Raw genomic sequence first — 111,551 nt, forward strand, 5'->3', positions numbered from 1 at the left:
GACCGCAGGACGTCCTTCTCCCCAGTCACGTTCTCCTGGGCCTCCAGGGGGGATCCTGGGGCGTTCCCAGACCAGGTGGGATATAAGATCCCGCCAGACTGTCGTGTCATGTGGTCTGCCCGCAGAAATGTCTGGACCCCTGAAAAGATCTGTTGAATGTGCCATCCTAAAACTGCTTCACTAAGAATAAACCAAGATGGCACTAGGTAGAGCACATACCTCCGCTGAGACCCAACAGTCTCAAGCTTGAATTCAATCAATCCTTGTCGCCATTGATGCCTTTCTGCCATTATCTCAGCTGCACATTGGTGGTGGTCTATCCATATTTGTTATTGTGTGTACTGTAAAAAGCCTACCTGACACCATGAAAACACATTTTGATCCATTAGATCCAGATTTTTGAAGGATCTACATTACATACATTGCATTGTACTTTTTTTTTGTTTTTATTTAGACCCATCCATTATTCCCTGAGAAATGACAACACAGTAAAATGCCCTATGTCGCAATAGAGAAAGTTAGAAGAAAAAACCCTGGATCCTGCCTTAAAGTTAACAGGCTCTACTCTGGGGACCCATCCTCCATCCAAGTTTTAAGGGAAATCTGTTGAGTACTTTTTGTGAAATTGTGCTGACAAACCAACCAACCCAGCCAAAAGATAACGGACACTGATGAAAACGTAACCTCCTTTGAGGAGCTAACAAATACAGACCGTCTTCATTATTATCGACATCATCGTCTTCGTCATGGGCGGTGGTGGTGGCTCCTTCATGCCAATTACCTCTTGGCTAGTAACTTAAGCTGTAACATTACCTCCGGGCTGTCGTTCACCTCTTTGGCCTGGATGGGAACAGCTCTCTGAACTGAAAGTTGGTCATGAGATTATTGCTTTCTTCTCGAAACTCTTTCCAGCTCCCTCTTTTGCTTCTCCTTTATTTACTGACAACCAGATTCATGTGCAGTTCCGATAATAGCGAGGTTTTTCATTCCAACACTAGCTAGCCGTTTGTTAAGATCAGTACACTTCTCAGGTCATGTGGCCGGGCGCCCGCGGTGCACTTTGGGCATTTTGATGTTGCGTCCAAAATAATCAACTCAAACAATTGTTTGAATATTTTGGTTCAAAATAAAATGTGGTTATCGTTGATTATATTAAGATTAACATGATTATTGCTGACCTCCACAGGCCCTCCTAGCAGCTGGCCCCTGAAAGCTTCCACCTGCTCCTCCAGATGTGCCTGTGCTTGCACAAGGAGGCATCCAGGAGGCATCCCAATAAGATGCCCAAACCACGGTGGGTTCTTGATTTCAGACACGAAGGCTGAGAGTATACTTCTAATTTTCATCTGGCAAGTGTTGGTCTTCCAGGCCAAAACTGTATCTGTTGGGGCAGTGTGGACCTAAAGGCCAGAGAAGCAAGCTTCAGTAGGACGGTTGCTGGTTCAGTATCCAGGACTGGCAGGACGCTCCAGTGGAGCTGCTCTGCGGCCAGCAGATCAGACCGTGGTAGTACTAGGCAGCTTAATTTGAGGTGTAAATGTGTGTAAGTGAGTCAATATGATATTATGAGAATTGTTCTTCCCTGAATAAATAAAGGTTTAAAAATAGCTCCTTCAGTTCAATATTTAAAGCTGCTGTTACTGATATATTTTAATTTGAATGAAGTTCGAATAGCTTCATATTCCAACAGTAATCACTGTTATAGAGTGTTTGGTCAGTAACCCATGTCATTCCTGCTCCTGCAGTCAAAGAGAAAATACATTTTCTGGTATCCCTGCATACTTTATCCAATCAGCTCAGAGAACTCCATAAAGAGGCAGCCCTGTCCCAGCCCTGCTTTTGAATGTGCAGAGAGCAGCATCCTTGTGTTTGCTGCTGTGTCTGGTGATTACTGCTGTACAACCATGTGTTCACTTAGAGAGTAGGGAGGGGATTGCTGCAAAATGGACAGAAAGTTAGCTGAAATGACGCCTACAGCAGCTGTGATATTAAAAATGGGACTTGGTTTAAAGACCTTTCTCTGGCAGACTGAATTCACAACAGTAACCCTGAAAAAGGCCAAATTTATATATTAGTAAGTGATGGCTGCATGCATGATACGGTGCTAAAAGTCTAAAGTTGAAGCACATGTCTCAAAAAGTCAACCATGTTTCATGTGGAAAACGTTAAACTAAAGGAGCAGCATTGTTGTCGTGATGGAGAGAAGTTAATTAGCCAACGTTGCCTGGAATCTGTTTATTATATAGATCCGCATTCTTGGGGCAACCAACAATTCACTGTGAAGAGAGAAAAGGCTCTCGGGGTGAGGACTAACCAGTGTGTTTGGCCAACGTAATGCTATCAGCCATACGAGTCTTGCTGGGGCTGCTATTGTGTAAAACCGCCCAAAATCCAATAAAGAGAAGGACAGGACCACTAACGTTACGTTAACCCGTACCCTGATATAGAGGCATCTGATGCAGTGGATGTGCCAAGAGCTTTTTCCAACATAACCTTTAACCCAACAAACAAAGACAGGCCATTATATCATCGTCAGATTATTTATTGGTGTCAGACTAAAAGTTTGGAATATTCAGTAGCTATTGGACTTATTTTATTATCAGGGTTGGATGTTCTGTTTTTTTTTTCTTCCCATGATACCAGACCTTGTAAAATTGTCTGTCTGAGTTAAATACGCGGATCAAATATTAATGCACCGCTGAAGGACAGTGTTACAGTAATATGTGACTCTTGGTGCAGGGTGGCTGTGGGCGTAGAGTGAAGCAACACATGTCACTTGGGTCAGAAGTGAGTCCAGGTATTATTCAAGGTTAAAGAATGAGTGAGAAAACAAGAGCAACAGGTTAATGAACCATGACTTCAGACACAATGACGCACATGATGTGTAACAGAGTCCACTGTTCCACTGCTGCCTCTGTTATTTTAAAAGACAGAGGAGAAGACAGGAGCAAGACTGACCTAAATCACCAGACATCCCACACTTGTTTGCTCTCCTTCCTTATTCATTTGTTTAACCCATAAAAACACGTCCAGGCCAGAGTTCATCGACTGCCTTTCAAGGACACGAGCCAGCTCTGTCGTCAAAACACCTCAGGAGTCGAGCTTTTATGGGTTGTTTTGTGCAAGGTAATGATCATCTTCCATCATCCACATCAAGAATTCTCCCCCACTTTTTTAGGGAATATACAGCGCGAGGCCGATATTGTCTCGTGTGAACAGGCTGATCATTATTCGACCTGATATCTGAAATCAGATATTCAGTTTAAAGGAATTAATGGAGCAGTGTCATCTCGCCCTGCGAGTGGGTGTTTAATAAATATTTGATGCTAAAAAAAGGCAGTTTACTCAGGCCCAAACACCAAATATGCAAATCCCCATAATGCCTGCTGTGAGATTAATGTCCCCGCTTTGTTGTCTCTGCTAATGCTTTCTGCTGGCTGGTGACCGAGTGGATCAGGTCCGGGAAAGATGGTCTTGCTTTTCATCTGGCTGCACTGCTCTGTCGGTTTATTATATATAATATAGACAGATAACAGAACAGGCAACATGTTTCAGGTAGATAAGTTAAATGAGGCTTTCAATCTAATAATTATATACATACATATATATATATATATATATATATATATATATATATATATATATATATATATATATATATATGTTTTAACATTGGATCAAATCATTGTTCTGTGACTATGCTATATAAGTCCATTTTCACGCTGTCATTTGAGAAAAGTCCAATAAGGAGGTGGTAGGGCAGGTAGGATGGGAAATAACAAGGCTTTCCCCCCATATTTAAGTAGGGCACCTTACGTAATTTTGAAACACAAGTTACATATTTGTGACATGTCTTCACATACATTGGCTGATTAATGTAACCAAACTGTGAACACTTACCAACATTAACAACAGTCCCAAAGTCATTATATGTCATTATAAGTGAACAAGCTTTATTTTGAAAGTCTACCCACAGGTTGTATAGGCCATTTATTGTTGCCAACTCAGCTTTACAGAGTTTTATGATGACATTGCAAATTATTAATTTAAATTCAAAGAAAAATGAGACATGATTAAAGGCTGTTTATGTCGCCGGTGATAAGAGCCCTGCTAGTGGAGCTAACTGGCTGCTGGCTGTAGCTTTGTATTTTGCTGCCAATTATGTGAGTGAGATCAATCTTCTCAACCAACTCTCATCAGCAAAGCAAGCGAGCATTCTTCCAATGAACTCAGAGCTGTAAAGGAGTGTTATTGGACTTGCATTAACCAGATGGTCAGAAGTTCTTATGAATGCTAATGTTGCTAGCTGGAACTAGCTAAAGGTGCTGGAACTAGCCACAGGTGGGTGAACAGGTGATTTGTCCATGTTATTGGTGCATTCCATTTACCCCGTGGATTAGAAATCAGATATGGGAATGACACCATAACCGAATTGATGTGTTCAAGTACAAGTCACATACAGTTCTAGTCAGGGTAGCCATACAAACTCCGAAACATGTCCACTGAAAGGAAGTTGGACAGTATTGTGTGAAGTGCTGATAAACAGTGTGTTCCACAGCCTGTGATAGGCATTGCAGCCATGTTGGATTTTGAGGTCAGTGATGGCGAAGTGCATCGGAAGCAGAAATTCCAACATCCCAGTTTAAATGGAACATACCCTACTGTGTACAACTTGTTTCTGTTGCCCCTAAGTGGCCACAAAATCTGTTAATGCAGTTTACCGTTTACCTGCCACCACTGCGGTACTTCAAAGTTCAAACCTCTCTCATAGAGCAGTTACACTCTCACAAAATATATAATCCTTAAATCCTCTAGTCCGGTGGATTTGACGACACACGGCGCAAATGGCTGATATGTTTTAATAATAGAGGGTTTGACCTTTGGGAGCAGTGTGAATGGCTTTCCCTGAGAAACCATGGGCTGAGAGGATTCACTGCACCACATAGTGCTAAACTTTAAGGATCGTACCTTTAAAGCCATGACATTTTGCTGCTGGGATCTACTACGCTGTTAAAAAAAAAAAAAAGTAATAATACGTTCTGTCATTACCACCATTGTTTTCCAAGACTCCTCAGATTCCAGATACTGCTGTTTTTCCAGGACAGAGGCTGCAGTGTTTAGCGTTGCTGTCATGGCTACTGCCGTGCTCCACAGAGAATATTATGCCTCCAAGTCCTGGATCTGTAGTCTTAATCCAAACCATTTACAGACACAGAGAACAAAGCTTTGCCTTTATTCAAACCCCTAAACAGGGGTATTATATATCCCCTTCCTCCTCTGTCTGTTCTGGTCTAAAAATGGTTTGCTGGAGTATACATGTGATGGAGGCCAACTGCGTATTTAATGGTTTTAAGTTATGTCTCTGCCTATTCACAGATCCCCGTGACGGGAAGAGACGGAGGGATTGTGTGATGGGGAAGAGAAGTATTGTCAAACACTTTTTGGACCAGACTGCCTGTACACAGTGAGATAATCACTGTGAGTGGATTTAAGGGAATTGACCGAAATGAGTAAAGTAGAAGATGTGAGATGCAATGTCATCCAAGTACGCTGTTAACATAATTGTAGCTGTGGCGGAACACACCGGCCATTTAGTGGATGATTTTTTTTGGAGACAGCTCAGATCTCAGTGAGTGACTAACTTTTTAGAAAAGAGGCACAGTGGGAGCTGACTTCGACCCCCCAGTGCTGGACAACAAACTGTTACCCAGTGAATCCTCTTAAACAGATAAAGGTGTTGTTGACAACATTCGGCCACTAAATGAGGCCTTACGTCTCCCCCTTCCATTGCCTCGATGCCACTGCACCACTGATGATCTAATCATCTGCCCCCTCTAGTGAATGCCACAAGCTAATGGTGCTGAAGCTAGCTAGCAAACTCTGACATTTGTAACGATAATAAAAAAAAGAAATATTCCACATTTAAGAAATGCTCTGAGAGTCAGATAACACTAGTGCCACTCTTACATCTTTACTCTAAAGAGAAGCTAGTGCCAGCAGGGGTAGGCCCGCCAAGCTAAGCTAACTGGCTACTGGCTATAGCTTTATATTTAGCATACAGACTGAGAATGACAGTGGCGTCAATCTTCTAATCTAGGTATTGGCGAGGAAGCATTTACAGCCTAACATACTTTGGTTCAGCCAATCAGTGTGAGGAACTGCTGGCAGCGACGGGCGGGATTTAGGTTTGACAGCGTTTGATAGAAGCAACAACAATGGCAGCTCTTAAAGACAGTAACATAGATGTTGCTGTAGGACTAGTTATATCAGAACTGGAGAGTATATTATTGAGAGAAGAATAAAGAACAGAGCTGAGGGCTTTCCTCATCGGCAAATATGTTTTTTCACTCTTCTCTCCACTGGATTTTGTGTACCGATGGGCTCTTCTAATGGTGGCCCTCTCCTCATCTGATCGGCTGAAGTTAGCCTGTGATAAACCAAAGGTTATTTTTCAAATGGTTACTTACGCCCTTTAACACGGTTTTGTTAAAACCACCTGGCACGTCAGGTTAGTACAAAGAGGAGCTCACGTATAAAATATCATTAAAGGTGTAAATCTAAAAAATATGAATAAACATTGTCCTAACTCCAAAATACACACAATGCTAAAATTACATAAGAAAATCATATGTTACTCATGTCTTGTTGCGTACAGATATTTATGAAAAGTGACATACGGGCATGTACGTGCAATATCAAATATCAAGCGCAGATAAGTGTGTTTTGTTGAATTTAAAAAGAAATTCACAACTTTCTGAACTATTCCTCTGACAGGACTCCACTCAGCCCCTCAGGAGAGACGTTACACGGTTTTACACAGCGTGTGATTGTGCCGACTCTGGCCGCGTTCCTCTTCGGTTCATAACTCCGTCCACAGCACCTCTCAGCTGTGACAGCATAACAACAACAAAAAGCTGTTTTATAAAGCAGCTCCGTGGTGAGGTAAGTGGAAAAACAGAACAGCCACATTGTTGTTATTGGTAATACTACTGGTTCCTTTTATTGAGCCTTTTAAAATTCGACACGATTGCGTCTCTGTGATTATTTACCCAACATCAGTTTGCAGCGCGTACAGCGGAATCTGTCACTTTGAATTAAGCGCAGCGGTTCTATATTCTCGTAACGTATCATATGGCCGTCCTGAGCTACATTTAACTAGGTTCCAGTTAATGTTTTAGGAAACCGCTTTGGAGCGTGCACGGAACCCTCAATGGCCTTTGTTTGAGACCGATAGTTAAAGCAATTTTCTCGCAAACTGTTACGCACAATCTTACAGTAGCCTGTCCAACTTGTACGAGCCCTCAAGCTGCTTGCTGCAAACTTCAAGTGTGCCTCCTTTTTCTTCCTTTTTCTCTCTTTTTTTTTCCAGCTTGAAGGCCTCATTTATATTTGCCCAAAGTTTCCCTGAGCTAAGCCTCTCTGACCTATTACCCAAAGTCCCACAAAACCAGGTTTGTTCGAGTCCCTTTAAAAAACACACGTTTTTGCCAGATGTTGTTCCTTGTTTCTTTCCACACTCTCATAAAAAATTATGTTTAGAAAGGGAGAAAATCGTGTTGTAATGCCATCAGGATATGCTTGTTGTTGTTGTGCAGGAGAGCGATGTTGTTCCCGGGGACACGAGAGTGAAATCATCTTTGCCGAGCGCACCTACGTGAAGGACAGATCAGTCTGTCTGGCGTCTCACTCCGCCGCGTCTTAAGCGTTGACGCCGCGCTTGCTCGGCGGGCAGCTCAGCTGCTGCCCGCCTCAAAAACACCTCAGCTGGTAGCGTGTTTACATCAGGCACAGCTCCTCTGCCTCTTTAAGCCATTATGTTTAATAGGCCGTCACAGCACGTCCGGCTCCGACTGTTCCTCTGTTCCGTTGCAGCGATCTGTTCACTCACTTTTTCTCTCCTTACATAATAATTAACAGCTGGTTCGGTGATTCTCTGCAGGCACTTGTAAGTGTTCTTAAGTGCACATAGAAATACTTGATTACTTAACATCTTCGAAAGTAAGTTTTAGATTAGTTCCCTATCCTCTTTTTCTTTTTTTTAATGTAATTCAGTATGACTTGAATATCAACTTGCAAAAATGATACATTTGGCCGGTAATTCATCATCAGTGTTTGTCATTATATATAATATTATTTTCACAGTAATGTGAGTAGAGGCAGGTCTTATTGGTCATTCAAAGTACTGTGGGTTGTCCAGAGCTATCAGGATCACGACCTGTGTAGACTCCAATGAAATATTTGATCTCCAAAAACAAAATTCTCATCCCTACGTTGTATTTGGATGGAAGCAGACGTCTCAAAAAGTGAACGAATAAAGCAAAACTATACCACTGTGGTTATGTGGATAAACAAAACGTATTTATTGATTTTGCTGATTTGATCCTTTAAAGCAGTTATGATTATTATGGTGTTACTATAAGGTGTCACTTTAAGTTACGGAGCCATAAAGACGAGTCACTCTTACCACACCCACATGCGTTGTTGTCAGACAAAGGCGAGTTGTATCCAGCCAGCATCTGGCACAAAGTTGGTTAACATAGAAAAATATCTGGCAGCCTCAGAGAAAGATATTTATCTCAGATGTTGTTAGAGACCAAAACACAGCTGAAATATAAAATGGATATTGGACTTTAACTTTAATAAGAAATGATCATAATATTAGACCCACTTTCGGGATGAAATGAAACTCACACATCAGTAGGTGACCTTTGGCTTCCAAGTGGAGGATGTTATTATATCACATCACTGCCTGCGGTTTTGGAATGAAATACTGTATTATTCAGTGTTTTATTGACTTTATGTTCTGCATTTACTAACCTTCACCCTCTCCTTGACTGGCTTCTCACTCTTTCAACCAGTGGCATTGTGTTGGCCAATGAGCAGGTTTTGACCCAAATAAGCCCAAGTAGCAGAGGAACCTATAATACACAGCAACGCGAGAATGTTTCAGCCCATCCTCATCAGAGGAACTACCGGAGGCTGCAGGTTGTCTGTGCAGCAGCACATAATGAGCCGTATTTACATTTCTTGTTAGGCGGCACCTCTAGTGGCCAGAGTAATCATTGCTGCAGTAAATAAGGGAGTCAGGGTATAAAGAGTGAGTCCACACAGGGAGGAGGATGATGTTGATGGTGTCTAATACACACAGCAGAGGTCCACTGTTTGGGTCTTATGTGAAACGGTGAGTTATTTCAACTCTCGTTTAAAAATGTTTGTCGATGTCATTGGGTAACATCACATCCATAAGATAACTTATGTACATAATGTCCTTGGAACAAAATGGAACTACACTGTGACGTATGACCTGGGCACAGATATCTTAAAATTACATGACAAGGGCCTCCCTGAAACAAGGGCCCCCCTAACATCAACTGCCTGCATGAATAAAGTTCAATATATATATTTAAATATTTAAAACATTAAAATATCTTAAGAATCTCTGATCTGGGGCGCCATTTAGCTCAGTTGGTAGAGCGTGCGTCCCATGTACAGAGGCTTTGGGACCCGGGCTCCACTCCTGGCCGGGGGCCCTTTGCTGTGTGTCACTCCCCCTCTCTCTCTCAACCTATCTCCTGTCACCTCTTCAGCTAAGCCATCAATAAAGCCATAAAAGGCCAGAAAAATACTTAAAAAAAACAAGAATCTCTGATTGATTTTGAAACATACAGATTATTTACACTTTGCTTCAGATACAGGGCTAATAAATTGTTTATTAATACAGATATATAAAGAGATAAATTTGAGTTTTTTTGTGTGCTTACCAAATATCAAAAGGTATTTCATTTTATTGCGAGAATATCGACTCACCAGTTGAATCTACACAGTTATTCTGGTACTGTGTTCTGTCGCTGGTACAGTCATGACGGATTGGAAACTTGCACTGGCAATCGACCTATTCAGTCATTCAGGTATGAGAGTCTGCTGAAATGTTAATAGCTAACAGATATGTATTATTGATTAACCCTGAAAAAAAAAAAACAAAAAAAAACATCGTATCAATGTAAAAAAGAAAACAAAAAAAGAAAACTTGCATGAAATTGAATTGGCATTACTGCATAAATTTGGTCTGCTGATGAAAACAGTTATATTTTTAACAATTCAGTTCCAGACTTGGTATCACATTTATTTCTGTATCGCAACTCTGTTACGTATTTATTTTGAACACAAGATGGTAACCAACACTGGGGGCAGTGATTCATCCGTGTGTACAGTAAATAAGTTATAATACGAACATAACGTATAGCTCTGTGTGTTAAAGCGCTCTAATCTGTTTCCTGAATCAACCAGAACTGGTTTCCACGGGAGGAGGCTCAGCGCCTCGTGCGGCGCTGTCGAATGAATCACGACCACGGATACTGTAATAGAATCACCTCGCCGCTTCAAGTCATCCCTCTGCGGACAAACAACAACATACAATATAATCAGATTGTGCCGCTTTTATGTTTCACTGTAATGCAGTTGGACAACTTCAGGAGATATGAGTAAACACAAACGTAGTCAAAGCTTATATCAAAACACGACAACAGATTTGTCAAAACAGTTTCTAGTTCAGACTTCTACATTCTTCTTATTTGGACATTCATAAAAACGTCAACAGACGATAGATAGATTTATTATAAGTGACATAGATGTAAAAGGCTTTCGTAGCTCTACTGTAAGCAAACAAGTGGGTAACATAAGTCATCAGGTACTGTACAATGACTCCTTATCCAGCCTTATTTTTAAACACCATGAATATACGTACAGTTTGTTAAAGGTGCAGTATGCAAGAATTCCCCACCTGTTGAATTTTACAACTCTGAACTCCAAACATGGCCGCTTCACTGCTGCTACGTGTAGCTGCCGTTAGCCAGTCAGCTCAGTTTACCATGTAGTTAGCAGTCGCATTAGCCGACTGTGCCGGACTGCGAGCTCAGGGCATCATGGGGACTGTTGGCATTTTCTTTTTTTTCTTTTTTTTTACAAACCGGCTGGGAGCTAGCCTGTTAGCATGCTAACTGCAGTAGATACCTCTGGAACTCCGCACACAGGCATCTTTGAATCACACCAAAACCGTTATCTCTTCATGTTCGGTTGAACATGACATTTTCATTTGAATTCCTGCACACTGCACCTTTAATACAGCTGTAGGAAACTGACAAGAGACAGACCAAAAAAAAAAATCTCTTGTTGTACAAAAATCACGCCACAAGTTTCCTCAGAATACTTTTTTTTTTAATGCCACTGGTGTCTTGCAGAGGCCTTCCATGCCTCCTTTTATGACCCTGGGAGGAGGCCACATCGTTGCAAAATATCAAAAATACTTGTCTCTCCGTGGGGAATTTCACTTACTGAATATTCCACGTCTCTGCAAGACACTGCACACAGCAAGTTCTGAAATCTACAAATGAAAATGTACAGTGACACAAGAAAAAAAATGCATATTACTTTGAGATATATGTCTCTCTGTTTTTGTTTTTTTGTTTTGTTTTTTTTTAAGCAGTTGCAATGACAAAGACCACTTGAACACTTATTTATTCCTCAACATGCACAATCTTGACGGTTAAAGTAATTAGCGTACGAGTTGATAATAAAAAACAAAATGATTATACCTGCACGACACATGAAACAGCAGAAACACCCCTCTAAGCCACCATCATCACACTGACACGAGAAAAAAAAAAACAAAAAAAAAAAACGTCCTCGATAAAAGTCACGTTTCACACACGAACGTGCTGCAGACTGTCAGTTCTTTAGGATCGACACGCCGTCAGAACTCTCCGGGTGCCTGACTTCACTTCGCTTGCAGTCAGCTATGGTAGTAAGGACGGTTGCATCAGGTCATGCGTCTGCACTGTGTATAGGAGTGTACAGCAGTCATGCATAATAAAGATTAACCCTGCTATATAAATGATGAACACTAGGTGGCAGCTTGCGCCCACGTTGCACACAGCTCCAGTCTGCCTGGGAACAAAATGTCAAGTCATGGCAGGGGAGGGGGAGGGACACTGAGACACTACACTGGGAGTCAGGTGTATTGCTTTTCAGAGAATGTGCGTTTATCATTTATTGAGATTTCTCTCCCAAAATATGCATAACTCAATCTAAATAAAGTTTTCTTCTCCATGCATTTTTTTTTTTTTTTTTTTTCCAAAATAAAACAAACCTCCGGATCCTCCCCTCTTCCATTCCTCCTCGCCCGTCTGTCTCTTCGCTCCCCTCTCTCATGGCCTTCTCTTTCATGTTTTGTCTTTTTCCATCGCTCGCAGCCCCCCACCTCTGCATTCTTCCCCTCCTCCCCCGTCTCGTCTTCCCTTCCTTCCTTCCTTCCTCCCTCCTCCTCTCCGCAGGGCAGCCGGAGAGACTGGCATTTCTCTAACAGCAGGGGGGGAATCTGCACCCAGCCTCGGCCCACGCTGGGCAAATGGTGGGGTGGGTGTGTCGTGGCAGAGAGAGGGGTGTGTGTGTGTGTGTGTGTGTGTGTGTTTGTTTGTTTAAGTATATGTGTCTGTGTGAAGGTCGGCGACCGGAACCACAAATGATAGACCTGCCGACACCTGTCTGCTGCTCTATGTGTGGCGTCTCTGTGAGCGCTCCTCCCATTACGTATTCATCCTGCTGCATTAAATCAGAGGTTTTCATAATAAAAGTAACCATGCGCTAATTTTTGGAACGACAGTCCACACAATTTGGAGGCTGTAAACCAGAAGTGTAACGCTGCCATGGGCTACAGACTGAGCCCTGCTTGTTTTGCCAATATTTGTTTTACATTCTGACAAACTGGCGCCCCGAAGTACGACTTAGCTATTAGCTCGGCGGGTCTGGTTTACAGTCTATCGCTGACGACTCTCCAAATCCACTACTCGATTTAACTTTTGAGTTTAAAGGTGCAATGCTCCTGACAAATTCATGCTCGAAACAAATAGGGGGGTAGCATATCATCAGAATAACAGCTGAGATCAGTCAGACCTGGCCCGATCACAATATCATCAGCCCTGTCAATCATCAGGGAAGTGTGGTCTTTCATTTTCTGGGGGCATTTCTTCGCTAAAAGTCGGACGGTGTAGATTTGTCAGGTTTTAGTGAGTTTCCTCATCTGTTTCCCATTGACTTCAATGAAACCAGCACTACAATCCCACAGTGGCCCCAAAGCCAGATTCAGTAATATAATGACCCTTCCTTATCTTTTAGGCTCCCATGGAGCACTGGGGCTAGCTGGTTAGCATGCTGATTTCAGGAGATATCACTGCAGCACAATACATAGATGCCATTAAGTGATAAAATGTTACTGTTATCTAGATTTGTCAAGAGATCATTCGTTTTATGCCCCGACAAACGTCATTTACATTCGTACAGTCGAATTTTCCGACAACTTTTCAACAAGAGGACATAAATGTAGTTTGCTTTAAAGTTTGGCTTCCTGAATCTGTCCCAGGCAGACCCTGCTCCCAGATAAATCAATAACGTATCTCTGAGGAAGAAGATGAACCCAATATATGTGATGCTGTCAGAGTCTTCTCTGGTGCCAGTCAATTGATCATCTTTGTGCACGCAGTGTCTGGAAGTGTAGCTGCGGGCTACCGGTCAGCTAGCTGTGTCGTCTTTGAAGTGTTGTCTTTTTTTTTTTTTTCTTCGTTGGGTGTGTGTGATTAGGCTGGGTGGAGAGAAGAAAATATGTTGGCAGAATCACTGATCCGGCATTTGATTTCAGTGATCAAAAAACTGAAAGCTCACTTCAATCAGTGTTCTAGTTTTGGATTGAACTTGCGACACCACGCCTATCACCAGGTCACTTTGATACCGAAGAAAAACCTAAAAAAAAACGCTGATGATCCTGCACGTCAGGTCTGCAGCCGCAAGAGCGTCTTTTTGTACTACGATTTCTGGCGTGGGTTTGAAGACATTAATGCTCGGTGTGAACATCTGGGATGATGGTGTCCGTCCGCGGAAAGTGTAAGTCACGCTGAATCTATAAATATGTGCATCACAACTGTGTGCCGTGGTTCGACTGAGTTATGACTCAGAGAAGAAAGAGTGTGAAGCGAGCTGCGACAATCAGGCGCGAAGGGTTTGAGAGTACCTTAATTATCTTAAAGTACAGTTTTTAAAGCACCTGAATTGCCTGTATGAGCTGCACATCACAGCTGCTGCTGCTCCAACTACTAACTGCCTCACAACTACAATAACTAACTTTTGTTGCTTACAGAGCGGCAGCATGCACCTGCCCCTTTCACCTCAGGCAGCGTCTTTGCCTTCAACTCTCCTGCACCTCCTGGGGCGCCGCGCCTCACAGTTTCAGAACTCCCCAATCGGGTTAATTGTTTGGAAGCCTCCATTTCCGTTTCGAGAGATCTGACGCAGTCTGATGATAGTGACGACAGCGTAGCATATAAACCACAAACACAGAAATCCCCCAAATGCACCTGACACAAGCTGGCGGGGATTGCTCGTCGAGGGCTCTGCTTTAATTTGGAGACTCGCTCTCAATTAAAGTTAGTGTCTTACGCTTTCTGGGACTCGTGCCAGATGTGACTGGTGTCAACACCTGCCGAGGACAAGGGCAAATGAAAAGAGTCTTTGTGCAAGAACTCTAGTCGGCGGCGAGGAGAGGGACAGTCATGCTTCAGTCTCACTCTTCTGTGAGACAGCACATGAAAAGCAATGCTCTATATCAGGGTGAGTTAGCGAGGAAGAGATGAGGTGCAGCAGCAGCAGCAGGTGAGTCAGGGATGAGCGCCCGCTGCGTCAGTGTGATGTGCCTGTTTAGCTTCAGCGGCGATAAGACAGGAAGAGGGCGAGTTACGGGTCGATCCCCCCTGCTCTTTTAAAGTGACAAATAACTGTGTGGGAGGTGATTGCAGATAAGCAAGGGGGGGGGGGGGGGACTGGGGGGGTTGGTGGGTTGGGGGGGGGGTGGAGGGCCAGGGTGGAGAGGCAGAGACGAGCTGTGTCGGGGGTCAGATATGCCTGTGCAGCTCCGGCAGCGGCGAGGTGGAGAGGGCCGGTCGCGGCTCAATTCCTCGGCTCTTCATGAAAGACAGCAGCTGGTCGGGGATCTCGGCGAGGACGTCTTTGGCCAGCCGGGCCATGCTGAGGACCTGGTTGCCAGATCTGTCGATGTAGTCTCTGAACGGAACAAACTGGAAGCAGTGCAAACAAAGAATACGTATGAACTCTCATAATGTTAATGTTTAATCAGGCTATTTTACTGCACAGTAAACATCGCTGGTTTCATGTGTCCGTCAAAGAAAAGGCAGCTTCCGCTGTGGAAATTTGTTGCAGCTTCATTCAGACGAGACATGGCGGCTACAGGAAGGAATACTCGCTTTGTATTCGGCGCCTGGTATGTGAGAGGAAATTAATGATGTCTCACTCTGCATCAGTGATAGATTTTAAAAAGCAGCCTATCATGCCGTCAAAGCTTTAATTAATGGCCTCACCCCCAACTTCTCTCAGTGAGTCCCCGCATTCATTTTCTCATCAATTTCAACTTTAATTAGGTGGCAGTTTATGCTGCCATAGAGAGAAAGGACATTGCGTCATCGGCCCTTTTTTCGCTCACAGGTGGGGTTATTCTGAATATTCACAAACTGGAACATTTTTTTTTTTTCCAACCTTGCAACCTTCAATAGTTTCATTCACAGTGTATCGAGATCTGTTGAACCATGTTTTTATTTTCTTTCTTTGTTCTGTCTTTGTATTTTCTAAAGGTTCCATATCGTGAGAAGTCAGATTTACATGTATTTGATTTTGAAATGCACATTGCCTGCTCAGACCTGTAAGAATTGACCAATCAGAGCAGACTCGGCTTTTCAGGAGGAGGGCTGTAAAGAGACAGCCATTAAAATAGAGTGTTCGGACAGAGGTTGAATAGAGGTACTGCAACAATGAACATTATGAGAAAAAAATACATATTTTTCAACATTGAAGCTTGTAAAAAATTTTTAGAAAACAAAACAAAAATAAAAATATGAACCAAAATGATACAGGGCCTTTAAATCACGACCTCTATGGCTGCAACTGAAAGGTCTTTCATTTTCTTGACAAATCTATTGAGTGTTTTGGTCTGTAACAGAAAAAAATGGCCATTCCAATTTGCCACAGACTAAGTCGACATATTCAAAGTGGTTGATTTGTCTGGCATTCAGCTAATCAGATAAAACATTCAATTTACCACCATAGATCAAAATCAGGAAAACTTCATCACTCCTTTTAAAACTGTCAGACTCACGACAGACATTAGCACCTACATTACCCACAATACAACTCAACCACTGAGAGCTTGATCAGAGATTCATGTTCTAGATTTATAAAGAGGAAGTTGATTGCAGATGCAAAGATAGCATACATTCTGCGTTTATATCCCGGTTAAGCGGCCCATTGAATATAAAGGGTAGTTTCCCCTACTGGCCCCGCCGGCGAGTTCCCCACTCATAATCAACCCTGTTTGCAGTTCTTGATGTCCTGACAACAGTTTTACAATCATCTACTTTATAATGATGGTCTATGGGGAAAATGCTTTTCGGGCCGCAGTGGCATTTTTCACTGAAATACCGCGAGTGACCACCATGTCAATTTGGAAGCAAGGCTGAGGCGCACGCTCCAGGGCCTGATTCAGGGGTGTTATGCTACTAATATCCACTGTAGCCTCGAGCGGTTGGCCTGCAGATAGAGATGAAAGTGGACTACAGAGGTCTAGTAAGCTTCCTTCTTTCTAACACACCTCCTATTTTTTTTCATTTTCAAACCAAAGCCCGACCGATTTTGACTCAAGTGACATCACTTTAGGACACAACTTTTAACATAACTTCCAAATACCTCTAAACACACTTAGATGTGCACAATTTGCCTCCCCCTTAAATATTTATAACTATAAAATTAGCTAGTTTTTTTTTTTAGGTTTTTTACCGTGAGTTTGTTTCCTTTTGTGATAACAATGCTGCTAAGAAGGCAGAACAATACCTGCATTTAATCTTTAATTTCTCTGTATTTCATATTGTGCCTCTTTAGCATGAATGTTAATGTGACGAAAGAATCCAAATTGGATTTGCTGTTGATGGTGGACATTTCTGATGTTGTACCAAGTAAGACATGACTTTTATTTAACATCAACTAAGGCTGCTTATTCAAACATGAGACTGATCTGGACTTTCCATCGCATTCGTCTGAAAGAGACTGTACATCAAAATACCAAACCGCTCATTATGTTCCATTCTGATCCATTTCATTTGTGTGTGTAAATAAATACTACTCGAGTTAATACTTGAGGCCAACGGCGTCTCTTTATGTTACACAGTCGGGAGTTCTAATGGGAGCGGTTCGACTGTTTGCTATAAGAGGAGAAGAGGAAGAATCAGTGGCTGCACTGAAGGCATTCGTCATATTGCATCATTAACAACAGCAATGCATGGAAATGTAGAGTGATTGAACTTTGTTTTTTTGTTTGTTTGTTTTTTTTTTTCCCTTCTCTGCCACAAGTGTAAACATCCTGATTGAATTAGCGTCATAATAAGGTTAAAGGCAATCAAAGGATTACTGTGAGCATGCTAATGTGATTACTGCTGTTAGTGAAACAAACTGGAGGGACAGGACTGTGAAAACATGATAGCGGTATCAATACGGCTGTACAATGAGGAGCCACATTATCCAGTTATTAACCCGGTGTGGGGTGAAGCGTCGCACAATGACGCCTTTACAAAACAAATCCCTCCTCTGCGTTCACTGATAGCGGGAAAACGACGCAATTAAGTCAAGCCTCTTGTGCGTAAAGCATATATTATGATTATTATTATTACTGTGGCTCATTAATATGATGTCGGTGTTGAAGCTAGCTGTACTTTTTTGCAAGAAATAGCTGCTTCGCTGATATCTTACATGCTCACATTCTTCCACTGAGTCAATACACCATGCATTTATCATTGTAGGCGCTCATTTATCACTGTACTCTCTGCTCTGACAGCTGACTAGCCAGTCTTTTCCACGCTGCGCGCATATTTAATAGCACATTGTTATCAGAGGCAATTTTATATGCTTCCTGTTTGTGTTCTCATATCTCTAAAAAGGCTCCCCAAAATTATTGTTTACTGTTGCCGCTTCTGGTTTTATCAGGTCCCGACGGGGTTACGGCTCTCTGTCTCTCTCTATGGAGCTCACTTCGAAAACAATTTCTTGCTGAGTTTCGAGATGATAATGGATGAAGTGTCTTTAAGGGCAAAGGAAATGTCTTTGCTTTGTTTGGCCAGTTTTTATAAAGCCAATTATAAACTTCCATAAATGTACTTCTTGGCTCTACAAAAAAAACAAATGGATCTGTAAAACATGATCTGCTTGTTGAGATTTTTGAGCAGTGTCACCTGTTCAGTAAAAAAAAAAAAAATCACCGGATCGCAGCTGCCGCAGACGTCCCACGTTCACTTTGAAGTGAGGAAGGCGCCTTCAAAGATCCGCAGCAGAAGGTTTCTAACCTTTACGGTTATTGGTTAGACACGATTAGCTTCCTTTACAATTTAAAATAGCTGCAACAGTGCGGAGCTGTGGGTAGAGATGGGTTTCCCTCATGCAAGTGTTGTAGCAGAGAGAGTATCCCCTCCAGAACACACAGACCCAGTTTTGCATTTATTAAAGATAAGTGTGTCAGTGTCACGATTCGGGAATGAAGGCCACTGACCAAGCTGCCCATTTTTGACGAGGTGGGAGCGAGAACGCTTTTGGAGTGTGTTGGTGGTAGCTGACCTCCAGTGACTATACTGCCAAAATTTGTCTTAGAACGACAGATGCGTCCCACATATTTATTTACCTCTATTTACATTTACCAATCAATTGAACAAACCAGATTTGCAGTTCGAACCAGACTGCATTTTGTTCCATAAGTTACCTCGTGGTTGAATTGTCGCCCGGTTGTGTCTCGTCCCTTGTGTACTGGTGCTCAGCAGCTGCTTCTTTTTAGGAAAAAGACTGCTGGGACAAGCCTGGGGTTATTTAGCTTTAATTTATTCATGGTAGTCTAATAATAGCAATCTCTCTTTCGTTTCTATACAGTCAGTACTTCTGGTGGCACCTTTTGTGTTCCCTTCAAGAATAATCCCACTAACACTGCACAATGTAAAACACTCATTAAATTTAAAAAAAAAAAAAAATCCCACTGTGACACTGTATGCATTGCAGTTCTACAATAACTTTAAATTTGTTGTCCATCCATCCTCATAAATCGGTTGGTTTTATATATAAAGACATATCAGCAACAGTTTTCATGTTGGAACACACTGGCAGTCTTATATACGTTACTCCACTGAACTGGATGGATGGGCTCTTGAGCTGTGTGGCGGGGCGCAACCAGAATCAGAGAGCAAGACACTGAGCCTGATCTGTGGCCCACTGTAAAATGAGTAATGTATATTGCATTAGGCCGTCCCCGCCGTGTGTCTGAGTGTGTGTTCTAAATGTAAGTCACCCTCCTTCAGGGATATCTCCCCCCGTGCCACTGCTGTTACCAGAGGCATGCTCGAGTCTAACCCGCGAGGTTTAATAGAATTGTGATGAGTACCTGCACAATGTCTCTCTCAGCAAGGCGTCCTCTGGAGGACACCCTCACCTCGTCTCCATCCAGCTCCTCCATGGCTAAAAGGATGGAAAGCAACAGAGAGAGAGAGAGAGAGTGTGACTCAATGCTGAAACCGCTGGGGGAGAGTAGAAAGGTACAAGGTGCTCCTCTGTATTTTCATAACGTAATTGCCGAGGTGGAACGCAGCGTGGGGGAAAAGGAACACGCATTCAACGGAGACTAGCTAGAACACTTCATGCAGAGAAAAAAAAATGTAATTTCTTGAGCTAAAAATGATGCCCAATTACAGCACAGGTCAGAAAATGGAAATAATTCTGGCTACTCTGGGCTTCAAAGGGTAGCTACAGGAGCACTTTCAGACTGCCATTTCAGCTATGGACAAATTGTGCTCTGGCGGAGCACAACGGTGTGTTTCCTGCATCTGGACTCGTATCCGGCTAAGACAGGAAACACACACAGAAAATATTAATGGACAAACACCAGAACTGATGGCATGAAAGAAAAAAAAATGACATGCTGAGCTTAAAAACACTTGTACAACGTATTCAGAAATGGAGCGCACAGACTCAAAGCCACAGCGCACAGAGGCAATTAGACCCAGCAATAAGTTAGACACACACACACACACCATACACACATACACTAGTTTGACCTCATGACCCCTTAACACACTTGAGCGCCTTCACAACCATTCCCGCCATTTATTTGATCAAACAAGTAGAAAATGATGGGCCATCCGACACAGTGATGAGGCTCGAGTCGTCACACCCTGCTGAGCAGTAACAGACTGCCTGCACACCAACAGTCCCCGGTGGAAAAGTCATTGATCTGTGGCCAGCGAGACGCCTGCACACTTGACTCCACTGACTCTCTGCAGAGATGAGGAAGAGGCACGGCACACTGGTGTACATGAAGAACCAATTATGATGCAGCTGCCATAGTGGTTTTCCTGTTTGCTCACAGGCGTCTCATCAAGTCAAGGAAAAGTCAAGGCCAGTCGAATGCCGCCTTTTATATAAAACATCCCACCCTTGTGTCTTTGCCAATGTCAAGGCTGATGAATTGAGTCAACACTGTTTACATTTCAAACGCATCCAACTCAGTGCACGTTTCCTGTCGTCCGCCATCACATTCTGCTCAGCTGTAGGCCGAATTGAAACATGACCTGCTACATGACCTTACTATTTTTAGGGTAAAAAACACAGATGGCCATTTTGGAGGGATATATGTTTTGTGTAGTCTATTGACTAGAAGCATTATTAAAGGTGCAAAATATGAGAATTTTAGTTTGAAAAAAGATCAAAACAACTATAGCTATGAATGGAATGTGAAGAAATAAGAGTCTTGACATTATGTTAAGGATGTCTATGTATTGGGTTGAGAGGTATCTACCTGAGTTAGTATGCTAACCAGCTAGCACTCACATATCCTGTCTCATCATATCACTCAGAGCTCCCGGTGTAGAGCGCTTACTGCTTAGCAAACTGAGCTAACTAGCTGAAAGCAGCTACATGAGTGGTTAGCGGTTATATGCTGCCCCCTATTTGTTTATGAATGAGTTGGTCATTTCTCACATGCTGCACCTTTAATGAGGAATTTAGTTGATTTTAAACCAACTTTGTATCGCTACAATGTTGGCAGTTTATGCAAATGAACAATGTTGCCTGCTCTCAAATCCAAACCGAAAGATGCAAAACATTTCATCTGGTGGATTTTAGGGCTGTCGCATCACATACAGAGTGTACGTTTGTATATTGATTAGAGGTGAGATTTGTTAGAAATAGCCAGAAGGCAAGGATAGCTCCAAAACTATAGGGGGGAGCATAACCACTAACTGCTGCTCACTATACTCTTTGCTGCAGCTATCTGTGGCTGTAGTGTTAGCATGTTTCTCAGTTAGCTGTGGGGCTAAGTGACCCTCGTAGCTAACTGGAGTCTGCCCTCACCGCCACCTTGGGTGGCAAATGCGTTACCATGGACATCGAAGTAGGGCGTGCTAGGGCTAGCCGGTTAGCATGCTAACTTAATTGACATCTCTGCAACACAGGTATCATTACCTCATTAATATTGCTAATATCAAAATACTGATGAATTTCTGCGTGACAAAAAAGAACTACATACTGCTCCTTTAAACTTTGAATGTTTTATACTAAAACTACTCTCACTGTATTTTGCTAAATGGCCCTTTAAATGCTCTATCTTCTGGAGAAAGAAAAAAAAACACTTATCTTCTGTGTCATGTTTATTCATGTTGACATTTAACATTTTAGACCTATCGTTACACTGGAACACTCACCATCAAACTCAGCTGGTCCAACACCCACGATAATTATGGAAAGGGGGAGTGATGCGGCCTGTACAGGAAACACAATGTACAATCAGTTCAGTCGATTTATTGCTAATGGTGCACTAAGGCATATACAAGCTTTGGAAGGACAACAGAGTTTTCAACAAAGTTCCGTCATTTTGGTGTAGTGGGCATTAATTCAAACATGCTCATTTTGATTCACAGTGTTGAAGCTATGAACCTGATCCAATATCCTACGCTTTCAACCGAGCTATCAATGGGACATCAGTTTCATCTTTATCTTCCAAATCTTAAGATCAAAAGCGGTGCGAATGGAGAATATTCATCAATGAAGATTGATGTGATTTGGATCCAAGCACATTTGTGAGACTTCCTCGAAATGTATTATACACTGCATTTGTCAGATAATTAAGAGAGGAAGAAAATGGCAAACAACTAAAGCCTTTAATATTCTACGCTGTGTGTCGTGAGATTTATCACTCACAGCCAACCTAATTGGATCAGACACCTCTCAAACGTTTGTTTGACAGGTTATTGAAACAACATTGATCCCCTCCACCAAAGGGAGGGCACAATGCGAGCAAAAAAGTATTTTCATTTCCTCCATGATTTAAATCAGGAGGAGAAAAAACGGATAGTTATTTCTCATTCAGCTCAGAGGTATAGCTTGTTGCAGGATGCTGATTGCTGGGACACACCAAGCTGTTAATATCCAGGCATCACAGAGGGGATCATTCTGGAGAAAAATCGCAGAACTCCCCCCACCACACACACACACACACACACACACACACACACACACACACACACACACACACACACAAAAGTCAAGAGATTGGAGTAACTGAGGGGAAAAGCACTTCCATCCATCAGTCCATCATTAGTGTGTGTGAGTACGTGTGTGTACGTGCGTGTGTGTGTTTGTTTACTCACATTGACCACAGCCTCTTTGGTCTGGACCATGTCAGATATCACTCCATCTGTGATCATCAGCAGGACAAAGTACTGCGAGCCATCTGTAATCTCTGCCGCGCAGCTGGGGAGCGTGCACAAACAGAGACGCACACACAGAAAATGGACCCGGGTTAGAGTTTACAGTCTGCTCGTGCTTCTGGGTGACAGACCGCTGAAGAAAACACAAGGCACGCACATGCCTGATGGTCTCGCGCATTACGCCTCAGGACTTCTGTACAAGGTTGAAGTACGACAGTGACTTTTTTTTAATCGTTCCTTTGACCTTTGCTTGCATGGCCTTTTTTTTGTCTCCTGTAAATGACCCCTGAGTAATGTTCTGGTCCCATGATGTCGTCCCTGGGCTAAAATTCAAAGATATTTTATAATTTGCATACTGATGGAGGCAAAGACGGAGCCAGTTCAGTCCATTAAGAATCACTTTTTCCCGAGTAAATATGGCAGAGAGTTTCTAGCTTGGCCCAAAGACTTCACATCCCAGATTTTTAAATTGCTTTTTCTTGGCTCGGGGAAGGTTTGACAGGGGATAATTAACTGTGTTTGTAGTTTACAGGTCCTTTTTGTAAAATAAAAAAAGGTTAGTGTCAGCATTTGACGAGTTGGGAGTCAGACTCAACAATGAACTTGTCTTACAAAAGCTTCAAGCTGCCCTGTCAACATTTTTACAGATACCTCTTTCATAATTGCAATTGCTGCAATATTGCGAGTGGCAGAGGGCAAAACTGGATGCAGGGCTGTATGCAAACCAAATCCCCCAACACTGTCTTTATAGAGCAAAAGAAATGTAGCGGAACAATGACATTTTACAATAATGCATGTACAATGCATTCGCACAAATCAGATGTTACATAGTTCAGCTAGAAATGAATTATATTATTACAATAGCTAACCAATATGTAACTCTGCGATCTCTGTGATCAAATACAACTTGGATTCAATGCTACATCAAAAACTCAATTAAAATGCATCCTTTCCCCTCCCACACACCGTGGCTACCCTTTCATTTGAAGATGCTGTTTGCACGCTACCAGAACACTGAGTTATTTACTACCTGAACCTACAGCCTGCAGCAGAAAAAAAAAAAGAGAGACCCTTCAAAAATAACAAGCACGGGAAAAACACAGCGTGAAGAAAACCATGTGACCTTGTTTGTTGTTTTTCTCGCGCACTTCATTCCCTTTCCAACATGGGATTTGAAAAAAAAAAATAATAATAATACATCCACAGTGCAGAATTTCAGCTGTGGCTTGATATGATGCCAGATGAGATTGCAAGACTGTTTCACCATGTAGGTGTGCGTGTGTGTGTGTGTTTGTGTGTGTGTGTGTGTGTGTGTGTGTTTGTCATTCACCTGCCGCTTCTGCATTTATTGGAAGGAGACAGCATCTAATACCAGCGACTTAGCTGTTCCACCTGTCTGAACATGACATTGATCTGCAGGTCTATGTCTCCATGTGTATGTGTGTACAATGTATGTGTATGGAATTTTAGCCCCATGTCAGGATGAGCCTGTATGCATGTGTGTGTGTGTGTGTGTGTGTGTGTGTGTGTAAGCACCTCTGTCATCTTGTTGTGCTTTCTCACCGGTGCCACCTCTGTGCCTCTCACCGCTTAACACAATGGTGTCACACACAGCGTGGGATAAAAACCTGACAACTGATAATTCTGTGCAGTGACACGTTCGCTAAAATGTCCAACACTACTTCGGTCTGACAAGCAACTTAATCTGTGTTTTTCTCCACAAAAACATGGAATTGCCCGTGGAAGCAGAAACCTTTGTCTTTTTTTTTATTAACCCCTTATCAACCTATAACCTGTCACATGTCAAGGGTTTTAGCTGTTTCAAAAATAGACGAAGAGATGAATCAGTTTGTTCCTACATGTGGCTTCGTCAATAGACCGTCAGTATGAGTACTAGTAGCTGGTTATGGTTCAGAGGTTTCATTTCTAATTATCTGCCTTTCTCTTAAAATGATGGGGGACAATCATAAACGTGATGCAGTGCTCTTAGAATCATTTGTAAATGCGCTTGTGAAATAGTTTTAGGCAAAAAACAAAACAAAAAGAGGGGTGAGAGAATCCGTCTGTCTCAAACTGGAACGGCCGTCTTTGAACAGAGGACGTGGCCTACCACATTACCTATCACCCACCTACAATGCAGTGCTGAGTTCCTGAGATGTCCCCAGACATCTTAACAACCATTCACACCTGGGCTCACCTAGCACTAGCAACCCGCATGAAAGCCTGCTGGGTCAACAACCCACATCTGGCACTAGCCCTGGTCTCTGGGTTGAGGGAAGTCCTATGTATGGCTTATTCATCCAACTGTGCACCTTCCATCTGTAAAACCATTGTTGCTGTCTACCTTTGCACAGTGTTTCCTTCTTTTTTTCAAACTGCTATCAGACCAGATCCTTAAGGCGGATAATCCTCCCCGGAGTCAGTTTTGGATTTAGCAAAACTGTATTTTTGTACTGTGCACTGTGCGGTGTCTACAGGGACTGGAATAATTGAGACTGCAAACTTAATTTGGAAACATTCCCTTTGTACCAAGCATGAGAGGCAACAATAATAAACACAATTCGTGAAGAAGATGAAGATGTATCTGTTCTGAGTTAGTCAACTACTCTCTTTTATGCCTCTCAGATCCCAAATGTTAGTATAACACTTTAATATTGCGATGTAACATTTTATTATGCTACAGTTCTCTGAGACGGTGTATATATCTATTATATCTATTATATTATCTATAGGTGTCGATGAAGTCCAGGTTCATTTTGGTCCAGTCTTGCTGACTTTTATTTTTGCCTTTGTCTATGGCCTTTTCAATCACCCCCACCCCACATGCTTGGTGTCCTTCCCGTCAGCAAAAACTCAGCTACGAGTTTGAGATGGATTATTATGACAGTTCAAAACCTTATAAAACTGCCAAGATCCAGAAGATGTAATGTTCTCACTCCCAACTCATCAAACATGGCAGCTTGGTCAGTGGCCTTCACTGGCCTGAGGTAAGTGATATCATTTTAATCTAGCCCTATATTAACAGTAATAATCACGGTTATAGGGTGTTTGGTCAGTAGCGCATGTCTCTCCTCCTCCGACTGTAAACGAGATAAATAAATGTTTGGGTATCCCTGCCCACTTTATCCAATTAGGACAGAGAACTCCATAAAGGGGTGGTCCTGTCTGCTCTCTACCTGTTTGCCGCTATGTCTGATGGTTGCCGCTGCACATTCATGTGAGAGGATGGAGGGGATGGCTAACCGCAGAAGGGACAGGAAGTCAGCTAAAACCGACGCCAATACTTGCAGCCAGTTTAAGTTTCACACTATGGTGCTCTATCTTCCTCTCTAGCAATGTCTGGAAAGACTCTCAACGTGTAGCTTGCCGACAAGCAGTTCACACACTAAGAAACGTTATAACTTTTGGACTGTTATGTTTGCAAATGGTTGCAGTTTGGTCAGGATTAGGCAGAAAAAAAAAATACTTGGTTAGGTTTAGGTAAAGATCATAGCTTTGTTTAACAAAACTATGTTCAGACTAAAGCAACCCTAACTTAGTTCACATAAGTAACATAAGTGACCTAAGTCTGTCACGAGTCTATCACTAGTGAAAGGTCAGTAAATACAAGTTATGTGACTGGACATTGTTATTTGAATCGAAAATATGAGCGTTCTTTATGTATGTCAACTTATAAGAGCAAATTCACCTTCCTCCTCTGTCACAAACAGACACAGTGTATGACCAATCCAACCACTAGAGGGGCACTGAAAGGAACTGTCCTGTACTCCCAGCAGCAAACTTAGAAACACAGGGCCACTGAGGCTGCTGTATTTGACCTGTTAGAAGTGAGAATGGGCTGGAAACGTGTCACATACATATTTAGTGAGCATTCAAAACGTCAAATCATTTTAAAATCATTTTAAGGTTCAAACAATATATATATTTTCACTATATAAACACACAAATAAAGCCAAAATCTAAGGAATAATCTAGAAATAAACAAAACAATTTAACCCTATCATGCAAGTGAGTTTATCCCAACTCTCAGTTTCTGTGCTTTTTCAGTCTTTCATTCATATTTCAAAGTGTTTTTTTTTAAGAGGGTTCCATGGGCTCAAGACATAAATGACATTCAGTATAAAAGCACCCCATCGTCACTTTCAGCTTGTTTTTTTTAGACTTGTCTCTACATAATATATGAATAAAGTAATGTTACTCTGAATAAATCATGCCCAGTATTCTCGCTGATGAAGTGAACAGATATGGTAATAAAATAAAGATTAGTACATTTTAAGAATTCAGAAATCTCTCTTGAACACCAAGTGGCTCGATAATTCGTTAAGCGCACAAGGAGAATGTCGGCAGGCAGTCTTTGATTGCCAGATGTCTTTTGATAAAGTATATCTGTAGCTCAGCCTCAAATAAGCACACAAATAAACCAAATCTGAATCAAAACCTCTTCCCAAAACTGACTTTTTAAATGATGCTGCACAAATTTGATGCTGCGATTATTAGCTTTATTAGATGGGATGCTGTAACCCCTGTAATCCTGTACATGTTGACTTGCCCCCCGCTGCTTCATAAATAACACAAAACCTGTAATCTGGTGAAAAAAGCTTCCTGTGAGTCATTCCTCTAATAAGCTTTGATCGAGGCCTGTACATGTAAATAGAGAAAAAAAAAAACGAGGGGCTTGGTTGAAAGAAAACAAAATAGTATAATTGTACACTCACTCTATCTCGCACATATACACAAGGAGACACACACACACACACACACACATACACAGACTTACTTTGCCACTTTGTTGATGACAGGTGCAAAGTTGGTGGGTCCGTACAGCTGCACCGTCCTCAGGCTCTGGAAGTAAGCCTCCAGGACCCCCTCTATGCCCACACAGTTCGGACTCTCGTCTTCCCCGCCCTGCAACAGGCGGCAGACAGCTCAGTAATGAAGCGCACGGCGTAAACACATCCATACACCACGTTTAAAAAAGCAATCGCATGAACAGGTCAGTGGAATAAACAAGGCACATCAGAGCACATAACTAGTTCCTCCAAAGATAATTTAACACGCGGCATCTCATTACTGCTCCTACGAGTCGCTCGATCAAAACAAAAAAAACTGAAAATGAAAATGAAAGACTAGTTTAAAGCAACATTACGTTTTGTTTTTTTGTTTTTTTTAGTAAATTTCCAAATTGCACATGATGCTAACTGAATTTCTACATGCTGTTGCTTTAATGATTTTGTAAAGTCGCACAGGATCGTGGGAGCTGATGTTATGCTAAAAAACCAACACTGCTGATGTCATGATCCCACTCTCTTATGTTCTCTTTGTTTCCTGTTTTAATTTGAAAAAGTTGCCCTCATGTGTGGCGTCGCATTCCTTCCCCTCAACTGTCCTTTTCCCGTCTCACTCCACCCGTACCTAATCCCCTTGTTAGTGTGTGTATGAATATTTATGTACGTCATGTCTTAGTCAGTTCATTCTGTCTTGCCCTGTGATGCCACCCTGTGTTCTCCTCCAGTGTCTCCCAGATGGTATGTTTCTGATTTTTGTCCCTTGAGTTTTCTTTGATTTGCTTTTGTTGCACTTTGTTAAGCTTTTTTTTTTTTTTTTTTTTTTAGTCCTTGTTGTTTTTGTAATGTCAGCTTTTGTTTAGATAAAGCTTTTGTTTTGTTTCCCTATTCCGGCCTCCCGTGTGTGTCTGCATTTGAGTCCTAAAATTATTATAATTATTAATAATATTTTTTAACAGCTGATAAGGGCGCAAATTTGGATTGTGGATATTTTAACTAAACCACCCAACAAAATATATCGCACGGCTCCCTTCATTTTTGGACAGTTTAATGCAGAAATATGTGACACTGAATCTGCATATATGTACTGAATAATCAATATGCTGCTGATACCAGGGAAAATATTAATTCTGTCTGCATTTAATTTACCATTGCCTGATACACTGTGTGCATGGAAATAATGTCCATGTGTACTGTAAACAGAACATCGACAGGAAACTCAAGAGGTTACTGTCAAATTAAAGTGAATTATTCTCTTCTCCAGGCCCACTGTAAGAATAGTATCGGATGACATTTCCCAGGTATTTTTCTTTGCCCACGGAGGGGCAACACTGGTCACTTGCTCACACATTATGGATAGTCCATGCAAGTACAATAGGTTGGTAAGTTCACGGAAGTTCAAAGTTGTTCAGTGTGAACTCTAGGGGGCACTGACGAGGATTTAAGACTCAAGAAAGCCATAATACATATTAAAGTGATAAAGTTCAAAGGTGCTCATAAAAGCTTTTTTTTTTTTATATAAAAAACTCCTGTGGTTTAGTGTTTTAGTACTTCCATAAAGTGCAGGGACTCTCGAGAGCAGTATAAAAGAGGTCCAAATGAAAGCTGTAGGTATGTCACTCTGAGTCAAGAAAAGATCCTTCATGCTTGGTAAATGACTTTATATATATTGTGCACCCACTTCTTGATGCTCTAATGAATTCAAACTCTCCAAGCCCGAGCTGAATAATGCTGGTGACACCTTCGGGGGGAACAGACTAAGACTATGCATTGCTCTTCCCCCAAAATATATATATATATATATATATATATATATATATATATATATATATATATATATATATATATATATATATATATATATATATATATATATATAACGTATATATATATATATATAAAACGTATTTGCATTTTTTTTGTAAGGTAGGAAATGCATTGAACTTTTGTCAGCACCTTAGGGGTACATGCATGAATGTTGATGAGCACTCTTGGATTTAAATAAAACTGACTATTTGAATAAAAACCAGAATGGCTGCCTCTCCTTCAATTTGTCACATTATCACTTCTTCTTCTTCGGGCGTTCTGTAACGCAGGCGTTCGGCTTTGTCAAACTTTGTTTTAAATAAATCAAATAGACTCGTTTTGATAACACACGGACAGAGTTGGATTCACTTCAGCTTAGCATCCAGCGGTTTTTGACTGCTTGCCCTGATCCCTGAGGAGGATGCGAGGGGGAAGTTGAGGGGATGCTGGGAGACTCCCCGCTGGCGGGCTGATGAGCCAACTTCTCAACTCGAGCGACCAGCTGTTGTCGCAGCTCCTCCCTGGTCCAAGCCGCACCCTGCTATGTGAACTGTGTACAGGTGTGTGTCCTGTATGTGTGAATTCAGCTCGTCTGTGTGTGTCTTACCAGTGGGAAGGCGTGGGAGATTTTGCCATCGGGGGGCAGCTTAGCCCCGAAGCCATAGGCAGGAAATAGCTTGTCGCTGTCGTAGTCCTGGATAATCTCACCCACTGCTTTCAGGGCCATGGCATATGCATTCATCTGGTAGGGACTCATATAGTGGAGGGATGTGGGCTGGGACGGGTTACCTTGGAAGAACAAAAAAAAAAAAAAACAAAATCACACACACACACACACACACACACACACACACACACACACACTGACAATATAGTAAAGTGAACAATGATATGTTTGCTCCCTCTGTGCGGCTTATTACCTGCAAAAATACAAAGTGGACCGTGCAATTGCTGTATTTTAAACGGTGGAATTGTTCCTCCACACATGGCAAACAAGCAAATCTGACTGACTACCAACTCTGACTTCTGCCCTTGGGATAAGCAAGTCTGGACTCTCTCCTCTATTATGGAACGAGTGCCCTGCGTTATAAGAAATGAAAGGCAGGGGATGATTTGATTAGCCACGATAAATGCCTGCTCGTAACACACCTACTGATAATGTATTCCCCCTAATCCCATCTAGCTTCCAACAGCGCCGCAGGTGTACCGCGCTCCTCTGGCCATGAAAATACCGAGCACATTCACCGCGCCCTGTGCAGCCCACACGGTCGACTGCACTCGCTAGCCGCGTGAAAATAAGAGCCCGAATGTAACAATCTATTCAAGACAGCTGCACAACTCTAACTACCATGGAAAATGAATAAAGGTCATCATGCATTACAAAGGGAAAAGGGGTCAAGTGCTTTTTCAAACTGTAGTCTTCTGCCTGTGTGACTGCCTGCATAACTGAAAATACTGAACTCAAGTGTCATTTTGAATAGTTTCAGCTGAGGAAAAATTTGTTAAGTTACAAGACAACAACAAGTGATAAAATTGGAGGGCACGTTTATAAAGTGGGGTGAAGGTGCAAAACACACTGACTTGGAAGTCTCTTGAGCACCAAAAACTGGTTAAGCCTCTTAAAGGAGCTGTATGAGAGAATTTTGGTTTTGATGTTGTGTCGGCGATATGAACACCAACACCACCACCGTGCGCTCCCAGGAAGACACCATGTTTTGCAGCGATAGAAAAAACAGTAAGACAAGATTTAACATTGACGTTGCCGTTCACTGCTGGAGACGGCTCTTGCCAGTTAAAGAGATTAAGTTTGATGCTGACCATACAACGCGTCTCTAGGCTGGTAAATAAGCAGCTGTTAATGCCAACGACTGTGTATTTCCGTGTGTCTCACAATCGGGGTAGGCACCCCAACTCTCTGTTTTTTATCTGCCCCCATTTGATCTGAGCATGAAGTTGTGAGATGAACAGTTGCCACATATAGCACCTTTCAAAGTCCAATTTGTAAGAATTCCCAAACTCACCAAATTCTGATGCCTTGAAATGGTTGCAGAATGGAGCTGTAATCAGTGTCAGCAATACGTCATGTATTTTTTAAAACACAACTGATTTGCACCAACAGCTAAACTACACTAAATCCTATTTTTCTTTGGATGCTGTGTAAAACAAAAAAAACCTAACAAAAAAAAGAATGTGACGTGAAGTGAATGTGACGATTGCTTGCCTTTTTTTCAGTACAATTACTCTACAAAGAATACATTTAATGTGGATTGAGAAGATATGACTGACACTATTTTAATGACAACTGCATTAAGAACAACAAGGAGCGAACTTGTTGTTTGCCTTCCTGTTTTATTATATCATCATATCATATTTTTATACTATATTGATTTTTTGATCCAGTGTGGTTTTCCCTGTACCGGCTGCACCCAGAGGAGAAGCTCTGCTGTGCACAGGGTGTCTTCTGTTTATTACAATATATCTAAGGTTTTACCTCAACATACACACATTATTTTTGAGAAAATAATGTGTATATATCCATATGTGATGCCTGTGACATGTTACAAACAAGCGGGGACAAGTGCAACAAAAGACTGTGAAAGGTGAACAAGTTCATTGGTAAAATATGATAGTATCATGATGGTATGACAGCATCCTTGAAAGGCTCAGTCATTCATAAGCAAGGAGGGTGTGAGGTTCACCACTTTGGGAAACACGTGATTGTATGAAATATATCAACACATGGGCTCAGGAGCGCGTTGTAAAACGTTTATTGGAAAACACAGTTGGTTTGCAAATTTTATTTATTTATTTATTTTTTCCATTCACACAGCATTCCAACGATTTTGGATTGGGTTGGTGCTGTCATCTGCATAAAGTGTCTCAAACTGTTTCTGGTCTTTGGAAAAAATAAAACATGAATTGGCCCAATAAGTTACCCTGTGGTACACCGCACTGTGGACGTCTCTGGAACTGACACTATATAAAAAACACCTATCACAAATACCTATTAAACCAGGTCAGAACAGTTAGCTTGCCAGGTCAAATACAGTATTTGATTTTACATTCAGTTTAAAGGGATGATGTACAGAAAACAATTAACATCAGATAAATCCCAGATTAAGTGACTAGTTTACATCAGCAGTGTTAAAGGGTACACAAAATCATCAATTTAACTGTTCAAAAAGGAATAGTACAGCATTTTGAGAAACACAGGCTTATTCGCTTTCTCAAAACTACCACACAGTCAACAACGCCTCCAAATCTTACTAATTAAGACACTGATTCTTGTTTGCCTAATCAGTATGCAAACTGAAAAACAACAGAGGCACTTCATTAATAATGAATAATGGAGCATTATTCCAAAATGTCAAGGTATTCCTTTAGCGTTAGTTATGGAAGACAGCTGATTCATCGCTGGCAATTCATACGGCCATTCTGCAAGCTGTGAGCTTGTTGTTTATGTGTTCATGAGATCGCATCTGGTATATGTATTTTTTTGATGTAATGGAAGGGAGCCAGTGTAGTCTTATAACATACACATGCACACCACAATAAATGGTGATACATCCAAGACAAGGCATGTATCTAAAATATACCAACAAGTGACCTACCATTGGATGCGGTGAAGTCTATAGCCACTGTGAAGTTCAGTTGTGTTCTGTTGCAAAGAACATGACAATCAAAGAGAGGAAAACAACAAAGACCATAACACGTCTTAAATCGCCAACACACATACACACCAGCACACTGAACAAGTTCGGTTGCTAATTAGTACGGTGGGACAATATTCCCTTCACCATCTTGAACGTTTAATTAGGTAAAGAAATGGAACCAGAAATTAAAAGTGAATGAACTGAATAAATTAGGTGTTTGCAATGAGATCATTTACCAATGCAAATACAGACTCTGTGATCCTCACAAAAGCTTTTGGGAAAATCAACCTGGTATCTTCAGATAGCTCCAAACACACACACACACACACACAAACACAAACACAAATAACCAAAGTGGCCGCTATTGGTGCTCACTGTGAGAGCAGGCCAATTATTATTCCACTCACCCTCCTCGGATGAAATCCACAAAGGTATACTCGGACTCCACTTTGAAGGACAGCAGAGTTACCTGGCAAACACACACACACACACACACACACACACACACACACACACACACACACACACACATACAGAGTGATAAACAGGAAAGGGACCGGGGCCAGGTAGACAGGAAAGAAAAAGACAAACAGGTGGCCAGACAGCAAATGGAGTCCAGGAGAATGAAACAGATGTAAGAGGTGGTGATACCTATTCAAATATGTTAGATAACATAAAATACCATCATAGATGAAAATGATATGGGAGAGGTAAGCGGACTTACAGTGCCAGAATTGATGTATTTCTTCTTTTTGCCTTTCTTCTTGGGATTTAAAACCTGCCAGCAATAGGGGAAAAAAGTATGTTAGTGGTGGAGAGGGTACTTGTAAAAAGCACTCATACCCCCGAATGATGGTTAATAATGAAGATGAATAATTCATCAGATCCCTGGTAATACTGGAGGCTCATGAATTGAAACTGATATTAGGTTTAACTGTGTCTATATAGAGACGATAGAAGATAAAATTGGATTCTGAGAGGTAAAGAGATTAAACCATCCATCCGTCCATCCATCCATCCATCCATCCATCCATACATTCAGGTAATAAAAACAGTTGGTAATATCCCATCAATTCTGACAGCCACATAGCCAGTTAGTTGGCTGGGTGGCTGATGTTGTAATAATGTTCTAATAATGGAAATCTAGACTAACTAGCTTGTTGTCAGATGTATATATATATATATATATATATATATATATATATATATATATATATATATATATATATATATATATATATATATATATATATATATATATATATATATATATTTGACACCCAAATACATAAATGATGACATGATAAATGATAAAGCTGATTTTATATATATATATATATATATATATATATATATATATATGTTTTAGGGGTGTTAATTGTGATTAATTATTTACAGTCATAATTACCACGTTATGTTTTTTAATTGCGTTAATCTAATTTTTTATCTCTAACTTTGCTGTTTTTGTATGCAAGTTACCTTTTTAGAAAATCCGTTTTTATGCATTGGGCTTCTTGTGCTTGAGTTGTTGGGGGTGGAAAACCATGGTCAGTCACACCCTGAAGTGGACATTGATTGGCTGTCATTGTGTTTGGGATGCTTTAGCATAAGCTGATAAGCTCCCATTGTAGTTGGGAGGGCAAGGTGAGGAGCGGAGAGGAGACGTGGAAATGGAGGAGCACGTGAGAGTTGTCGGTCCAATGAATGGGAAATTTCCATTTCACAAACGCCCCGACGGCACCATTGATAAATGTAGAGTGATATGCCTTCTTTGTAAGAAGGAGATTGCTTACCACTGAAGCAGCTCAAGTTTATTTGCCTACCACTATCAATGCAAAGCACCCAGTTGCGAATGCAGCCACAGCTAACATTAGCAGCGAAAACATTAGTGATTTAATGTTTTAGCTGTTTTAACTTGACATTTCCTTAGGATAAATTTCCTGTACCTCTCAAGGATAGGATAGGCTAGGACAACATCAGGGCTTGGTCTAAAATACCAGCTTTGGTCACCACAAAAACAGCAAGAGATGGTCCGACTTCCTTTGAGAGATGGTCAGTTCTGGTTGCCACAAAAATTGCTGGAAATGTATGCAGGTTTCGTTAAAAAACAAAACAAAACAAAACAAAACAAAAAAACACCAGGTTCTGTCCTCACAAAAAAAAAAAAAAAAAAAAAAAAAAACGGCTGAAGAAGGTCCAACTTCCAGTGAGAAATAGTTGGCTTTGGTCGCCACAGTAATGGCTGATTTGGCGGAGTTGTGTCTCCTTATAACACCACCACCCTCCAAGTAAACAAATACCCATATAATGTAAACGATATGATATGCAGCGTTTGGTACAACCTCCAGTGTATCTGTGGTTTGCATGAATATCAACTGCTAACATTGCATCCTAGTGACTGGGCCACCATTCTACAGATTGGCCTCATTTTAGTCTTCCGTCAGAACAGGAAGAATAGTTTAAAAAATCACAAAAAAACTGAGGAACACAGAACACGGGACCTTTGATATTTGTGAGTATATTTATCCATCTGTGTATCGTTTCGTGCCATCCGCTCCTCTGAGGGCCAGGGGAAAGAATTGACAGATGTTTTCAGCCTTTTTTACTTCCAGTGCAGCCATTTTTATCACCCACTGTATCACCTGTATTTTATAACTTCACTCTCCAAAAGGTTGTGTAAGCCAGGCTTACTGCAGGGCTTGAAGAGTTATCGTTTTGAGAGCCAGCCAGCTGAAGTGAAAATATCAAAATCACCTAAATTGGAGTTACAAGGTCTCTGTAAAAACAAAAGCGGTAAGAAGCAACAAACCACCCCCATGTCATGTCTCACCTCATAGACATTGAACTGGTTCTGCCCCCGAGACAGCTCTCTGTAGCTGGTGGTGAACTCGCCAATGAAGTCATGGCTGCAGACAAACAACACCCACACACACACACACACACACACACACACACACACACACACACACACACACACACACACACACAGGCAAGCTTCAACACAAACGTTATAATCTGATATAAACAGTAATGTCTTTGTCTCTATCCACATCTCCTTCTCCGTCTTCGCGCCTGTCAATCTCCCACTTTCTGCCTGATCTCTCTCCTTGCTGCATAATTAGTTGTTTTGTAGCACACCAAAACAGAATGTACACACACATTTCATTTTCTTCTGGCATTTGAGCGACATCACTGTGAATTACAAGGCTGTAGTGAGCGGTTATCCACGGTGATTTTACCTTCCATCTCGATCCCAGTCATAGACATCTACCTTCACAGTCCTGGAAAAAGACACAGAGAAAATTTCCGTCTTAGGATCTGTTCTTACCAAGATCATTTCCTGTCAATGAAAGGAGAACCTAAAGCTCTGGCTGATAAAAAAATATGTATTTTCAATCATTCTCACTGGGAATAGAGCAATTACACATTCACTGATTCAATAGTGGCAATGCTGAAGTGGATTATTAGCTCAGCAGGTACAGGTCATTATGTGAACCCAAGGCCTGTCTGTGCTCAGAGTAGTTTCCAGCAAATGTACTGCATTAACTCCACAGAAAATGGGAAGGAAATGAATAAAGCTTTTAAGTTTGCATGCAGCGCTATGAATATACATGTGAAGAGCCAGATATGCTGTTTATGTTAATGTTGCTGGGCCACTGAAATGACTGAAAATGATAAGATTAATATCAACATAGACAAATCTTGGTTTAATACATATACTGAGCTTGAAGAAAGGTGCAGAATAAAATTAATGAATTTCCTTAAAACCATTATTATGATTTAGATTTAATAGTTATATAATGTTAGTTGGTCTGTGTAAAAATTCTTACAATTGGTCCAAGCCTTCTCTAAGTTTGTACGCTGAGTTTCATCAGCGTCGAGAGTCTTGGTAAACTGCAAGAAACGTGGAAATGGCTGAGTTCTAGCCTAGCCCAGCATGCTTTACTGCACTTCTGTTAGCTAGCCAGCTCGATAACAATGTTAACGTGAGCGCATACTCATCAGCTAGCGTGACATTGGCATCAGAAATGTTAGCTTTGGTGATATTAGCCTAAGCTAGCTAGCATTAGCAATGTTAGCTTCAACAAACTGGCAACCGTTTGAGGGTGCAGATTTTTCAAACTGCAGAAATGTTGTGACAAAATTGCAAAGGTAGGAGGAGATGGAATACCTCATTTGGTAGCTGAATGATTTCAATTAAACCTTTTAGTAATTAGCAATGCTAGTTGGGATTTATCTAATTCTACAGGAAGACCTGTTCATCCTGAGGGATGTGAGTAATTGCTTTGAGAGGCACTGAGGGAGACTCTCCAAAGCTCTGCAGTAACTTGCATTATGTGTCTCTTTCATTAATGTTACAAACAAATAAATAAATACTACTTATCACAAAACCACTTAAAATGGTAGAGAAGGTCTTCAATTAAATTGGATATTTAACCAATCATTGCTAATGAGAATGCAACAAGTCGCGGAGGAAATGTTACATTACTGCTACTACTGACATCACACGTACCTATTCCCAGACTCTTGGATCTTACCAGCAACTGCCTGCTACAATTGCTGCCCATAACGATACATATCTCATCATATCAATATATAACCCCCACTCATGTTTTTTGTGTTCCTGTGTATTTGAACATTACTATGCACTTCACTGAATGAAGAATACACTTTTGGTTAACTGTTTTTAGTTATTTTAGTATAATATAATATAATATAATATAATATAATATGTATCAATGCAATGTATCGAATACAGCTGCAAACTAGCTAACAGTGACCATACTGACAATGTGTGTGTGTGTGTGTGTGTGTGTTTGTATTTAGCCCATTTCTAAGCTAACGTTATCTGCTGTTGCTCTCTATTAGCGGAGAAGAGAGAGGCACTGAGACGAGGCATTCGAGAATGGCCATAAACTCACGTCCTTTGGACTGTCACGGAAAATCAGACCTGAGTCTTTCACAAAGAATTCCACAGTTCAGCAGCATTAGACTGCTGAAACAAATCATCCACAGGCTTGTATGGGCAACGAGAGAGACGGGGAAGGTCTCATTTTTTCACGCCGAGTTACAATCTGCTCACATATGGCCAATAAAAAAGTGATTAATACATGGAAATTACTACAACTTGTTCCATAGAGCCATTTTATAACATGCTGGAGATAGGGTAAAAGTATGTTAATGACATTTAGTTACACTGAACATACCCCTCCACTTCCCATTCCTGAAAATGTATGAAAAAAATATGGCAATGATAGCCTTATGTAACACATGCAACCCTTTGGGGGTGTATTATCACATGATTATTACTTTTATTAGGGAATGAGTATGTAAGTAAGTTCAATATCCAGATAAACTTTTAAGCGGTGATAAGTCAAAAAAATCCTAAAACATATCACGAGGATAAGTAGAGGGTAATAGTTCCTATTTTTTGCTAAAGTGTGCACTTGTGTATGCGCACGGTATGCAGTGAGTGCCTGGCAGCAAGTGGCTATCAGAGCCGCTCAGCACAGACCAGCCTGACTTTGAATGCAGAGTAGGGAGCTGTGTGGAAGCTGAGTCAGTCTCAATAACACCAGTGCTGGTCCCTGGGACACCACGACCGACTGCTGGCATTATTCTGACCGCCCCGCTAACAGGAGATGGCAGCCGCATCAGGGCCTGTCTGAGCCTTCCGTGTTTCGCGTCTTCATTTTAATCGGAGAAAATGCTGAGTGCTTTATCAAGGACACACGGTATGTCATGTGGAAAGCGACGAAAGCCAGGTGGCTCACTCACATCTATTCTGCTCACACGTGATTCTTCAGGGTCCAAACAGTAATTACATACATCACAGTGACCCTGCGTCCGCTCTCCGCAGAACAGAGTCGTGCAAAATGTTTTCTGACCTGTCATAGTCGCCGTTGCAGAGAGCTCTAACAGGGATGGTGAAGGGCTGCCACACGGGGTTCAGTGTGTTCTTGATCACCTCTGTCTTGTGGCAGATGGTGAACCTGCCAGCAGAATGACAGACGTGAGGCCACTGAAAGGCAGAGCACATTTTTACTGCTCACATTGTACCTGTGAAGATAATCCCACATCACTTCTCTGCACCTTCCTCTGCATTGCTACGAAACGCTATGCAGGTCGTTGTGTCTTTTATTTAAGCTCTTCATCTGTTTCTGTCTGGGGGACACGATAGAATTGCAGGTTGACTTTTATTGTGCAGCATGTGGAAGGAGGTAATCATTTTATACATTCGGATAAACCTGTTATCTGAATGTGTGGGTGCTGTTATGTGATTTAGAGTTAAGTTGTACAAAAAAAAAAGTTGATTTGAACAGGAAACTGGTGGAAACCAGATGATTTTTCTTCTTTTTCCTATGTTGTCCTCACTGCCAGGATGTTCACGAAACACTTTCCTTTTCCTCAGTCGGAGATAAGTGCTGGTGATGGCTTGTAGAAGCCGCCATCCTCTGTGGTACACTCTCATTTCAATCGAAGGGGGATTCCGGTATTTTTAAACCTGGGCCCTATATTGACATATTCTGGTGTGTAAATTATTCATACTTACCAAATGTTTCGGAATCGGTCCAGCAGATTGCCTCAGCTGGCAGCTGAGACATGGGTGCACTGGCTGCAACTTAATCCTTTGGAGCAGCTATGACTGTCAGAGTTACATCCACTGAAAGTGCTTGTTTTTTGTCACTGTCAGGCTGAGGTTGTTATTCTGAGTCTGAAAACATTGCGGGAAACAATTCCCACAGCAAAAAAATCCTGTGTTATCAGAAACAAAAATCTCATTCAAGGAGACGTCTCGCTCTGAAATCTCCAGAGGTGAGTTGTAACAGTTGTTGATTCATCTAGACCGTCAAAATCGGTTGAATAATTAGTCATGACTTAAGTTTATTCTTGCTGGCAGTTCCTCTAAGCGAGCCCCTAACTCCTTTCTCCAACTCCAGCTATTCCTGCAACAGTGACACTGCTACTTGATTGAGATCTGTGTTTCTGGTTACAAAAACTACATATGATTACGATAGTATTCTATCATCAACGGACTCATTAATTTAATGTCGTCAGACAACCTCAGCCTGTCAGTGGCAAGAGATAAGCACTTTTAGTTTGCAAAAGTACTGCTCTGATTCCAAAACTTTTGGAAAGTATGAATCATTAACATACCAACACATAAACATACAGGGCCCCAGTTTAAAGTATCCTTTCAAACCTTATATATTAAAATTGTTCATAAACTTTTGCATTTTGGCATGAAGTTTTCATGTATGAATTAAACTGTTGGACTGGCAAACTGCTTTGAATCCATAAACCCTACTTTTAAAGGTTTAAAGGTCCCATATTATGCTGTTTTTCATCAATTTCACACAGCTATCAGAGGTCCAACATCACTGTATTTCAAATGAATGGCCCCAAACCCATCTGTGGTCCTAAATTTCAGCTAACAGTTGCTCAAGTGAGCTCTACTGAGAGCAGACTGTTTCTGTGCCTGCACCTTTGAATGCCAATGAACTCCATCTGTCAAAACCTGCCTTGCCTGCTACTCGTCCCTCTCAGGGAGACAGTGCCTCTTAAGCTAGCGGTAGCATGCGCTAATGTTATGGTGGACATATATAAATGTATCACTATGGCTCGCCAAGATGCTGTTGTTCAACCATACCAGTTTGACCCAGAATCAATCGAGGCACAGTCAGCTTTGTATTGACCCTCGTTACTGAAGCAGTCCGATGTGAAGTGATTAGCACACATCGACAAACTTACACAAACTGCAGCCGGCACGTTGTCGTTAAAAATGAAACACAGCCACTGTCTCCTCTGTTGTCCTGTAGCTGGGACAGAATATAGGCACTGATGTTGATTTTTACAACCAACAACAGAGGAATTTGCGTGTCTAGCGCTGAGCGACGACATTGCGAAAAAACTGCTAGCTTACCACTGGACACACCGAACTTCACCTCGGGGATGAGCGCACACAGATCACCACACAGAGGAGGCCAGCCTATGAACATTTCTCCTTTTGTCTCGTAATGACAGGACCTGAATCTGAACAGCCTATAGGAGCGCCGTTTTACCAGTGGGTGGGCTGCAGAGACCATGCAAGACTCCTTTGATTTCTAATTGTGGGAGCTGGCGAGCTCAGGGAGGACCAGTTTATATATGTAGAGTCCAGACAAAACATGTTTTTCATAACATGGGACCTTTAAGGTTTTATGGTGTTTTTTATGCATAGTACAGTATGTAGGCAGATAGGGGACTTTATTCAAAATGACGATGGAAACTTAAACATTATAATGTAATCCGTCAACAGCATTACAATTTTCCACATTAACAGTGAAATTGCAGTAATACAATTTGCAATTTCATTTCCACATATTCATGCGGGTGTCATATTAAAATGAAAATAGAAATGCTATTTGACCTAATTAATTTTCAACGACTTCATCTGCGATCTTTTTGGAAATTAACACACTGCCTGAAAAATATACTGATACATTTAACTGGCCTATTAGAATGTAATGTTCAGCTACTATGTGCATTGTGTTATTTCTGTATATTGTATCTGGAGGTTGACAGAAATTCCTCCATTACTTTCTGTTGCCATTCATACACTTCATAGGTTTAATTATACATTAAAATGCCCAAATATAACTTAGTGTTTATAACATAATAATTCAACCTCGTAACTAATTAATCAAATAAGCATTTTTGTTCAAATGGTCCAAAACCGCGTGGATACAAAAGATAAGTGGAAATAAGTACTGGAAATAGAACAGGGGGGTTTGACGAGTTGGAATCACTTTCAGCCATATTGCATTACATTATCCTGTTTAAAACTGGAGGCTGAGCGTACAAAGGGAGGAGGCTTAGGGTGGAAATTAAGTCGGTTTGAGCTGTTTACTGAAAAAAAAATGTGAAACCTCTCGGGGCCATTTCCCGTGCATTCTTCACTGTCAGGTGAAATATCACCTGCAGAACATCGAATCTGTTCTCAACTGAATAATTCATTCAAATGTGTTTACATCCCTTCCAGCAGTCCACATATTGGGATTTTCTCCTGGGCATGACAGTGGGTGGCAGAAGGTTAAAGACATACAGTGGGTGAACGAGTCCGTCTTGCGTGCGCCAACTCACGTTCCGTCCTCATTACTCCGATAGAAAACCAAGAAGGGGTCCGACTTGCCAAAAAAGTCTTTCTTGTCAAGCTTGTTGGCACACAACTGCATGGTAGCGATATCCTGAGAGAGAGGACAAGCAGTTTTAGTTGAACGTCGATATATATTCGTTCAGACGCAGTTTCATTTCTAGGGCAGCAAACTGTTATCTTCGGGAACTAATTTCTCGTCGATGAAGGCGCAGGCTTGTTTGAGAATAACAATCTTACAACTGCAAGTCCCTCAGTGTTGAAACTCATGCATAATGGCAATGCAAATGTGGATCAGAATCCCAAACGTCGGCAGTCGGAACGGCTTCATAACGGATGCACACACCGATTACAGTGATTGCAATCTAGCGTTCCATTTAAATTACATACTTCATAATTGGGAGAAACTGATTTTTATTATGGGGCTGTCGGTAATGTAGTCAGAGAGGCAGAGGGAATGGCTTCATACATATGAATGAATGGTGACAGCAGTAAATAAGAAGCAGTGTAATTTCTGCCTCTATGTTGAGATGCCTGGGAGAAGAGAATGGATGAACTGGTAGATGGACAGAGAGACAGATGGATGGATGGAAGGGTGATATCTATCTATCTATCTATCTATCTATCTATCTATCTATCTATCTATCTATCTATCTATCTATCTATCTATCGAGTAGAAAAATAACAGTTCCTCATTAACTGCTGTCACCATTCATTCATATGTATGAAGCCACTGCCTCTGTTTCTCATACTATATTACAGTCAAAGATAGATAGATAGATAGATAGATAGATAGATAGATAGATAGATAGATAGATAGATAGATAGATAGATAGATAGATAGATAGATAGATAGATAGATCTTAATGAGGCCTTTAGTCATTGCCTCTAGTCGGAAGGCATCATGGGAAGCCTAAGCTTGTTATTGACAGATAGGGGTTGTCAGTCCAGGGTATACACACACACACACACCCACACACCCACACTCACACACACACACACACACACACACACACACACACACACACACACACACACAGACACTTATCAAAATGAAGAGCATTTGGTACTTGTCAGGAGCAAAACCTCCCAGAGAAACGATGGTAAACACAACCAAGATAAGCCTGTTCACATAATGGTCTCAGCAGACACACACACACCCACACACCCACACACACTCACATGCACACATGCACACATACATGCGGGCCCAAGGAAATGCTGTCAGTATCTGACTGCCTGGTTAGTATTAATATATTACTGTGGCAGGGGAATGGCACAATTGGAAGAGAAACATCACTTAGTTCATAGCAGGACACCATCTTGACAGTTCATTTTAAACACATTCAGACACTGTGGGGAGTTCCGGATAACACAGCATCAGTTGTTAATTCACACTGAGCAGTGAGAAAATAAACTTGTCATTTAAAGATTAAACTTGTTGACTTTTGTTACATTTTATGATCTCCTTTTGTCCCATTATTACATGCTGTAGTGTGTCTGTGTATGCCTGTGTGTAGGTGCGATTGTGCACGCGGGGGAGAGGATTGCAAGTGATCACAGCAACAGCATCAGGACAAACAAAAGATGCAGACAATATGAAAATATTCTGGCAACACTGACCCTGCAGTTACTGAGCTCCTCTGCAGTGAAGATAATGACTCCACACTTCTTCCCAGGGATCCCACTGAGAGCGAAAGGCGAGAGAGTGAGAGACAGAAACAGCGACAGAGAGGGAGGGTAATTGTAGCATGACATAAATAATACAATTGCCAAGCAGATGTCATTTACAGTCATTGTGACAGGTGACGGATCATATTTGCAGGAAAAAGCTCACATTCGCAGTCCTGCACTGACTGTCAAGTAACATTTCTAAAAAAAGAAAATGGGTGCTTTTCCCAACACGGTTATATCCATTTTATTCTAATCATTTATTCACTATCCTTTTTTCAAGTGTTCACATTTGATAAAAAAAAAAAAAAAAAAAAAAAAGAGGAAAAGCCAAAACAAACAACTTATGACATTTTAGATTCCTTTTGAGTGTCACAACCCCCACAAAATGAATTGTTTCACTAGCCATTCGGTCCAGTAACATTTGGAAAGTCTAGAAGAGCCGCGCGATTAAATGATTTTCTCCTCCTTCAAGTTAGGCGGGTGTTAAACAGGAATTTAGCCGGCTCGGTCGGCAGAAATCTCTTGAGCGCGAATCTCGGCTGGAGCATAGCCGGATGTTGAGCATGTTTGGTTGCTCCTAATGTTAGCTAGTGCTTAGCTGACAATTGTTAAAGAGCCACAGTAACTTTTACAGACCAAAATGTCATTTAGTTGTCCTTTCCAAACTGCTAACAGGTTGTTTGGCCTCTTCTCTGTCTTTGCTGGCTGTTTTTTTTTTTTTTATTTTGGTACTCTACAGCCACCTACTGTGAATCCATGGGAAAAGATATTTTCTCTGAACCTATTTTGACATTTCACAGCAGAAAATGAGCAGGTGTAAATAATTAAGTGAATGATGGTTGACGTTTATTTAGCTGCTTCGGGGTCGTGTTATTGCTAACTAGTGCAAGTTCTGAATCCAAATTTAGTGCAATTTGGAGTGAAATTTGAGAAAAATCTGCAAAAAAAACAAACAAAAAAAAAAAAAACTACCATTATTAATTGAATATTAGGAGTTTGTTAGTAAAAGAGCTCCAAACAGGTGAAAATCACGTGGAAATGACATTCATGTTTGTTTCGTGTATTAATTTGTGTGATTTTCAAACTTAAAGAAACTGCTTTAAATATGACTAGACCTCATACAATTTAGTAAACAGTTATACAGTTATATTTTTCAATCAATTGGACAAATGACACACACACACACACACACAAAACAGAAATTTGCCCAGGCGTATGCCTTGTAGTATTCATCCCTTCCATCACACCCTCAGTCTTTCCTTTCCCACAAGGTCAGAGCTTGTAAACGTTCTATTCTTTCCTTTTGTCTCCCATTTAAACTCAGATTAAATTTCTCATTATGAGAGTAACTGACTGCAGTGAAGGGACAATTACTGAACCGTCACAAAAGAGCGAAAAACGGAACAAAAACAAAGTAGAAGAGGAGAGTCTATAGAGTAGACTCGGAGAACAGAACAGGAGGGATAGATTGGGAGTGAAGGAAGAAAAATGAGAAGTAAATGTGTGACAGGCGGGCCACAAAAGGGCCAAGCTTGGCTGCCGCTTCATTATACTTTCCTGAATTACAATTATTATAAGAAGAAATGACGTGAGGATGAAAGAATCTTGTCGAAAGAAAGAGAATGTTAAGTAAGATTAGGAAAGACAGCCTTATACCTAATTGATGTTGGCATGAAGCCAACAGTCTGTCACATTTTAATTAAACGTTTTCTTAGTCACAATGATATCAATATGTTTATATATAAATATCAACCTGGCTTGAAACTTCAAACAGTTTTCTTATATCCAACACAATTTGTATGCAAGGGAAGGATTGCCCCAGGACTTGTGACTCAGACTGGGCAACCAAACACACCTGGAGATACACCAGCATGCATACAAAGCACGTCACACCTGAGGAGAATTAAGTTGTAAACTGTGATTGATTAAGTTAACCAATTTGAGAATTTTTGAAACCCTTCATTGTTGTATGATGATAACAATAATATATATACATATATGTTTTGTGAATTAATCCTATAATTAATTTTATTAGATGTCTGCAGGGACAGCAAAATCTGAGAATGAATTAAGGAAACTGGTGTGATTGTGATTTTGGGCTATGTAAGTAAAATGTGTTTTATCAATTATGGTTTGTGAACAGAGAAACACTTTTTTGGGGGGGGGGTCACTGGCAATTGACCAATTCAGTCGTTTAGGTATGAAGACAACTCTAATTAACAACATCTTATTTCATGATTTCCTACCTTAACTGAATCCTCTTGTAAGGTCTGAACTAATCACACAGACTAGCTGTTATTACTGACTAAAGAACCAGGCTCTTTGGGATGGCAAAGGCAAAGCAACTCAATCAAAGACACATGCACACCCACTGTGCGTGCTGTTGCTCGCTAGCTTTTAGCTCATTTACAGTAAGGTATTCTGGCCGATTGGGCGAATAAAAACACAAATGAAACAGCGTTATTTGCATGAGTCTGGTGATTAGACTGACGCGAGTAACGCAGTGCAATATTTTCTTCTCTCTCTGTATCAACAATGCTAGCTTGCTAGTCTTAGCTAGTTAGCCTTTCAGCTTGATGGTCATGTTTCAGTAACCAGGCTTCATTCACCTTGCTCACCCACTCTCCAACTCTTTGCTTATTTTTCAGGTTGTGGCCAAAAGCACCTACAGGTTCACTACTCCCTGCTCCCTACCTAGGGAGTCAGATGCCGAGGACAAGTGAGCTCATCTGTCAAATAAAAAATCACTTGTAACACCACTCGGGTCATTTTTCTTTCATCCCAATAGCAATGCATGATGGTATATAATGCTTGGTTAGTGACCAAGTGATCGGTTGCACAGTACTTTTGTGCGATAGGGTATAATAGTTCCCACTCACTATTTGGATGGCACTATGAAATGGTAAACTATGCATGTTTGCTTTCTATCCAGTGGTTTCAATGTGCATCAATAAACTTAAGTTTAAGAAGGAAAAAAGTCTACAACTGATTTTGAAAAGTATATAGAGAGACATCCGTTGTCTGCACAGCTGACAGCTAAGTCAAATTGTAAGGCACTGCTATAATGTGTTTGGACCTTGCCTTCAAAATCCTCAGTCTTCTTATACACACCAAATACACAATTATTAGCAATGAGTTTACAACAACTATAATAAAATGGTGCAGAAGATGCCATCCCACTGTTCATTTGTGATTCACTTCAGCTTGATTTAAATAACGTCATGAGCCTGAAACTTAGATTGCCTTCTGCAGTTTTCATTACAAGTAATTATTCTCTTTAGAGCTGCCTTTTCGGTGCCTTTTTGGGAGTAATCGTGGCACAGCGGTGTCCAAATCCAACTTTTTTGGAAACAAAAGGGCCTGAGGCGAAGCCAGGGAGACAGAGCTTCTGTTCACTAACTATTTCAGCTCTGTCCCAGTTGAGTGTGACGATAAAGCAGACTGCAGAATAACAGCCCCATCTAATGACCACTGACACAGACGTATTGAGCACTGATACAAAAGACAGAGAACAAAGGGCAAGACGACTCGCAGAGGGTGAGAAAGAAGTGGCCATGTAGAGAAAATTGATTTGAGGGCAAACAGGGAAGAGGGACAAGAAAAGATGAAAATAAAGGTGATCAGCGTCCGTCGGCACACATTCTTCCATGACGTAGTTTCGAAGCCGATGGATTCTCTCGCTCCTGCTGTCGGCCAGCTGTGGCAAGCAGCTACAGCAAGAGAATTATTTATGAGTTGATCTACACAGCGCGTCCAACTGCTCAGCCTCCAGCCTGCCCATCGGAAACAAGAACTGCCTGGGCTCTGGAGTGTCTGTCCGAGCCTTGACTACTCACTGAATACAGAATAATAATGACACGCTGTTCCTGCGCTGCACATGACGAGCATTTAGCCCGGTCTGTTTCTCGACATGAGTTGCGTTTAAGGCCGCTGAGACTTGTTAGAGCGCCGTTTTTTGTTTTTTTTTAAAGATGTGTTTATATCGCTGTAAGCTTAAAATTGTATAATGCAAAGGGAAAAAAAAAAGTTTATGTGCATTGGAATTGGAATTTCAAGAACTCTTTCACGGCATACCATCGCAAGATACCATACAAGTGAGGCAGCTGTGAGCCATTTCATCAGCTGTAAACAGCTCACGGGAGATGGAGCAGGCCCGGCTGCCATCTGCTATTAATGAAGCGACATGAAGTACAGTCTCTTGACAGAACACTGGTTAACCTTGGGGTCATAGCTGTCATTTGAAAAGTTCACAGAGTGCCATGCAGAAGCGTAGTGGCCTGCTTGCTCACTTCTTTTTTTTTCCCCTTTTTCCACCCAATAATTTGTCTGGCTGGCAGGCATTGTCTAACAGCTCGGTGTGCAAAGTTTTTCAGTCTGACCAAACAATGCAGAATATGATTTCGCTGATCAGCCCGCCGCTCGCCGGACACTGTTTTCCCAGCTTGTTTGCGGACGCAGGTGTCGCAACATTAACAGTCTCCTGACCAAGTTAGAGAACAGCTCCTTGCTCTGCGCAGAGAGTTCACCGAAAACATCTCGTTAAACCTGTACTCTGCAATGACGCTGCACTTATCAAAGATCAGTGTCCTTCCTCATTGTTATGTACTAATTGCTGACTTGTTGACTGTTTGTTTGTGTCGGACACACCTGTATTAGTTTTGAGGTATGGTTGGAGTGTACGCATAATCTATACAGACACATGTACTTCAGCCTCAAATCAACAACACGCTATCTGAAACCTAGTTTGCTGTGACTATGCAAATGTGTGACATGGTGATGTCACAAAGTCACAGAATTTAGGGCGAGACTACTGAAGAGGTGTTACAGGAGCAGTGTTTACTGTGGGAGAGAGGAACTTCTGTTGGTGAAGACTTTGTTTTGTTTTAACTTTCAAGATCTTTTACATGCGCAAGAACATCTATATAGTAAAACACTGAAGGAAAGGGAAAAGACAAAAAAGAATAGTAGGTCTCCTATCATGATAGCTGTTAAAACAATTAGATAATTAGGTTATATTTCTATCCATCTCCTCATATCTCTGCACATGCTTCTCACACAACCAAAGCTGCGTTCACAAAGGCTTTTAGAACAACTTTAGATCAGGGAAAACACTACCTCAGAGAAGAAACACATAGTAGACTTTGGCCCAGATGAATTGCAGAAATGGATGGATGGTTGCATTCACTGCAACAACCAGTCCTACTAATGAAGCAATAGCACACTATCATCCAGGAAGGTCAGCTCACCCCTGAGCTCTTATTTCACTTTTAAATCAGTTTATATCCTCCCCATGTTTCTCATGTACCCACTAAACATTTTATTCAGTCGGTGTAATTGCCTCTGTCTCTGTAATTATTCCCACAGCAGTTAACCTGTCTTTTTGTTGCCCTGTTTCTTTCCAAGGCCAACCTTAATCCATTTAAGAACTCCCTGTCAGAAAGTATAAACGCCTCATCCTCATTATAGTACTGTTATCTTTATACTGGAACGCTCCCCCTCGACCACACCATCACCTGTCCGAAATCTTAATGGTTCCCGTATGGAATCTCCTTGTAAACAAACATGTTTGCCTATCAAACAGCAATGTTCTTTTTAAATATTTCAAATCCTGCATTGTTTACATCATCTTTTGAAACAGCATCCAGCATTCAGGGCCATATGTTACCCTCTGTGACCAACGTCAGAAGCATGTTTGAGATGTGTCGAGGGGCATTTTAAATTGGACTTGGATTACACAGGAAAAACTTTGGTAAACCTCGGTCAACTGATCTCTACAGGGAACACTTTCGATTGTAAAACTGAAATCAGCGTTGGTGACATTAGACCAGAAACCATGTGATGGACTGTGTGGGTTCCCTGGCATTTCTCTGTGAGCACAGCTGGTGTGCGCACACACACACACACACACACACACACACAAAAACACAGCAGACATGTAGGTATTCACAACAAAGGACGCTGTGGTGACCTAGCAGCTTATACCGAGTGATGCATAATGGGTTGGCTCTATATTAAACGTTGCGAGGTTAGTTTATACAAGTCTGTTTATAGTGTCAGCTCTAGCTGCTTTAACGTTGAAGGGGTAACATTTTTAACGAGTGAAACAATAGACAGTGTCTCTTGATGTTTTGCCAAAACAGATGGAGGACTAAGGGATCTGTACAGGTGCCAAGAATCACCACCATCACAGATGATAACCTCATAAAGACCTGAACATGAAAAATGCAATAGAGACAGGGTTAGAAGAGAACTATTCTTTTCTAAGTGTATGATACTGACAAGCTGCACAAATGTGGGATTCATTTTGTGCTCAAGTATTTTAGGTTTCATTTTTTACAAAAGAGAAGGTTTAATGGATTAAGGGAGTATGGTTTGCTTGAACTGCTTAGTGTCACTTGAAAAGGTGCACAACAGGGCTAGTCTGAGGAACAATGTACGATGAATCCACTTCCACTAGGTTGTCCTCTCATGCTCTTCTCGCTTCTGGGGTTCCCCAGGGGTCTTTTCAGTGTCCCCTCTTTTTTTCCTATTGGCATGCTACCCCAGGAGGCAATCATGTTCTCTATCGTCATTGTTACAGGGTTGACACATGATTATATGTCCCGTTCAAAGGTGGTTTGGGAGTTAAGAATTGGCTGTAGAGAGATTTCCCGCCATTGAATCACTCCATATTGGGAATCATTTTAATTACTCGTTCTGGCCCTTAAGCAATGGCAGCATTTATAATCTCTCCTCTAGACTCGGGGCTGTTTCTAATGAGGCCTGCAACCTAGGTGTTATTTTTGACTCAGAGTTGGCTTTTGATGCTGGGGTGCAGTCCTGGTTTGTCTGACTGAGGCATTTAACCAAGATCAGGTCAATCCTTTCCTCTACAGATCTACAAAAGGTCATCCATGCTTTTATCTCCTCCAGATTTGACTTTTACAGTAGCGAAACATCTAAAGGCTACAACCTGCAGCCAGGCTTTTACCACATGACAAGACGAGCCACATCACACCAGTTTTTTTATTTCTTGCACAGAAATATTACCCGCCAGTACACACAAACCTCTCCCAAATGATAACGTTCCAGGAGATATCCCACCATGAAAAAACAACAGATTTAGACACATTAATAATGCCCCCTAAGCACAAGACACTCCATAAATCCAAACATATCAAAAACTACATCTGCTCCCCCTGATATGTATCTTGCATTTTAAAGAAGACTGACAAGCTCTCCGTGGGAAAGCTGTCATCACTCACTCCTAATCATCCCATCTGAAACCTGCCTCAGATACTTTGTTGTTTCAACAAGTGGTGTTGCTAACAGATTAGAGTTGTTGTCTGCGTCCATGACTGTTACAGAACAACAATGTCGCATTATTTGCCAAGATGCTCAAAGCTGGCAAGCATGAAACTAGCTCCAGGCTAATTTCCGCCTGCTCAAACAGAGCCAATTGCCAACATATCTTTGGTTTGCAAGACAAAGTAACAACTGATTGTTGCCAGTTGGAAGATAAACCATTGTAAATCACTGTTGATTCATCTGTTGTGCATCAGAGGCTGATTTCTTCAAACAAGAAGAACAAAGATTGATTTCCCATTGTACAGATAGTTCTCACAGATTTACAGACATCTCTGGTGAAGGTATTTGCTGAGACCGAGCTCAAACATTCTATGGAAGTCTAGCAATTCAACACGGCCAAGGTTAATATACTTTTTTAATCAGATGCTGTATGCCACAGGGGCAAAAATTAAATGTCACATATTTGATTTGGGGGCTGATGAGGTTTAACATTCCCCACAGAAGAGGAGCAGCAGCAGCAGAAGTGTTTTGTCTTCGTGCCTGTCATGGCAGAACAGGCCAGATGAGACCTGAACCGCCACACCAGATGGCAGGTGACTGCTCTGTAGGACGCGGACCGCAGGGGACAGACAATGACGACGATGATGTGTATTTGTGAGGGAGAGAGAGGTAAATAATAAGAAAAGGAGAGAATTGTCAAAGTTGTTTTATTGTAAGATTGGAATTCTAATTCAGAAAGTAAACTTTAGGCTACTCTGAAGTCAAAACATAATATCACGAACTGTCAAATGTCACCTATTTTCTGGGTGTCTGGAAAACCTAATGTCAACTGTAGGTGATTAAATCATCTAACTGTGCTATGGATTGGTAATTTATGTCATTCCTGAGCTGTAAAGGTCAGTACAATTATTGAAGGTAGACTCCTGAAATGACACAAAACATGCCAATTTTTGAAGGAGCTATATGTAAGAATTAGAGATCAAAATATTTAAATAGGCACTACAGTGATCAAGTTGGAAGTGTTCATGTCATGTCAGACACGTCTATGTAGGGACTAGTCTATTCTGCCCACAGTCCAACACGAGAGGATGAAGAAGTAGCACCTCGAGGGCAAGAAACCTTGTTCATCTGCAAAGAAAGAAGTGACAGAAACAGGTGCAGGGACAATAGTTAGCCTAGCAGTGGCGTTTCCACTGATGGAACTAGGCTTGCATGTAGCTCCTATAACAATTTTGTCCCAAGAGTTCAAAGGTAAGGATGACAAAACCTCACCAGCTGAAGCTGTCATATCAGGCTACTAGTCGTGTGGTTGTAAAACTGATGGCACAACAAGAATGAGCAATGTAATCAGCATGTTACTAATGAACTTAGATCAGTGTCTCTAACAAAGCCACTGTGGCCAGATAAGTTAAAGATGTGTTTACAGAATTAGGGAATGACGAGTCCCATTAATACAATGTGTTTTTTTGTTTTGTTTTTAACATAGTTTTTGGGACATTTGTAACCTAAATATTAATAATGTCACTTAAAGGTTAACTTCACCAATTTTACATAATAAAGAGTACCATTTAATCCACCCCTCTAGGACATGTGACACTATGTCAGGGGGAAAGGGATCCCTAAGACTTGACATGCTTGGGGTAAAATAAAAATGTTTCTTATGTTACTTTAGTTAGGAACGTACCTATGATATGTAGGTCACTAGTCGGTTAAGATAACTCACTGTTGATCTGGACACTGACCTCAGTCTCTTGGGTGCTCTGCGCCACTGTTGACCTATATGGTCATTTTTCTGACAAGAAGGGGTTCATTTGACCCAGATAACTTTGTCTGACGAGATTCTGGTTTGTCAGGTAGTAACATGAGCTTCAGCTTATTAGCTCCTTCCAGTGGGCCTGCTTTTTACCCTGTCACAGATAATGAAGGAGTCCTGGGAATTTTCTACTTCAGTTGTAAATGTATTTGGTAGACCTGGAATATCTTTGCTATCTCTGCTACAGTGTTCTCTGTGGGATTCTGTAGGCACTGCTGCAAGACTGTCTAGTGCAGAGGTTGCTGTTAAAAACAACCTCCTCCCTGAACTCTGAGGAGTTTTCACATCCTCTGTAGAAATCCAAGCACATTCAGTGTGGGTCTGACAGGTGGAGTACCTTGTCGCCCCTACTGACAAACCGAGGTCTGATTCTGAAACAGGGGGGTTTTGTTTGACTATGACCTCTGGTGTTAGTATGAACAAAGTATTGTCAGACAGCGTCTGAACTTAAGTGTTTAATTGTTCTGAGGAGCCGAACTCGGCATACAAGGCATACAAGCCAGCTGCCCAGGGGGATCATTTAATGAGGATAACCACACACACAATAAGCTGATCTGCAGGAACGTCTCCCGACCCTGAGGAAGTTATAGCAGGTCAGGTGATTAAAAAGTAGATAGCTCTGTTATACAATGAAACGGACATCTTTACTTGGGAATTAACTTGTAACTTAAAAGTAACTTGGGAAATGTTTGGTCATGGTTAAATACAACAGAAGTCAGACTGTCTTTCTGTATTTTTGTGTCAAATTCACGTTGTCCAGAAGAAGCCCATTATGTCAGAAAAATGCATTGGGGTTTTTTGCTTCTAATATCTTATTGCATTTGGATGCACTGGAAAGAAGAAAGTCAGGTCAGGTTTGTTGTGATGGTGATAACAGAAAATGCATATTTGCTGTCAACAAATAAGTAACAAACAAGCCTGTTAACGTTGTGAAAAAGTAGCCGTTTGGTTTGGTTTGGGCGGCAAAACATGGAGTTGTTATAACTAAGGTTCAGGAACTTGATCGCGTCACTCCTCCTTGCTGATCTGCCACCCAGGCCCAGCCAATCCAACCACCTGCATCTCATCAAGCTAAACCCCAAAGTCTCATCCAACCACATGTGCCTCATTAACTCAACCACCTATTCGCTCTGTTTCAGTCACCTGTGAAATCTATATAGGCAAGCCTAACCAGTTCTCTTCCGTTCATCTCAAGTTTTTATAACCCGCCGCCCCCAGATCCTCTCCTTCTCCTCCTCTTTTAACATCAACATCCCATCCCACCCAGAACAGGAACCGAGGCCATTCCAGCACAGGAACCACTGGGAGGATGATGAAGCCACGCCGACCAACACGATTGCCCCCCACGAGACATACCCCCATTCTGAGTCTCAACATCCCCGATTGCTAGACGGTCCAACCAATCCGCACATCGCTCGAGCCCCCCTCTTCATCCACCAACCGTGAAACCCATTCTTTTCATCCACCAGCCTCGATCCCTCCTTTCCCATCCTCTCCAAAATCTTCTACCAATTTAAATAAACTAGCCTAATGTTAAAATGTGGCGTGGTCTTGTTAGTGAACACTTGGTTAATCTGAGGAGAAGATCATACTTTGGGTTAAATTAAGGAGGTCAGTTTAGTTATGTAAGTGACTTTGTGATACCACAGTGCGTGTTCTCAGAACAACGTGCCTTTCAGAGCACTGGGTGTTTCGAAATAAAGGGCTGTAGGACAAATAGGCTTTAGTTCCATTGGGACGTTTTTTTTTGTTTTTTTTTTGTTTTTTTTACTATTGTTGTTCCAGAATAATGAGCCATGAGAACAATGGCGTGGCACCTGTAAGACAACATCTGCAGATCTGCCTCCTCCACCACCGGCAGCTCAGTTATGTGACATAACACTGCCTGCAATATGTCGGTGTTCACTACCTTTAAGAAAATATGTCTCAGCTCTGTGACTTACTATGTACCTTTCTGCCAAAAGTTTGTGGTACAATGTGTGTGTGTGTGTGTGTGTGTGTGTGTGTGTTGGTCTTTGTCCATGTGACATCAGCCACAGAGCAGAAGACATCCCACCAACTGGCCTCAATTACACACCCTGCCCTGTGACACCCTGCACCAGCAGTCTGAGCGATGTCTTGCAGCAGAATCCGGACAGGTATAATCTCATGACACATGCTGTTTTTCCGTAATACGCCCTGCAACATAACCATCCCCGCGGACAGCTTGTTTAGTCCTCTGTCCACCTCATCAATCTACATCTGGGCGCCTGGCAGCGTGTGGGATTCTTAATAGATCAGCCTCATTTTTTCACATTACCTTTACAAATGGACGATTCGTCTGGGTTTTTCTTGCTTGTCAACCGCAAGTGGAGATGATGTGGTGGAGTTAAAAAAGTTTCAGCTCATGCTCAGTACTCCTCTGCTTCCTATTTAGCCGAATTCCTGCATTACACACATGTATGTCTGTGCGTAGCCGACCGAAGGTTATGCCTCTCTACACAAACATCAGCTCCAGGGTAAAAATACCTCTAGTACGTGGTCATACTGTATGGGTGTCCGTATAATGTATCCCGCCAAGCTCCCAATTTATTTTTTCAAAAGGGTGCTTTTTGGATCATTGTTACCGCCTCGGCTAATAGCCCCCCTCGGTTACCATAGCAACACACAGGTAAGTGGAAAGGAGTGCTTAGTTCGCCACGCAGCATGGAGCCCGTTTCTAAAACTGTTGACCTATAAAAACATACACCCACCGACATGTGGAGGCTACCACCAGCATATATGTTTGGAGTCTTTGTGTGTGTGTGTGCGCGTGTGTGTGTATATATATGTATGTATGTGTGTGTGTGTGTGTTTGATGACAGCCAATGCAGAAAAAAAATAATCAATAACACAAGTTTGCCTTTGTCCAAGCATTTATATATGTGCGATTGTGTGTGTGTGTGTGTGTGTGTGTGTGTGTGTGTGTGTGTGTGTGTGTAGTCTCTCACAGCCTGCACCACAAGTGTAGAGATTCTTCTAAATGACAGCACATATAGAGAGGAGTGTGCAGTTTGGAAAGTAAACACGTATCTGTCTCTTTCCGCCTCAGTAACATCTATCTTCCTTGTTCAAGCGCACCAGCTTCCTCACCCAACTTCATCATCCTCTCCTCTCCCGGATCCCTTGCACTGTCTCTGTCTCTTTCAACATAGTCCGTCCCTCTCCCTTCCGTCAAATTACTTCCCCTTACCTCGTCGACTGAGTTGTCTGTCACCCTTTCACTTTCTATCTCTCCTTTACCTCCCTTTATTCCTCCCCTCCTCTTTTGTTCCCCCCCCCCGGGCTTTGCCGTGTCTGATCTATCAGGAGCTCCAGACAGCTGTCTATTCCCTGCAGGCAGCCATCAGAGACACTGACCATATGGGAGGAATAGCGATCGCTCTCAGTTGGTCTCATATTGTTCCCTTTTTTTTTCATTTTTAGCCCCCATTCCACGAAAGCACTCCTGGTATATGCATTCACTCTGGTCGCTTTCATTTCGCTTCGCTTCAAATCTTTCAGGCCGTCAAGAGCCAAACCGCCGGGCTTGTGGCGGAGAGGGGAGAAGTGTGGAGTGGACGCAGGTATTTTTTGCGACAAAGCCGCGGACACAACACGTTGAGGCATCATTAGGGAATACTGTGACAGCTTAGCACCTCGGCTGTAATCATATTTTGAAATGAAAACATTTATCTTTAAAGGGAATCGAGGCCACCAGGTATTTTTGGCGCAGGTATTTTAGGATTTTTTTGTATCCATGGCAGAGAAACATGGGGGAAGAAAAAGTTGTTTGGATGAGGAGAAAATAAAATGTCAGCTTCAATTGGATTTTTTTTTTTTTTTGCTGTCATTGTACATGTCAGCACAGTAGGACACTGGTACACAAGGGGCAATATGTAAGATATGAGCAGAATTCAAGTTTTAAACAAAAAGTGAACTAACATCACCAACACAGTATGAGGAGTCAACAGCACAACATTACGACGGTATTTTCTGTGTTAGCATGCTAACCAGCTAGCCCTGCCCATTCTGTCTTCTAGTACCACTCCGTGCCTCTAGCTGCAAAAGTCTGAAAACCCCTTACAGAGATGTAAACATGCCGGGTTCATGACTTAGTCTGGCGAATGAACAAAATGCACTGACAAAATGTCAAGACAGGAAATATTTTACACTTATTTTTCTTGCTCAACAGAAAAATACAACCCTACACCGTCTGAATTTCTACAGTCGCCGAGGCGGTCTGTTTCAATGCAACTTATCTGCTGAACAGCTCAGCCGAGAGGCAACAGAGTGGGCGGATAAAGGCAGCTGGCCGTTGGTTTGAGTCTGGGCGGTGTGTGGGGGCCTTACAACGGACTTAGCTGACACTACAACCAGTTGTAAAACAAACTTCATAGTGCCCCCTATAGTTTTGGAACTACCTTTGAATAATGTCCATCTCTTACAAATTACACCTTCAAGATGTAGAGTGTCTCTTTCTGCAGTGCAGGAATACATTTCCAGCTGCATTAATACATTTTCAAAGGATCAAATAACCACATAAAATGTTAGAGTGGTCTCTTCACTATCACCCCACTCAGCAGTTCCCCTCAGCTCTCCAGAGTGTTAATGGTGTAACCGCTCATTATTTCAGTTTTACAGCCTTCAACTTTACTCTTTTGATTTACTCTCACTGAAGCCATAATACAAATGAATACTTCTGTGGTGCATTTAACAGCTAATAAGAACGTTTTTCAACACCTGTGCTGGTGTAAATTGCTTGCTTTTTCTTCAAGGAGTCTGATGAGACCTTTATCTTGTCAGCTTTTCAAATTCCCCCTTCAATATCTGATGGCAAATTCTCGGTAAGGAAGCATAACAAATACTGTGACTTCATGAAGTTGACATTTAGCTTAATGACTCTTTAATCCGTCACAGCACAAGCGTAGCAAACTCACATCACAGGACGCCGCTTTGTCCTTTTCCTTGAAGCGTATTTATGCTATAAATCTGCTTAAATCCGACAAACCCATACTCTGAGAGCAGATTCCACTGACATACAAGACGGAGCGGGTGAAATAGCTGATATTAGAATTGCATAATTGTTGATTTAAAAGAGTATGTTCAAGATATAAAAAAACACATTTCTAAAGTTTTCATATCTTGTAATGTAATGTGTTTGACTGGCCTTTTCAATTGGCATGTTATCCTGGATTCTTTTTGTCTTTGTCAAAAATCTCTTTACATCCTGACAGCAATCAATAAATCAAATATTCTGAGAAGTCAGAAAAAAAAAAACGAAACAGTATATGTGGCTGTCGCACTTCTCGAATAGATCCATCCAATAGTTTAGTTCAGCCTGTAACCTATTAAACGATTTAAATGTCTGTAGCATGTATATACATATATGCACAACATAGTACAAATATATTGCTAAAGGTATTAGCAAGATAGTCACTCATGAATGGCAGAGAGTAATGCCAAAATTTCCTAATGCTAACATGCTAGCTTGACAGCGGCGAGTACTAACAGTAGTCATATTTGTTGTTTACGCTCATTATGGTAATGTTAGCCATTTTCGTATATGTGAGTAGAGCTAGTTGGATACAGTTAGCAATGATGGCGATCTGCTGCAGCAGTAACAGACTTGTTCAGTGGCTAATGTTAGCTCAAAGCAGCATCAAGGTGTGACTGTCATGCCAGCTAGCTTTTTCGGCCTGAGGTACGTTTGTGACGGCAATTTTTGCTTTTTTATTTATGTATTTAGCAGACTTAAACTAATAAGCTAGCTCTCTCCCATCTGGTTTCTACAGCCTTACCAGTCCCTGCTTTAGACTGAAGTGAGTTTAAATGCTACATGTATTTTTCTTCATAACTTCGATGGATAGATTGCACTGTTATCTGTACAATGCCGGAGAATGCTTCTTGTCGCCGTCTTTAAGCACCATTGTCCCCCATTAATCACAGAATAAGTCATTATAACAATCCTTCACTGAGGGGTCTTTTTGTATGTAACCTTTCACTTATGTCATTTTTCTCATTTCTCTCCTCAAGGTGAAATCTATTAAAGGACGGAGTGGAAATATGATTAATCACATTGATCGTATGGCAGGTTTGTGATGAGTGTGAGTAATTGTCCCCGTCTTTAAGAACATTTAATTAAAAAGTGGGAGCATAAATCTATGAATCTCTTCTGTGTTGAAAGCATGTATGTGTGCATGACTGTGTTTAACAGAGTTTGCATGGTTAAAAGTCCATTAACTAAGTCATGGCTTGAATGTTTTTTTTGTTGTTGTTTTGTTTTTATGATATTTTTGATGTCAGGTTTAACAGCTACTTTTGTATTGGCTGTGTATGTGTCTACAAGCACTGGCATCACATTCATTTTAAAGTCAATGATGCCAAAATGTAAAAACGCTGTATTCCCTCCCCTCTCCCCACGCTCCCTTTCTGTTCTTCCCTTCGTCCCTTGCTGGCCCAGCACTGCGGCATTTGGGCCGACAGTGGACCATAACCGGCTGATTGTTTGGTCTGCCTGAGCATGATAAGCTTTCTAAAACATGTCAACAGTGTTACTGGCAGGGGACAGCTAGCTGCAGGACCCATAAACTGGCCCCTGGCCGACTGGACCCAGCAGCAAGTCCCGTTGAAGTTAGCGGCAGTTATTCACATACTTTACTGCCAGACCAAAACAAAAAACTTCACAAACCAATAAGGACTCGCTGTTCACTGATTGGAGTTTTACACATACAAGTATTGCATTATATTCAGAGCTGCTGGTTGAGCTTAAACTCCACCAGCAATGCCAAGCAAGCTTTGGGGAGTGTAAATTATACACTTGGACAGAAACAAGAAAGTCTGGTGGAAATACAAATAGAATATAAAACACACAAGTTTGAAAGTTAACTTGTGGACACTGAAACGGCAGCAGAAGGACGTTCAAAAAAGCTTCCAGTTTCTTTTAGTTCCCTTTTCTGCAGAGCTTTCAATTGCTTTTCAAGAGATTCATCGTGGATGGTCAGCTGTCATGGAGATCGATCGCTTGACAGTTGAAGAGTACAACTTTGGTTGAAGGATAGCAGAGACAACTGAAAAGTGGGCAGTGGCAAGACTAAGGTGTGGTTGAAAGCTCTGGGATGAACTAGTTGGTGAACCTTGAGTACCATAAGCCATGCTAGATGTTAAGTTCTGGGATTGCAAGGCAGCTTGATCAGTTGTCTGGTCTAGAGTGAAATATATGAACAACACTCACGGCTGTCCGAGAGCTGATCGAGCCAGACAGGAAGTCAAACAGAAAAGCGGCATAGTGCAATTTTGAAAATACAACAACCTGTGCCGTCTCAAGATCTACAGCACCAAAAGGTCAAACAAATATGATCTTCCCTCCTGTCTGCTGTTCCTCTGTTTTTTTTTCTCATTGCAAACGGACTAAGACTTTTTGAATCAACTCCTTGGATTGGATTCTGAAAATAAGAGGGAGAGTTTAAGACAAAAATATTAAATAAATTATTAACAGATTGATTGATATGACCTCGCAAGGTATCTCACATTTGGAAAAGGTCTTTTGCGGGCCATGTCTTGAAAGCTTGCTTGCTCGGTCAACCTCTCCAGAAGAGGCTGTGGCGTCAACTTGAGCAGCGCACAACCCCACCCGGAGCGCTCGAAACGAGGCAGCGCTTCAGCCGACTCCGTCACGAACAAAACCTCGCAAAGTACCAACCACCTCCTCGTGCCCCTCTAGCTCTCTGACTCGATAAACTTGCCCAGTCAACAGATTATTTCTGAAACGAGGCTTAAATTTTCTTAAAATCTGCTCAGCCACAAATGAGACACCGAAAACGACACCCAATCTAATCACGCCGCTTTTAACTCCTGCAGGTAAACGAGCCGCTGTGCCGCAGTATGGCTCGATTCGGCTGATATTACTCAGCTTCTGATGCAAATTCTGCTCTTTGATGAGTGTTGCTGTGAAGAATTGTTTCCCCGCTCCCTTCATGATGAGCTCCACAGAATGCAGGCCGACATGGGGGAATACCTCGTTTCCGCAGTAAGATGGGTTCAAATTTGGCTCATGACTTCTCTGACTCCTCTCTTCGCTCGTCAAAATACAGTGTGTTATCTAACGCTGCAGAGAGGCAACACAAGTAGGGTACATATTGTATTTCCCCTTTTTGCAACACGATAAAAGATTGATTTCTTCCATCCACGTGTAACCGAGCAGAATACGTCCCTCGGTATTCAGATTTGTGTCGACGTTCGACGAAAATATTTCCGCCTCATTCGCTCCTGTGCATGATATAATATACGACCTCAACAACAACAGCGGCAGCTCGGCGTGCAGTGATGCAACAGGTTGATCTGCCCTCTCGCTCTCTCTCATCCAACAATATAAAAGATGAGGCCATTTAATCTCACATCGCATTAGTGAGATGACTCACATCGTGTTGTTTTCCACCGTGGCCATCAATAAACACGAGAGGAGAGACGGCGACGACACACTCATTTCACTCTCACTTTGACGGCCTTTTATGTTGAGATTATTTATGTGCATTAATTATTTTGATCAATGCTTGAACAAAGAAAGAGCAGTCATTTCTTATTGACACATGTGACAGGATGATAGGATGTCGGGTGCGGGGGGGGGGGGACTTACGAGAGGGTCTTCTCCAGCCGACCCCCTGTGGAGCCGATGATTTCTCCGAGGGTACAGAAGGTCTGGCCCAGAAAGTCCTGTGGGGACAGGGGAGAGAGAGTTAGCTGAATGACAGGGCCAAGAGGCAGCCCAGGTTCAAGGCAGACTCTCACCGACGGGAAAGCAACATGAATAGAACCTGCTGATACCTTGAAGGAGTCTGGCATCAAGCACTCGCTGTAATCTTTCCTCCCCTCCTAATGCTTTTCTAAAAAAACTGCAGGTTTTCTTTCAGACGTGGGTAAACCCGCAAATGACAGCAACTGACTCATTTCCCACTGCCAGAGGATGAGTTTTGCCTCTCTGTTACTTTTTTTGATTTTATTTTTTTTTGCCTTGTGCGTCACGCTCTCTTCTTCACAAAACGCGCCGGAAAAACATGGAACAGCAGAAAGAAGCAGGTCCTCTACCTCATCACAGTACATCTAGAAGATAGTGAAGGTGTGTTTAATCCATAACACTTCGACAGATTGTTTTTTAAGGAGCTGATGATGGAAGTTGCTAAGGGGTGAGACGTCTCGCAATATCAATTAATTAATCGATTAATCACCATGATAAATTTAACCAATTAAAAATGTTTTAACCACCAATCAGAGAGGGGCACAGATACATCGAGAAATATCGTCTTAACAGCTGTTTAGGTGTTCTTATCACATACGCCATGCTCCAGTTTGTTACCTCCTGGAAAATCATTAAAATGTTGACGACTCACCCTGCACTTGGGTATATTAATATATGTATTTTTCTCCAATAAACAGATTCTTTATTTTATGCTGCTGCCTTGAATGTATAAAAAGAGGAACACCTGCAGAGCGATGTGTCGCTCAGGACCAGATCCTAGCGGGTGTTCGTGTTTGGTTTAATGCACTGTAAGTGATGAGGCGAAAAGTCCACAGCCCCTGAAATGCATCCCAACGTTCACCTGAAGCTGACGTGACGCTTCAGCAGTCTGTGTCAGACAAATGGCGAAGAGAGAGCCGTCTTTCCGTGCTGAGGTGTGACAAAGTGACTGAAACACCGGAACTTTGAAAGACACCCCCCCTTAAACTGTTGGACCCTTTCTTACAGAATGTTTTTTGTTTTTTCGTCATCGCCCGTACGAACAGGAGGAACAACTGCAGCTAAAACGGGATTCAGTCCTTGTATTTGCATCTAAGAAATGCTGAAAAAATGCGGACCGCTTCTTTAACAATGCCTTTGATGACGCAGTCACGGTGCAACTCTTAACTCTACACTTTGAGGCCCCCACGGTTTGGCCTCTGGTGACTTATTCTCATTTATTCAAGGAGCTCTTAAACTTTTTCCAACATATGAGCTCATGAGTTAGCACAGGGGTACCAGCCCAATAAAATATGAACACTAAACTAATGACTCTACACATTTCTGCCCCTTATGTGCTCTAATAAACAACGTTAATGCTCAAGTTAACAGGCTCTGTGGATATTATGAAAGACTCCAAAATGGTAGAAGATATTAAAGTTATTAAAATTCCATTAAAGTGATTTTTCTTCTTATTGAAGTGTCATAATAAGTTAAACAGTTCGGTTTAATGTTTAATCCCACCTTTTATATAAGCACACAATAAATTATGAAGCCCAGGAAGTCCCAGCGAGGTGCATTGTTCCAGCGTTCGTTGACTGATTATTGTTAAAGGGGCAATCAGTAGTTTTGGGGAAGAACTTTTAATCAGAAGAGAAACATCTTCACTGACTGAAACTCAATAAACCAACTCTTAAAGGACAACACAATTTCACACCGTTTTACTTCGTTTACATGTGGCGGACCCTGCCACCCCTTTAGCTTCAGACAGTGTTCTGGAACCTTATTTTCCCCTGAGAACAGCTCATTTATTCACTTGTGGAAAATCATTACTTCATAAATATTCTGACAACTAAAATTCTGACTTTTCATTTCTTCTCCAAAACTACATAGATCAAAATAAACCCAACTTTAGAGGGTAGACGAAAAAAATCCGAGATTCTATGCTCACTTCATTAACGTTGTAAATATTAAAACTCTCAAAAAGGCCACACTGTGAATGAGAAATAAATAGTTTTCCCCGTTCAACCCGCGTTTTCATTGAGCAACAGATTCTGAAGTTTACCACCAGCCCACAAACTACAGGGAAAGACATATGGGAGCATTAACAGAAGCAGGGAGATGACACAACACAATAAAACAGCACAGCACCGAGGGCAGAGCACTACGCGTTGATGTTTGTCGCGTGTGGGCGCGAGCAGGTGTAGGTGTGAGTCCCACAAAACCCGCAACGCGTGTAGCTCCCTGTAAAATGCCCTGACATGCAAAATCTGCCGCATTACGCCGTCTGAAACAACAACATCTGCTTTCACTTTGAAGTCGAGCTCTGAAAGTGGCTTTACCTGGGCGCGCGGTAAAATGCAGACAGACAAAATGAGGCACAACACTACGGGGGAGGCTTTCTGGATGGGAGCAGTTGGTGTTCGTCCTTGGTGAAATGAGATGAAAAGAGGGGGAGAAGAAAACAATAAAATTAAAGTGAATGAAACACACGCACACACACACACACACACACACACGTACAGACACAAAAAGAAAATCACTCAAGTCTCCTGCGGGGATGCTGAAATGTAGTGGGAAATAAAAGGTGAAATGAATGAAGGATCTTGTGGTGCCAGCACCCATGAGGATAATACATTCAGCAAATACAGCACTCACCTTCTGCTCTCCCACAAGTTCATTTGGTAGGAAGAAAGAAAAGAGTGTCACTAGACGGGTTCACAGTATACCAAATAATAGAGTAGACAAAATAACAGACTTTATTCATGCTGAATCATCACGAGCCGTTTCAGTCGTTCACTGCAAATTAGCCTCAGCAGCGCTGAATACAACATGGTACATTCGAGGGCTGACGGGAGATGTCAGCGCTGAGTCAGAACTGTCATTTGAGTTGGACATAGCGTACTCACGTGTTTGGAAATGTTACAGCTTCTGGAGTCCACGTTGTACCTGCGATAAAAAAAAAAAAAAAAAAAAAAATGGGGTGATGAAATTGGGAGAATTTGTGATTTGCAGCTCCATGCTCAGAGCCACCAGGATTAGTCGTGACAGAGATGGAGCTGTTCGCCTTCAGATGCACAAATTTCGCTCTTTCTGGTGACTCGTATGTATCTGGTTTCAGGAGTTTTTCAAGAACTGACTGTAAGTTTGCGACTTCTAGAGTGGTATGTGGCACTGCACCATCATCCGGGCTATACTAACTTTTGACGGTCAGCAAATACCTTAAAAAAAAAAAAATTACCCTGGTTGCTTATGAAGATGAAATATCCGCATTTATTTTTACGCATTTAAACAAAAAAGAGACGTCTCACGGAAGAGATAAATGTCCGGAGAAGGCCGTCCTCACCGGAAAAGCAACCATAAGCCGACTGCGAGTGGATGATCTGTATTTACAGTTTTTGTTAGGAGGTGACCTCTGGTGGGCGTAATCATTATTACGCCCGCAAAAGGAGGAAGTCAGGTGAAGCAGTATAAAGATAAAATTGGGGGACTTTGGGGTTTAAAGGGTTAATGTCAGAAACAATTTATCACATCAAGTGTGTACCTGGAAGTTTGTAACTGCACTCACATAAGTAGGTAGTCATTTTAAGGCAAGCCGCAATGTTTTCCTAAACCTAAGTGAAACCATATGATGAAGGAAGGCAGCATGAGTTGTGTATTGTTGGGAACTATGATATATATATATTGTCTTGGGAGTCACTGGCAATTGCTCTTTTCAGTCTTCTAGATACGATGATGTGTTGGATTGAAGCTTGTTGAGTTTGGTCAGCTGGGACATCTCACATTGCAAAGTCAAGAACAAGATACACTTACTGCCAGTTAAATTAAATGAATTGTTGAATTGTTTTGCGTACGTCAGACAGCAAGAAAATGTTCCCTTTACCTCACAATCACAATGTGAACCCGCACTTCACTCAGCTTCCTTCACAATCCAACTCCCTGAGGACTATGTCAGAGCTTTTACGCAGTTTAAACCCAGGCCTATTACTAAATATGACTTCGGCAGGGAAAATTAGCGCTAAAAACTCTTGCTGCAAACCCGACGTTATCAAAGGTGTTGACGAAGACGGACAGATATGTATTCAAGACGAGATTAATTGTTGGTGCGAAGCCCATAAAAAGTTAAATGATAAAAATATTATGTTCTTTGACCCACTTGAGTCTGAAAGCCAGTTTGTGGCGAGAGCAAAAGTAAAAAACATCTATAAGATGAAGGTCACAATAAATGAGTCCCCCTCAGAGCCTGATAAACAAGTCAAATGTGAGTATTTTGTCCTTCTTCGCTTTGAAAATCCGAGACGTGCTACCCTTTCATGTTTTTTGGAATATGCTCAGTTGAATTTGGGGCTAGAACTCCACTGAGAGTCCCATTGATGAAATGCAACCTCCTTTTTCAGGAAACAAGCATTTCACCTACTTCTGCTGATTAATAAAACAATTCAAGGAATCGCTCAAGATTTGGGGAAGTGTTTTTGTTTATTTGTTTGTCCTCTCAGTTGCAGAGATAAAAAAAAAAAAAAAAGAAAAGAAAAAACCTCCAGAACTTAACTTCAATTCTGGTTGGTGTAGAGGTTTAATGAAACGGAAATATCATGTACACTGCTATCGTTGGAGGTGCTGGTGGACATAACTTGCAAGAACAAGTTCCACCTGCCTCTGCTGCATTTGCTATTTGAAGCATAACAATTCAACCTCATACCTAACACAGACATGAGAGTTGCTTCCACCCTCTCACCTTTCTCTCCATTTTTTAACTCTTTAAACGTACAGTAGGGATGATAATGTCATGAAGTGGCACTGTAAATAACAAGTAATGCAACTGATATTTTCTTAAATAACTTGTCAAGCACTCTTCATCATTAGCCTACCTGTTAAATCTATTTTTTTTTTTTGGAAACGCTGAGTTAAAAGCAGCCCAGAATCAGTCAAAGTAATGAAAGTGAAAGCTGACTCTGCTTAAAGTGGCACTATGTAGTTTTGGAGAAGAAATTAAAAGTCTGAATTTTAGTTTTTACAATGGTAATGATTTGCAGTATGCAATCATTTCCCACAAGTGAATGAACAAGCTATCCTCAGGGGAAAATAAGGTCCAAGAACACTGTCTGAAGCTAGAAAGGTGGCAGGGTCCGCCACATATAAACAAAGTGAAATGGTGTGAACTGTTTTGTCCTTTAAGGTCAGTTTGTTTATTCAGTCGTGACAACAAAGAGAGCTGGTTTATTTAGTTGGTTTTAGTAAGAAAAAAAAAAATCAGTGATTTCTGATTAAAATGTCTTCCCCAAAACTACATAATCCACCTTTAATGGTACAATACGTAAGAATTTTAGTTTTTAGACCAAGTAAAATACATTTCAGTGTATGAGCTGAAAAAATGTAACTTAAATATTGTTGGTGTAATTTACCTGGTTATTTTAAGGTAATCTCTTTTTTTTTTTTAAGTCAGAGCAGCCTGTCAGTTTTTACTGTAGAGAGTAGCATCTGTTTGTTTTACAAAAAAAGACTGTTGTTTGTGGACTGAAAATCTGGAATGACCTTGCATAGCAGGAGGAACGCTCTTAGGTTAAAGTATGCACAACACCAGCCTAATCGCATCACCACAAACAATGCTCCTGTTCCATTTTCATGTCCGTCTTTCACACTGTATACAAGCTGCTGCTCCACGGACCCCACTGAGCAGTGAGTGCACGTCTGTGCCTTGATTAAAGCTACAGAGGCATGTAAGTGATCTTTCTCTGCTATTGATTAATGAGAACAGGTGAACTGAACAGAATAACCAAGTGGGTAAACACACACTAATTTAATCAGTGGGGCTATCAAGTGGCCTCAGTAAGAGGCCTTTTTCCAAAATATCTCCCTCCGTGGCATCCCAGCACCTAATTTTAGCAGTGATTGGCCTGTTCATCTATCCTCATCAGGCAGAATCAACTCAACACCTGCAGAGCGAGAAATCATTCAGATTTAATCAAAGCTACTGCTAAACTAAGCTTGGTTACTCTGGGTCCACATTGATGTATTGACGTAGTAGAATGTGCCCAAGTTTACAGTTTAATGAATTCAGATTTGATTCGGAAAGAGTCAAATAAATACTCACACATCAAACCTCAGGTTTTGTTTCTCCTCAAAGAAGAAATCCAGGACAAACTTCCTGACGAAATCTGGATTCCTCGTGTTGTCGATGACCTCTGTCCTGCCAAACTACGAAAATAGAGCAAAAATGATAATTGCCCCCGATTGGCGGCACTGATTAACGAGTCAAAATATGCTATTAGGCTAATAAGCAAGAAGACCTGGAGAGAAGAGAGGATGCATTTAATGAGATTCAGCATGATATTAGCATTGTAAGATTTTTTTTTAAAAAAAGGGGGTTTGGAATTCATAAATACAAATGTCCTCTGCAAAAGTGTGACCACAGTGGATCACACTGGGCTTCATTGTGCTGTGTGCTAAATCTGCGTCCCCAGAGAAATCAGGAAGCTACATTCGCACCGGCTCTCCACCCTGCGAACCCACACAGTTCCGTTCCCAGCCTCCCCTCCCGGGCCACGTCGTTCCTCCATCTCCGTGACAATCACACCAGTAATCCCCCCGGTGGACTGCCAGCCTCGCCTCCGTGGCCTGGCCCGACAGCACCGTGTAATGAGCTATTGATCTTGGCACTGGCTCACCCCAGCCTCAATACCTCTACTCATGTCTTTAGTGTCCAGTGCACATAATCCGTGCTATCAACTGCGTCCCCAGCCTATCCATTACCAAAGCCTCGCAGGGGAGTGTATTGGACCTCAGAAACTACCTGCCACACCGACCTGAGGGGAAAATCTCGTGATATTTCCCTGTAGTGTTTCTAATTTTAGGGCTGGGGGCCTTTGGTTTATAATCTCACTCAGGCGTGATTGGTTAATAGGTGCTGGGGCATTGTGGGTGAAGGCTGGGGAATTGCTTTGTTACTGGGGAAGAAATAAGAGTATACAGAGCAGATTGCAAGACATTCATTGGTTACAGCACAGGCTATGGAGACCTGTCGGATGGGTCTATTACAAATACCGTAGGGTTTTTTTTTGGGGGGGTTTTTTTAAATATCCGTAATGTAACCCTTCAATTTTTTGTAACCTCTGAGGTGAAACAATCATTCAGTGTCAGAAATGCAGTGTTAAATAATAGCAACATTGGTGCACACAAGAGGGATTTGTGCTTTGAGTTGTTTCCCATGTGTGTGGATGTGTACAGCTGCTGTGTGTTGACTTGCATAAGGTTTACATCCATCGCTTTACTCAGTTTGAAGCAGTTTATTGTAGGTTTGTTGCCTAGGAAATCTGCAGGTCTCATGCTGGGAACTGGCTGTGTCTAAAAGCTTATTGAACAGGTATTGCAGTAAAAGTACGGCAGTACTAAGACTGCACAACATGTATTGTACACGGTGTACTGTAGGCTGCAGAATGAAGTGAACTGACCCTGAACTTAGCACTTTGTTTGTGTTTTCCAGCATGACCTTTGTGGGACTCACGTTGACTCAACACCTGGAAAGAACCCAGATTAACATGTATTCAGGTTTATAATAATAACATTGGCTCTGGCTCAGGAGGTAGAGCAGGTCATCCAATAGTCAGAGGGTCAGTGGTTCGATTCCTGGCTCCGACTGCGCATCGGAATGTCCTGGCGATGAACCCCAGATCGCTCTCGACAGCTAATGTGTGTGAGGATGGCTTGGAATAGAAATTTCGTGGGGTGCATTAGTTTGGAAATGCTCTGTCGCTCCTGATGAGAAGGTCAGCAACTCGGATGGCATCCTCAGCCATCAGTGTGTGTGAGTGGGTGAATATGACAGGTGCTGTCTACTGCTATGAGTGGTCGTTAGACCAGAAAGTGCTACATACATGAATGTCCATTTACAAATCGAGAGGATAATGAGTAGCCTAATGTGAGTAGCCTAATGTGAGTTCAAAGTATATTACTCCCCTCTCTGAGTATGACTCTTAATGAACTCTTTTATAGTTGTTACTAAATATAACAATCACATTTAAATAGATCATTGTGTGTTTATGTGGGATAGTGAGAAACAGATTAAGAACATTTTTCTTTTGGGACCTTTAATTCAAACAAGAGGACCTGAAAATAATCAGACCTCACACCAGAAAGCTGCAGAGCAAAATCCATCTGAAGTTCTTCTCAGAATATTTAGTCCTGGAAGTTTTGGTGACACAGAGAACTCTCAAAGCCGGTGGGCTAACTGTTATTATTCTAGCCAGCAGGGACAGGATAATGCTAGTCAGTCAGTAGCTCCTGGCACTTTTCTTACTCTGTCCGTCCCTCTTGGCATCTCGTTGACTGGATCGCAAATTGCTTAATGCAGTAAAGAGTTTTATTACGTAGGGGGGAAAACGCTCTCAGAGCTAATAACTGACAGTGAGCCTGTTGCTAAACAAGATCGTTAGTTTGGTTGCCAACTAAGTTAACACCGTGTATTCATAAGATTCATTTGTACGGTGTCTCAAGTGACTGTACACTACTTTATACTCCGACAGCAGAGGCTAAATTGAGATTTGATCATAAGGCGGAGCTTATAGGCTTAACATTCCCACGTTTCGGAGCATATATCTAGATGGCACCTAATCAGTCCAATGAGAATTACTAGTCTGGTGCATCCAGCAAAAGTTTTCTAGCTTCTGGGTTTACCTCCAGGGTATAGAATCAACTGAATATACTATATCAACTTACGTTTCATAGCAATGTGGCCCATAGACTAGATTGTGATGATGGCACAGATTTTTCAGTAACTTTTCTTGGCCCCATATTTTTTATAAATATGAAACCTGCAAGGATGAAAAATTCATAATGGAAAACAGAGTTTGAAGTGACATGTTAACAGATGTCTTCTCTTTTATGATGGAGGTCTATGGGGCAAATGCTTTACAGGTCCAACCCAGGTTGAAATAATACATCCATGCTCTCCAGCACCATCGAGATGGTTAGTTTTTAAACTATATGGAAAGTTTAGATAAACTTTCCAAGTAGTTACTTTACCTCAACAAGTGAATGCACTAACATGCCAGTTACATTAAAAGCACTGATTTCCCCACAAAGGTTTGCTGCTGCAGTGAGTCAGGCCTTTATTCTGGTTTTACAGCATGAAATCACACAGATAGGTCTTTGTAGTCCTCCACTGGCAACCACGATGATTATTTGCGGGAGCGTGTAAGTGGAGGATGGTATCCATGGGCAGCGGAAATTGGGACTGCTTGTGATAAAAAAATATATATATTCTGCACAGCCTGATGCAGCGGGAACAGTAAACAGCCATAAAAGAGCAGCTGTACACAAACCACTTCAAAAAAGCAAGTCTATTGTGAAAGGCTGAAGATGGGCTATTTGGAGACATCCTGTTAGACCCTTAGGATGTAGTTGAATAAAACTAATGCTATTTGCAGGGATCAGTCATTGCTTGCCAATATGGAATGCTAATGCCTTTTTTTTTTTTTTTTTTTAAACAAACATCCATTGACAAATTATGAAGAGTTTTGCAAATGCAGAACATGATGTCAAATGAAAAGAGAGGATTTTGTCAGGATTCTATTCAAGCGCAATTACCTGCTCATAGTGTCTATGTGTACGGCTGACAGCGAGATGTTTACTCCGCTGATTGCAGTGCGATTCACGCCGTGTTTTTGATTAAGCCCTGCCACATGGAAGAAAAGGTGTGAGGTGTCTTGGAACGAGGGGATCAGCGGAGCCCCCCCGACGACACAACAGTGTTGACTTTGAATTTGCAAATGGGCAAATACATCGACTAAAGGCAGAATGTCATAGGCAAATTAGCTGAGGGGAAATAGGGCTAAGAGATGACATGGAAATGTGTCCTCGAGCCGACGGGCGCTGCTGAAAGACGGGAAGGAATTCAAAGGAGCAGCAATGAATGGAAGGTCACATGACCTCGCCTTAAAAAAGAGTCACCGAGGGCGAGACAGCAAGAAGCTGAGCGGAGCGGACGATGCATATTTGATGAGGCCGAAAAGGAATCTCCCAGCCCTGAGTCATGATGTGAATTCGTTTTTATCTATCATCAAACACCTAGTATAATGGGATCAATTTCATTTATTCATTCTTTAACCGTTACTAAGAATTCATCAGCTTGGGTCAAGCATATGAAGCGTTTCCTTCCCTTCCTGAGTCTATTTCAGACAGTGGTGGTTACACTTGTGTGGGCAAGTGAAGAGGTTGACACTTTCAATTTTCTACAACAATGTTCTCAAGGGCTTGCAGTGAGTTGCCTCCGGACTTCATCTTAATAACCCCCCTCGCTCAGCCCTGGCTGAAAGTCTTGAAAGTTAATACTCATTATATTAAATTCCTAAAAGAAATGCACACATCTGGCAGACAGGTAGACACAGACATTGGATATAAATGTTGAGAGAGCAAAAGGTTACTTAACTTACCTCCCTCCATTCTTTGGTTCCCACCGCCTGCAAATACAACACGACCACTGGAAGGAAGCGAGGAGGAGAAGAAGCCGAGGGGGAAGCGTGATGAAAAGAGGAAAAAAGGTAGATGTTCAGTTTAGCAATTGGTCTGATGCTTTTTTTTTTTTGTTGTTGTTGTTTTTCTACATGTTGGCACCTGCAGCACCTGAGAGATATCAAAACTGTCAGGTAAGAAAATCAATGCTACCCACACTAATTTTTATCAGATCTGTCTCAGCTGGAAGCAATGTTGATAATTTCTTTATAAAAAAAGCAAAAACAAAAACCTTGCAACACCATTGTCAGACTGGAAACTAGAGACAATTAAAGGATTTAATTGTGTTTAATCTTTAATAAACACAATCAATAAGACAAAAGCGGAGTTAAACATCAGGATAATGAAAACATATTAACACAGAATTTCTTTCGGGGGCTCATTCTCATTTTTCCTCCAAGTATACCTACATAACAGTGAAGGAGTAATCAATCTAGATATTTTCTGCCTTGCAGGTATGTTGTCACCACCTTCAGACAGGTCTCTCCCTGCCTATTAATATCTATAATTACAAAAAGGCAGAACAACTGTGTATGAGGCCTTTTTCTAGGGAATAAATGAAACATATAGTCTGGGTCTCATGATGACTGTCCTCTGAGGAAAAACAAAGAATCAGTAGTTATAACAAGTCCCCAAAACAACATGTTCACACAGCCATAGTAATTATGACTCCTGTTCGTTGTGGGCGAGGGACGTCATTGCCGTTATTCCTAGCAACTGTTTGATATCTTGCCATGAAATCTTGAACAGGCATTCATGATCCCCAGAGGATGAATCATGCTGGCTTTAGTGATCCTCTGGCTTTCCCTCCAGCTCCACCAGTAAGCTCACCATTTTGGTTCAGTGTGAAATATACCAACAGTTGTTGGATTGTCATAATATTTGGTACGGACAGTCAGGGTCTCCAGAGGTTGAATCCCACGGATGTTGGCAGTCCCTGAGGTTTTCATCAAGTGCCATCATCCAGTCAGATATCTCCATGCACAATTATAGCAAAACATATTAATGTTCCCAAGAGGATGAATCGCATTGACTTTGAAATTCCTCAGATTTTTCCACTAGGTGGGTCAACAGTTTCCATTCAGAGTAAAATGTCTCAACAACTGAAGGACTGTCATAAAATTTGGTTGCGACGATCATGGTCCCCAGAGGATGAATCTTATTGGTGCTGGCAATCCCTTCACTTTTAATCTAGCATCCTCATCCAGTCAGATACCCCTCCCAGATGGACTGGCACAAAATGGTAAAGATATTCATGTTCCACAGAAAATCATCCTCACTTTTCATCCAGTTACACCAGGAGCATGACTGTTTTGGTTCAGAGTAAAATATCTCACCAACTGTTGTCATTAAAATCTGTGCACACAATCATGGTCTCCAGAGGATGAATCCTACTCGTGTGGGGATCCAGATGGACTGGTACAACATTTTGGTAAAGACATCTGTGTTCCCCAGAGGATGAATCATGCTAACTGGTGATGCTACCTATATTCATTTTGGTTTATGGCCAAATAGTTGCAGAATGAATGACATTCTCAACAACCTTAACTTAATGTAACTGTTTACACGCTAACACACTAAACTGAAATATTACAGTTAATATTTAGAATAGAAAATAAAAACTGCACATTTTCAAAAACTGGAAGAAAACTCATTATTTAAAAAATGGACTGGGAATGTGTTGGAATGCTTTCTATTACCAGCATAGCATTTGCACATCATTTGTGTCTGATTTTCTTTTTATATTGGACTTTACCCAGACTGCTCAGGGCCATAAACTAATTTGGGACCTCAGCTTGGTTGGTTTGGCTTCATATTGACATTACAGGCTCACAAAGTTGTTAGACTCTTAGTATAGTTGTAAAAAACAAAAAGTAGTCCTAGTGATTTTGAGTAGTTAATGTATGGGTCCCCTGACTAGCCATTTGTGCTTTCCTGTTTGCAAAATCCTGCTGTGGTTTGTTCACCAAACATTACATTTGTCTCCTGCAGTGAAATTTTGCTTCGAGTGTTCTGCCTGAATACAGCAGAGGCAGCCCAATTATAACTCAGAGATTTATCATGTTGTCATGTTAGGATTATGTTCATGCATATGCAAACAAAGAACACTCACTGAGGGCTCTTATGGGATGTTTTAATAATAGGCCAAGTGTTGCTGTTGGTGTCTAGACGGGCACCATCAGCGGCTGTGTGCCTCTGTGAAGTTTGGACATTAGCTCTAATGAACTTCAGACTGTCTGGATGATTAAAACCACATTTTCCCTCCTAATGAGCAATTAACAGGGGGGAGATAACAGAGAAAGGGGCAGCAGGCAGCGGACCTTTCGGGCATTGCATCTTGAGAAGAAATACAAACATCTCTTTGTCAGATTGTTAACAATAAGGGAAAGGGGTTTGTGCATCACTTACAAGTTAATCAGCTTCTGAATGTTAGCCTTCAATTAAATTACAGAAACAAAAACATTCAAGGCAAACACACTCCAGAGATTAGATCTGCTTGTATCGAAGTTACACCCCAATGTTCTCTCTGCCCCGACAACTAAAATAATGATGTTCAAGAGGCAGAGTGTATGTCTCTATCTGAGATAGAGCAGCGAAGTCACAGGATCTTTACATCTACCCTGGCTGCAGAGTAACAGCACCACAGCTAGACAGTGGACTCAGACTAATCTGCGCCAAGGCTACATCAGTGTCGGCAGCGTCCGGAGAAGCTGGCTGATTGCCTGCTTCATGGAAAGTGAAAAGATGGAGCCCATCTGGTCAGCCACGGAGCGGCATAATCACAAGGCAATTCGTACTTTACTCTGAACCCGACTCCAACTACAAGTCCTGACAGCAGTCTGGCTGCAGGACAGGTGCGCAGGTGACTCTGAACTGAGCACGAATCATACACAAACAGGAACAGACATTTTTTTAAGGGGGAAGTGGAGCCCCCACACCTTCTGTGCTGCCCCCACGCCTTCTCTTGTTGTTTGCACGCTGGATAAAAGACTGATGAAATACAATGTCCAGTTTCATTTTTGTGTTAAAAAAATGTGCCTCGTCTATAAACACCTCTAACTTGCACAAAAAACATGAACTCAAACGTACGTTAATGTAGACATTTGAGAACTACCTCACTCAGCCCTTTAAAGGATGTATTGTCACTGGAATGTACAACATTGTTAATATGCAAAACTACCAATATTCCCAGGAAAATGTCAAATAACACACTGTAGTCATTAAGCTACACATTAAAGGAAGCAGTAGAAAATAACAGACTTAAATTTTGCACATCCAAAGCCAGCGTTATCAAGGATTTCCCACATGAAGTGATGAAAAAATGTTCACAACAATCGCATTTCCATGATTAAGACAAGACAATGACAAAGGAAAAAACAATCTTTGTTACTAAAAACTCAAAATACATGTTTTTCTTTTTGTCTATGAGACGCAACTAAAGTGTTGGGTAATCTAGCAGACATCTCAGTATGCAAGGTAGTGAGGGTCTAGTCTGTCACAGCAGTTGCAGATGTTGAGTTATCAACATCATGATTATTATTATTATACAACCAAAAAAATGGATTTGGTCAGATAGTAAAAAATAGATCTGCAGAGAATTTAGAACTTGGCAGTGAGTAAAAGACAACGCAACAAAAGGAGATTCCCCGGGGACTGCAAATAAATAGGTGCACCACCCTGCAATTAATGACAAGCTGAGTCCAAGTTTTAACTTTAAGTCAGTGTTACTGGGATGTCAGCTTGTAACAAATTTGCTAGCAAGTGATGTTAGCGAAATGATGAATGAATGAGCCTAAATTGAAGGCTAATGTTGGCTAAGTTAATGCGTTAGCTAACGTTAGTTTGGCATCTTCTTGTGAGTGAGCCTTGAACTTCAATCCATCCATTAACTGAAACGCCAGCTGACAATTGGGTACGCCCTGAATACATAGTCACTTCACCACAGGCTGACTTAATAGGGGCAAACAGCCATTCGCACTCACATTCCCACTTACGGACAATTTAGAGTAACCAATTAACCATTTTTCGGATTGTGGGAGGAAGCCAGCGTAGAACCCACGCAAACATGAGGAGCACATGCAAATTCTGCACCAAAAGGCCCTCTTAATGTAGGGGTCTAAAGCACGAACCAGTGCGCTGCAATGCTGCCCAGAGCTTTGAATTTTGCATTGCAATTACAGTGGAGTCAAACTGTTGTTTCTGAGACGACACAGCCGCTTCTTCTGGAAGTTATTTGTGTATGATTTCCTAGCACCAGGGCCAGGTATGCATATTTATGGATAGATTGTTTAGCACTAGTGTGATGTTGATGGTAATGTTAGTACAATCTGCACAACAGCCTGATCAAACTGTGCCGCGCCAAGAAATCTTCAAACAGAGTGTTGCAGGAATGGCATATTTTGTAGGTTAACTCGCAAGTTGGCATCACCCTGGTTCCCTCGACAAAAAGCCTGTAGGATTCTTTTATTGGATTTTGACGGAATGCAGAAAATAAGCTCTGTAGCAAACACAAGCTTGTGATACTTACACATTATGTTCAGAAAGATAATCTTCACACATGAACACCACTTTTGTGATTTTTGAAGCAGCAAATCTTGCTAAACAACTACAATACATTTTCTATGAACTGATCTGTCTACAAGTTGTAAAGTTAGATTTAGAATAGAAGTGTTTCCCACACATGAAGTTATTTGCGGTGGTCTGCCACAATATTAACATCGGCCGCCACATATTGATTTGCTGCATGTCCCATTCTCACTCACTCAAGACAGCGCACACACCATTGAATACCATGATGACATATGTTCCCATACAGTGGATGGCAGGAGGAAGACTATTTAACACAGTAGGCTTGACCATAACTTTTACTCTGCAAAGAAGACGTCTGGTGTCATCGTCGAGCTCAAGCCCCGCAAAGAGCGCCAGGCCTTGAGGATAGTTATTGTCGTGGCCGAGTCGAACAATTACATCATCATGTGATGCACTGGGGACTTTGTGAAAAACACGTCTGTGAAACATTAATAAAAGCCTCAAAACTGCTACAAAATGACTCGTTTTACTGTCAGTTTGGACAATTGGTCCAATAATATTTGGAGAGTCTAGAAGCACCAAACCAGAAGATAGTACCCCATAGTAAACGATGAAGGGTTAAAATGACTAAAACATGACTCAAACTAATACGTGTTTTTTTTCTGAAGACCAAAGCTGAAATTGCTGCTAAAATTAACAGTGCAAGGATGAAAATGACTATGAGGAAAAATTGTGAATTGTTAAATAAGACAACAAGGCAAGAAGCAATGCAACATAATGTCAAGGATGTGGCTGAAGTAGAATTCACCGCAGTGTGACAAACCAGGGGATTAAAAAACGAACTGACGAGGCGGCCATCAATCTGCTGTGGATCCTGTGTCAGTCACACGAGCAAGGAGATACCTGCACTATTAATTCAGCTCCTGGAGGCCCAGTCACCTGATGTTAATGTGTTTACAACGGCGTTGTGTCGGGTTTAACAGCGATAATTGTGTGTAATGAAAATCAGAAATTGGTGTATTAATATTTATCTGGCCCAGAGGAGGTCGAACCACTTTAACCACCATGTGCGCAATCAAATAATTCACCTCCATGAGTTTTTTTTAAACGGATTGCTGCGGAACGTAAAGAGCATGTAATCTCCAGGCTGCACGTATGTACTTGCAAGCAATCCCTCCTACATTATATAATTTATGTCCTGTCGCTGCGTTTACTGTAATTGAAAACGCCAGAGTTTCCTTTTCGAACTCATCCGGCTAAGGCTGAGCAAGCTGACAGCAAGAGTCACCTGTGTGAAGGTTTTTTTTTTTTTTTTTCCGACAGGGGATTTCTTGCCGCCTCCCTTTTGGATTTGCGCTGCAGGAAAATATAATCAGAGAGTAGGCAGACACAGACAGGATGCCACGGGCTTACTTACAGGCTGAGGGCACAAGCTGCTCACGGTGAGGTGAGACAGAGAGGTGGTCGGGAGGCAGGAGCATGTGGTGGTGGAGGAGGGGGATGGAGCTGGAAATGGAGGACTGGAGGAGGACAAAATTGAATATTAAAGAGAAGCACAGGGAGGGAAGGTGGAATAAGAATAATAGGTGAAGTGAGAGGGGACGGAGACTGGAGAAATGGGTGAAGAAAGCGAGGCGCAATGAAGGTAAGAAGATGAGGCGGACAGGTGATTGCTCGGCAAACAGAAGCTGAGTGGAAAATCTGAGTCCAACACAGTCAGGCGGTGGCCGATTTCCGCTGGAGAAGATGTGGTGGGTTTATGGGCTTGACTGTCAGAAATCCCCCATAGATGCACCTCTCACACAACAATTTAGGTGAGGTATGGTGGGCACACAACCCCCCCCCACTAATCTATTGATCTCCTGCCAAGAGAGGGATAAGGGAAGAGAGCCCCGAACCTTCGGAGGCCATTTCTTGAACCTCAGTGGAGCAGCGACGACAAAGCCGCGTGGTTGGGAGCCAATATAGAGAGATATTCTCCACCTGGCAGGGTTTTTCTCCGTGAAAATCCAGCCTTCTTAAGAGCCTAAATCACAAAGAGGCGCCGCAATAGCAAAGAGCAAGCCATCGCTTTTAACTGGAATGGCAGAGATCCCCCCCCGATTCTAAAAATCAAGTCCACGTGGGGATGTTTCTTTGCCCAAAATAACAAATTGAATCCCAAACCAAAACACCAACTTATTACCATCTTATAAAGATGATACAGTGTTAGCAGGCGGTTCCTCATTTTACCATGCGCACACTGAGCAGCAATCCTTTTTGAGAATTTAATTCCACAAGTCCAATATAAACTATCATTTTTAGCTCTGTTTTGATCTCTAACAACTCCTGAGGGAAATATCAGGTTAAAGCTCTAGCTCTGCCCATATGCTGTACAGTAGGAAGTGTGGGGTGCAGTTTTAGATTCTTTTTTTTACTGACATTTCATGCTGCTGGCATCATCCCGCAGTCAAAAGAGGGTATTACATTGCTCCCTTAAAGGGAAATTCAACCAAGAATGACAATTCTGCTGTTATCCATTCCCCACATGCTCTTGTCAGGTGAACGTTTGAAGTGCGCAAAACATTTCCGGAGTAGTGTTTCCCATTTCATAGATGGTGATTTTCTTTCAAACGTAAGAAGGTAAGCCAAGTATCCAGAGGCCCAGAGATCCCACACTGATTTGAAAAGACATTATTGACATGATTGGCAGGAGCTTAAAAAGGGCGTAATCAATTTTGGGTGTATCGGCAGATTGTCACTGGACGTGCTGTATGGAACCATCATATGGGGACTTTTTATGGTTTGTTGTTTTTTCACAATTCAGAACAAGTCCCCATCTACAGTTACCCGTCGTTTAGGAGGATGCTGCAGCGCTGTTTTGCTGTGAAGCTCCAGAAATGCTTGGTGGACTACCACACTTTACCTGACTCTCCATCTGCATGAAGGTGCAGTCCATTGTTGGGTGAACTGTTCCTTTAAAATGCACATAACCATGCTCACGGCTGTGAATCTAAATTGCAAAACGGCAGATTACTGCTTCGTCACGTTGTCGCCATGTGCGTGTCGACAAATTCCCGAGCGAGGAAGGGACACATTTTTATAAAGAACGGCCTTTTTAAATGAGCATGTGCAATTAAACGGAGTGGGAGTGGGACGGAATCAACGGGGGTCACTCTCTCTTTCAGATCTCATCAGGAGACCTGAGGACCAATTACAGACCAGTGACCTTTATTTAGATGGTACGGCTCAGGCCTCGCCTTTATTCACCTCTGCCGCTGAGCCTTTATTAAAGTACAATCGACTGGGGCGTAACGATGAATGAGGGGAACGTTGGGAAGTTATTTTTAGTGCCATGACAGAAATTACACACTTTTAAAGCAGTTAAAAGTCATTTTCTTAAAGTGTATGCTCAAGCACTTACAGCAGCAACCTCTCATCAGCACACACACACACACACACACACTGAGAGAAGATTGCCAAGGCACTGAAAAAGTAATAAAAGACCCCCCTAAAAAAAAAAAAAAAAAAAAAAACCCAGCCAGAACCATATAGTTTATTTATCAAGATCTTCCAGATGAGTCATTTTAAAAACCACAGCGGGCACTGGAATGGATTTTTAGGCCTGGAAAAACGAACGCATTCTCCAACCACACCTGCTGTGCTATAACAAAACATCCACTCCTACCTTACAGTGAGTCACAATCCTCAAGCAGATGCAGCAAACTGAATGTACAGCGGAGCATCACGTCCAAACAGCGTCTAGAATTTAATCAACATGACTCACCGGCTTCGCGAGGACAGACCACACGGAAGAACCATGTACAATTATGGCAATCGAATCAATGTTACACATAATTGTATTTAATTTTAAACACTTCTGGGACCGGTGGGAGCGGGGAGGCCGTCGCTCCTACAGATTTTTAATGGAGTGAAACACCCATGCATGTGGCTGAAAACCGCCAGTACTCCACTGGCAAAGGGTGTTACATAAGAGAAGTGGGATGTTTCATATGGGAGCCTGATAGCAGTTTAGATGGTGTTGGTTGGAAATGAAAGAGCCAGATAAATCGTGCTGGAAGTGTGCAGCTTGAGGAGCTGCTCAGCGAGGAGCACGAAGCGGGGGAAAAGATTTCCTCGAGTGTTCTCTCTTAAACTTCCAAAGTTTTTTTTTCACCGAGCCAATGTCATCAGTGATTTTCTTCGCACTCCGGGGGCCGACATGATGTCAGTGTAATATAAATCTGAATAGGAACTGGAGACTGAAATGACAATTTTTTGAAGTGCAGAAGGGTCACTTCAGTGGCAGGACAGCTGTGCGAGACACAAAGAGGTACAGTCCTAGCTACTGGGAATGAGAAGAAAAATATCTCATGAATTCCATTATTTTCATCTGGGACCGAAAGAATATATCAAACAGATGCATTTGTCCCTGACCAAATGACAGAACAGCCTGTAATCTCTCGAGAGATTTCAATTTTTCTTATTACCGCAGTTCAAATGGAGAAGAATTCCACTCGCTCGGGGAAAACGCGCGACAGCCCGTTCGCATCCCTCCAAGGGCGACATCAGTGTGGCCGAGGTCACACATGCCTGGAATGTGTGAGAGCCCCATCAAGAACGGACTGAGTAAAAACCCGCTCGAAGGAGTCGCCGTGAGTGTCCTGACAAACAGCAAGCAGAGCGCCGCGACAGAAAAGAGCTCTGTTTCCAATCACATATCCATCACTTAAGAAAGTGACATGCATGAATACTTTCAAAAGGGACTTACATCACCCCTGAAAACTCAGCTAAGTAATTGATTCATTTATTATACCATAACAATTCTCTTGAAACAAGTCCAAACATGCTTGAAAATAACCACACAAAAAACCCAACAATACACAAATAATACTTTTAATACAGATATCTTACTGTTGCTCATAGAGAGAGTCTGTTGTGACGATCAGTGCGCTCATTTAAATTTAAAAACATGTGAAATGTGACACAAACAGATTTTATATTTATCTTTAGAAATGGCTGCTTGATGGCACTATTTAATATATCGTGCCCATGCTCATGGAGAGCTCATTCACCAACTTCCGTCTTCTTGAAGACCACAAGATTGCAGAAGTGGCAAATTTTATTGTTACTGTAGCGTCCGCTGGGGATGAAAATTGAAAATGAAAATTGACAGCCATGTGCAGTGTGGCTGTACACACAACATTTCCAAATTTGGTCCTGACCAGAAGAGCCTGTCAAACAGACGGTTAGCTATATCATATGTCGGGCTTGATTTAATCAAAAGAGTATATAAATAAATTAATTAATTCCCAGGGCAAAATGTGGCCTATATAAATCCACTCAGCTTCATCCGATGAGACCGCTGTGCAGAAATCTTTCTCCTTCTCCCACATGGCTCGTGAGTTATCAGCCAAAAATGTTAAATCCTCAAAAATGAACCACCTGGTGGTGCTACGTTCTTTTATACGTTGAGCATGTCTCGGTGGGCCACCTGTGTTCCCCGGCAGGATTAGTTGGCAGCGATCATACGCACATTACCTGACTCATAAATAACAGGGCATGATGCTAAGGCAGAAATATTTACTTTGCCCTCTTTGGTCCAGAGCCATCAAACAAGCTGAGCGTCACACGTCTGACATTTCATTACGGTGTCCGACGTTCACTCTCCTTTTAGCTCTGTTTTGGTCTCAGCTCCTGAGGGAAATACTTGCCTCCTCTTCTGTTCTCCGGCTCATCTCTGTCTGCTGTTTGTCTCTGAGCAGGTGGTGCTGGGTTTATCGCAGCTTTTTTTTTTAAAGGGAAAACAAAACAAATGCTAACGAGAGGGGTAGGTCTGGTTTCAGCATTCGGGAGGGCGCCTGAGGTCCATCAGTCACAAATTAATGTCGTGCATACTTGTGCATGTAGCTGTAACTTTATGATAAGTAGAGTGTCGCCTAATTACAGCTCTGCTATAAAAAGAACTGTCCTGTCTCTCCTTTGATTGACGTTCGATTTCACACTGTTCGGAGAATATCAACAGAAAATATAATCTGAGGATAAGTCTGTTGTTTTCAGCCCTAAACAAGTGGAGGAGAAAGCACTTTCTTCAGCCCTGAGCAGTAACTGCAGTCTTTCTTTCAGGCTGGCTGTGGTCCAAACCACCTCTTTGAATCAGGTAAGGCAGCCTTCTGAGAGGCTGTTGCCTGAGAGGCAAAACACAGGAAAACAAAGTTTTAAAATATCTCGCTGTTGCTCAAATTGAGCACACAGTAATAATTAATGCAGACTTGGAAGAACGCAGCAATACATTTGTCAAGTCCTCGCTTTTCTTATCTCAATTTTGGCAACTGGACAGTTAGATGACACCATTTAGACAGATTAGAGTAGGTATATCATCCTGAACGTGTTAAAGGTGTGAGACTGAGCCAAAGCAGTGCTGTTGTGGGCTGTAAAAAAAAAAAAAAAAAAAAAAGATGATCTGGAACTCTCCACAGAGCTCAGGGGAGCTGCTGACTGCTCAGTCTCGTTGGTTTTTGAACTATTTAAGATCCCTTTCACGTTGCACATCATAATATGAGCTGCTGTTGATTAAACATATTGATTATCACAGCTTTAAAAATGCGTGCTTTAAAAAACAACTGATTAGCCCAAAATATTTGGAAGGAAAGGAACAAAAGAAAAGACGCAAAGAAAATGCAAAGAAATGGACTGTTGAGATGACAGGTGTGACCAGAAGCCAAGAATGCGACAAGACCACAGTCCCCAAAAATCAATCAAAAATGACCAAACATTGTAGAAGGGATGTGAGCACTGAAGCCCTGAACTGCACTGGCTAAAACCCCTACAACCTGGGGGTGGGGGGGCACACTTCTATTTCCGTTCCCCTTACTTGGATCTCATGTACCTTTTTCTAAACTAAAAACAAATATTGACTCAAAAGGAAGACCTCCCTCAAGTTGCTAGCTTAGCAAACCATGGCTATATAGTAGACTAGTCTATCTTATTTGCCATTGTTTAGCAGTGTTTACGCCTGACCGGGCACACTGCAGAGCTGCACTGAATTTCATGGTCATCAGCAGAGGCCAGATGTCACTTCTATCTGCCTAACTTGCAAATAATTGTTGAATGAAGCGGAAGTAACAAACACATTTGTTTGATTAGCTACTGTAGTGTGGGAACTTTGGAACAGTAACAAAAAGTAAACAGCGACCACAGTGCTCAATTCAGCTCAGATCTAGAGCTAGCGTCTTGTTATCTGAAGGTCGCTGGTTCGATTCTCCTGGTCTGTGTCTTCGGGCAAGATACTGAACCCCAAACTGCTCCTGATGTGCTGGTCGGCACCTTGCATGGCAGCCACTGCCATCAGTGTATGAATTACTGTAAGTCGCTTTAGACAAACTGGTCTCCTAAAAGTAAATGTAGTTGACAAAACTCATCTGCAGGACCGTGATATTATACACACACGCAAACTTGCAGCGCGAAGCATTGTCAGCCGAAATAAAAAGTAAAATAACTGGAGGGAGGGTTTGTTGCTCAGAATGAAGAAGAGCTCTGAACTGTACATATGTTGTCATCGTATGTGTGCCTGCTGCTCTCTGTGCTTCTGTTTATTCCATGTCCATCCGCTGCGAGCCGGCTCCCTGCTGTAGTTCCACACCTCGGACTGCAAGCACACGTTTACAGCAGACTTATACGTCCTCCACGTGTGGGCGGATATGAATGTAATTTGATGGCGGAGTAAAAGAAACTCAAATTTAATTGACCAGGCAACGTGATACGACACCCGCAAGGACAAACCCTGAGTCATCTATAAATTAGATAAGGAGAAGTGCTTTACAATATTGCTCCGGTGATCTTGGCACATTCTTGCACAAAGCCGCAACAAAGAAACACGTGCAACAGCAGACGCACACACGCTTCCGGCTTAAAACTGCTGGCGCGGTTAACGACTGAAACTCTAGAGGGGGAATCTGCAAGAAGAAGAAGAAGAAGAAGAAGAAAATCCTTTGTACAATTTTTCAAATTCCATTTTTGAGGGGCAATCGACCACTCCCTCAGGTGTAAGAAACAAAACAGTGCTGCACAGACAACCGAGTGGATATCACTAACTGGATCACTGGGTATCATTAAGTTCATCTGGTTTAAAGAACCTCAAAGTGCAAAAGCCTGGCCCTAATTGGCTCTTTCTTTCTATTTCTGTATGTGTCCCAAATGTGCAATCATGTGCTTCCATGTTTCAAGTCTGCGTTGTTATCTCTCGTGGCATCTGTACTGCACTGGAGGTCTGCCATTGATCGCTAACTTTGATCCCCGAAACCCTCACATGATAATATGCGCTCTCATCATCACAGCCCCCGAGGCTTTCACACACTTTTTTTTTTGTCTTAGTCTCGCTTTGCTTGAAGTATTCATCTCCGAAGCTCAGTTTCTCTCTCTGATTCTGGTCCTGAGCCGCAAAGCTTGGGTACAGACCTGCTGTCACAGATATACAGATATATGGTTGAACATTCCACAAAAAAAAGCAAGCAAGAGGACCTTGAGTTAAAGGTCCAGTTTGTAGGATTTAGGGGCAGAAATCTAATATAATATTGCTAATTATGTTTTCATTGATAATAATAATGAGGAAAATCAATGGAAACTAAGAGTAGTTATAAAGTGTTAAAGGATAGAATTATCATCATGAGACCTCAGCGGTCACATCGTGGAGAGGGAGTAGAACAATTCAGAAATACGGAAGTTGAACTAGCCCGTGAAAAAAAACAAGGGGTATTGGGTGATGGTGTTGACGTTCAAATGAAGGTCAGGTCTACCGCACGCCCTAAAGGGCAGGAAGGGCAGGCAATTCTAGAGAAAGACAGTTGATTGTTGAGTCTCACTCTTAGGTTGTCCGGTCTTAACCCAAAGCATCGGCATATGATGACCTGAGAATGACACTCAACAGTCAAATATCTTTCTTGAGATTCACTAACTAACTTTTAGGTGACTAAGGAGGTCGCCAAGTGGCAGAATTTCAAGAGAGAATAGATAAGAACCAAGGACAGAACCTTGGTGTACATCACATGTCAGTCAAGCAGATAAGGAGAGATAATGGTCAATGGCCAAAGAAAAACTTGTCTGACAAGTGGGAGGTGAACCAGTAAAGAGCAGTCCACATTTGTACTGGAGCCCAGACCAGACAAACCAATCACTGATTCTACAGAGGCCCCTTTTTTACATGTTTATTAGCCACCATAGGGGAGGGAGATGAGGGGTATTCAGTTGGTTGGAATCTGACACCCCACTGAATCCTAACAAATTATTTTTCTTTTGTTAAAGGTCAGACTTGTTGCAATGATTAAGGAATCTCATTTTATCTGGGAAACTGTCTTTAAAAATGTATTGATAATGTCATAAAAAAAAGATTTCCCAGAGCCCAAGAGGACATATTTCATTGGGTTGATTTTGTTCTACACAGTCAAAAAGTCGATAAGGGGCTGAATTGGGACTGCCAAGTATCCCAGAATACATTCTGCACTATCCAGAGACAGAGGTGGAGGAGAACACGCAGTACTGTGCATCCTAATTTTCAAAATGCTACTGTTGTGTCGAATTTAGTTAGGAGACTTTTTAGACGGGAGTGTAGTTGTTTCTTAACTTCAAATCAAAAATGGTTGATTGACTAATGAAGAGGCTACTTTCTGGTACCTTGCTTTATCTCGGCAAATCCTTTTGAAATTTGCTGCCAGCTATGATGTCTCTGTAGATGTTAAACATGAGATTGAATTCATATTGGATATATCTAATGGGCAATCTTTGTTCTCAGAAATTTAATCTTGTATTTGTCCCTGGGCTTAGGGCAATGTTAAGGCCCATAAGCTATTTTAATTCAACTAGATCAGCGTCTTTGTATGTTTGACAAATTTGTTTGCTTGTCGTTATTCCCTAGAAAACGTGTTATACTTGAAATTATGGCTATTATTATCCATTAAAACTAACGTTAAGTAATATATCAAGGGACAACTAGGAAACCTAGGCCCTTATGACTGGCGGGCGGCCAATGGGAGCCTCTTCACCGGCAGGCAACAAAACTAGGAGTGAGTATTGATTTTGAGTGCTCGTATCAGTGCCTGTAAGTCAGGGGAATAGTCGGAGCCAGGTCTCCATCCATAATGATAAATATCTGATTGAAGTGTCAGTGTGTTGCTCTTTGTTCTGCCCAGGAACTTTGTTACCTCTTCTGGTGTGGACTGCAAATAATTCCAAGAAGAAGCAGAATAATGTAGAGGACAAACAAAAAATCTTCCTGGTTCTCTGCATTTGATCACATACTGCGGGAGCCTTCCTGAGATTCCTTTTGAAGGAACCGCTGGGCTTTATTTTGCCAGGCCAGAAATGAAACCTAACAAAGACATCAACACAGATGCAGCGCTCCATGGAGTTAAGTGTACTATTGGTCTGTGAATACATTCATCCAGTTACACAGTGTAATGATTAATACCCTATCTCAGGGGCCTGAGCACACCCATGGGCGAAGGGGTGGTGTGCGTGCTGCCGCCTGGTAGTAATACCGTGTAATGGATGCTGCACTCGATGCCGCCCCTGGCAAACCCGACTGCCAGTACAGGTGCCGCGGTCAGCACACCAGTCATGTGCAGAGGAAGAATGTTACATTTCTTCTGTGGACGCGGAGCAGGAAGAGGCCCTGCCGACGACAATTCTGATTGGTTTTCTGTCTTTCTCCGGCGCTGACACAGCCGTCTGGCCGTGGCAGGCTACCCTGTAGGGGGGCTCCACGGGCAAGGCAGCAGACTGTGACCAGCACCTCATTTTTATGGCTCCATCCAGGGGCCTTATTGCCGGGGCAGCATCTGGACCAGCATGTCGACGCTGTTCCCGGATAGCCTAGAGCCTGGTTTGCATGTCAACTCCAGAAAAGAACATGTAGAGACAGGCAAACGGTCATGCTTTGTAAGGGCCTCTCAGAGCAGTTTTACCTCGTCACAGAAGGTGACAAAGCTGCCACTAGGATGGAATGATGCACACCTGTTTTCACTTTCACTAATAGAGCAGATGAGCTGCCTGCATCACAGGCAGAATGAGAGAAAAAAAAAAGCCTTAATGGGAACATTTGACTGAATTTTATTACCTCACACATGAAAAAGTGTTAATGTTGTGAAAAGGGAGGGAAGCAGCCCATTTATCAGCAGCAAAACCACACATCTGAGAGGCGGAATAAGTGAATTTCCATTTTCCGGTTTGTATGAACATTTTCTATTTGCACACAAATACAAACCTGAGGGGGAACGCCAGAAATGTTGGAAAGTGAAAACACTGCAATAAAGTTTTCACGCTCGGCCGGGCTGGAAAATGTGTCGTTAATAGAAACAGACTTAGCAAATAAGTCGTGATGTACATCAAGCATGGGACTTCAGCATCCACCGAAGCTGCTGCCCCACCGAAGAGACTAAAGCTGACAAAAACAATGGTATTGCCAACTGGAGAGTTTGTGCCAACAGCTGTTAATCCTGGAAAAACCTAGCTCCAAAAACTCACAGAACACAAGTCTTCTTTTGCCCATTTTCTGGAAATTTGTTGTGCACTAAATTTGGTGAGATGTCTCGATATGACCAACATTGGCAAACAAGTCTGTCAATGAGAAGATATTTGTATTTGTATATGTTTCTTATAGTTATTCTTCACAAATGTCACCTGGTCAAATTCTGACTTTTGCAGATTGGATGAGACAAAATGTTTTGTTTTTTTTTTGTTTTTTTTTTGGCAGAGTGCACAAAAAGCTTACTTTGTTTTCCAGCCTTCACAGGGGCTGCCAGAGTTGTCACAGCTTCAACCCTTTTGTTTTACTGATCGACTGGCGAGATAAATGTCTCGCGACAATCTGAAAAACACATTTCAGGAGCATTCATGTTACTTGTTTCTCATAAAGAGTCACAGGGATGAATGAATGAAAATGATGACTTGTGTTTATCAGTTCAGACACTTGAATGGGCCTTGGTCTGGGGGCCTTGCATATATATATACCCTGCTAATATTTCTGTTTTTCTGTGTTTCTTCATTCTCTCTAAGTGGTCCCACCTGTGTTCCACTGTCTCACCTTGTGGGGAAAACTTCATCTTCCTTATCTTCCGTGTTGTGTTCACTGTCATCACAACAAGCATTGCAAGGGTGTGAGACTGCACGACTATAGAGCCTGCTGATCCGCCTAGACAACATCAATAACAAGCACTTTGATATATATATTTCTGTGTCATAATGTGTTTGAATATTATTTTTGGCCTACGTAATTCAAATAACTCTAAAATAAAGTGACTATTTACATCCATAATGGGTTCTTTCTGTCAGCGGACTGTCTGGAAGTCGGCAGTGAGTCCGCCTGAGGCCCCCTGTGGTTTGAATGGGTCTCAGCTTTAGGTCGTCCCCCTCCGTCGTGCTGTTGGCTGCCAAATCTGGGGATCTGGGGATCAGTCCGTCTGGGGCTATAAAATGCTGAGTGGCTTCCAGGCCTCATGGCTGCGTTTGCTTCCTCCTAACACCCAAGGGGATGAGCTATTTGTCAGTAACTCTTTTAGATGTTTGTGTCAGGTTAATGTCAGAAAAGCAGTTATTATGTTGGTATTATCTTTGCTTACTTTTTTTTTGTGCATCTTACCTGTTGTCTTGGATTTTTTGGCACTTAATTTTGTAACTTCTTTTTAGCTAGTCTGTTCCGTTTATGATTTTATTTCTAGCCAGGGCTGCTCGGTTTGTTATCTGGGCCAGCTCTCTACATGAAGTTATATTTACAAATCTGGCTAATAAAAACTGAAACATCTTTACGACACTCCCTCTTTCTGACTTGAGGTTGCAACACACAGCTGAGCGCTCCCTCGTAGTTCTGAATGACATTAACATCAGAATAGAGCGATTAAACATGCGCTTCAACTCTCCGGTCTTTTTGAAATTGGTGCACATTGTGTATTTTGCCTCTCCGGCCTGTTCGGTTACTATATTTAACATTTTCACAATCTTAGCAGACTATGGAGATTTCTGACATACAAAGTAGCGCCGATTGAACATGCGTAATTGGATTAAACGGCGTACACGAGAAGTGGAAAAGGAATGACTGATTAAGAGGGTCAATCTCCTCTCTCCTGCACGGCACCCACACTGTCAATTACCTCCTTCCTGTCACAAACTGCAGTCACATTACTGCCATGGCATTTTGCTCCTGTGTAGCTTTGCTGCCAAAGCCCCCCCAACAGCTGAGGCTCGACAGTCGTAAAAGGCTGGACAAACAGCAGGGAGCAGCTGTGACCGTAAACTCAGTTAACTGAAGGTTCAACGGTTTGTGGTCGAACTTATGAAAACACCTGTAGGCAGGTGTAGACAGATCCATGCCCAGACAACACGGTGTAAAGTGGATACAATAGCAGAACTCTACATAATGCTGGTTTGTCATGGGCACAGAGTTTCTGTTAATGATCATCGCTGTGCTCAGAAAAGTTAGTTTAGATAAAGACATCAGTGAGTGCCGTTACTGCTGTAAACAGAACGTTGCTAAACCTGTCACTGATTTCAGCTTCCTATTGTGGCCTGCTCTTTAAAAGTTATTGTGCACTTACTAAGGCAAAGTAGGTCAGATGGCAGCAGTTCACTGGAGTTTCACAATTAATTGAGATATTATAGTGAGCTAGTAAGAATAACACAACCTGCAGCTTCTGCGATGTGGATACAGCACTTGGCCATCAAGTGCCATATTGAAGCAGAGTATTGGCCACCTGTCAAATCCATACACATATCCAGACAGGGATAGCATATCATCAGAGTAACCTCTAATTGCTGATAACTTATAGCTGCTGTTAGCGCTGCAGTTAGCAGTCTGAACTGTGGGGGAGTGTTGGTGCTTGCACCAATAGCATGGGAGCTTTGGACTGGCTGGGCTAGCTGGTTAGCATGCTAATTTCAATATCAGCGTGATACGTTGTGTCCCGAGTTTGACCATGAACCCTTAACTGTAAGTGTGATCTGAGCTGACTAAAATGTTAATATGAGTCCAAACAGCACAATATGTAATTAAATGCATAATTGTTGTAGGTAAGCTTTGCTTTGCCTTCAGCATTCACACTAATTAAAAAGATGAGTAAATATGTGAGAAAGAGAGAATTTGCAGATGGGCTTCCCATTAGGTGCTCACATTTACCTGTGGCTGCCAGAGCACCCAGGCACCCAACGGAATTATGCCCATGCCAGATGATACTGTGTTGTGTTGCAGAGAAAGTTGAGCCAGGTTAATCAAGATGACCCTGTGTTTTTTTTTTTAAATTTATTATTCTAATCCATCACGTTGGCACCTCTGCCAGGCCGACACACAGCTCTAACTGATGACAAAAACAGTAGAGGACATTTTTTCAAGCATTCGCTAATGTTTGTCTGACCACGTATGCATGAGTCCAGGGATCAACAAGTAAATCTGTTTCAGCCACCACTGGAATACTAATGGTGATAATTATGGAATTAATAAGGCTTAATTAGCTAGCATATGAATGCGCTGGAACAGCAGATGACTTAACATAGTTATTAATATTAAGATTATTATTAAGACTTCCAAGTGAATCCTCCCTGATCTCCTATGTGAAAAGTTCATTTACTTTACAGGCCAGTCGCCGGGATATAACGCTTCTGCAAACCACATCTGTTGCCATTGTTGACATTTGTACCAACTTGGCATATCACATTCATTATATTCTTATTTGCATATTACCACATGGGAGGTGAAGAGGAAGGGGGAGTTATTATTATATAAGTTACAAGTGTTGTTTGGAGGTGACCTCTGCACAATGCCTGAAATTATTTTGTTGGGACTACACCCTGCAATATATCATGGGAACTTGGACCATCTCTCTCTATGACTGAGGTGACCAAATAAGGTATTTTGAGCAGAACCATGATGTTTTCCTGACCAACACCGAGTGGTTTTTGTACCTAGACCTAAGCAGACTGTAGGTACAGCACTGTGACGAGAGAGAAGTTGAAAATTGAACAGAAAACAAACGTGAAGTAGGAAAGTGAAGAAGCAAAAAATGTAGCAAAAGTGCCCTCCTGGATGCCCTTATGGTGGATAAGACTTTTTAAAAAGTGCCTGACAGAACCCTCTAGAGTGTGGGGTGCACGCATGAATGCATCGCTACTTTCTCCACACTGGTGCCCCACCACATACAGCCGATGCCCTTTTTATCCTTGTTTGCCCCTGACCCTCAAACACCCCGAGTCCGCCACTGCAACTGGTGTTAGTGTCTGTCCTGATCTTCCAGCTGTGTGCTCATTCCAGCTGCTTATGTTTCCAAGACTGAAGGCTCATGCGCCACTTCCCCCTGCTCCCCGTCTGTACAGGTTGGAGCCCAGTAACTCCACAGGATGCCCTCACATCTGTGGCCAGTCACGGACAATATCACTCGAGCCTCAAGACCGGCCCGGGTGAGGTGTCGGACAGCTGTGCTCTCCAGCTGTGATTTGTGTAACTCATTTACACCGACTGTCTGGCTAATTTGGGGGGTAACATTCGTCTGAGAAAGTTGCACCCTGTGGGCTCATGAAGTTACCGCGCTGACTTCTGCTCAGAGGGCTGCTCAGCACGTTGCGGAAGTTTTAATGTAACGAGGACAAAAGGGATAGCGACTAAAACTTGCACAGAGAAGTTTGGATTGTCAGGTGCAGCGAAGACGCACGCCTTCTAACGTTCTCTGGCTTTTTGTAGTCTATTTGGAGGCACTCGGTCTTGTTGTCAAAGCGTTTCCAACTAAAACACCGTCTTGGCATTTCTCTGTTTCCTTGCGTGCCACACTTTTTGCTCTGATGATTGTGATCAGAGACAAAAACTTCCAAACACCTGCAAAGCTTAAAATTATCATTTTATCATGGATTCAGACATATCTGGATCTGAAGGGAGATTCTTAAGACGTGTGTCAATTGATCTCTTGTATTTTACAGTTGCATCAAATGACTGACGCGCTGCAACGTCTTTTGTCCCACTTTTCACGGTCTCTCTCACCCGTCCACAGCCTGTGCCATGCTCGGTTCTTGTTTATTTATTGTTATCTTCATGTCGTTTAACTGCCTCCTCAGCTCTGTAGGGTTTATTCACTTATTTCCATCCCAGCAGACGATTTTGGACTTCAATAATAACATAAAATCTAAGAGCTTCTCCGTTTGTCCTGTGAGTTATCGGCTGTGATGGCCAGGCTACATCCTGCGGAGAGATGATCGGAATCTAGATCATCAGAATCTAGATGGGAAATAAATTATAGATGGTGGTGAACGATTGTCAGTATTCCAGAAAAAAAAAGCCAGACAAAATAGCGCGCTGTGAGGTGAATTCACATTTATGCTGTATCTTTCCTGTCAAAATCATTATCACGCTCCTGACTTGGTCTTAGCTCATCTGCGAGTGTGACACATTGAATTCCAGTGGCAGCTAGTGGATATGATGATGTTAACCAAGACTTGGAAGGGTGTAAGCCATGAGCTGTGAGTGGATGTGATCATCCAGCTATATAGGCTAAAAAGCACAGAAGCCTGCCCTCATACAAGTAACATTAGCATAAAAAGAAGAATAGCACCAAGATACCTACAGACATTCCTGATAAGAAATTCCTGTTGTTTAGCTGCTGCACAGGTTCACACCAAAGCACCTCATCCTGGATAATATATTCATGATGCACACACGTGTGAAAGTCCCACTGTCGGCTCAGAACATACCCGATACACCCTGCCCTCGTCAGAAAAACAAGCATATAGGTCGACTGTAAAAGCAGCTTTTTATGACCCTTATGTTGTCAACCTTTCGGCCAACCTTTAGTTATTAATACAGCAGCAGTCAGGTGAATCAGTATAAAGAGTGACAAAGTCTGTATTGGGACAAGGTCCATGTGGATGGCTGGGTAATCTTAACGTAACTTAAAGCAACATTATGTAGAAATTGGCATTTTAGGGGGTTTGGCACCCCCTCCCATAGTTTCTGAGTGCAACAGCACTGTGGTAAATACAAATTCCAGGTCTGTGACAGTTTGTAAGTTGTATTGCAGCCGCTAACTACAAACACAGCTCATTAACTGAAGATACATGCAGGCACAAGCGATAGAGACAGAGACAGCATTCAGCCAGTTACAAGACACTGTACCGTCAATATTCTTTTGAGGCTGGTATTTTAATCTATAAATTCAAACAGGCAAACTCCGCACAGAAAGGCCCGGCCCAGTCTCACTGTGGGGCTAAATCAAAGCTAATAACTATTAATTTCTCTTCATAACTGAAGTCACATGAGTAGTTATTTCAACCCAAACCAAGATGTTTTCCTAAACCTACCAAACTGGGATGGCACACAACAAAGGTCTGTTGCTGATGCACACTGCAGCAGTCCGGTTCATTTTGGAAATCATCTGCAATCAATTCAGCAGGTATGAGTATGTGTTGACCTGACACTAGATGTGTGTTTAATGAGCTGTCTTCTCTTAAATCTTTCTCCACCCGCCTCTGTGCAGAACCATCCACCACAGTATTGCTTTTGCATCATCTAAAATCCCGGCTTTGGAGCTAGAAGTTGATTATGCGCTGTGAGCAAACTGGAAAGAAACCTTGAGATAGCGACTGTTTCCCACTCATTAACACCGTGATTTGTGCTGTTGGTGGCACAAAGACAACTCCTTGAAAACCGAGGCTGAGCGATGACAAGACTAAAATGACTCTCAAGGTCGAAGAGCACAGACGTATATGACATTGCCTCCCACTTTACGTGAGAAGGTGATGGTATTTTTCTATGAGAGACATTCAAACATCACATGGAGTGTCTCACAGAACAGCTCAGGGCCAAATTAAGTCTCTGTTAGACAAAACGAAATGATGTTTTCCTTGTTTCGCTTTTCAGCCGACCGTTATCAGCAGCTGACGATAGCGCCATTTTATATATGCATGCAAATTCGTGTTACATCCAGCTGCACCGCGACTGGTCTCTGATTTGGGTTTTTGCACACATCGCTGCAGCTTCCTTTAGATCAGAAAGTTGGGGCGTCTTTGCTACGCACTGCACGTATCGCTGCCTCCTTATCTGTGTCTAAAAATGGCAGAATACATTCTGTTCTGATTAAAACGGATACAATTTAAAAAAAAAAAAAATAGGGTTGTTTGAGCAAATAAACAACTGGTTTAAGTAATTTGATCACACACAGATTTTCGTCTGCAAGCGGCAATAAGTGGTGCGATACCTCCTCTATGTGTGGGTCCCACGGCTGTGATGGATGATGCGCAGGCAGAGGTGTTATTCCTTACTCTAAGTTTCCAAACGCATATTTCCTCGCCGGGAGACATAACTCTGGTCTGGATTTTGTTTACCGTGTTTTAGGTTGAAGAATGCAAATTGAATTATGCGGCTGGTATAACTCAGTTAGGATGATGCACAGCTCAGACACGTGACACCTGCTTAACATCAGCAGCTCCAGTCCTGCATCAAAGATGGATAGTCCCTAGATAGCAAACACAGCGCAGCCGCACTTGGGCTTACGGGGGGGGGGGGGGGGCGGTCAAATGACGACAGGTTTTTGCATATCCAACAGTTGAATACTGCCTCTCCACCCCACACGTTGTCTTACAGCTCTGGCATTCCCTTTATTCCTCACCCCTGTCGCTTCTCCCCTGCACAACACACCGACGCTCAAGTCTCAACTCAAGTCTTGACCTTTGCTCAACCTTGACTTTTCTGCCCCTCCTCACTCTTGTATTTCATCAGCAGAGTTGTCAGCACTGACCTTCTGGGTTATTTAACAGTGCAACAGCCCTGGGGAAAGTAAAAATCATTGTGTCTTACTGCCTGTCTTCATGTAAGGAAGAATATTGGTCTAGAAAGAGTGCATGAATCAAGCAAATGCGTGTCCCAGTTTTTTTTTTGTTTTTTGTTTTTTTTATTTATGTGCTCATGTCAAATGATTTCAATATCTAAATTGGTAACAAAATAGTTTGTTCATTAAGTGATGGCCAGCAACAGAAGTCAGTGTTCTGCCATCACCAGCATTTCAGACGGTAAAGGGTTCGTACATACCAGGATCTGACTTGGAGAATGTGTCCACATCCAGCAGGTTCCTGTGGAAACAGCAACAGTGCAGGTCAAAATGGATCCAAAGGGTCCAAGCTGGTCTACAATAGCACAGCCTTATGTATGAGATCATTTATAATGATGGCCATGTATCAAGAGTCACATATAGAATACATCTAATCTGTGTTAACATTTTATCTCAGTCATTTTCTGGGCACAATTCCGTCATTCAGCGTTCCCTTGAAGAACTGAAGTAGATGAGACTTGTTTTAAAATGTATAAAACAGGCTTTTAAAAAAAAAAAAAAAAAAAAAAAACATAAAATGGCTCCACAGCTTGTCTGGCGTAATCCAAGTCTCTGGAAGCCAGAGATCCCAAATAGATTCGCAAGAAGTTATTTATGCTCATGCACCCACTTCAGATGGGGTGTGTGCTCCTGCTTTTATCTTAGCAGCTACAGCGATGTCACTGCTTCACAAAAGGGTGTTAATAACATCTTTTCAAGTACATTTGGGATCTCAGGATTCCAGAGACCAGTCCGAGTTTGAGACTTGGATTAAGCCGGATCCCAATCGGATGTGATAAGATGTTATTCACATGACAAAACCTTCGCTGCCGCTGAGCAAAAAGCGTCAACACGCACTCGACCTTGGGTGTAAAAAGCCTCTTTTCAAATGGATTTGGCTCCTCAGCTCTTCTGGAGACTTTTATTATGCCATTTAATGATTTTCTTTCAGTTGTTTTTACATGTTTAGTCCTCATCTACTTCCCAATGCTTTTTTTTTGCTGTGAAGCGCCAGAAATGTTTTGTGGACTATGAAACTTGCGCGGGGGTGAGTATACAACGACAGATTTTTCGTTTTTGCGCGAACTTTTCCTTTAAACTAAGCCAACCAGCTGCCGGCTGCATTATTGTCACCATGCAACCATGAGCCAATACAAAGAGCACAAACATTATAGGAAAAAACTAAATTTACATGGGAGTCTTGTACAAAACCAAGCCAAGAAGAAAATGTGCTGCTCACCATCGTCTCTTTTTTGCTTTTTATCAGAAATAACTCTAATTTTCTATTGAGATTGTATTTATTTATTCAGAAATGTTTCTCCCAACCCTCCTCCCCTCCTCCTCAGAAGAAGAGGAGAAAAAAAAAATAAAAAATAGATCTGAGAATATGTCAGAGAATACAGTAAACACATGAAAAGCCAGACTTCTTTCTTCTTTTGTTGTGTTCAGATGTTTGAAATGCTTTTTTTTTTTTTTTCTCCCCCCCCTCTCAATCTTTGGAGGGAAATGAAAACACAAACAACTTCCCCATCTATCTCCCCCGTCTGAGCTCGAGCACCCCTCCTCCTCCTCCTCCTCCTCCTCTTCCTCCTCCTCCTCCCTTCTACCCCACCCGGGTTTGGGGCTGTCTAACTCAGGTGTCTGGCCATTTCAAGTCTGGCTGATCTCAGGAGGGGAGCAACAGCCATTCATTATTCAGGAGTGGATCGGAGAGGCAGTCAGCACACCACTGGGCAGGCAGGCAGGCAGGCAGGCAGGCAGGCAGGCAGGCAGGCTGACAGTCGGCAAAAACCCTGACTGAGTTGCCCTGCTCCGTCAGTTAGTCAGCCAGTCGGTTACAGAGCAGCCGAGCGTTCAGCGAGGGCAGCCTGACAGCACGCAGGTCAGGTACATGTGGATGACGTTTTTTTTTTTTTGTTTTGTTTTGTTTTTGTTTCAGGGTTACGGAGTCAACACTTCGAGGTGCGCCCCTGAGGATTGGGACCCAATCCTACAAATAACCAGATACTCAACGGTGTCACACAAGCAATCCAGCTGCACACATCAACGATCAACCATGCATGTCTGTGAATATGAAATGTAATCATCGCCAGGACTCATGGAAATCAAGGGTTTTTGTTTTTTTTTTTCACACTGGAGGCTGCTGATTTACATGAGAGCAATAAAGGGCATGAGGAAGTAAAAGGTCATAGATAGATAGATAGATAGATAGATAGATAGATAGATAGATAGATAGATAGATAGATAGATAACCTTTCTTTGAAGACCATTTTTGCCTGCTGACTCACTTAAATTGCCTCACACTTAAAAATATAATAAAAAAAATATATATATAATATACAAGAAACGCAGGTTTGGTCTCAGAGGTGGAGGCACACCGGGGGGAATAACCCTCCAGCAGAAGGTACCGGCGACGGATCAGAAGAGGAAATCTAATTAACTTCCGTCACTTTGATGCCGCTGCGTGTGGAAATGTGAAATTCCTACATCAAGACGGATCCTGACACCGCACACTTCACAAACGGCACCGCACACGCATCCGACGTACGAGAGTTGCTGGAACCTTACCGGCACGACACGGTAACTTCTATCTTAGTTGCGGGGACTCTGGTGTTGAGAGGGTCGAATTCCCCTATTGATGCCATCATCTCGACTCACGACTCCCCAACGAGCATCCGCCGAGAAACCAGATCGGATCATTCACAGCAGGCTCGTGATCGCAGTAAATCCATTGTCTTCCTCCTCTTCTTCTTCTTCTTCTTCTTCTTCTTCCTCCTCTTCTTTTTCTTGTGCGTTTTTTTTTTCTTTCTTTCTTTCTTTTTTTTTTTTTCCTCTTTTCTTTCCGCTTCTGGAGCAGAGAGCGGCGGAGGAGGGAGAGACAGGAAAGGCACCGAGAGAGGAGAGAGAAAGAGCGAAACGGAGGGAGGGAGAGGGAGCGAAAGTTGTGAGGCAGATTTAAAGTTCATTCATCCTTCATGCGCTCACGGTGCGCTCCATGTGTCCGTCCGGCGCTGAGGAGGAGGAGGAGGAGGAGGAGGAGGAGGAGGAGGAGAGCGCAGCCAACCGGAGGCGCCGGCAACAACACGGCGCTTCCCTCCCCAGCTTCACTGCGTGTGTGTGTGTGTGTGTCATTTATTCACCTGTTACCAAGGTTATTAACGCCGCTTTTCGTCTAATAGAGCGGGTGACACTCGATAAACGGTAAATGCATAGTTAATTTAATTTGAGTAAATAGCAATTTCACGGTTAACTGATATATAATGATATAAAAATGAATATAGATATATGAAAATGTATGATAAACACGTCATGGTTAATGTTTTGTCAACCATTTATGAAGCGTTTTTTTGTGTTGGAAAGTTGCAACTGATCTTTATAGTTCATGTAAATAGAAATAATAAATAATAGTGTGTAGTTCATCTTTGAACATTATTCGGAATTCGTTTATAAAACTCACAATTTCTAAATAAATGGTGCGTAATGTATTTTATTGTTTGTCAGCGTTAAAATAACGGTTAACTACAATTTCATGAACTATCAATTAACCATTTGTTAATGATGGTTATTAGTTTTGTTTTGTTTTTTTTCTAATGGAGACATATTATGCTTATTTGCAGGTTCATAATTTTATTTTGGTTGAATACTAGAATACGTTTTACATGCAAAGTACACATCAGTGACCAATCTGCTCTGATTGGTCAGCTCCCACACGCCCGACCAAGCACTTCCAACGACAACAGAGCAGCTGTGCTAAATCAGTTCAAACATGCCAAACTCACCACTGGGCATAAATGTGTGACTCTGTGATGTCACAAAGTCACGGAATAAAAGGTGGGACTCCTGATTTAGCGTTTTGGAACCGTGTTTTCCGTGGGAGAGAGGGGAGCTTGTGAAGGTGTGGGCTTTCACCTTTTTATCTTTCAAGATCTTCTATATGCACCACTACCTAAAAGAAATAGAAACTGGAGGATGGGGAAAAACAAAAGCATAACGGGTCTGTTTTAAATTGATAATGTTTGTCGACTTTTCATTGGTTTGGTTTAGTTTTATTGTTTTCTCATATGGAACATAAAAATGGCAAAGGGAACACGTGATTTGCAACTAATACATCATATATATGGGGGCAAGCAGAAAGCCCATATCATAAATGATATTAAAATGTCTATTAAGGTAGAGCGAGCACAAAATTAACATACGGAGAATAATACATAAACATAAAGGTTATGGCAAAAATATAATGACAGTAAATATATCAATATAAATGCATAAAAAATGACGTGTGTGAATGCATGTGTGTGTATGTGCTTTGCTCACCTGTATTGACTCCTGGGCCACAGTAATAATACATGTCACTATGAGTGACATAAATAAAACATGGATGCTCAGAGATGTTTTTCTCCTCCTTCTGCTGTCTCCTGAGGTGAGATGTCACCTCCTGTGTCAAAACGTAATGATGGATTTTCTGCAGTGTGGCACCAGCACAAGTTCAAGTTCAGCTTCAACTTTGAAGGACATGTGCTTCTGCGGCATGATGCGCGACATAACGAGAAACAAACACGCGCGATATAACACAGGCTCAGCAGCACGGCAAGTCATTAATTTTTCAGATGCCGCGCGACAAGAAGTTGATTTATTTGTCTGTGTCACGGTTAGTTTGAGGTGATTTCCGGATTCACTGATTCAGTAGATTGATTGAAGCAGGGCGTACTGCATGAATCCTAGATTTACTCACAACTGCTAAATGATCGAGTTCACTGTGATATGTTCATCAGTTAATGCATTAATGTTAAAGGAAAGGTTTATTCCAGAATCATTATGTACACACCCTCCATGCTGATGGAAAGTCGGATGAAGTTTGGTAGTCTAAACATTGCCTGAACATTGCATCATTCTCCTTAATAACCAAAATAGTTGGGGACTGTTTTAAAACCTACACCAAAAAGTAAAACTCCATACGGCTTGCCAAGTGTGCGGAAGCCCAGAGATCCCAAATGGATTTGAGAAGTGTTTTATTTACACCCCCGACATGTGGTCGAGCTCATGCACTCACTTCAGCAGGGGGCCTGCTATGGTAAATGGACTTGCGTTTCTATAGCGCTTTTCCAGTCTACTGACTGACACTTGCTACTTTCACCCATTCACACACACATTCATACACCGATTGCAGAAGCTGTCATGCAAAGCACCAACTGCTCATCAGGAGTAATTTGGGGTTCAGAATCTTGCTAAAGGACACTTCGACATGCAGCTGGGGGAAGTTCCAAACCAGCGGTCTTCCGATTAGCTTTCCGAAGAGAAGATTTCACTTGGTGTTAATACTGTATTTTCAAAAGAAAAGATTGAAAACTCTGGGTTTCCAGGTGTTATGCTGGATGAGCAGTATGTAGCCATCGGTATGAAGGTGAGGGGATGACATCTGAAATTTTTCATTCAACCTATCCTTTAATTTAGAGTTTGGTGATACACTCATGTATTTGTCACAAGATAGCTGGATTGATGTCACACAGAAAAAAGAGCATTTTAGATCTAGGTCATTCTTTCTTTCTTTCTTTCTTTCTTTCTTTCTTTCTTTCTTTCTTTCTTTCTTTCTTTCTTTCTTTCTTTCTTTCTTTCTTTCTTTCATTTAAACATGGTTCCTGGTCTTTCACAGAGATACTTAACAAATGGATTTGCCTCTTTTTCAGTAACACTGGTATCCAGCTCATTTGATAACATATCAATGGATGCATGAATTAGCTGTGAATTCCTGTGTTGACAAATGAACACCTGATCAAGTCACAGTGACTTGATCAGTTGTTGACGGTGAGCAACAAGGATTCATAATATATGTACTAATATTAATCAATGTGTTAAATCATTGTGAGTCATATATCAGCAAACCATCACAAATATGTGTGTTTGGTTCCTTTGTTAAGTGTTACCATAGATGCATTGAGTATATATTAAAGTATTTAAATAAAGTTATTATTATAACTTATATAGTCTCTTATAGGTTGTGTTTATGTATATCCACACATGCAATATAAACACAAGTTGTTTTGAAATTTCTCAGATTTTACTTTCACAGACAGTCTGTCAGGATGCTACACTTTGAAAGCTCAACAAATGAAAATATTCTGTTCAGGTAGCCCACAAGTTTTTAGAAACCGGTGGGTTTCATGATCCCCCTCAAAGAGAAAAAGGCTTTGTGTGTTATGAGATTTAGGTAACATTGAACACAATGTTTCATTGCTCATTATCTGACTTTTTAGGGGCTAGTTTTAGCACCGATCCTGAGTGATAACATGAACAATACACTGTTTTTAAAAATGAAAAAAAAAAAAAAAAAAAAAAAAAAAAAAGAAAAAAAATCAATCCCAACGTTGTGAAATAAACATTCCACATCAATAACACAGGGCTGTCCATGTAAAATGCAGCTGTTCCGTCTGCTTCAAATCTTTCACATTTATGTCTTGACATTTGGAGGCTCCCTGCTTTTATCACCTGTGACTGCCAGAGGAACTGTGCTCCTTACTGCTCCACCAACCTTTGGAGAATAAATCACAAGGTTTATTTCATTCTTGGACATTTGAGCCGAGATTTAAAAATATATATATATATATATAAATGATAAGGGAAAAAAGTATAGATGATATCTAAGTCTAAAGTAAAAGTCTGTCTGGTGCTGATTCCCACTGAATGCTTTTGAAAGGTACAGAGAAAGCCACTGAGTGCAGCTTCAGTTTGGATGTTTCTTTTTGTTTTGCCTGTTGTAATAGTGTCTATTTCAGAGTCTAAATCAGGTTTTTCATGCTGCTAAACATTGTATACAAAGCACCTTAACACAGAGAACGGGGTTTACATTCTGACTCACATACTGTATGTGTTTATTTTTAGGCAACAAAAGCACTTTGGTGAAGACCTAGGCCTTGCACATTGTTGGCTTCAGCTCAGCATTCATCAAAATCTCAGCCATGAAGACGATTAGGAAAATGCCTCACTCTGGGCTTGAACGCCACACTCTACAACTTGATATTTGACTTCCTTACAAGCAGACCCCAGAGAGAGTGGCAGTCACACCTCCTCTACTGTAGTGCTCAACATCAGAGCCCCCCAGGGCTCCGTGGTCAGCCCCCTCCTGTTCACACTGTACACCCATGACTGCACTCCCAGACATCAGGAGAACTCTATACCGCAGTCACCAGCTCGCTTAAGAAAAATTCTGGGGCCATATCCTCGGCAGCTTTTCCGGCAGAGCACTAGAAATAATTCCGTCTGGAAACATCATAAAGTGGTGTGCTTCGTGCGCAGCCCAAGACTGAAAGTCTCTGCATGAGAATATCATTGGTATCGTCCACAGAGCATCAGTGCGATCGATGGAGTGAGATGTTTGCACAGAGCCCAAAGGATACTGACAACAACCACCCCATCCACTGTCTGTTCAAAAGATACAGTACCAGGAGACTCTTATTACTCATCCACATACTCACATACACATACTTTTTTTTTTTTTTTTCTTACACATACTTTATTAGCATGGAGGGACTTAAACTCATTTTCTTTTCTTTTTTTCGCCACTCTGGTGTTGTTAAAAATACATCAACCTTTCACGTTAGCGATCACATATTGACAGACAGAAAACCTAGGCTTGGCAGAGTTATTCCCTCTGAGGTGTCATGGCTGGTCTCTGGACATACACTATAATCTACCGAATGCACCGTGCTTAACAGGACCTTGGAAGTGACATATGGAATAAATAGAGAGCGTGTGGTGGTGGGGGATCATTGGGCGTATGTACAATTTTTTTTTTTTTTTTAACCCCTAGCTGCCTGGCAATTTAATGTTGCCATGGCAATGAACCATGGGGCGTAATGTTTCTGGAGGGAGGTCTACGAATAACCTGAGAACAACAACCTGACTTACCGCACCGTGGAGACAAAGAAACACCAGGGAATATTTCACCCGAGGACACCCTAAACAGGAAGCACCGTCCCGCCCTAATTTATGCCCCCTCCCCTCTCCCCATGCACACCACTAACAATCATGCCATGACTGCCATTAATGCTCACCTTGTAATAGCAAAAAAAAAAAGGGACGGTTACATCATACCCTGCTTATATTCGGTGGAGCAGGTAATCAAGCAGTCGGGCTCGCACACCCCTGGTCAATTAGCTCAACAGAAGAAACAAGCTGTCATCCTCTAATGAGACGTCGCCGCGTCTATATCTGGAAGGGCTACTCTGTAATTTTCCATTAATCAGCTCTCCTGAAAGCATCATTCATGACACGCGCTTTCAAGCCTCCCGCTGTGACCTCATCACCCGCATTGCATTTCTAAACTTCGACAGAAATAGCTGCGCTTTGAAAGACGGTATTTTTGGAAAACAAAGCCGCAGAGGTCTCCGTGAATCAGACGAGAGGAGGGAGGAACGTGTGGATGCGTTGTAAGAACAAGGGGAACAATGGTACAAGTCAGGGCACTGTCAACATTTAGTATAAGACCAGAAGGTGACGAAAACGGGCCAAACAACAAGGGTGTAATACAAAAAAAGGTGACCGTGGCAGCTTGATCTCCTGCGCAACATACCAGTTGAGTCTTTCCGTGACAGAAACAGACTCATCTATGGATCTATACAGCGGTAATAGACAGTGAGTGGGAATGCATCAGTTCTCCCGTGGCCTTTTCAAACACCAATAATGACGAACAGTTGTTATTCCCAGCAACGCGCGTGTGTCTATGTGCGACTGTGTCCCTCTGTGTGTGTGCAGAACCACTCAATTTTGCAGCTGATCAGGCAGAAATTGAAAATTTTCATGGGCTGGAGGAAACAGCGGCGAGAGAAATGGGGAGTGAGACAGAAAAATGGGGGGGGGGGGCGGATAGAAAATGTCGGCCAGATGAAGTAAATGTGAGACGGGGGGAGTGAAAGTGTAGTTATTTAGCTATTTTCTACTACCCCATCTCCAGATGAGCTGTAAATAAAGCAGACGGACGATGGAGTGGGCAATGTGTGTGTGTGTGTGTGTGTGTGTGTGTGTGTGTGTGTGTGTGTGTGTGTGTGTGTGTGTGTGTGTGTGTGGCAGCTAATTATTAAAGGAGGACAAATCCTGCTTAGTTTCCATTTGACTGCAGAGCAGAGCAGGTGTCAGACAAACGGCGAAGCCTCAAGTAATGCAAACAGAAGCAAACGAGACATTTACAAGACATTTGACTGATTTTTACACTTTCCTCAGTTACTTTTACTTAATTCCTCTCCCATTCCATAATGCATCTGCTGAGGTCACCGCGCTCTAATCCTTCTTATTGAGAGACAATGATAAAAACACATTCAGAGTAATGATATTGGTGGTTCTTGAATAAAGGAGTCCAGAGTTTGTCTTTGATTGTTGTTTCCTTTTTGAAAAATGAGTCATAATTTAAGCTATAGTAAGATTTTTTTTTTACACAAAAAATGACTCATTTATAATTTGATGATAGGCCAACTAAAGCTTTAAGATAAGTGGTTTATTGGCTGGAAAACCTACATTGACAGTTTTACCATGTTCACCATCTTAATTTGGCATGCTAGCATGCTAGCCTTTGCTAATTAGCACACAAAATAACAGCATTCCCATCAATGCTGAGGTTAATGGGAATGGCATAAGTTTTGCAGGTATCATAAATCGAAGTCTTATGACCTTAAGTATTGGATGATGATGATGATGCTAAACACAAAGTCAGGGGTTCACCAAAGTTGTCGGGGTTCATCCTGTGGGGATCATGAATATCAGTGCAAAATTTGATGGCAATCCGTCCAATAGTTCTTTAATTCTTGTCATGACCAAACTGTCAGACCAACGTTGCCACCCATAGAGCGCTGTCTCCACCTTATTTCTTTAAAGCAATGTTTTGTAATTTTTTTAGCTCTTAAATGACATTCCCAGAACCGTTTTGTTGGTACAGTGTCTTGTAGTAGTCGTGTTTTGGGGTGTGAATACAGGGTTGCAGTGGAGCTTATGGAGACTCAACAGATCTCTGCCTTTGGACAATATCGGTATTTATCTATTTTTGATGTACTGTACGCTCAACAACAACATGATTTCTTTAAAATAAGCATTCGATTCCAAATTGATGTCACTACTGTCACAGGCTGCACGGAAATGAATGTGGGACACTGGCAAACAGCCGCGTGTCTCGTTTCCGCAACGGTCACAATTGTGTCTGATTAGGAGATGATGAGCCTGTCTGAGTGTGCTAAATGAGACGCGACATGGCTCAAATACCTACCCACAAGTAGATACTGAGCAAATGAGGATGAGGAAGTGATGCAGGTAGCTGTAAAATATCACTGAAGAGAATTGCTTATCCAGGCATATTGGCAGGAACCCCCGTGGGTTGCCTCTTATTATTTTTCGCACAGCACAAAATGAACTGGCCTCTCCTTCAGTTTCTCAGTGTGTTCCTGCGTCGATCCAGCCTTTGCGGAATCTTACCATGTCCAATTTCCAGCACACATCACAGTTTGAGCTGCCTTTGATGATGTGACAGCATATTTGATTCGCGGGGCTTCTGTCCGAATGGCCCCCGACCTCAGCACAAGCGCTGCCAACACGCAGCCTGTGATCAGCTGGACCAGATGAGACAACTGGAACCACAGCTCACCACAATCTGAGTTCGGAAACACCAACCGAAACAGAGGAAGAAAGAAATAATGAAGCCGTGAGACATCCACCTCAGTCCATTCACAAAGGAACTTATTGTTTTCAGGGTCGAGAGTCAGAGAGCGGTGTGAATTTTGATGATTTTACCGCACAGCTTTGTCCACATGTGCCTGATTTTCTATTAAAAACAAGAACCGGGAGTCAAAACACCCACACTGTTATATAATGATCAGAGGAGAATATGCTTCGCAGCTGAATTTCACAAAGCGAGTTTCTCTCTTTCGTTTTCAAAGGCTGAGCTGTGAAGCAACACGACCATAGAGAGCAGAATGACCCTGCCCACCACACAACAGCTAGAATTGTTTAGAAGAAAATGATCCGGTGACATGAAGAGCAGTCTGTGCTGTAACCGCACCAGATTTGATTAAATGCTTCCTTCTAGTGTTCGGTTCGTGACATTGCAACCCAGCCACACTGAGTATAAAACTTTGTTTGATCACAAATATTGGGATCAGACAGTTGTTGTTTATCGGCATTACATTTCTTGTCCATTAAGTCACGGGATGCAACATCTTTCTGGATTCAAGACAAAGAACAAAACGACTGCAGTTTTGCAATGTATCATTTACAGTTGGAGAAGAACAACACAGATCCTTCACTTAAGTATAACTATTAATACCAGACTATAAAAACATACTGTTACACATAAAAGCTCTGTAGGTTGGGTTCAGTGTGATCTGTTTTGCGCACGGCAACCAAAGATTGTTTTCTTTCTGGATTAATCTGTTGATTATTTTTTTCATAAATCGATTAATTGTGATCATTTTCTCAAACCAATAGTCCAAACCTCAGAACTATAAAAGATGATTAATATATCAAAAAGAAAATCAGCAAAGCATGAAATGTTTTTTCTATGAAAAAAGACTGACAATCAATGCATGAGGGCTGCAATTGAGGAATATTTTCATTGATGGTTCATCTTTATTTTTTCTTGATTTATCAATTAGAGGTTTGGTGAGTTGATGGTCAGTGTTTGTCCAAAGACCAAGATGATCTCTCTAGATCTATGAACAATGTCTTGTTTGCTGTCATAAAGGAGTATAGACGCCAGAGTAAATTCACACTGAAGAAGCTGGAATCAGATATTGTGGACTTCTATATAAAAAAATAAAAAAAAATGAGTGGAACGGATCAATCCATTATCTAAATAGTTGCTGTTCATTTTAATAGTCGACAGTTTATTGATTAGTTGTTGCAGTGTCCTCAGTTCGTGCCAATGTGTCCCATGCAGCCCAGGTTAATGCTGTCGCTGTTTGAACACATTTGTGATCTGCTGACAATCCAGTCGTAAACTGTCTGATGTTTTCTTCACCATAGCTGTATGGTTGGATCTGTTACAGCGTGACAGTCGATTTCCGGCTGCACTTATGAATTGGTGGGTGGTTTATGATCTCTTTACATGTTTCTATACAGAAAAAAACAGTGAGAGCGCAGCACCATAAGTAATAAGTTATTAGTGTAAACATCAATAGGACTAAGGTAGCAAGTCAGTGAGGAGGCTGTCATGCAGCATGTAATTTTCTGTCTTTAAAGTACTTAACGGGAGCCTGAAGGCATCAGGCTACAGACACAGTAAAGTTGGAGGCGAAGGGTTGATAGCGACCCAGATACAGTCGTCTCTGATCAGGGCAATTTCAACTCTTCTGACCAATGTCTGACGAAAGTAAGTTAAGTTAATGACTGTATGACATCTCCTACACTTGGTGATGATAGAAACATTCAGGAGGCTCTTGATTAGGGATGCACAGATCCGACTTTTTCAGTCCTGATACTGATACCTGGGCTTTGTGTATCTGTACCTGTATCTGAGCTGCAGGAATTCGGCGAGCTCCTTAGCATGGTGCTTTTGGATGTGCTTGATTGAACTGGTGGTACTGTACGTTTGCAGTACTACCACCACCCCTCGAAACATTTACTTTGGAGACACTGCAAACAGCCGTCGAACTACTTGGTGTGGCAAGCGTGAAATATCTCCACACAGCCGACTCTTTGGCTCGCTCCATGTGCTCAACGGTTAACTCAACTCTTCCAGCATACGAAAAAAAATGGATCTGCCCGGGGATCTGTTCATTTTTTGGATCCCTGATCCAGCTATTTTGTCAATATTGGGGCCGATATCTGATCTTAATATTGGATCGGTGCACCCCTACTCTTGATTTGAGGATTTTTAAGTTTCAACTTAAAAATGTAAGCTTAAGTTCAGCCATAAATATTTAAGTGAACTCAGTTTAGGTCGGATAATACATTAAAGTCTTATTTTTTTTAAATCAACTAAACTTGAGACAACCTGTTAAATAACCCTAAGATACTGAACAGAAATGACGACCATTCAGTCACACTGATGAACATCACAATCAATGTCTTTATTCTTCTTTTTTTTTTTTTTTTTTTTTTTTACATATCATAAGATTAAAGAGTCCATTCTTCATTACACACAAAGAACAGCTGCACAGCATGCACAAGTAACTGAATCTCTGTAAACCTGAAGTTTAATTCACTTGAAATGAATGCATAAATTAATGTTAGTAAGATAGGATTGGTTGATTCAACTAAATTCTTATATATATTCTTTTTTACTGCGCAGGTTTTTTTTTTTCTTTTTCTGAAGCATAAACAACAGAATGATGATTGTCTATTGTATTGTTTTTAGTTTTACAACACAACATGGTCCACAGAGAAGTAGATCTGCCAGCATCAGTAAACATGTATTCATAAGCACATTAACAGAAAAAATGTATGGAAAAAAAATAAAAAATTTGCTGTCTCTGGTTTGTTATTAAAAGAACGAATGCGAACTACCAGGAAATACTCAGTTGATAATCATACATTAATGAGAAAGTAATCAGTTACTACTCAGTATTGTGTATCACTTAAGATAAGGCACACAAAATGCTAATGATTCACTAACTACAACGAGTCATTTGTCACTAGTTTGTGCCACTGAGTACAGAACAACACATGGAGCAATTTTATGTCCCATGTACTTCAGTTTTTTAGGAGAATGCTGCAAAGCTGTTTCGCTGTGAAGATCCAGAAGTACTAAGATACTTCATCTGACGTTCTGTCGTCATGGGGTGAGTGGATAATAACAAAATTTACATTTTTCCTTCAACCTCTTAAATGGCTCATTATTGGGAGGTAACTATGGAATTTTCCCATCGCACTTGCCGTTCACTGTCATTCCAACAGATGGCAACCTAAGACAAGCTCATGTGAGCCACTGTGATGTACTGAGATGGAAACATGCATGGAAATACGGTCGAGGTCTAAAAATGTGGCATATACCATAGATATAATATGATAACAGAAGAATCATCAAGAAAAACAATCAATGTGGACACACACACACACACACACACACACAGTGTTATCACCTCTTACTCTCATGAGGTGTTTTACAGCTGCATGAGGCTTTTAACACACGAGCGCAGTCAGGCAGATGTTCACACAGACACACCATTCTCTAACCCTCTCTTTCCCTTCATTCCCTCTCTCTGAAAACACCTCCCATTCCTCAGGAGGCGTCCCCTCGCTGTGTACACGTCTGTTTTCTTCCGCTGACATGTCCTCACTTCAGCAGCCACACTGTACCTTTGCTCTCACTCTGCCAATTTTAGCACTCTCTCACACACACACACACACACACACACACCCTGACACAATACATGAGCACACATAAGAAAACACACACAGAAGGGCGCGCACACGCACAGCTTGTCAACTCCCCTGCTGCTGCTAACAGATGACAGCAGGCCTCGGGATGAAGAAAGATAGTCTGAGTCGGGTGGAAGCGGAGGGCAAAAAATACATGTTTGTTTAGACAGCATCCAGATGTGCTACGTGTGTTTCTGAGCGTTCGCTGTGGCCAGGAGATAAGACAGGAAGAAATGCGCGCAGTGCATTATTAATCATATTTCGTCATATATGAACTGCAAAACGTGTGGAAACATGAAGGGGACGTGCTGTCATCCCTCTCAGACCACTGCTACGTATATTTGTCCTGTAAAACCCAAACACAACTCACTTGAAGACCAAATTTGGGCCCCGACAATGAACGCCACGCAGTACGCAACAGTCTTTGTGGGTTCCACCTCTAAATCCTACGCTCACGCATGTCTTGGCCTAGTTTCCATGAACATGCTAGCTGGAGGGCAGATGCGTCTCTCCCCAGAGTGAGTAACAGAGCTTTTAATGGACAGAGACTGAAGGCTTCAATAGTTAAGGCAACATCTGGCCCTGAAGGGAAAAACGACGGATGAATGAAGAACACACAAGTGAGTATTGTACACGTGGAAAATATTCTGTGGTGTTCACACGTGATTATCGCTGCATCACCAGAGATAAAAAAAATAAATAAATAAAAAGAGATTCATTTGATTGACATTAATTTGTTGGTTGGTCAGTCCACCACTTTGATCCACACAGACATATCTCAAGTGTCAGAGGGAATGGCATCAGATTGTACGCAGAATATTCGTGGTCCCCTGAGGATGATTCCCTCACATATCTTCTAGCACCAATCGGTCGGTCTAAATTTTCACTTGCCCTGTCAAATATTCTTGGCACCAAAATGTTTCATGGTTCCCAAAGGCTGATGCTTAAAAACTTAGATGCGCTGACTTTGTTTCTTGTGCCAACATTTGGGATTGTGAGTGAAAAATTTTAACAACATATAGTATGGGATGGACTGTCATCACATTTGGTACAGACTTCCACGTCCCCATCAGGAAGGATTTCACTGCAGCATTCCAAACAACTTGGAACCCGCAAATTCTGAATTCCTACTTGTACCCCACCTGATATCAAGTACAAAGGTCTGTTACCTAATATGTCGAGTTACCTCATCTATTTGGATTATATATGCAAGGAAGCAGCAGTGGTGAGGATGCAACTGTGTGTGCACTTACCAGAGGGGGTTTCTTTTTTTTTTTTTTTTTTCTTTTTATCTTTTGCATGGTGCACCTGGAATGCTTGAGGTTGGAAGCTGGAAGTTTCAGAAATAGTGGCCTCCAACATTTACTGAAATGCAGCATAACAAGGTTATGACTGAATACTTGCAAAGCTAACACCGTTCGTATCAGTCTGAGCTGATGTCTAAGCTTGATGCCAATTAGCAACACTCTTAACTGATATGCTGATTGTGGTAAACATTGCACCTGCTTAACATTTGGAGGCATTTATGTGCAAAGCATTTAAGTCCAAGACAAATTTCCCTATGGGGATAATAAAGTGTATCGTATAGTATCGTATCATATCGTATCATAACATCAGCGTTTTAGCAATGTCAGGATGAGCATGTTAGTCTTAATGCCAGAGTTTTGCAACTTG

The 111,551-nt window shown here is 41.8% G+C and overlaps 1 protein-coding gene across 2 annotated transcripts; it reads right to left on the reverse strand.

Annotated features, from left to right (window-relative positions):
* Window positions 1-9,794: 9,794 nt before the first annotated feature.
* Window positions 9,795-98,191, reverse strand: LOC119023523 (copine-9-like). Of its 2 annotated transcripts, XM_037105535.1 has the most exons (21): window positions 98,112-98,191; window positions 95,765-95,805; window positions 72,129-72,175; window positions 67,793-67,896; window positions 64,611-64,650; window positions 64,360-64,362; window positions 61,624-61,700; window positions 43,841-43,904; window positions 42,208-42,311; window positions 38,973-39,077; window positions 36,324-36,365; window positions 35,915-35,990; window positions 33,809-33,862; window positions 33,492-33,553; window positions 33,043-33,089; window positions 30,039-30,220; window positions 27,619-27,746; window positions 22,782-22,884; window positions 21,837-21,894; window positions 19,523-19,596; window positions 10,422-15,119 (listed from the first exon to the last, which is right to left on the reverse strand). In XM_037105535.1, the coding sequence occupies exons 1-21, from the start codon at window positions 98,189-98,191 to the stop codon at window positions 14,937-14,939; spliced, it is 1,674 nt and encodes a 557-aa protein (XP_036961430.1). In that variant the 3' UTR covers window positions 10,422-14,936. The 2 variants fall into 2 exon arrangements, with proteins under 2 accessions (XP_036961431.1, XP_036961430.1); XM_037105536.1 differs by lacking the exons at window positions 10,422-15,119; window positions 35,915-35,990; window positions 36,324-36,365; ... (8 more) ...; window positions 95,765-95,805; window positions 98,112-98,191 and adding exons at window positions 9,795-10,392; window positions 34,564-35,415.
* Window positions 98,192-111,551: the final 13,360 nt, after the last annotated feature.

The sequence above is a fragment of the Acanthopagrus latus genome, chromosome 7 (genome assembly GCF_904848185.1).
Source record: "Acanthopagrus latus isolate v.2019 chromosome 7, fAcaLat1.1, whole genome shotgun sequence".
Lineage (NCBI taxonomy): Eukaryota > Metazoa > Chordata > Actinopteri > Spariformes > Sparidae > Acanthopagrus > Acanthopagrus latus.

Coding starts and splice junctions, on each gene's coding strand:
- LOC119023523 (XM_037105535.1), bottom strand. CDS start 98,191: ATGATGGCATCAATAGGGGAATTCGACCCTCTCAACACCAGAGTCCCC. Junction 42,312..43,840: donor AGGAGCTCAGTAACTGCAGG/GTCAGTGTTGCC, acceptor CCTCTCTCTCAG/GATATCGCTACCATGCAGTT. Junction 33,554..33,808: donor AATACATCAATTCTGGCACT/GTAAGTCCGCTT, acceptor TGTGTTTGCCAG/GTAACTCTGCTGTCCTTCAA.